The sequence below is a fragment of the Tympanuchus pallidicinctus genome, unplaced genomic scaffold (assembly GCF_026119805.1).
Source record: "Tympanuchus pallidicinctus isolate F22 unplaced genomic scaffold, pur_lepc_1.0 scaffold5, whole genome shotgun sequence".
Taxonomy (NCBI): domain Eukaryota; kingdom Metazoa; phylum Chordata; class Aves; order Galliformes; family Phasianidae; genus Tympanuchus; species Tympanuchus pallidicinctus.
Window position 1 is genome coordinate 4,721,330 of NW_026294769.1, and position 133,137 is coordinate 4,854,466.

Below are 133,137 nucleotides of genomic sequence, written 5' to 3' on the forward strand. Positions count from 1 at the left end.
ACATAACTGTTTACTAGGATGTCCATTTTGTAGAAAATAAAATGCAAAAGAAATATATTTAACTTAAAAATACTACAGGCTTGGTTATTAATTTTTTTTTAAAGCCACAGGATTCCTGGCTAATCAAAACCATGTTTTCTTTGGACTTACTTGTTAATGTGCTAGAGGATGGATTACAGTGGTGTTTTCAGACTCTGAAAAGACCTTCAAAACTCAGAGGTTTGTAAATAAATGTGGGCAGCGGGATAGGGCTCTTATTTCCCCACATGAAAGGAAAAGAAGCGCAGGAAGAGGCGTGACCTTTGTCACAATAACTCAGCACAGATTTATAGTCCTATCTCATGTGCTTCATGCAAATAAATAATAATGCACATGAATCAAAATACTCCGGCCCAAATTCTTTTCTGCTTGCTTTCATCAGACGCAGTGTGCTCAGCTGAAGTCTGAGTAATGCTGCATAACTGATGGCTATTCGTGTCCCGAAGCATCACGGCCTGGTAAGAAACACCACTCACAGCAGCTGGGAAGAAAGAGGTTCTGGCTAAATAAATGGGACCAGAACTAAAAGGCAGGCTCTAAAACTGGTTATTTCTAATGCATGTTTCAGATTTCCCATTCATTTGCTCTAAAGATGCACAGAAATATGCATGTGTTTAAGACAGCTGGCTCTTAGTGCCACTGAGCATTTCTGAGGCTGCATTTTTACAAAGTTTCTATGCTACTTGGAAAGTACTTACAAGAACAAAACAAAACTCGCTGTTTTCATTTGTGCCTTTTGTTTTATGGGATGATGCAAGAACTCTTGAAGGATATAGATGAAGGTGTCAGGAAGTGTTTTCCCAAGGAATTTCACTTCAACATTATTTTTGAGAATTATGAGAGCTGGAGATAATAGAAGCATGTACACAAAGGCCCAGCATAGGGCAAAGTAAACCAGAAATGCAGAAAACACATCAGGCTTGGTGCAAGGTTTCAAGGAAAAGAGAACAATTATAAGCTTTATGCTTTGGATTCATCATAGCTACAATAGCTAATAGTTGAGATTCACATAGATGTGACCAGACAACATTTGGCTTTTCACCTTGAAAGCCTGTTTATAGTCAGATTTAGAGCCAAATAAAGAGGCACTCTTTAAACTTGCTTCAAGTGCTTACTTCTCAGGCTTCCCACAGCTTATGAAGAATTGGGATTACACACTGCAGCTCATGGGTACCAAAGAAAAGAAGAACTACTGTAATTTTTCTTTTCTTTCAAACCTCATTTGTACAATGAAAATCAGACCCTTTTTATTACAGGTCAATCCCAGAAGATACCTCCATTCACATAATTCTGATAAGCAGGCCAGATTTAATCTCTTTGCATTCTTCCTCTGGCTAAGTTTTCTCAGTGAATGTAGGCACTAGCCATGCCTCTAGGTGGTGGGTGGGGACTGGGTATGGAAGAAGTGTTATCTTAGTCTCCTAATGACTTGAGATGCTCAACTTGATATGAGAATTTGGAAGATTCTGAAAATGGTGATGGTATTTAGTGGTCTATGTCACCTCAAAGTTGTTGCCATCTAAGCATCATGGCATGCATCAGCCAAACCTGGCTTCTAAAATATATATTATACGTATGTATATATATGTATGTATGTATATATATGTATATATATATATATATATTCACATAGCATTTGCAACAAAAGAGAAAACAAGCAAAACAGTCCCTTTCTACCAAAGCAATGATACAATCAGGTTACTAAGCAATTCTAAGACTATAAATCATATTTTGGTTTTCTCTAGCACTTTTTCATATATTAGTGGAAAGCTGGGGGTTGAACGTCCATAAAGATTTATTTACCTACCAAATATCACAGTCTTCCATAAACAATCTCCAGTGATCTTTTGCTGGTAAAAATGACACTAACAACAGCACAAATAAAAAAGAGATTGGATGAATGCAGTAATAACATTTAAAAAATTGTGATTGCACAAAAATATGTGCTTACACATATGGTCAGTGTTTAAGCCTAAAATAAGTTTAATATTCAGTATTTATAAGTGCATTTTGCTCTTCAAAGTGCTTTATAAATTTTAAAAGTCAGATCCTAAAAGAAGGCTTGGAAGTCCTTAATTTCCTACTATAAGTTATTCAAATCAGAAAGCATTTTTTTGTGAGCAGACTCTGCATTCTAAGAACTTGCTTGTGAGTGAAGAGGATGTGAAAATAAAAGCTAGCACTGGATTTCCAAAGTTCGACTCTCATGCCTGCTCAAGTTCAGGTCAAACTAATCTATCTTTTCCTTGCTTGGCCACTTTTTTCCAGTGGTAACAGTTCTTGCTGATACCCACAGCTCATATTGCTGCCCAATGTGCTAAGGATCACTCAAACATAGTTCAACATTACAATCTGCTCCAAATGAACGGATCTGCTGGGGATAGGCAAAGTGGCAAAGGATAAGCTAGTCCTCCCACTTCAACCTTGTCATTAAGGCCTTGTAATTTGTGCACATTTTAAAGAAACTCAGGAATAAACCGATTCAGCATTGAAGCATTTGCAATTGAGCCTGGAGGCAAGTTATGAACAACTGACTGGTGAGCTCTTATTCAAAAACATTTACACCCAGACCCTATTGTCCAGAAAAACATTTTTGAGACAGATTCAAAATACTTAGATCAGAAGTTGCAAGTTGGGTAGTAGCCACACCATTAATCTTCTTCACCCTTGGTGAAGCTGTGCTGGCTGTCTTGGATCACTTCCTTGTCTTGAATGTGCCTAAACACCTCTTCCAGGATGATCCACTCCCAGATCTTCCCAGGCACTGATGTGAGGCTCAATGACCTGTAGTTCCCTGGGTATTCTTTTCTCTCTTTCTGGAATATGAGGGTGATTTTCCCTTCTTCCAGTCACTGGGGACTTTGCATGACAGCTACAATTTTTTTTGACGAAGCCAACCTTTCTCTTGCAAAACAATAACTCCAACATACCAATTTGAAAGTCATGGAGCACATTGCCAACCTTGGCTCGGCTGTTCTACCACACCCACTGTTTAGTCCGGATTTATCGCCTTCTGACTTCCATCTGTTTGGGCCAATGAAACATGGACTGCATGGGTAACATTTTCCTAGCAACAGTACCATCAGAGCAGCTGTGAAACAGTGTGTCACCTCCATTGGTGCAGATTTCATGAATGCGGCATGCAGGCTTTTGTTCACTGCCTGCAAAAATGCACAGCTAATGGGGGTGGCTATGTTGAAAAACAGTGTTTTGTTGCTGAGAATTAGCTCTGTCAAATAGTGCTTTTGTGCTCTTTGTATCAGTTGTAGTTTCCATGGAAATAAATAGGAGACATTACTTTTGGAGCAACCCATACATAAGCTGTATATAAGAACACTTCTGTTCTAATTTTGTTGCTTCTTCCTTTTTTTTACTTTTGCTCTTGAAGTAACTTTTCCTTCCCACACATTCTCTGCCCATCATTCACCACCTACCTTCTTTTAATAATAATAATGGCATTTATGTCTAATTCTCTGAAATCATGTCTTCATTTATTTCTAATACAGAGCATAAAAATTTAAATTAAAGACAGAAAGTTATTTTTACTTATTTTATTAAAATAATGTAGATTTATTTCTGTTTTTGTTTCTCAATTCACATGTAACTACACGTTGTTAAAGCTTCTGGAACTGTTATGGCCCTTCTAAGGAATGCATTTGCTAAATAATTTTAAATCAAGCCATGCAGCAAACTGATATGAGGCAATCAAACACATCTTCCAAAGATATAAATAGGCAAAATTTCTTCCAGTGAAATTTCTTCCTACAGTTTCTTCCCTGTGCAACACGATCATCCCAGACTGATCCATTTCATGGAATCATAGAATCAAGGTTGAAAAAGACCACTACGAACAGTTAGTCCAACCACTAACCCATCCCCACTGGGCCCACTCTCCTATGTCCCTCAGTATCACATCTGTACATTTCTCAAACTCCTCCAGGGACCCTGACTCCACCATCACCCTGGACAGCCTGTTACAATGCCTCACTCCTCTTTCTGAGAAGAAGTTTTTCATAATATCCAACCTGAAGGCTGCCACCACAGCTTAAGTCCATTCCCTCTAGTTCTATTGCTGTTATCTGGGAAAAGGGGCTCACCCCCAACTAGCTACAGCCTTTCAGGCAATTGTAGAAAGCTGTAAAGTCTCCCCCAAGCTTCCTCTTTTCCAGACTAGGCAGTTTGTCCTTAGCTGTTTCTTAGGACGGTAAGACAGGCTAAAAGCTATGTTACTTTACAATTGGTCCAACACAAGCCATGTCTATGCCTAGGTAACTACAGCACTAATTTCTACATAATATCTTCTATGCTCCAGTGTTATCTGACATAGTGGTAACCCTCAAAACTCAGTGCAGACTATGAGATTTTGCCCCTGTATGTCTCCTGAAAGCTGGACCACCAGTCCCTGGGGAGAAGGGATGTAGATGGTAAGTGAAGCTCTGCAGGGCTTCACACTACGTGACTCAGAAACAACCCAAATACAGCAACCGTAAGTTAAACATTTTTCATTCTCCACCTCAGAGAACTGCCTTAGCTGTGCCTGACACCACACATTTTATATCAGCTTTACTGGAAGACAGTCCTGGAAGACAGATCTGTGCCTTCCTATCTGCCTGAGTCTGGAAGAAATTTTCAGCCCCTCTTCTTCCACTTTCAGTAATACTACCAAACATTTTCAAATCTGCAGATCCAGCAGATGAAAGTCACTTAAGGCATTGCTTTAGCTACTGATTTTTAGGTTTCTCTTTCCCACAGCTGATAGACTTCTCACATTCCTAACTGCACAAAAAAAAACTAGTATACTTATTAAGGAAGTGCAGGAATTGAGAAACAATACAAAGAATAAAGATCAACTGCTTTAAGAACAACTGATGAGATCATTCACTTATGAAACAGCAGGCTTGGCAGTAAGGATCAGGTGTCCCTGAACTACTCCTGAAGTGTAACCGTATCACGTAATTAATATCAGTCCTCTGAGAGGCTAACATTTCTCTTCAAGTCGCTCTTCCTTCTGCCACCACTGAGAATCCCTGCCGGCCTGAGGCACAGCAGAGCAGAACAACAGGGAGCACAGCGCTGTGCTGTACAGGCTGCATTGTCTGCAGGAGCACACTGCTGGCTGGTACTGGGAAAGGCTACAAAGAAACTGCTGGAGGGTCACATGGAAAGTAAAATAAAAATTAAAAATAAAAATGCCAGAGCTGTAGCAGTGGATATGCTAGCTATTATAATTTGGCTCGGGAAACAGAGAACTTTCTAGAGCCATTTCCAGCCTTTACAGGAGACGCTGCTCCCTGTTGCACAGCAGCAGGGCTGAACAGGCTAGTCGTGCCCGCCCACACTATTCATGGCAGTCTGGCCTGGTTTATCCTGAAGGGAGGGGCAAAAAGAAGCGTCTCAAACAGCCCTTCCAAAATAGAGAAAATGCCAACCAAAAACAGCAAAAGTAATTAAAACCTAAGGCCAGCCTAAAAACCACGTTGAAAGTCATACAGCTGCATCCTTCAAAGGCTTGCTTTCTTCTGGAGAGGGGTGGAGAAGAGAGCTTTGATTTAAACACCACCACCACCACCACAATGCATCATTTGATCTTTTGGTCCCTCCTGTTTTATTTTAATTAATGTTTCTAAGTACTGATTTAAAGTCAATCCAGCTTTATTAAAGGTTCATTGCAGGATTAAGAGAGATTTGAAACCGAGCCCAAAGCAGTCAGCAGAGGCAAGTTCAAAATGGCCAGTCAGCACATAAAAAGAGTATCATGCTGGTCGTTTTTGGAGCAATCAGCCAGTAAAATCAGGCAGCATTTCTAAACACCGCTGCTTTTTTCCTCAACAATTAAAATCTTCTAAACTCCTAGTTAACAGGCCCTTGTGCCACTTGTGAAACATTCCTTTTTGTCTTCTGAGAGACCTTTTATTCACTATCAGTGCTAAGCAGGATCTTATGCATACATCAAGTACACAATCACTTACCTGAGCTAAATGCAATGATATATTTGCAAACTAATACCACTTGTTTCCACACTTCTCTTGGTTTTGCAGGCTCAGAAACATTAAGATTTCCTAGTTGAAAGGTGTGTCTGAGCTCTAGCATTACATGGGCTGCTATTCCTCTCTACAAGTAGCATGCTCAGGATACAGAAAAATGAAAGGGATCTTTTTTAAGGCTCTGCTCAGAAGCAGTAGCATTTCTAGCTTATCCAGATAAATTCAATACAGCCAACAGCCCTTCTTGGTGGTATTAGAGCCATACTTGGGAATTTGTTAGAGTTTAATATGGATTAGGCACCAACAAACTAATTTCACACTGGATTAGAAGAACCAAAAATCTGAGATCCATTATGAAAATACCTTGTGCTTTGCTTGCTTATTTCCCACCTCATACAAGAGAGCACATCCCATATATCAAAAATGTCCCTTCCAGAGGGACTTGTCTCTGAGTCACACACACTAAATTCTTTAATCTACGTCTATATTACTATTCCTGGTCAGTGATTCCTGCTTCTGCAGGTTTTAGAGAAGACAAGAGAGAGGCACAGTGCAACTACAGTAAGGTATGATACCTTGGAAAGCACCATTTTGGAGCATGTACATAGAAAGGCAACAAAGCTGGTTAACGATCTGGAGCACACGTCTTATAACAAATGGCTGAAGGAGCTGAGATTGTTTAGTCTGGAGAAGAGAGGGCTCAGGGGAGACCTTATCACTCTCTACAATTCCCTGAAAGGAGGTTGTGGTGTGGGGTGGTTTGGTCCTATCAGAGATAGGATGAGAGGGAAAGGCCTTAAGTTGTGTTGGGGAAGGTTCAAGTTGGATATTAGGAAAAAGCTTATCAGAAAGAGGGTGAGGTATTGTCACAAGCTGCCCAGGGCAGTGGTGGAGTCACCATACCTGGTTAGGTTTGAGAAATTTGTAGATATGGTACTGAAGAACATGGGGTAGGGAGCATGGTGTTGATGGTTCAGTGCTTGGACTACATGGTCTTAGTGGCCTTTTTCAGTATTAATGATCAGATGATTCTCTCTTGCATAAGCCTTTCCACAGCTCCTGCAGTGGACTTTCCTGTGAAATATTTGGATCTGGTCATGAGAGAGCCAGGTCATCAGTAGGAAGAAGAAAATTTCAGAACCATATAGGCACTGATGCTGTGACACAGCAGGCCCAGGATCAAGCAGCATGGCTCCTCATTCCTCCGCTTCAATCAGCACAGCTAGTTCCTTCTTCTTCAAATGGAGAATAGCTAACAGCTGCAGACATTACCATAATTCCCTCTCCCCTGTGACTGTGCCTACACAGGGTACCAGGGGCTTCCATTGCCAAAGCCAAGCAGTACTTACAGAAAATGCATTTCAATTCTGAGTCCTGCAGGCATGCTCCTGTTACTTTTGTTCACTTAACAAGAAAATAGCGTCAGGCCCAGCTGATGTATGTCAGCACAGGAGCAATGAACCTAGGGAAACTTTGCCAATTTATCTCAGTGAGGATCTGGCCCGAGGGATTCATAATGGATGGAGATGTCGAGTCAAGGAGAGGTTGAAACATCTCAAAATGTCTGCTTTTAGCCCCCGCTTTCACAGTTTAGACAGCTTCTGCCAAATGGTATGGGCAGCTGGACATCTTTTTCAAATCCATATTGAATTCCCTAAAGCTGGACTGGAATTAATTCTGCCCACAGAAGAGATCAATATACTGTGCTGCTTCAGATTCAAGTTGTAAAGAACAAGGAGGATGCGGCTGTATTTTAAGAAAAATCAAATAACTGATTATAGAACTTCTAGACTGAAAAAGCGAAAAAATACACCTGTTTAAACATTGTATTACAGATTATTGTTGATGATGTAAGTAAATATTTCTAAGAATTTATAAAATGTTTGCTAATCTTTACTAACATGCCATAGTTTAGAACAAGCATCTCCACATGTTTTAAATTCCCCTCAATAGATTTCATCAGATTAAGGAACTTGGTCCCTTAACCATAGAGATAAAAGTTTCCATGTGGTCTCCTGAGACTATAAAACACATTCTGACTCATTTTATGGATAGATCGTACCCTGAAAATTCAAAGAACACAACAGCCCCAAAACAAGATTACAATAATCTCACTTTCTCTCTTTTGTTCCTTTTAAATCTTTAGCATGATATCTCTTTTCTTAAACAGAAAAATCTCAAGAAATAAATATGGAAAAGTACATTTTTAGTGAAAGAGGCTGAATTTCTCAATCTGATGTGACCACAGTGATATTTTCAGGAAGATAACAACTACCATTTTGAAACTATGTCAGTAAATAAACTGCAGATGTTTCCTGCTAAGAAGTAGTTCTCACTAAAAAAGTAAATTATTTTGTGTACTAATTTTATAGGGTACATATACCTTTAACAGGATCCTTATATGGGGTCCTAAGGTCCAAATATGTTTGTCTTACAGAACTTAGTACTGTACATACTGCAGTATTTGTCTGCTATGCAAGAGATTCTTAGGCCTGCCATTGTTGGTGTGTTTTTGAAAGGTAAAATGGTCTAATCATCAGGGAATGAGAAGCAGGGTTACCCGTTTGACAAAGCTTCAAGGACAACACACACGTTATGTTCCAAATTAAACTCTAAAAGAAACCCATAATCAAACTGAACATGAGAGGTGCCTAAGGACAGCAGAATGGAAAGCTGCATTGCAGAAACTGATTCTATCAGGAGAGAAAGGAATGGGAAATGAGTGAGTCCTCATGGGAAAAAGAAGGCAAATTGATGGTGGAAGGGAAAGGTAAGGAATCCAAGTACATTAGAATGTAAAGAAGGGTGGGTTTTCTATTTTTTTTTCTAATTAACTGTGCAAGTATAAACATCGGGTATCTTCTGTCACAAATTGACCAACCAGCTGTACCTCTGAAGTCTTTCTGCACAATTTAAAAAATTCTTATATGAGAAATTACACATCCCACTTACCAAAGTCAGAACAACTCATATATGTTAATTTATTTCCAAGCTTTGTTGCTAGAAAAGCCTTTTTTGACTGAGAATATATCAGATCTTATTTTGTCTTATTTATTTAATCTAGATGTGCAACTAACAACAGTCTAGACCATAGTCCTAATCTGTGCATAGTATTAATTCCACAGGATACAAACTCCAGTGATGTAATAACACTGAATCAATGGATTACATTGCTTAATTAATATAAACATGATATCAAAAGCTATCTTCCTCATTTTGAGGGACGGCATGGATCTAATAATATAAGAAGACTAAGACAGGAACTGCAAAGACAGGGAGGACAGGACAAGGAGTTCACAAGGAGCATGGCACAACAGAGAAGGAAGGACTACTGGAGGGGAAGGAAATATTCCAGATTGTCTCTTGACTGCTCTTGTTGACTGGATGCACACTGAGTGCAGTAGGCTGTTTGAGCACGTTACAGTTAAATTTCCTCCACAAGGAATCTAGCCTGTATGTAAAAAACAGATCTGCACTGCAAACAAATCATGGTAAGAGGAGATTCATGGGACAGTCACTTGATAAGTGCTTTCCTGATCCAAACTAAAACATCAGCATGAATGTACTCCTCATCTTCCTGAATGACATCAACATAGCAAACAGGGAGGGGCCAAAAGGGCTTGGGAGCTGGGAGAAATGAGGCAGAGCTGGGCATCATCAGAGCAGAGTCATCTACCAAGCTGGAATTGAGAAGTATAACTCAGTAGCTACAAATTGTGCAGCTCTCACCTTTCTGGTGACTGTTCAAAACAACAAAACATCCTGCTTCCCATCGTAAGTAGGGAAAGATCAGTGATGTAGGGGATCCCAACTTACCTGGTAAGGATGACTCCATATGAGAGAATTTTGTAAAAAAATAAATAAAAAATAAATAAAAGTGATCTAGAAAAGCACTGTTAGAGCAACTACATCCAAAAACTATTCTGTATGTCATTTGACAACATAAAAATCTCCTTGTAGGTATGCTGAGTGCCCTGTGAATATTAGAGTTCAGCAGGAGCGTGGCTAAACATGTTAAGCTTCCAAATCCAAGAGACTGTGTCTAACCAGAGAAAACAAAACCAAGAGTATAAAGAATTCACCTTCAAAAGGAAGATGTGGGGGTAGGGGTCAGGTGTCTTTGATGCTGGCCAGATGAGGCACAAGAACATGCAAAATCCTGCTTCCTTCAATGTCAGAAAAGTCAAACAGCTAGAGATCATCTTCCTGATCACATGTCCAAGACTTCCAGCCAGTAAACCTTCTGTAGAAATTTTCTTCTGTTATGAGACTGCTTCAGGCACCTTGTTGTACCTGGCCATCTATGCATCTGCTTTTTTTTTCCCCACCCTTCCTTTTGTTGGTGTTTTCTCTCTCTCCAACCCCACATTCATCACGCAAACAAACAGTAATGAGCCCTATCCTTTGGCCCACATAGAGCAAAGTCCTGAACAAACCTTCGGTATTGAGACCAGTGCCATGCCAGAAGGCAATGTAAGTATTTGCACTAATAGTGCAATTTGTGCTCACCCATTTTTGTGGACCCAAGCCTTGATGCTGATGGGGATGTAGAAGTTGTTGAGCAAACATGTGCACAGCCTTTCTCTACATCATCATTCCTACAGCCCACACTGCATGGTAGTAAGGAATCATGGCAGTTTCCTCAGGCCACCAGAGAAATGCCTCTGCATCCAATAGGGAGCTCCTGGAAAATTGTATCTACATTCAAAGCAGTCATTCACATTACCTGGATATGTATGTGTACACACACATATAACCTGAAGCATTCTGTGGTTTTAGTCCTCTACCTGTGGAACGTCAGCAACATATCTCAATCTCCCAAAGGCCGTGGGACAGTAAATTTGGTAATGTTTGTCAAGTACATAGAAATGTTATTATCAGCAGTGGAGCCCACACAGAAATAATTATTTACTCAGAACAAGCTTGGCTCTGAATGCACAGCAAACAAAGTGTATGGAACACTGAAGGCTAGTGATAAAGGTGGCAAAAAAGTGGTCATTTTCTCACAACCTTGTACACTGCACAGAAATCAGAGGGGGAAAACATTACATTGTTATTAACTGAAGATTACTTCATAATACATTGAATTTTTATTGAATAAAGATGTGATTACTGAATTTTCTAACTTCCTATCCAGTTTTATTTTACAAATACAGCTTTATATGCAATGCAAATAATTCTTAGAAAATATTATTTTGTGAATTTAAGGAATTACTAATGGAAGAGGATGGATTTCAGACTCACTCAGGTTGTCAATTACTTGTTCAAAACTCAAAGACAGCCTTCTTCAGGAGAGTCCTCCATGTGCCAGATAGTCATATCCTATTTTCATGCAATCATATATTTGCATAATTAAGACTGAATGCAACCAATCATTTGGCAATCTCAAGGATGATTCAAGAGCTTAATGAAGGTTAGAAACAGTGAGAAAATTTCAGTGTTTGAGGGAGAGTAAAAGGTAGGGAATATCTGGAATTATGGGTCTGCCACTCAAGATGCCTGTCACTAGTGCATCACAAGAGCCCAAGAAGAGCAGCATGGCAGATCAGCAGGACACTGCAGTACAAGCAAGGTTCATTTCTGTTCTGATGTGGAACTATTGTAGAATTTATGAAAAGGATTTGAGGAAGTTCTAGAAAGCATGTGGAGTAGAATAATTTCTATGAAGTTCCAAAGACCGAGTACAAAACACAGTAAGGAAAAAGTCATTTTTACTATTATTTTTTCCCAACCAGTTCATGTTTTAAGCATCATTTTTAGAGGCTGAATTCCACCTTTCTGAACAGCAGTTCTACAACATCCAAACCTGTACATTTGTGTGAACAATCATAATAGATAAAACTATAAAATATCATACTTTCTTCCTATGATGTAATTAGGCATCAGGCACAACAAACTTGTTGTAACCAAAATTTATTGTTTTCCAGCACAGCTGCACCAAGAAAAAAACATTCAGTTCTCATTTTATATAATCAGATAAAGTATGAACTCAAACTTTGTGTTTTGAACAGAAAGCACGAAACGTTAAACAGAATTTAACTAGTGAGCAGAACCTTACATTGCAACAAGTTTACCACTGTATGGTTCAGTGTCAAGCCTGGGGGAACATTTCAAAGACTTTTTCCTTGATCTCATTAGAAAGTTTTTGTTGTTGCTGTCTTTTTCTAGACAGAGATTAATTTTGGTAGAAGTCTCTAACGGAATCAAAGGAGGGGCCAATGTGGAACAAAACTGGGAGATTCCCACACTCGAGCTTTCATTGTTAGCAACTCAGAGGATACATCTAAAATAACAAACCACTGAAGATACCATAGGGGAAAAAAAAGCAACAAAATAAGCAGAATTAAATGATATTCACTCCAAAATTATAAAGAAACTGAAGCAAAAAGCAGAAAAATATGTTGTTTATAATCTCTTGTTTATTAGACCTTGCATTGAGGACTGACTGAAAGGCAGCAAACAGGATGTTAGATTTTTAAACAGGTTTCAGAAGGTCCATGTCTGTGTCAGGCAAGCTAATAGAAACTGTAATAAAGAACAGAATTAGTGGGTATGTGGATAAAGATATACTTGGGGAATAAGCAACAGGACTTCTTACATGGCCTGTCTAGCAAACGTGCACAAGTTCTGCATAGTCAGCAAGTATATCCAGCTGATATCAACTACCTGGCTTTCCAAAGGATTTTGTTGTTGTTTGGTTGATTTGTTTGTATATGGTGGTTTCTTTGTTGCCTTTGTTGTTAAGAAAGTCCTTGTATAGTACCTTTTCAAGAAACTAATTAGTCGTGACATTTCACGACAACTATTTGTTTAAAAGCCAGGAAAGAGAAAGTAGTGTGAAAATAGAGCAGATCAAGATCATTGAAATTTAGAAAAATCTGTACTGGGAGCATGTGCTAATCAATAAAGTAATGATCAATGGAAAGGGCATAAGCAGTGAATTGAGAGCTTCTGCTGACAGTATGAACTGATACTTAGTAGGAATCATAGAGAATGTAGTGAAAAGCTGTAGAGGTGCTTCGCAGATGGAATCATGAAAAAGCAGATGGAATTCTGTATAGATTTATGTAAAGCAATGCACAAGGGGAAGAAGTTAACTTTATATACAAAATGAGGAGCTCTGAGCTGACCAGTAGCACTCAGGAGAAAGACCACAGAAATGAAATATATGAAGTCATATCATCATTAGTAATGAAAATGAGGACAAAATAGAGAATATTGTTATGCCATAAGGAATTAGGGTTCCCTTACAAATTAAGATGTGTCATTCTGGATCCCCTTTTTAAAAAAGCCGTGAAAGAACTGAATAAATTCATGAAAGGGATAATTACAAGTGTGGACAAGGTTCAGTAGAGATAATGATCATGTGAAGTAGCACTCTTTCATCTGACTTAGGGGAGAAATCCTGGGAAATTAAGATAAAGGTCCGTAAAGCAACAGGCAAAATGGAGAAGGCACAGAGATCAACCATTGACTCCTTCTACTGTAAGAATAAATTGCCAATGTAAAGCTTTGCAGGAGCAGGCTTCAAAACAGGAGCTAGTACATTACATACGTGTTGTTCACTGGTGGAATTCATTACAAGAGAAATTTTACCTATATTGAAGAGAGCAGTAGTCAAGTTCATGCAAGAGAAATCCTTCAAGACTTACATTCTGTCCAGAAAACTCATCTAGTTTGCAACTTTTTCAAGATATTCAGGGAGTGAAGTTCACATCTCCCTATCTTTGTCAGCCAACTTGGAGCTTGATAATGCATAGGGGCTGTGTAAGAGGTATCTTCAGAGAGTGGCATCAGCCAAAACAGAGCCTTTGGCGTATAGCAAGAGAGTTGGGAGTTTCTGATATACACAACTCTAGGACCAAGGCAAAGACATTAAAAAAAAAACCAGATTTGTGATAAAGTTGAATAAATGAATGAGCTCTAGAGTTGTCTAGGAGATTAAGGGAAGATTGGACAAATCCCTGGAGAACTACTGCTACATGAATGTACTGTCCTTGTATTCTTGACAACAGACATCTTTTACTGGCCACAGAAAATTGAGCTATTGGCAACTTTGGTCTGACTTGCTACCAGTATTTTGTTTGATTTGACCTCTGTTTTTACAGCATCATGCAAACAGGCAGTCAAGGCTAAATGTTCATCCTCCTGTTCCTGGGGATTTGACTGCTTGGGCTCAAGTCCAGCTTAGAGAAAATACAGCTGCTGAATTTGAAAACTGTTGTGAAGAAAATTAGAAGAAGCCTCAGAAGGGGCAGCTCCTCCCTCACTTAGGAGCTGCTGTTATCTGTAACAGTTGCCCTTGACCTCTATCTGAGCTACGATGCAGCTGTGTTATAACCATGCCTCTGCCTGGCCAGGTGTGCCACTAATTGGGACCCCTGACCCACAGCCTGGCTGCCCAGAGCACCCAGAAATGGCCTTGCCATCACAGCCTCTCCAGGTCATCACCAGCCAACAGCTCCCTGGGGTTCTCAGCTATGGTTTTGTTCTATTCCTGTTGTTGGAGGGTGATGGGAATGCACCCAGCCAGGGAGGGCACAGCTGTTTCACCCTGTTGGGTATACACTATCCCAATCCTGCCAGCACCCCATGGTCCATATTGTCTCCTGACACAGGAAATCAATGCATAAGTTCAATCAGTATTTTCTACCAGTGTCCACCCTGGTTCTGAAGGACAAATCAATAAAACATGAGGAATCTCAACAGCCAGCATACCTGCAACAGTGTCTTCTATCTTCAGAAGAAAAAAATATCCTAGCACATTTTCATAATTCAGAAGAGCTTCACTTATACATAATGATTTACACTGAAAAGTGCTATTGATTGCATAATACATTTCTCTTTATCATTGATAGCTAAAACATATAAAGCGTTTCATCACAGGAAACTCCTGTCCAAAGTTAGTATACAGGAAAATTGGAAAAGAAGGCTAAATACTAATAAAAAGTTGTTCTCTTCTTCTCTGTGCTTTTAGCACAATGTTCCTCATTCCTGACTCTGGAAGAAATACTGTGAGAAATAACCCAAACCCAAAGCTCTAGTAGAATAATGAAAGTCTTCTAATACTGCCTTGCATAACAGCTTGTCTTAAAACCAGAATTTCCACAGAATAAGACAAAGCAAAAAGAAGAGCAGTAAGTTTTGTACAGGACACTAGTTCCATATTTACTCCTGATCACACCTTTCATCTACCTCTCTTTCCCCACACTCTGCTCATTGTCTGCTACCATACATAATGATTACGACTTTCGCAGAATGTAACGATATTTTTCATGCTCTACAGTAGCGGGCTCACTGATGTTCTTCTGAAGTAAATAAAGATTTTGCTGATGACCTGTTCGCTTCATCTAAAAAAGTTCATCTTTTCTGTCTTAGTGAAATATTTTGTCAATATTGAGTCAGTGAGTCTAGAGTTCAAGAAGATTTTTTTTCTGTACAATTTGAAGTACTAATTCTCTGAAGTCAAGTCTACACATTATAAAATTGGAAAGTTAAAAATAGAGTACGAACATTTTCTACTTCACTCAAATTTATTTTCTAGCAACAGAATAATTATTATGCACTATTAAAAAGAGAACTGGGAAAAAAAGCAAAAATCAGGATAGGCTGAGTTAACATTAGAATGAACTTTACCTGAGTTCTGTCAAAACTAGAATGAGATCTCACATAAAGCTTTCTGAATTAAGCATGTGTATCTAATTATGGTAAATTCCAAAAAAAAAAAAAAAAACCAAAAAAAAAAAAAAAAAAAAACCCAAAAAAAAAAAAAAAGAAAAACAAAGGTTTGATTCAGTAGACTTTACTCTCCTTCAAGAATTATAGCAGACCAAAATTGCCTGGGCTCAGGAAAACCTGATGATGATAACCCAGAGCACATATGCATCTTTCTTTCCAGATATATTTAGATGCTGGTTTATCTGCAGTACCAAATTCTGGGGAAGGTAGGACTTGTGTCTCATGGCACTGTGTGAAATTTGGCTCTTCCTGTCACCTTGCCTCTTGAGTTGAAATGGGAAGAATGGGCTCTACCTCTCATGAACATTACCTATTTAGCAACTGAGCTTACCTTGTCATCTACCAGTATAGATAAATTCAGATACCTGACTTCTCATCTGCAATGCCAAATGAGAAGTTTACGGCTTACAGTAGTCTCTCTCAGCTATACCATGTATCAACAAGACTGAAGATTTCTTTCTAAAGAAGCCCTGGAGCATCTTGGCTGATTTACATAGGGGCTGATTTCTTCACATCTAGCTGAAATACCATAATAATCAATGCGTTACAAGAGAAAAAATTATATTCTCCCAACTACCCAACTTCTAAAGGATTCCAGCAGTTTCTGAATTTAATTACCTACAAGTTTAGATATGCTGGAAGATTCCAGAGCTGTTTTTATGCATTTTCCCTTGAAAATCTCCAGACTTTCTCACAGTTCTTCATAAGTGAAGGCCTTGATTGTTTACATTGTACTGGAACACTGTGTTTATGTCCATACAATTTAATACTAAACACTAGAAAGTAACATCAATATTACTATTAAGAGAGGATGGATCCCCAACTTAATTCTGCCATATCACAGAAAAAAGTAATTCATCTTAAAATCCAGAAAAAAAATATTGCTATTTAAATCCGAACAAACTATTGCAATGTAAAAGCAATTGAGTACAAAACACACTGATGTATGCTTAGTAAGGCCAGCTTTTTCCACTGAGTATCCAGACAACTTATTGTGGTGCAAATATGATCAATGCTAGCCCCAAAGTCAAGGTCCCTTACTCAAGCTTGACCAAACACAGCTAAGAATGGTGAGCAAACTTGCACAAAGCTGTATCTGTTCATAAATTTTCCACTTGTTCAGTTGGGGAATGTTTGTGTGTACACAGGACCTTTGAATTTGAAATGAGAGTTCCCTACAACAAGGAGTTGATGGACAGGCTGTTTCCATTTTAGTTGCAAATGTTCTCAGCAGCTCCTGGCTTTTGAGCACTGTAGCCTGAAGTCAAATTAGCTGTTCAAAGGGAAAGTAGCTGCACATTCATGTTCAACTACAAAGGTCACATGCTTGGGATGAAGAGATCCAAGAAAAGAGCTGAACAGAGGTTAGTGGTTGGACACAGGATACTGAAAATATTCTCCTTTCAGCTTCATGTAGATCACTTGCTTGCTTTTGTGATTAAAAACTCTTCTTGCTGAAAAACTTAAAGATTCTAAAAAGTATAAAACAGAATTATTAAGAGTTCCTTCACTTGCTAATGGAACACTTTCCTCACTTTTTCTGGGTGTCTTTACAGAGAAGTAATGTTTTTTTCTTTTCATTTAAATGTTGACCAGAGGAAGATAGCAATTTAACAGACAGCCAACTGCAAGAAAATTTGAGAATGACTACATGATCCCTCCTCTATCCATCCTTCTGACCAGCTGTGATCCAAGCAGCATCAGTGATGATACATGATCACAATTTCATCTTACATTTTAGAAATCAAAACTCCAAGAAATTGCAAAGGCACTTTGAAAAGTCAAGTTCTCATCTAAGATACGTACTAATTTACCCTGACAGGTTAATAACTTGTCAGCAATCACTTTATTGCCCAGAAGATACTGAAAATGCTAGGAATAAACGTAAACATTCATGTAGTTTTAATACAGGGGGATTTAGAGGTGTTACCATTTGGTGATTTCTGTAGTGACATTTTCATTGTAATGGACAAATGGATGCCTTTCAGTATCACTTAACGGGTTGAAGTAAGTCTTAAATTAAGCAAGACCTTTAACTTTCAAGAATCACTGAAGCATGCAGACACACTTCCCAAAAGAAATCAAAATGCATTAAAGTATTTTGGGGCATTTTTATAAGGTATAAGATGTACCTACTACATAAGGAGAAGGAAACAAGCAGAAATTGAATAAGAAAGGATTGTTTTCTTCAAGAACAACACTAGAATTCTTTGTACTATCTTCATCCCAATGAAATCCGAGCACTCACTTAATTGCTGTATCTCTGAAGACATACATTTTCATCCCACGTCATGGTTTTGACTGGGATAGTGTTAATTTTCTTCACAGAGGCTTGTATGACATTGTGTTTGGGATTGTTGATGAAATTAGTGGCAGAGGCGATAGCACACTGATGTCTTAGTTGTTGAAGAGCAGTAGCTGCACAGAACCAAGACCTTTCCTGCTTCATATGCTGCCCTGCTTGTGAGGGGGCTAGGGGTCCACAAGGAGATAGATGGGGATAGAGCCAGGACAGCCAGCCCAAACTGCCAATGGTATAACCCGTGCCAAATGGTGTTCTACCAGCCATTGCCTTCTATGTGAGTCCTCAATTAGATCTTAAGATGATACGCTTAATTTTTGAACACATTTAAAATTCAGTCAATGCACTACGCAACCTCTCTTCATAGTACTGTACCAATGAAGGAAAAAATGTTGCAGCTTCTCCCCACACACCCTCATGATATAGGTTCCTTAGCTAGACTTATGTTACCTGGTGCCCTCTTAAAAGGAGCATTAAACAGGCCCCATCATGGTAAGAGATAGATGAGACAGGATGATAAAGTATCCTAGCTTGAAATATATCAGTTTTATGTGGAGAAGTGACTGAAGTGGAAGGGGACAAATAGCAAAGGAGCAAAAGCCATCTGTTCAAGTTAAGAACTGGGAAATAGGAGGGAAAATTAATATACGGATGGAAAAAATGTAAAGTCAAATGAAGAGGTTAACAAAGGGCTGAAAATATGGAACTTGGAAATAATTCCCTACTGGAGATAGCAATAACTGGGGAGGATTTTATTTTAACTCTAAGACACATAGTTATGTTCTCTTTTTCATGTTCAACCCAGCAATAAAAAGAACCACTATTTACATTGCACTCCTATGTAAACAGAGAAAACGAAGATGAAAATATGGGAACCAACAAGAATATGCTATAGATGGCATCTAAATTACCATGGCTAGATGGTTTGTTATTCACAGAAAAGCAAAAGGAGAATTGTTTCCTTTAAACAAAAGAATTTGGAACCCAGCATAATCCCAGTTTCAGAGTTATGAGATCTGATCCTAGTGTTATAATGCTAACAGCAATATTCTTTAGAAGTGTTCTACTCACTCATGCATTGCTAAAGAGGGGGTAAAAAAAAAAACTGGGCAGAATGCAGCCTGAAAATAAAAGCACAATGGGATTTTATTCTAAAAACCATATTCAAGGGAAGAGCAATGTAAGAAAATAATAAAGCATTGGTTGAAAGAGAGGTGAAACTCAGTAGTGGACATGTACTACAGGAGATCTCAGCTAAAGAAATGAGAATGCAATGACTGCAGAAGAAAAGAGGTGTTTGTACACACAGCACCAGAAGGTTTCCTTGTACGAAACAAAAGCCAGAGAGATAGGAAGGAACTCACAGGGAATAACTTGAGTAACAGCCAGAATGCAGTTTCAGAACTGTGCAAATATCAAGATAGGAGACAGAAGGTTGGGGAGAGCTCAAATGTAATGTTAAAGATCAATTCTCCAGACAAAAAAAAAAAAAAAAAAAAGAAGAGGAAAAAGGAAAAAGAGAAAAAGAGAAAGGAAGGGGTAAGTATTTTGAATGAGAATTTTATTCCCCAAAGGTATGCTTCCCACCTATAAAAATAAAACCCAGAGTCCTAACAGTGCCAGTATATACGACAAACAAACTGCAGACATTACCTGAAAGACAGTGAGTATAATATTATAGAGAAAATGCTAGCCAGTGGGGAAAAAAAAAAAAGTATTTAGAGGAAAAAAAGGGACAAAGTTATAATACACTTCTAGATGAAAACTTTTCCTTAATGTTTCAGTTCCCAGATGAAAATAGATGGCCAAAGTTAGAACAGTGGAGGAGAAAGAGACACTAGCAAATACCTTCTGTGAAAATGGCAGAAAGATTATTGAAGAATAAAGGAAAGTAAATGATTGCCAAATGCAGCAACTAATGCAATCAAGAGAATTATTTTTAAGAACATAAAGTCAGAAGGAAGCAGACTTCATAGGTATCAAAGTGTGCTGCAGTTTCATGGATTTCCTGGCTTCTTTTAAATCAATGGTTATTTTAAAGCTTTGCTGCCTAACAGTTCCTGTGCTGCAACCCTTCTGCATACTGAATTTGTCAGATACCAGAAAAAGAGATTAGTCTTAAAAATTATAACACCATCCCTCATAGGAATCTTCCTTTGTTTCCACGGTCATAAAAATGATGCCTTTTTGCAAGCTGAGAGAAGGACAATCCAGTAACTATAAAGTGTTCACCACCTGATCATAGTGGTTAGATGCTGCCCTCAGTAATAAACAAGGGACACAGAAACAGCCATTTCTACAAAATCAACCTATATGGTTTAACTTAAAACTAGACATGTCTCATTAATTTGTTAGAATTCTCTGAAAAGGTTTTTAAAATACAGTTGCACAGAAACACCATCCAGTGTTTGTGTGGGTGTGCTATGCTCAGTGTCTTTCTGATTCAGTGTCCTTGCTCAATATATAGCTTCTGCAAATTTTAAACATGGAAGAGTTAAAGGGGAAATACTAGAGATAAAAACAAAATTTGAAATGGAAGCAGAAGAACTCATTACAGAACTGCCATTTAGACTTCCTTTCAATGCTCAGCTTTCGGTCTTGATGGAAAAGCAGAGGATACACAAAACTCCTCCTCCTCAGACTCACTCATGTCTGAATCATGAAATATCTTCATGAAGAATATGAGGGCAATTTATACTGGTTATCAGTAACCATGGCTGATATCAGAATGAGACTATACAACTCTTTTTGAAGGCCAACACTGGGGTAAAGATTTTTGTCAACAAACTTAACAAGCAATATTAGACTGTTGTCTCAGTATGGCCAAGGTTTCATTCTTCTTGTAAATATATACACAAATTTTCTTTTCACAACTATATATAAATTAACTTGGAATTAAGAACCTAGGAGATAATTAAAACAAATTCTGAGACCACAAGGAAAAAAGATCATCTTGAAAATGGTTTTAAAATGGAGCATATTCTCCCCCCTGAAATTACTAGAGGTAGAGTTCGGGAGCATTTTAACCTAGCAGTACCCTTAGTTTTTAAAAGACATTCGGCATGTATGCTCATTTTTGAAATTTCATAGAGAGCTTGAGAAGTGTGAAGAAAAAGTCTATACAGTTTCTTCACTTCTGAAAGAATAACAGGCAGTTAAAAAAAATTACTTTGAAAAGCTAACTGTGAAGCTCAGATGGTATGTGGGCATGTTCAGAGGCTTAGCTGCTTACACAAATTTCCTCAGTGAAGAAATTAGATTGAGCCTCACCATAAGTTTTGTAGCATAATGCATTTTCCTGATTTGAAATGGTTGGCTCTGGCACCACTGGAATAGCTGTACTGCAGATACAAGCCATACCCCAGTAAAGGTTCAGGTCCGGGCATCTTTAGAGCAAAAAGATAAAAGGATGTGATTCGTCCTGAGAAAAGGGACTACAAGCTCTACTGTGAAAGAATGATCAATCTAAAAGGCTATAAGTGAGTTATAGAACCACTTGTTGCCAAGTTTAATTACAGGCAGAGAGAAGTGCATGTGATGGTAAAGAGGAGTTTAATTTTCTGCTGCTTTTCCCTTCATATAGGCGACTTCGGATGATACCAAAATATGATGATGTGGTGGCTTTCTATATCTGCTTTTTTTCCAGTAAGAAGTAACATAAAATTAGACAAAACAAGAAACAACGACAAAAAAAAAAAAAAGTGTGGAGATGGAGAAGCAGGGAAAACAAAGGGAGAGAAATCAAGATCTTCCACTGCGAACAAACAAACCAAAAATCCCTCTCAAATCTTCTGCAAGCACATATAAAATATAAGACATGAACACTCTGGAAGGTCCTTTCCAAGGAAGAGCATATGTTGCTGCCATTACCATCCAGTGAAAGGCTGTTATGACTCCTCCACACCACTGACCTCCTCCTACTCATTCTCAGCAAGATGAACCTCTGATGAAGCTGAAGTTTACCTGAAGAAGACTTGTGCTGAATTTTTACCTGACCCTGCTGTCCTAATAAGGGCTTTTCCAGAGCCCTGTAATATATGGGGAATTTTGTTGATGGCCGAAAGATTATAAACTGTCTTTCCTAAGTTTTATATTGTGATTTAAAAAATTATATTGTCAGTGACTCATCTCTCTCTGAGCATAATTTGATATTATACAGAAATGAAAAGAAACAGTGAGGGGACTATTATCTTCTTTAATAGCAATTGAGCATCCGCAGGAAAATACAGCCTACTATAGGAAAAGAAGGATCACAGGACTTTAATCTCTTTTTCATCTCTGTCTTCAAGTCATATGGCTTTATAAATTCTTACTGATCACTATCAACAGGTCTCTTTGATGTTTAAAGTCTCAGCTGGAGTCACGTTTGTAAGCCAACAACTCCTGCCAAAATATTTATGTCCTTTGACTCAAGGTTCAAAATAGGGCAACATCCTTTTTGCCTAATTGCTCAGAGCAAACACAGCATTTCTGTTACACCACTCCAGGTAACAGGAATGACACTCATTTTAAGGCATTATACCTCAAGTAACTTTTGTCACTGGCATCGAAGATCTATAAAGTTTCACTAAAGGAAAACAATGTGCTGAGTGCTTCTCTCACATTAACTCCATTTTGACTCTACTGAAATCACCTTCAGTGATCTGTGAATTCTCTGTGAAGAGAATCAAGTATAACAACTTCACAAGAATGGAAATCATGCACAATCTGTCTCTAATATAAGTAAACTGCCTATGAAAAATATTCTGTGGAACATGATGGGCATCAAGGCAACAGGGTTCATAGGACATATATTATAATGAATGTAATAAACCATGGCATCCATTTTCCAGAATTTTTTAAAACAATATGTACTTTCTCTGGCAGGATAGAAAATGGTGAATTTTGTTTTAAAGAGCTCTGTAGAGAGTATGAATTTTATGTGTATCACCACAGATTTTTTTTAGCAAGACTTCTAGATGTATGGTTCCAGTGCCCTTCTGCTTCATAGGTATTCTTGGCAAGATGCTTAAATCCCCTCAGGATGTCAGTTCTTTGGCTAGCTGATCCAGAGAGACAGTGTGAGACAGATCAGGAGGAGGAGTGGTTCCAGCACTTTTCACCAATCCTCATAGCTCATTCTATTTGGGTTGAAGTGCTGAAGCCAGCTGCTGCAGAAATGATGTCATTTGCCACATAGAAAGATACACCCCAAACCATTCCATAATCCATATCCCAGATATCCCCATTCTCAAAGCAGGAGTCAAACAGAGGATTACATTAAACACAAGTGGAGGTTTCAACCTCTTTGCAACTGAGCCTGACTACTGCTGCCTTCTCTTTCACATTTGCATCCTTCCATCTGTTCTTGCTTCACTTCCATCATCACACACAAATTATTACACTCCTATCTCAGTCATCCTCCATCCTTTCCCCCTCCCATTACAGCTGCTGTCACTGCTGTCTCACTTGCCATTGCCTTTCCCAGGCTGTCACATTCCTTTCTCCTCAACCAGCATCAGCCATCACAAGTCATTCCCCTCCCATGCTCTATTTTGCATCTGCCCACCAGCAGCTGTGGCAGAACTGCAAGCGCAACCACAAAATTCCCTAAACCTTCTGACTTTATTGCAAATCTGTCCTCTGAACAAATACAGCAAAAAAATGTGGCAGTCTATAAGATTTCTGTGACCTTACATTGCAACTTCATCTCTCATAAACTACGTATGTCCTTAGAAACTGTGGCGTAGATGAAAAATCTCTCATTTAAACTGATTTTTTCATATATATTTGAATTAATTATTCTTCCATGGGCAGCACAATGAATGAAATCTCTGTGCGTTCCCTCAGGCCCTGGACTTCTACAGAAAATTCTGGTGACTTTCTGGCTGTGCTATTTGAAGAACATGGGAAATAGCCAAGGGAACTTCCATGGAAATTGACAAATTTTCAATTTTGTATATCTGAGAGCAGTATGCTACACACAACAGAATGAGTGGAATACAGCTTCTTCAGCAAATACATACCTTCACATCTCCTCTACTTGCTATGGAATGACTTATTAATGGCAGCAAGAAAAAGCATATGCAGTTTAAGAACTATAAGAAAACATCATGACCTCTGAGGTGCCACAGCAGCTCAAAATACACTACAAAGACTTCCTCGCATTAAAACCATCCATTACTTTACAAGGGGTGTCCTTAGAAGTCTGCCTCAGTGGTTAAGGGATCACCCAGCCCAATAAGACAGCTTTTATTCACAAAGAAAACTAAGCAGACAACTACAGTGCTGTGGTTTACTTTAAAGCCTAATTAATTTTATGCTTTTTTTCCCCCACAGATGATCTGACAGATGTAAATTCCTCAATGCAAAGCATGGCAACCATGTTCATATCATTAGGTTTTCCCTGCACCTATGCTTGACCCAACTGAGACCATGTCTCTCTCTCTAAACTTAGAAACTTCTCTCTTAACATCTATATATTTTCAATGAGGTGAAACAATCCACAGAAAAAAAAGAAGTCATTTTTCAAGTCCTGCTTGTGCTTTACTTCTGTCACACTTATATTCTTGAGGTTTCAAATGAATGGCATGACAGCCTCACAAACCTGCTGTGAAGCCAATTCGAAGATTTGTTCATACACTAATTGTCAATGAGATACTGTAATGGAAGAGAATTTAATGAGGATGCACAAGTGCTAACTGAACTATATATCTTTGTGTCCTTTTCTAGTTGAGACCAATCGATTCAGTGAGAAAATATATACTTGAAAGTATAAAAAAATGCTTTTGTCATGCAAAAGATGCTACTTTATTTCATTATTCATATTTTTGATGCTACTTTATTTCAAATGAGCTCATTACTATTATGTGAGGGAAACGACCAGAGGATCCGGTGGAGTGATACTCTATGGAACAGGTTACAAAAATCCAGACATACAGCCCTATCTCTATGCACTGCTAATCTCACCAGCCTTTATTATCAGCAAACCCTATCTTTGGATAGGATCTGACAACAGTGTTGTGGACCTTCTCACTGATCTCCAGTGAGTTTGCTGGGATTTCCCACAATGAATCAGGAACTGAAAATACACATGATGTGCACAGATGGTTGTTTATATAGGTTATAATTGCTCTGACTGAGTCACCACACACTTGGGGATTTTTCCTGTTATTTTCCTACTCAAGCCTCTTTACTTGATACTAGGTGTCAAGGAGGAATGCAGTGCTTGTAAAAATAAAATAGCATAAGCATCTAGAGTGAAAGCATAAGTACAGGTCTATTCTCATAGAGCAGATTTGAATCAGGCCCACAGAAACTAGTTCTCCAATTTCAGCGCCTTCAAGTTTTGCTTTGATTTCAAGTGGGGAAGAGGCAATTCACATGTATGAAGGAATCTGATTATGCATGCCCTAAAAACAAATTTTTCTGGCTATTTACTTTTTACATGCAGTCTCACATGTTTATTTTTTTACCGGTGATGTTTTCATTTGCTGTTGCCTATTGTTTTTAAAAGAAAGCCTTCCTGTGCTTCTGCAGACTACTGCAAGTAAACAACTTTCCTTTCAGTTTTAAAATTACCTTCCAGACAAGGCACATTTGTCCTACTTAACAGCAAGTAAACTAGCAAGATATTAACCAGAAGATACATCTGTGTATGCAAGGTTGCTAATTTCCTTCTGGGTGACTGCTTTACTATTCTATAAGTGCAAGCCATGAGTTATTCCGGGGCAACCAATATGTCAAAATCTCCTAGACTGAAAGATTTTCCATGGAAATTGCAACTGGACACTGAAGCTTTACGTAGATACAGTCCCTTTCTCTGTACTGGTTTACAGCTACCTTTCACAAGAGCTCTGCCACAGCAGATTGAAGACCTGACATAAAACCTTTAAAAATACTGAAAATTTTTAAAAAAACTTGGCAGCTTGGAAATCTGGTCTATGTTCAGTGCCTGACTCATCATTTGGGCTCTCTTTTTTCCAAGTTTAATATTGCCTGTAAGATCTTACACATCTTGAAACCGCATAAATCCTGCCCCACTCACATATATGATCTTCAGAATAGTCAGAGCAAATCCTAGGATTTTTACCTCCATAGTTGTTTCTGAAAGATTCTTCTTCAGAGTGTTTGTTTTTGCCCCTTTTATATCTATCCCTCCTTTTTCCTGCTTGCATTATCCCTCAACTGAATGAGGAGCGGTTCTCCTTTTCCTGCCCACCTTCCAGTTCCAGTAAGTCCTGTATTCTCTCAGGTTTTACAGTTACACTAGTCTTTCATTACCACATATCTGTGGAAAATTCAGTTTAGCTGAATATGATGAGAAAAAAATGCTTGCTCTGTGCCTTCTTTTCTCCTTCCTGCCTGAGTGGAAGCGGAGAGACATCCCCGACCCACTCTTTGTGCTGGTAACAAATGCCGTCCCAGTTAGAAATTTTTCCATTTTGAAAACCTGCCCGCTCTGTTCAGTGAACAGGAAAAGAAGAGACATGAAGGCAGCACTTCACTTAGATGAGAGCCAGAGTGCTGAGACCTGCAGACAGCAGTTCTGTTGCTGGATGAGGAAAGTCTGAAGCCTATGAGCAAAGACAAAACAGGGAGGTAGCAAGCTGAAGGAGCAAAGCAGGCTGTTGTTCTCCAGAAGCAATTATCAGATTGACTTTGTGTAGCACATAGGGAGAACATAACATTGAAGACTGGTGTCACAGCTAATAGAGAGATCAGGCAGTGAGCTTGGATGAGAAGACAAGGTGCTTTCTGGCTAATTTCACAGGCTTGTGCTCAGTGGCTGTCAGCACAGATATACGCCAGAAGAGACAAAGTAGATATTAACCATGGAAACCTGGCTGACCAGTACTGCCGCCAAAATCAATGTGTTTTCCTGCTGACCTCTAAGATATTACTTCTGAAGTGTCTGTGCCCTCTTGTACCTGCCAGCTTGAGCAGCTGGTGAGCATTGGCAATGTATCAGGAACTAAAGCCTACTGTTTTCTCCTGGTCTGTGACCCACTCAGCACAAAAATCCAGCTGAAAATCTGTTCAGCTTTGTCACAATGTACCATATGATACCTTACCAATGTTCAACAACAGCTAGTCACCAGTATTTTATCAATAGCTTTAATTAAACCCAATAAACTTGCAGGTGAAGAGGGTTTGCAAGGAAGTAATACATTTGCTCTTCTTTATTTCATTTTAGCTATCTTTACAGTCATCAGCTTTTTTGTTTTCAAGTTCTCTCAATCCTGTCCTGAAGAGAAGCTACCTCAGTACAGGTTGCCGGACCCAGTATTGTGATGTCTGAAAGGCTGCTAAGAAAAGACACAAATGCATTCAAGCTCAGAATACTCCATTGAAAACTGGGCAGTTGCATCAGGAAAATGGTTTTAAATTGAAGGAGGGAAGATTTAGATTGTATGTCAGGGGGAAGTACTTTACTATGAGAGTGGCGAGTTGCTGGAAAAGGCTGCCCAGACAAGTTGTGGATGCTCCACCCCTAGAGGTGTTCAAAACCAGGTAGGATGGGGCCCTGGGCAGCCTGGTCTAATATTAGGTATGGAGGCTGGTGGCCCTGCATGTGGTAGGAGCTTGATGATCCTTGAGGTCCCTTCCAACCCAAGCCATTCTGTGATTCTATGAAACAAAGAGAAATTGAAGGACAGTCACTGTTTAAACAGTCTGTTGATGCTTCCATAAGAACCATCAACCTGCATGCAGTTAAACAGCAGAAAAGTAGAAAGCTCACATTCATGTTAGATCTTAGGCACAGTAATGGACTGCCTTCATTTCTACAATGACTCCAAGGAAGCCAAATCAGTGGCACCAGGAATAACACCCAGCCCAGTCAACTGACTGTTTGGATCATACCATGTAAGTAACTACAACAGAACAGAGCTCAACCAAGATGGCAACTAGCACAACTTGACTTGCATATATGGCCAAGCTGTTCCCTCCCATGTGCACAGCTGGATGGCCTCATCCATATTGCTTACCAACAAGTGCCCTCAGTATATGGTCCACCCTGATCTGTTTGTAGAAGCATGCTAGATGCCACAGGTCAATCAGGAACATGGTGACCATCACATGCTATCAAGGGCCAGTGCTGGAGCCTCAGCCATGTTTAGATGACTAGCATAGATGTGGCCTTGAATTCCTGCAACTGAAGAGCACCAGGAACTCAGCTGAACTATGACTCATGAGGGAGAAACCAAGAATCGGTAGAAATTGATTCTTCTCAATTTAAAAATTCAGGGGAGATGAGCCATGAAACACAGCACTGCTGTTTCCATTATTTGCTCTTGTGAAAGGGTTGCTGTCATTATCCAACCATAAATGCCAAGTACATCCAGCTGTTGGAGCGGACCGAGAGAAGGGTGTCCAAGTCTAGTGGTTATCCCTTGACTGCAGAGATTGGAAATAAAAATGACCAGAGTGTAGTTGTATTTAGAAGTAAGTTTTGCTGTTACTTTTACCCAATAGTGCCCTGCCAGGTATCAGAAAATGGCTGGGGTTTTTTGAAGCTTTTCGGCCTTTGGCAAATAAGACTCAGATTGCTGTAGTCTGGATCTAAACCCAAACATATCTTGAGCTCATAAATTTGCACCTATTGATTACACTGATTTCATGTTGAACAATCTTATTTATCATAAGTGAAGAGATTCAAAACAACATGCACTTGAGACACAATGTTTTTCCTTACTGCTTTGATTTAGCATCTCCAGGTTAGCCCTGGCAGGTGCTAATACGAGTTATGTGCATGGTCAACTCACTTAGTTGCCTTCATTTACGAGAAAAGATCATCCTTTCAGGTAATTACTTCTTTCTTACTGATTCTTCATTTGCTTTCTTGCATACTGATTCAGTGGATTTAAGTGAAACTATTCACCCACGTAACTTCCTGTTCCTTATTTCAACCCCAGATGAAGTAATGAATTTTTAGTAAACTCAGACCAATGTATTTTTGATACATTTATTAGAACCAACTGTTATTTTAATAATCTTACTCATTTACCTGTAATAGTTTGCTCTGGTTTTTTTTGCAACCTTGATCCACTAAGCATTGGAAAGAAAATTTTGTCTTTCACTACTGGCTCAACCTGATTTTCTGACAGTTCTCTATTTACCATAGGTCAGCTATTTTTGAAAACCTTGGGGAAGTAGAGTACAAGTTTCTGGTTTGTGTTTCAGTGTGTTTTTTATTTTTTTATTTTCAGTATTATGCTGGTGATCTGGAGGAAAATTACATGTTTCAGAAAAAAACTGCAGATGAGAAAGGTAATGGCTTTTGTATCAAGAAACTGCACTTTGGAAATATACATTCAGAATAAGTGACCTACAGGCTTCCTAATGTTGGAAGAATCATCCAGTTATGTATCTATACAGTAGACATTAACTAGGATTCAACAATTAAAACTGCTGTCTCACCCAGTTTTCCAGGGATTAAGCAAAACCTTCCTTGCCACATCAGCTTCCTATCAGGTGTGCTAGATCCCAAGGAAGGAACAGGAGTCTACCTGACTCTCACACAATGGAAGACTAAAAGATAGGATCAGTGGTAAAAAGAGGTGTGGAGAGTTGTAGCAAAGAGACTAAAAGCAGTGAACCTGCAAACCTCTGAAAAGATGCCCTAAGGGATAGGTGAGACAGAGTTGATGAAGCATGCAGGCAGGGAGTTGGCTGAGCAAAAATACCAGGACGCAGAACTGTGAGAGACTGAGAACAGAGCCAGGGGATAAGGAACAAGTGATGAGAAGCCAGACACAGAATAGAGAGATGGAGGGGAGTGAAAGGTGAGACTAACACTGTCAGAACAATGTCATAGAGCTCTTCCCAAATACAAGATGTTCAAGTGTGTGGGATCCTTACGTGTGAAGGAAGGAATTAAACATGGATATGGCTCTGTTTTGACTATCTTTTCTTGTGTTCATATGTACAATAACAGAATCAAAATTCAGTGTGACCTTATAGCCAAAAAAAGTCACAAGGTAAGGAAAAATACAACTCGGTGTCTGAGCAGGTAAGTTTTTAAAGGGAGAGCATGTAGAATTACACAACCTCAGAAAGAAAACAGCAGAATGCAGTGCAGCTCTAGAAGACAGGAAATAATTGGAGCAGACTGTTGTTACGGGCAAAGGGTGTCTTACACTTCAGTGACATCCTACTATGTCAGCAGCAGGCAGGGAGAAATCTTAATGCCCCTGAGCATTTTAATTCATTAAAAATTCCTGTTACATGAAAGGCTGCTTTTTCCATCAATCAAGAACCTGCAGAACAATGGTCAGAGCTTTGGCAAACGATACAAAGATGACTGATTCATGCAATTATCAAACTCTACATGCTGAACTAATTTGCGACAGAATAATGATAGGACAAAAATCCAGGCTCTCAAATGAAAACGCTTAGAGAGCCCATTAGTTACACAGAGAACTAAAGATGTGCATAGCTAGTGAACAAGCTCACATCCAAATAGAGAGCATAAGCTAAACAGTCACAGAAGTATTTCAGAAGGCAAAACAAGGAAAGCATGAAAATTTAAGGAAAAACAAAGGAAGGCATACAAACACAAAGCAGAATAAGTGAACAAGTCCCAAAGATCTGTGGCTATTGTGAAAAAAATATAATGAAATGCTCTTTTTGTGGGGTCACATGCAAAAATTCTGACAAGGCAACTCATTATGCAAAGGACTGCTGAGAAAAAAAAAAAGCCCCCATACTGAGGAAGTAAGCAGTGACTCAGATTTTGCATCTATGTGACATCAGTGCAATGCAGAACAGCAAAAAACAAATGGTCTGCAAGGTTCAGACTAGCACCAGATGCGTAAGAAATGGAATGCAAATGAACAGTGGACATCAATGTGTGTGAGAGGCCTCAAAGACCTCTTCAGAAGTGTACACAAATATTAAGGAAAACAGCAGAGCCATATTTTAAATTTTCTAATTATATAAACACGGCACAACAAGGACAAGTAAATCAAGACTATCAGGGCTATTAAGCAAAAATTAGGTAGAGTAAAAGTTCAGGTAGTACAGCCATTACAGAAGAACATTTAGCAAAAAGAAGAAAGCACTTTAAACATGAATTACAGATAATTCTGATAAGATACACATAAATATGAACCATATCCTGTGCGGCTTGTGCACTATTGTATCCATGCAAAAACAACTGCACATTACAGGCAAGCCAGTAAGATGCTCAAAGATAAAAATTGATCAGTATCCCACTCTTAAAGCAATACAATATTGGTAATATTTTGGCTGCCCAGGGCAATGGGCACAGCACCAGTACTGACAAAGCTCAACGAGCATTTGGACAATGCTCTCAGACATGGGGTTTGAATTCTGCTGATCCTATGTGGAACTGGAAATTGGACTTGATGATTCTTGTGGGTCCCTTACAACCTCAGTTTGTAAGCCTTTGATTCTATGCTTTTTGCCATTCTTTTCTATGTGGTCATCAGATGTGATTACATACTAACACTTTGGACAGTACGGTGGAAGGACACAAAAAAGGTAGTTGCTAGGAAATGCCAGCATACTCTTCTAGAAGCAGTACTGCTTTGGGGGATGCTCTAGCAAGCTCACCAGCAGCATTGCTGGTGGGGACATGGCTACTCTCACCTCTCCTTCAGAAAGAGCCCAGAAATGAATCTGAAATGAAATATAATGAAATTTAAAATAACAACAATTCCCCTGCAACAAAAATAGGTAACTGTGATTGACTACTGGCAGGGAAGCTGTACAGCTGTTTCGATCTTCACTAAAGAGCAGGTCTTCTCAGATATTAGGGAGATCAGTTACTCTACCCCATAAATCCTGTGTCTTAGTGTGGTGGGTGGCTATCATAGCCTAAGGTCTTTGCCACCTCACCATTCCCTGGCCTGCCCAGGCCTCCATGCAAGCCCCAGTCCATCAGCCCCTGCACCAGTGAGGATTCAGTGGGCTGGGCTCCATCTCCCCACAGCCCTGCCCTGCCTAGACATGGCTTCTGCCCATCTGAGCCCACTCAGGTGCTCACAGCCCAGCCTGGCCTTGGCCCATCCCTAGCCCCACTGAGGCACCTGGTATGCAGGGCTGAGGCTGCCCCAGTGCCCTGCTCCTGGTGAGGCACTGGGATGGGCCCCGCGTGCTTGCACTGCCTGTTCCACCAGAGAGACCCTGGCACCTTTGGTAATGCACTGTTCAAGTAAAAGATAATAAGTTACATTTCCTGCATTCAAGTACCTACAGAGGCCTTGCAAACTAGCAGATTTATAAACAGAGTGAGGACATAGGCTTGAGCCCTGGCACACAATAGCTCAACTGTTAAGCTGCCAAGGCGCCTTCGTGACAGCACGCAGTCTCCCTGACAATGTCCAGCAACAGTTTTGGAAACAGCACAAGCCAGAGAATTGATGCTCCCCATCAACAGCCCAGGCAACACCACTTCTGAGGAATGGGAAGAGCAGAAAGACAGTTCAGCCATATTAAATTATATTAGCAAGGTCTATTTTATATAACACTACAAATGTAGTCAGATGAGAGATAAGTGGAAAATACCTCTCAGTGCTACTCACCTGGAAAAGCTTCAAACTGTACAATCAAGGAGAATTTAAACATACATCAGTAAAAGATAGTGAGTCTGCAGTGTATTTCATTGGATGTATGGTGCACAGGGCAGGTATGCCCTTACAGAGTTAGGCAGAGGAACTTCACACTATGGGATTGTATGGGAACTGCTGAGTCACGGCCTGAACCTCTGATTGACCATCTGAGGCAAGCAATGAGTCAGCCATAGGAGCACAGGTGAAGGTAATTCTCCTGTGCTACCGGAAGGGGTGAAGCCTGGCTCCACCTCTCCTAGATCCCATTTAAGAGCTGACTGGCACTGAGGAAGGATCTCTTCCTGGAGATCATTCCTTGTGGAGAATATTGTGAGCTTACAACATTGGTAAGCATTTTCCATTTATTATCTTACTGTTGTAATAATCTTACTTAGCCTAACTTTCCTGTATATTTCTTAATTATAACATCTGTATGTTCACTGATTATACAGGGACAAACAGCAGTTAAGTCAGAGCATGAGATTTTCAGCTGGCTGAAAGGTTGTGTACATCTTCTGTAGGAAGCTAATGTAAGATTTGGGCATAGCCCAAGATTTCCTGTTCTTGGTGAGAGAAAGAAAAAATGAATGAAAAAAGAGAAAGGAAGAAACACTCACTACAAACTCTGTTGTTACAGCACGCTAAAATGCTAAAAGTTAAATGAATTGACCTAGCAGTCCTCTCAGACAAGACAGAAAGAGATTCTAACAGCATAGACATCTCCATACTATCACATTAGCTAGTAAGCACTTGCTTACACATTTTTCAAAACAGAAACAACAAAATCAAACTTTTCTAATTCCAGTCAAGTACTCAAGTCAGATTGTTAAAAATGGTTACGTGCTACCAAAAGAAAGGTGAAAAAATGAAATGTCACATAATGACAGAATGCTTGAGGCTGTAAGGTACTTCTGCAGGCCATCTGGTCCAGCCCTCTGCTTAAACAGGGCCACTTAGAGCCGGTTGCTCAGGGTGACATCCAAACGTCTTTTGAAGCTCTCCAAGGATGGAGACCCAGAGGGCCACCTGCTCCAGTGCTCCATCACCCTCACAGTAAATCAGCATTCACTTATTTCAGATGAAAAAGTCATACGGAACATTCTTCAATTCCATTAGATAGACATTGGGGAAAAGAAAAAACCACCTGCTTTGTTGAGGGGAAAAGAAAAAACCCATAATAATGTGGTTGAGGAAAGGGGCTTATATGCTATATCTGATCAAGCATCTTTTTTTTTTTTTTTCTTCACTGCCTACTACAACAAATGTATCATAACTGATCTGTAAGAAATGCTGGAGGCAAGCTGTGGAGTTCACTGGGAGTTCATGCCATCATCATTTTTAAGACTGATTATGAAAGAAATTTTCCACCAAGCAAGAAAAGATTGTGTAAACTAGGAAAAGTGGCCTAGTTAAAGATAACTTAAACCTGAAGTCAGACTTAGGTGAGGAAAGAGACCACATTTACTACACATTCTCTGAGAATAAATCTGATGATAAGTGAAGCTAGGCCACAATGACAGGAAAAACTGGATTTGTATTTACATGTTCTCCTGTAAAAGGTAACCTAGTAGTAAATTCCTATTTTTAGTGACAAATAGGAATGCAGTACTACTGGGCTGAATAGTAGGAAAGGACAATATTGGGAGTTAAGGAGTTCTTTTTTTTAAGATTCACTTGCATTCAGAGCATCTCCAATAAGAAGGAAAATCTCCAGAGGTTATGATCAAGGGATCCTGATCTATGAACTAATTAAAATAGGACACGATTGCCCCACAACAGAGCATTTTTGAGATCCTAGCTAACTTTTCAGAAAATACAAATCCACACTTGTAGTCTTTGCTAAAATGAGATGTCATTTAATCTTGTCTGCTAACGAGGTATTTTTCATAATAGGCTCACAAACACCAGATGTTCTTTCTCTCGGGAAGTAACTCTGCTTGGAGTTGTGTATAGACATACTCCTGAAATACTTCCCACTACAGATATCTTTTAAGGATGTATGAAGTAGGACTACACACTTACCATATAGTTGGCAATGACTAATTTCTGCAGCATTCATGCCATATATTAGATCAGTAGAGTAAAACTGGTAAGCAGTTTTCCTGTTTTTTTTTTTAAAAAAAAAGCCCTTTAGTAAAAGGAAACTCATAGGTGTTTCATATTTAAAAAAAAAAAAAAGCCAAAAGTTGGATTGCAAAGAGTCCTAATACATTAGGCACCTTTCAGAGAATCCACCAGTGCAATATAAATAGAGCACAAGCCAAAAGCAAGAGATGTCATAATAGATTCAATGTATCCCAGTACAAGATGAAGTGCAAAGCAGTAACCAAGCATCAAAAGAAACATTTGAACTTTTTCCAGCATCTTGCTAAATAAGCAAAAGAATTTGTTCATAGACACAGAGGACGTTATTCCCAAAACAGAGTAATAAACTAGTTAAGTTAGTACTGATTTGTCTGAAACCATTTTTCAGGGGATGTACCTCGGAGTTCAGCATGTACACACATTATGTTAATCATGTTTCATTACCTCCCATGAATGTGACAGAATGGAAGCTACTTTATGAACCTTCTACAACTATTCTGTCTGATGTATGTTTACAAGTTAGTGCTTAGGAATTTAAAGACACTTACAGAAAGTACTTGTCAGTTATAACGTAAGGAGCAGAATAAAGCGTGGATACTGCTTTGTCTCAGCTGCTGTTTTACATCAATTGCATGTGAACTGCAAGGAATGGAAGCAGGCCTGAGAAAGGAGCTAGGAAAGTGCTTTTAACATGGACAAGCTATATAGGAAAGAGCAAAATAAGTCATCATGGAATAATAAAATGGCCTGGGTTGAAAAGGACCACAGTGATCATCCAGTTTCAACCCTTTGCTATGTGCAGGATCGCCAAACACCAGACCAGGCTGCCAGAGCCACATCCAGCCTGACCTTGAATGCCTCCAGGGATGGGGCATCCACAGCCAAGTGAAGATAAGAAAGAAGCATGCAGGAGAGCCTGTGGCCCTCGAGCACTCCCGGAGCTGAAGGAGACTGAGGATTGTGACTCTTGTCTCACATTCTCCATTATAGATCCACTAAGATAACCCGTTAGAAGAGACCCTCTTCCTTTTGCAACAGAGGCTATAACAGAATGGCACCCTATTACTGGTACCATCATGTGTTACGGTAGCCCAAGTGGCAGAAGGTGGCACCTCCTAGGGGCTCCATTCCCAGTACTGAATGACATAACAGTGAACGTGGAAAGATTTAGTGGAATCTGGGAGATAAAATTTGATACTCTGCCTTTCAGCACACAGCTAATACTATTCAGCTAATAGTGGGTTCTACTGCGAGAGTGACCTGCCTTTTCAGCCTAACTGGCAGTAAAACCCAGAGAATTAAGATGTTTCTGATGACCAAGAGAGAAAAACTAGCTGATGGCTCACAGAGTTGGAAGAGCTAACACTGTGTACTCTGTTGAGTTGCATGGCCTTAAACAAGAATGAACTTTCAATTCATTGGGAAGAAATGAATTTAAAACAATTCTAATAGAAGAAACTGGTACATGTTAGTCCAGTACTTCCTGAAATCTTTTCAGAGTATTCCAAGCAGTGAGACAAAGCTAAAATAAAGTAAAAGGTGCAGTCAGAAGATTTCTGTGGGTAAACCTAGATCTCGGTTCAAGTTTTAAAGTGGAAATAACTCATGGAGATACTGAGTATTTAGACTGGTGTAAGGAGAAAACAGTCTTCACTGGAGACAAATAGGAACGAAAATGTTTACAGCCACAGCATTTTTCTTTTCATTGCTGCAAGATGGCTTAATATTTGTTCAAACAGCAGGGAAAAGACAATTCCATAGCTTTAGAGAAGAACAAGTGAGCAAATTCAAATAATACCATAGCAACAACTGTATGATCACCTCAGTGAAAGAAAATTAGATCCCTCTGGATCATGTGTGTAGGCACTGAAGGAACTGATATCGAAATGCTGGAACTTTATAAAATGTTTTTAATGTATTTCATTCACTTTTTACTATTAATATTATGTAATTAGAGATGGGATAAATGGATTTTCCTGCTCTTCTGCAGTGTGCTTTCCTTTCATGCCACCCTTCACGGTCCCTGACGCTGACTGACTTTGGTGCTGAAGTGTGGTTAGTTACAGCCTGCTGCAATTCTAACTGTGCAACAACCTCATGTAATTTTGTAGTGAAAATCAACATTAGATGTGATGGGAAATAAAATAAACTAAAAAAAAGCAATCAGTCAAGATCATTATTTTCAGAAAATAAATAAATAAGAAACAATATACCCAGAGGTTTAGATCAGCTCATGTCTGCTGGAGAGGAGATGAGCAGCATCATAAACCCAGTGTTCCAGGCATGCTGGAGTGTTCAGGGAAGAGCGAATGGCAGATAGTCACATATAAATAGGAAGAGAGGCTATTCAATTTCTGTGTCTTTTACAGAATTCACTTGCATACTTCAAGGATCACAACGTCTTTTATTTTTACCTGTAAGAGCAACGATGAGAGGAGGAATTCCACTCTTTTTCAGTACAAGAAAAAAAGATGGAGATCTAACCAGAAAAGCCAGTTGTAGCCAACCTGCCACCTCAGATCAGCTGATTGTGGAGATATTCTCATGATCAATTGCATGCCTCACATACTGAAGCTAACAAAACACAAGATCAATTGCTAAACAAAACAAAACTTGAGATAAACTAGAAGCTGCATTTAACCATCTTTTTCCAATCCCCAACATTCAGATGTCTGTTTTCACCAAAGATGAGGAAAGCTACTTCAATTCTCTGCTGAAATCCGGACTGATGTTTTCTTCTCTGCTAAGTGGCATAATGTGAGACTATAGTGGTCTTCAACTTGTGTTTCTTGTCTAAAAAGAAAAGTAAAAACTAATTCCACACAACAGCATATTTTAGAAATGTACTTATTTTGTGTGCACACCATAGCCAACAGATTTTCTGACTTGACAGAACTCTGTTTATCACCATAAAGAATAATAAACCTCTGTGGTACAAATTTGGACCTCATGTTTACAGTGACACAAGAATTTTAAAATCTTTGATGTCAAAACCAATGTATTTCATCAAAATTAGTAAAACACACCATTCCATCTCTCCAAAAGGTTAAAAAAAAATATCTTTCTCATCCAGAGAATTCAAATAATTGCAGTGGGAGGTGAGCGTTCTCGTATCAAACAACATTGTTTTTACTTCCTATCATAACTGCAGTGGTTTAAATTACTCTTCATAGCAGTCTTAAAATTAATGTAGTTTGAATAAGAGTGTCTGCATACAGTGCATAGATGATGTTGTATCCAGAGAAATATTCTTTCACCAATAAATATTTTAACTTACAAGCAAGTCAAGAATTAAAATCCTAAGTCTTTTCATAGAAGACCCAACACATATTCATGGATAATGAAAGCTTAATTTGCTACAGAGCTGCCCTCTCTTCTTTCGGCTTCCTGAGATACTGCAGCAAATCCTTACATTTTTCTGATTTCCATCTCCTATGCACGGAGGTGGATGGAAAGTGGAAGACAAAGTTAGAAGAATATGGATCATCACTCTTAAACAAGCAGTTGCCCTTTTGTGTTTTGATCACAACCCCCAAAGCATCCAATGCAAACTCTGTTCTTATCAGAGCATTTTATCAGTAGGCTGAAGAATTTGTTTCAACTGATCTCATCCTGTAGCAAATAAACGTGACTTAGATAGTGGGCAAAATATTTTCTACTTGGATGAATTCTTCCATCTTTTCAGACTTCTGTCTGAGTTGGAAACAAAGGCAGTGAACAAATCTAAAATATTAATAACTCAAATATGTGTTTTTTAAGGGAGATGAACAAATGCAAGTTATAATGTTTTGGAATACAAAGGTATATAAAAGACAGAATTACGTGTTTTTCTTTTCCCAGAAGTAACTATTATTTAGCACAAAGACAGGAAAAAGCAAAAGCCAGTTCTTACAGGCTCACATTGGTACACCCAAAAAGATATTGGGGGTAAGAATAAACCAATGGCAATAACATAAGTTCTTATTTACTCTTTAAAATCAGAAGACTGTTGACATAGAGAAAAAATAAAATAAAATAAAATAAAAAAATTAAAGCTCAACTAACAGATCACAGAGCAATTTGACAGTCTCTTTGCATGTCTGAAGACTAAAAAAATGTATTTCTTTTTTTTTTTTAGACACTGTTCTACTGGAGAGAAAATGAATAGCAGTCAATTACATTTAAGGTCATTGTAAAACAAAATTTGCATACTAGAACAACACAAAAATAATAATCCAACTGATTGACAAAATCTTACTATTAAAGTGAATAACTTGGAAAGTGAAAAAACCATCTGAGAACCAATAATTTGCATTTCATGTTGAATTAAGAATATTATTGCTTTTGCCTTTATTTCCATAAATCTACTGAAATACCTTGAATAACTCAGTAGGATGTTCTGTCACTTCTCATTTTGGTGTTTGATGTCCCTTGAAAATGTTTGTGCTGTTTTCTTTTGCTCCCCCCTCCATAAACACAAGTACCAAAACAAGTGCTTATGGACTATCAGGAATGACTACTCAGATCCTTGGTGTGCCACCAAGACTTTCCAATAGCAGGAGCTTGACAGCAAGCACTTTCTTTGAAATGTTTTGATGGAAGGGCAGAGAGTCTGCTGCTGCCCTGCGTGTCCCTGTGGAGGTTGCTGAGGGCTCCTCACAGGTAACAGGAACACCTGCCAGAAGTTCTGGTGGGATTCCTGCTGAAATGACAGAAACAAGGAGCCACTGACCCATACACACTTGGAACAACTGTGCTTTGGTCATCACTAATATAGAAATGAAGGAGACAGAGCGCACATTTAATTTAAGCAAAATTTGGCAGAGAACAATATGGTTTTCATGCTGAAGCATTGTACGTAGCAACAAGTAAAGTTTTGTGGCTCAGGCTAAGATCAGATCAGCCCCTTGAATGTATTGAAAAGCTTTTGAAGTGTCGACCCAGAGACAGTTCTCACAGTGCTTGGGTAATGAAACTATGAAACTAAGGCCTACTTTGAATTCACCAGCAAATACCTCACCAGAGAAAGTCTAGAAAATGCAATTGCAGAGAACAGCACCGAAAAACATAAAGACAACTAAACTTGTCCTGTTTGTTAATATGCTGTAGGAAACAACAGCAAAAACAAAGCCATAAGAACTGGTGAAGAAAAGGAATAATAATCTGGATACTTCAAGTGTTTGTTTTCTTTGTCCAGAGCAATAGTGTAACCCTTTTTTGGGCTGAGAAGGCATTTTAATTTTCTTAGCATTGTTCTCCTATCAGAGAGCGAACATATTGATGAGAACATTTAAAACACAGACTATTCCTAATGCTCTAATGTCCAATTAGAGCTAAAACATTAGCTAATTTCAAAGAAAGAGTCTACAGCAGATGCCAGTGCTTTGGAAATTGCATCATGTTAGAATGCTTAACTGTTAGCAGAGAACGACACTCTTGTGTATTGTATTTGGCTTTAATCTGTTCTGAGAAATGCATTTACTTCATTTAAAAAGATTCCACTGTTTGTAGACACAGCTAATACAAACGAGTTTCCTTTTCACAAGATTATTTAATGCAGAACACTGTATCAATTATACCTTCCTACAGCAACTACTTAAAGTATCTATGTACATATGTATATGTACATCTGCACAGATCTTATTTTTACACCAAATGCATGTGTTTGCATGCATTACATATCTGTGGACTGGGAAGGCAGGTAGTTCTCACTTTCTGATTTCTCAGTGTGCAGTAAATACTAAAAGAAAAGAAAACAAACCAAAAAAAAGAGACAAGCAGAACTGATGGTAACCTGAAACATCATCCCAGCATTGGATTTTGTCCTGACAAATGTCTAGTCAACTCAAACCAGATTACAATCTTCTGACTATTTCAGTCTGTATCTGTCTGATGGTTTGATAGCAAAACACTTAGAAAATTCCACCTGCCCTGCTCGAATCTCCCCAGAGCCTTGAGAATGAATAGGACTTTCCCTGGAACTGCATCTTCTCTGAGATGGTACCCACTGCAGCACAGCGGCTCAGCAGCTGCTCCAGTTCGATCCTGGCAGCAGAGAGAAGGAGAAAGAAGTAAAGTGTTTGGGAACAAGTAACAAGAGCAGGAACTGAGAGGCAACACCAGCTCAGATTCTGGAGGTGTGGGGCACTGTGAGAAGAAAACAACGTGGAGTTGTGGAGCTGAGAGATAAAATTAAAGTTCTACCCCAGCCCTGAATATTTTGTGTGATTCTGAATATACCACTGATCCATTTTTTTCCCACCACAGACGATCAGTGCACAAGGAGATACCTTTAAATATCAGTTCCTAAATTGATTTGGTTCCCTCCTCCCGGGCTGTAATCTGCAGAGGTGCTGACTGAGGTCCACAAAACTGTGCTCTGAGCAGAGCAGCTGCCCTCATGAGAGTAACTGTTCAAAGAGGCCACAGGCATCCAAGGTTGCACAATTACAAATGAAGAGCACAATCCTTATGGCCTACAGGCTTACAGGAATTTAGGTGACTAACATACAGAACACTGATTTTGCTGGGAACTGAGAGTCTGAATATCCTTACTTTGTGGTTTTCCTTTTTCTGAAAAATCAAAAGCTTCATTTCCATCTGGAAAATAACAACTTCTCATAAATTCATTAGGTTGTCATGAGCAACTGAAAGAACCAGAGAATAGTTCCAAATGATCAATTCCTTTACCACAGGCAGTCCATCAGTGGGGAATAGCACCAGATTTGGGGATAACACTGTACAGTGGGGCCAAAATTAAAACTGCTCCTTCAGGGCACAGAACCACCCTACGCTCTGACTGAGGAATACACCTGAAGAGAAAGGGCTGGACTAAGATTCATTTTACAGACCAAGTTAATACATGCAACCTAAAGTCTGGATTTTCCTAATTACTTGCCACACTTACTTTACTCAGGACTGTTCTTTAGGACTCCCTTTTATCTTCATCCATTTTTTCTACAAATCTTGCTACCATATAATTTGCACGCAGGTCTCAGAAAATGTCAAGCAACAATCAGAAAGGAGAGAGGAAGATTTTGATCACATAGAATTTTCTGAATTGACTGCAGAATCATTTGAACATACAGTATAGGCTGCCACTCTGAAAGTCCTTAGCTTTATCTTGCTGTTGGAATGTGTTGTTTTGCTACTTCACAGCATGGGGGAATCTTTTTAGAAATACAGAAGCTATTTTTCTTTGAGAAATGTATGCTATGATCATGTTATCATTTTACTCATTTCTATAACAATTTTCTATTTCATATCCTTTGCAATCCGAAGTGATGGGATATGCTGGAAGAAAACATTCCTTCTTAACTTGTCAGCTTTGTTATAGTACTTCAGGAAAGAAAAAAAGAGGGGAACATTGTTCTGACTTGGCACTTTTGCAAATCTCTCTGCTATGTGTATTTATTAAAAAAAAAAAATCACCTAAGGCTTTATCCTGCACCAACAAATTCATAGGAAACTTTCCCTTTGACTTCATCAGATAGCAAAATAGGCCACAGAAGAAAGGAAATGTGAAGATCTAGTTATGTATGTAATTACCACTTTATCAGTTAGGACTGTAATCCTGGAGATGGGAAGAGGAAAAGCATAAGTTCCTGGATATCCATAAACAGTTGGTAGCCGTGGGCTACAGAAATTAGACAGGCAGCTCTTACTTCCATCTTAGTACCTTTGCTCAGAAACCAAACCATCATCATGAGCCATCTTTGTCCCTCATCAGTTTTGGTCTCTGAGCCTTAGGAGCCAATTGTTTGGTTACAAACACCAGTTTGGAGAAGCAGACTTGCAGGCAAGCAGCCACTAAACAAATGACCAACCAGGCACTGATTAGCAAGAGATTTTTGTTAGCTGTGTTTGGGTTTTGCTTTTCTTCCATTGTATATAATAAAGATCTAATTCCGTCACTGCAGTCAGAAGGATGAAATAAATCTAATCTCAGAAGTACTATAGCAAAAAACTCTTAAGATTTTCTCAACCCTTTTCTGAAAAAAGTGCCATTCAATCTATCAAAGTATTATTATCTCCACGTAAGGTAAAAGCCCTTCGATTTTTTCTCTTGGTAGGAAAAATATACTGGATCTTCATTTATCAGAAAATTAACAAGCAGCACGTGAGTCAAAGAAGGAAGCTACTAGCTGAGGCCATACAATGATTACAGGGGGCTTTACTGAATAAGACATCAGCCTTTGAGTGATAGTGTGAGATAACTGGAGATTCTGAACCTGATTTTACCACATAATATCTTTACACTTCACTACAGCTATTTCTAATTTAGATCTGAATGGACTCATACTCCTTAACTTTTCTGTTATCCTAAGATATCTGCTTCTAGCAACATATTTATCATCATTATAATGGAAGTATCCATATTCCTGCTTCTTAGGAAGGCCAAGATATTCCTATTCCTGGATGTCTATTCTCAGTTATCTAAATACTCCTCTGATATATATTAATCGTTCGGGAAAAAGGAGTCAGAGATACCTGATTAATCCACTCAAAGCTGTCATAGCAGATAGATACCTCATAATATGGCAGACCTTTTTCATATGACATTAAACAAATTTGTTTAAGAGAATGTGATCTTATACAGAAATTCTTCCATATTCCCAAACAGCGTATGTATAAAAAATGGTAGCTTCAGATCCATTCCTTTTTTTCATGTTTATTATTGTAATGAAGTTGGTACATGTTTCCACGTGCTTGCCAAGCAGGGAGGTTAGTGTGCGTTATTAGAAGGTTTCACTTAATTGATTTTCTGATACATAGCTAATTTCTCTTCAGGCTCAGAGTAGCACAGCAGCGTTGCACTTACACAGAAAATATACAGGCATTTAAAGGAGCAGCAAAGAGTGTACTGGTGAAATTCAGCTTTCGGTTGATATAAATGGAAAGTAAGTAAATTGATTTCTGTTAATGTATTCTAGAATTGCCCATGTACATTTGTGAGCCACATTTGGGCCAAGGACAGTAAGGACTGCAGTCATAAAATGTTTAACAGTGAAGTAGCATATAAATTCAGAGGATTAGGGGCAGGAAACAAGCAGGCCACAGCAATACTGGTCTGGGTAACTTACCTAACAAAAACAAAAACAAAAAAAAAACAAAAAAAAAAAAAACCAAACTCAACTACAGCTAGCCCACAGTTGAGTTACAGACAGCTTGTTCCCAGCTTGTTGAGTGTTAGTGTATTTAACTGTTGTACAGAAAGTTGTGACTAAAGCACCAGTATATTCTAAATTATATAACTTTGCAAAAGGCATTGCTTAAGCAATCACCTACTGCTGTTAACATCTTCTCAAGCTAATTCCAAATACTCCCTTACTAAAGCTCCACTCCTAGAAGGTAGCTTAGCACTTTCCCATGGTGTCATTTACAAGACAGCATGAAAACAACAGCCTCCAGGTGCCATGAGTTTCAAGCTGTTCCTCATGAGATAAGTACCATCAAGCCTTCTTAATTTAGTTTCAGCGATCCCATATTTAACAATGTTGTTAAGTATGCTGAAAGAAAATCTAAAATGGTTTTCTCACTTTGCATGTTAAGTGTTGCTATAAAGCTTGCAGGGTAATTATTTTTTAAATTTTCTTGAAAGTATGTCCTTTCTTCAGTCTCTTTTCTTGAATGCTGGTGTTTCCTAGTATGTGTTGTGACCTCAACTGGGAGTAGAGAAGTGCCTTTTAACTTTGAAAGCCACGCACCACATTTTTAAATCTTCTGTGACTAAGATATCTTGAAAACACCTTGAGATTTTGAAAGGGTAATGGAGAGTAACTGTAGAGAGAAAAGATAATTCTGTGCTTGGAAAACACTTTTGAATGTCATTGTATAGAAATGGATTCTCTTTTTAATATGAAATAGCACCTTCTGAACTTATTTTGAGCTCTCAAGATCATGCCCTGCACTGGTTTCTTATTGGCCTACAACAATGCAAACAACGGTGAGCTGTGCAGAATTGCCATAAGCAATGCCAAGAAGACCCTAGTACTAAAATCCAATTTAATGCCTAGTCATTCCTGTTGAGACTGAAAATGGATATCAGAGAACCCAGGACACTATGTGAAACCACCTGTCTTTGGGTCAATAACAGTGAAACCTTCTGAGAGCATGGAGGGGAAGATGAGATGGAAGCTGTGGGTGACCCCAGCACTGGCCTTGCCCTTGCCATGGTAAGACCAGGCTGGTGACAAAAATAGGTCCATCAACAGTCCAGAGATGATTTATTGAGGGCATGGGGGTGAGTCTATCTGGACAGACATCCCTGGGAAATCCAAACAACTAAAGGACAGCAGAAAATGGCCATCTGTAACATATCTTGAGGAGGGGTTTTGGCTTGGCTGGAATGTAGTCCTGGGTCATGGGTGGTATTGGGAGAGAGACTGGGAGGACTGAATGGGGGAAATGAGGAGTAAAAGTGTCCCAAGAGCCCATACAGCAGCAAAAAGAATGAACGTCTTCGATATGCCATCTATTTGGGACTGTGGTTTTATGACTGCTTTAGTGTTTCCCAAGGTAAACCTAGACTTCAGTCCCCCATTCCAGGTCCAAATATATATATATATTTACAATATATATACAATATATATATATTTATATACAAAGCCTAAGACCTAAAACATACCTCCCATAGGTATATGAGATGTGCTTTGATCTATGGATGGACCAAAGAAGAACAGACCCAGATTTAGTCCTTAAATTAAAAATACATCTCAAGTACACCTTGTAAAAACACAACCATCTGTGATGGTGACATCTTCTTCATCTTAAACTTGGCATGATGAACGAGAATGTCTTGATCACAAAAAGTTTGCTTCTAATAGGAAACTTTCCTGTGGATCATGTCTCATAGGGCCACGAAATTGGTGAATGCCACTAAAATCCTTCTTCAGAAGATTGTCAGTTAGAGCCTCCTGATTCTTTCTTTCAACGCTGTGCCTAGTTGAAACATCATTTCCAAAAGTGCACCAATTAGGAGGTTTGGTAAAGTTTCCAAGTCACATTTCTGTGGGATGAGGAGGCCCAGCATAATGACTATTGGACAGACAACACATCAATTGAGCTATGAAAGCTGCTTCCTCTCCTGCTTTTCTCTGACTGTTATTCATTATAGAAAATACCAGTAACTGCTGTGCTTTCAAAACTTGCCACTCTATGGTCCCAAAGACTAAATTCGCCTTTCTGCTTTCACACAGGTTAGGAAACCTCCTGGTATCACTGTTCTTAGATGCTTAGGCACAGATGAGAGATGTTCCCAGCCCCTGTGTCCTGAGGTGGCAGTGCCCTGGTCCCTCATATGCAAAGCACAGAGAAGCTACAGCTCTAATTAATCCAAAACCACCCTGTGTCACCAGCAGAATTCTGCAAATTGATTTCTTTTTGGTACAAAATTCCACAGACCAATTCCCCTGAGTCTGCTGCTGTGTCCACTAATAGTATGTGCATTTCTGTGTGTGACCTAAGGAAGGGGAAAAGGCCTGGTTATTTATTATTACTGTTACTATTATTATTATTAGTATTAAGTTTTTTCTCAGGGGGAACTATTGATGTCCTTAACTTTATTCTGCCTCTCTAAATAAATATGACAAAAAGCTTTGGAGAGTCAAGCTGTGTTGATTCATCTGCAACACTGTGGTTTCCCAGAAAAGAAGCGGCAGGAGGATTGTACACCCTGAGCTTCCCCAGCCTAGTACTGTATACACAACTACCTCAGCAATTCAAACAAACGCTGTGGTTGAGAGTGGTAAAGTCTCCATCTAACACACTACCAGTTATTCTACCCTTCTTCTGCTAAGCAGAAGAGAACAAACTAGAGAGCAGAGACTAACATATTACAGCTAAATTCAGAAGCTAGAAGTAAAATCCAGCATCCTTCCCAAATGGAAATTGAGACAGTCGATTTGATTAACATTCCTTATTTGGAATCCTTGAAGTGAATATCTCGATTCATGCTTCAGAGCTAAACCTTTCAACAAGAATATTCAAGTTTAGGAAATGGTTTGAGGCAGGAGCAAGCAAGGCAGAAACTAAGCCTAGGAGAACAGCTCCATCCCCACAGCACTCTGGCATGTTGTCACCTGAGGATTAAAGAGCAGTATGCTGGCTTTATGAACTGGAAAGAGAAGCTAGCAACTTTCATGGAAGGTTTTAGCCTTAAAATAGGGTTGCTTTAAATGAGCAGTATCCTGCAGAGCAGAGAGCTTATACACTCATTTCTAATCCTAAGAATTCTCTGCTGCTGCCTGTCACTGGGAGATCTGTATGAACATGATCACTGAAGGCTGCAATTTAAAACTCAGAACAATGCATTCATAAATCTGATGACTAAAACAATGAGCGCAAACCATACTTGAGAGCAGCAGCAAATGCTGGAAAGCTGCTGTGGCTACAAAAATGTTGTCTCGTGCCTGATGCGGATTGCTTTTCCATGAGTCACCTGACCTCGGAGTGAGTCTGGGTTTTTGGTTACACTGTCAGAGTTTATTGTTTCTCGGTTTCACAGTGCAGGACTGCCATTCCAGAAAATGACTGTTCTCTGATGGGAGCATCCCCTGGGGGTGGCCACTGCCTCATAATGATTGCTGTGATAAAATTGCAGCTTACTCAGTAAGTAAACAGGCAGGACACTTATGTGGTGACCATACCTCATGTTGAGCACGTCTGCATCAGAACAGTTAGGTCCACATGACTGAATCTTTGTAAGATGGCTAACATCGGAAGAGAAGTTATACCAACGGTGGAGGCCAAATTTATTCAGAGACATGGAAAGATCACCCTTGTTACAAGCTAGTGAAAAACATCCTGTTAGAATATCACTTTCAGTGCTAAGTGTAATTCCAGACTTACCCAAATGCTGTGTCCTCAGACCTCAGATTTCAGACTGTAGAACATGGTTTGATTTCTGAAGCCAGGTTTGGGATTTTAACCTATCTTGATGTTCCAGTTTTACCTCTAATTTTGTCCACTTTCTCCACCAAGAATATCTTTCCTGTAATGTAGAAAGCGAAACTTTCTTTGAAAAAAAAGAAGTGTTATTTCAGTAGCTCCTAGCTGCTGGAATTTCAAGGCTGCATTTTACACTGCATTTCTATTTCCATACGTACCTAAGCTGCTCTTCTGCTCCTATTTTTAAAATTAAAAAACAGAAGCTATTTCTTACTTAAAAAGAAATCTACTGGAGGTGAAACGAGGGCTGGGGGAAGGGACTGGATCCAGAAATCAACCTTTTTATTAAGTGCTTTTTCACTTTGCTTTTCCTTTCAGGGCAGGGACACACTGAACCAAACCCTTAATCTGAGTAATTGGTATGTTAATTTATACCACCTCTGGCTTTGATCTTTCAGTCCTACCACAGTGCAAATTTTTGCCTCGTATTTAAAATTTGGAAAATCCCCTGGTTATAACATCTGTTCTTTCTCACTTCCCATTCTGCTAGAACAACTTTTTCTCTGAAATAGTTGTCTTTTTTTGTGGTTCCTTTGAGAAGTGTAGTCCAGCATTTCCTATTGAATCAGTTTGCTGTGTATTGAGACAACTAAAGACCACTCACTCGAGATTTTTCTTCTTACTATATTGCAGCAAGTCACAATGTAGATCTTAGTAAGTTCAAAAAATTCAAGTGTGCATTCAATAAAAGCATGTGTGCATGACTTTTAAGTACCTGCTGAAGTCTCATTAAGCTTGTGCCTGAAGTAAAATCCACCTAAGTATTTTGCTGAACAGAGTCCCTCTGGGTTTGTTCCAACGCACATTGAAGGCAGCCAAAAATTCCCTTGAATTCAGTGAGCTCTTGGACGATTCCTGTGAGGTTTTGGGTATGTGAAGTTCAGTGTTTCTCCTGCCAAATTTCAGTTCTTGCTCTGACATGTGTTCTTTAATTCTTTACACTGTCTCCTCCCTGTAGAGGAATATAAAACTTTTAAGTCATCCCTAAAAGGCCAGAAGAGTTTTTCACCACTGTATTCAACACACTCTTGTCAAACTGAAGTATTTCAAAACCATTTATTTCCTCCTATGAGAAACATCAAAGCAAATAGTTTGAGGTCTAATATCTGGCTGTAAGGATTATATGTATGTCATTGCATCTTTATCTTTTGGGGGGTCATGTTTCTGTTTTTATACAACTATTCAAAACACTCATTACAAATCCCACACATACATGTGGAAACACAACTGCAAATGCTCACTATTGTATTTATAAACTAAATCTAGAAGCTTAAATAGCTAACAAAACAATTTTTCTTTTTCGGAATTAGAACCTTCTGAAGCATGGGTAGAGTAGTAAATTTTACATTGAAAAAAATTTCAATTCAGAGTAAAACCAAGCTTCTAAATGTTCAATTTTTCACAAAAGAAAGTTTTCTGTCATGCATCTTCTAGAACATTTTAGATTACGTAGCCTTTTACTCTATAAATACAAAGCCACATGGCACTTTCACCTCAGCTTGCCTATTTAGCTTAGAAACACTACTAAATTCCTCCTCAAATAATCTTGCAGTAAAATAAATGATATTTCCAGAACTTAGTATACAATGTGACAAGCTTAGCTAAATTCTGCAGAATAAGGCTCTGGTTTCTGGGTATTGTGTTAATTTAGTGGCAGCTTCATTACATTCAGAAATTGAGAGTCAAATCTTCAGAAGGTTTAAGACTGGCAAAACTCTGAAGTCTAACGAGCTATAGTGGTTCAATGCAGCTGGAGATGTATTCAGCTGAATAAAAACTGGATAATAGGAACTGAAGAAGTAGCCTCTGTTCTATTAAGATGAATTATTCAGTTCACTTTGTGCAGACCCTGAATTTTCAAAAAGCTTCTTTATTTATCTCCTGTCCTCTCACTGAAGCACTTACAAGGATGGGTGAGATTTGTACGGTGGACCTGGGGAGCCAGCACCCAAGAAGATGTCAGAGGAAGTCTGAGCTTGTCCAGTATTTGGAGTCATATTACATACCTTTTAGATTGATCAGGACAAGATTTAAGCATAGTTTAAATTCATCACTTAGAGACTTCACAGTTACCAGGCCATCAGAGTACACAGGGAATGTCATGTCTTTCACATCCAAGTGCAGATGTACTAAAGGGTCTGATGGATCTCTGATGGATCTGGTATGGAGCTTGGCATACAAATACCACCTACCCTGAAATAGCTTGGCTCTCCACTGCACCCTGTTCTTACCCTACCAAGTGAGAGACTCAAATATTTCTTATTGGTTATTTGTACAAAAAGACGCCTTCTTGTCTTTACAAGTGCAGATGTGAGGGACTGTTTATTTCAAGTCTCCACTGAGCTATGAAATATTTTCCACACCTGAAATATTACATAAAGCCAGAGGAGAGGAGAGGAGAGGAGAGGAGAGGAGAGGAGAGGAGAGGAGAGGAGAGGAGAGGAGAGGAGAGGAGAGGAGAGGAGAGGAGAGGAGAGGAGAGGAGAGGAGAGGAGAGGAGAAACAAGAATTAAAAAAGAAAGGTTATGTTTATACAGTGAGCCATGAGCATGTGAAAGATGAGGGGAATGAACTTTACGGAAGATTTAAAAGTCCCTATTTCTGTGCTTGGATGATCACTGTACTGGCCTTTCACCACGACAATTACCCACATTATGCTTGTCTTGTGAAGAGAGAAACAAAAATCATTGCTAACCATCTTCAAAAACGTTTTCTTCCTCCATCTTCTCTGCCTGCCATTGTTCATGACAATGTCTCTTTCTCAATCAAAAAGAAAATGGTCATTTGAAAAATCCTCTGTTGATACTACTTTGGACTTATCCTCTCCCCCACTGAAGTCAGTAGTGATGTAATTAATTTCTACTGTATGATGCATAAACTGATCCGTGTTTTGCAAGGATCTGATTCTGTGTTTTTGATAGAGATTCATCAGAGTAATACGCTGCAGGGGAAAGTGAAGAGAAGTTAGACTTGCAGTATGTCAGCAGTGTTCACTAGCAGAGGACCATAAAAATATCACAGGGGGAGAAGTGCCAATAATTTCTGAATCTAAAAGGGGAAAACAAAATGAACAGGAGAAAGCTGAGAAAGCCTCCACATTTTGTGATTCCCTGATTTCTTGAGTTTAGCTGGTTCTTCTAAATCTTCCCACTGCTGTTTCCCTGGTGCTTCTTTGTCAGCCAAGCCTCCCTCCTTCTCTCTCCCTCCCCCCCCCCCAAAAAAAAAACAACAAACAAACCTAATTAAACCAATAGGTAGTAATTTATACCACTGTAATTCGTATGATCCCTCTTTATCATTCCAGGATAATCCCAAATATTTTCTGCCTTTGTGGAGCATTAGCTTACGTTGTACAGATATCTACATAAGGGCAGCTTATCAAAACACCCAGTTGGAAGAGCATTGTACTTGCAGGTGCAATAAATCCCCGTATTTTCAGATAACAGAGAGAGCACTATTATAAATACATGAAAGCATAAGCTTTTAAGCTTTGCCTCTCACCAGCATTATTTCTTTCCCTGTTTAATCAGCAGAGCATTTCTAATGGTTATGCCAGAGCAACTTTGTCACATTTTTCTTCCTCAGATGACACTACTTGGCCTGACTGTGACTCTTGGATGCAAACCAAGATTCTTAAAGAGAGGGAAGGTGGGGTAGAGTGGGCTGTGTGGGTAAGGAGCATGTGCCTGATTGCAGAACAGCAGTTAATAATGAACAGTGCAGATATCTTGTCTGGGACAAAGCTATGTTGTTTTTATTTTGGCTTTCCAAAGCCAAATTGGATTAGTCTGTCACTCTGTAATAGACACTGCTTCTTTACCTGTTACATTTCTGCTCGTGCACTTGAAGACTGAACTGAGTGCAAGTGCTACAGATTAACATGAAACTTTATTTTAGATTGACAGCATTTTTAAAACTTATATGTCATTTTTCCCTTCCATAAGAGGAGGCCATTCATTTAACACCATCTACAGAAGTATTCAGACTTGAAAAAAAACAAAACATGAAAAATAAAAGCAATCTGAAAATAAAATGTTAAGAAACTGAGAAATGTTGCATAATATGAAATTAATACAAAATAAAAGTGTGTTTTCTTCCATCCTTTCTACTCCCTATTTCCCCTCCCCCCAAGCCTTCAGCATCTCTTGGGAACTGTTCTGAACTTCCGCTTAGGCAGCTGCTTTAATTCTAAGTAAATCACAGAATCACAAAATGGCTTGGGTTGTAGGGGATCTTAAAAATCACCTAGGTCCAACCCCCTGCCATGGATAGGGTTGCCACCTACTAAATCAGGTACTAGGTCAGGTTGCCAGGGTAGTAAATTTTTTTAAAAAGTATTTTGTCTTTCTCACAAGGTGTGGGAAAATATGTCATTAAATATATCCTTGAACAGAGTTGTGATACCTGTCATTGTCTGATTATCAGCTACTGCAGGAGTGGTTTCTCTTATCATATGGCACCACTGGGTTCCAGTTGCCACAAACATTACAGAATGACAGGGCCCATTGTAGCAGTTGTATGTAATGGGAGTATATATACTGCTATTTATCTGCCACTGTGAGATCAACTAATCAAATATAGTAATTTTCATTCCATGGGTGAAGCTGACAAGGTGCATATTAAATAGTTCCATTTAATGATTCAAAATGGTATCATTTCTGTGAAACAAAAGATGATGAGTATTATGGACTGTTGAAACAGCTATGCCAAGTACTTCACATATAGGAAAAATTTAGAATATTTCCATAAAAGCAAAGTATGAGAACTGAAAAAATTGTAATTTTTCAAATGGAAAAATAAATTGAAGCCATACTGCCGTTTCCACTGTCTAAGATCTTTATTAACTGAATCTAAGAAGAGAAAATGAGCTTTCTTGTTTTATTACTGTGTTTGGGTTTTAGTACAAAGGCTCAAGGAACTCCTTAGTTATTCAGTAACTTCTGCTGGCTGGTCCAATTGCACACTCCTTAAGAAATTAATGTTTCTTATTTAAAAAAGATAAAGCTGTTCAAGAAAGATTAGGGGCTTTGAGGGAGTATTATAAATAGTGACAGGCAGACACTAAAATACCTGCCTGTACCTGCATCGTGATAAAACAGCGGAGAAATTCTACACACGAGCAGGGCAAGATGCCCTCTTGATTCAGATACCAGGTACTTTGGGCACCACTCATGCACAAACTGTCCACATTTTGTGGAAGGTCTCAGCAAAATTCTCAGTTCCAGTTTTAACAACAGAAAAAAAGCTCAAGCATCTTGTCTAGATGCAGTTGCTCCAGATGAACAAATCTTTTATTTTCTTTCTTCCTCCACGTTAATAGTATTAATGATTATTTGAACAGGATAATTACTCTGGCTAAAATCAAGGCAAGTCGTACACACAGTCTGGTCTTTCAGTTCATTGAGCTTTAGATTAACTTGGCCAAACTAAAACTGGAGGGGTGTAGGGAGATAGAAACAGTGGTGATTTCCAGGACTATAGAAATAAAGCCCAGCGGTTTTGCAAATAGTTTGTGCTGAGTTTTAGGCCAGGAGCCAAGAAAAAGTAAGGAAGGAGATGAGCACATAGAGTTTCCAACTTTAACGGCTTTGAAAGTATCCTTCGAATTGTCAGTTCCTGAGTTTCAAATGGATCTAATTACTCTTGCGCACATGGCTGAGTCACTTCTAAGCAATTTCTGGTGTTGTGTGGAAATACACACGGACTCAAGAAAGTCTGATTGAGCTTCAAGTCCCTAACCTCAACATTCCCTCCGTGTGCCAAAAATAAAAGTGTTAGAAAATAATTCCCTCTTACGAGGGAAAAAGAAGCTTAACATTTTGTGGCTTCTCCTACATCTACCTCAGCTATAAATTAACCCAGTACTAGCATAGTTATGCACATGCCAACACAAAGGAAAAAGCACAGAATAGCAATGATTGCTCAGCAGTCAGCATGTACATGGGGCAGGGATTTTCCAGGTCATTTTTATCCAGTTGATCACTACAATTTGCTGGTCCAATTCTGCCACATCAGCAGATGTGCTTCTTAAAAGAAAGCCTCGTCCAGTTTTGCACAGGCAGCGCTCTGCGAGTTTGCAGGGTTACTAGCACTTTTCATCAGAAATCCATTGTGAATTGCACTTTTAACTAAAGCCCACAAAGATTAGAAAATTCTCACCACTGCTGGATGTCTACATATCCCCAAGACCATTTATAACAGCTGATCACGTTGCCCAGTAGAAACAGCAATGTATTACCTGCCGATTGCAGGCTGAGACATGAACTGAAGCACTGCAGATATATATCCAAGACTGACCAAAACATAGGCTATTGCTTCTCATTAATAGTTTGATTGATGCATACAGGAAAAAGTAAACAGCTTTGCTTATTGATAGTCTGAAAGACAAAAGAATGGCTAAATCAAATCATGCAAGGGGGAGGGAGATAAACATTTTATTCTGAGCACTCAAACAACACTTCAAAAAATGTTTGAAAAGGGAATACTCCCAGAGTAACAGTGTGCTGCTATTGAAATACAGCACCAAGGGATTTATTTGAGACTGAACCGTACCTTCTACTTGCTGCTGAAGGCAATCTAGAGTGAGTTATTACTCCATGAAAGCAGGCAGTTTAACTCTTACTCACCTGAAAGAAGGGAGTTTTCACTGGAGCAATTTGAAGTCATCATGGAACCATGGAACACTTGGAAGCCTTTAACAAAGCTTCCCTCTCCTTCAGGGACCTACACCTATATCCACGTAACTCCTGGCCAATATTTCTTCTCAGATCTGTAGTCTCCCTGCAGCAGTTCCATGGACTCCTCAGGCGAGAGGCAGCCCTGAAGCCCACCACAGGTAGCCCTGACAAGGCCAAGGCAAATGGCTGCCCTCGCCCACACAGCCAGCCCAGGCCTGGCAGAGAACATGGCAGCCGGAAGTTGGTTGTAAAGTGATCTCTGTGTGTGAATAAGGGCCATTGCTCTTTCACGCCTTTGTTTACTACAAGATGCTTCTAAGGAGAAGGCTGAATGCGGTGCCTGTCCAGAAGTACAGGAATTCTCCGGAAAGCCTCTGGGATGTGTCACATATTCCTCTTCAGTGTATACTTGGCCACTACAGGAAAATATTACTTCAATGCCTAAAGCATAGCTCAGGGAAGAGAAGAAGGTAAAATATCCAGGTGGGAGACATGGAGTGAAAGGGAAAACAATAGCAGACTGCAACTTTCTCCGTGCTTTCAGATGCAGGCAAAAATCCTGTTCTTTCTGCATAGCCTTTCTGGCCTGCAACACGGGCTGCCTTGTCCAGACACTCAGATGGGACCTCATCTCCATACCCACACAAAACAGTGCTCCAAAAGTCACCATCCTGGCCTTACATACTGACTGCAATCTTCTGACAGTCCCCTTTTCACTGTGACTGAAGCTTCTGTCCCTTCCTCACACTCTTATTGGAAATATAATTATTACGTTACAGGACAGTAGCTATGGTCTTGTTCTTCACTGACTCCACAGTTCATTTTATTTTACTTTTTACATACTACTGGGGTAAGACTTTTCTAGTCTTACCCCAGTCACAAAATGCCATTGAGTACACCAAAATATATGTTCACATATTTGTAATCCAAATTTTCTTGGATTAAGTCTCAGAAACATAAGTATTACAGGAAAAAAAAAAAAATCTATCAATATCTTTCAAATATGGATCCTTTCTCTAAAAGTGACTGCAATGGGGGGGCATAACATTCTGCTAGACCTGGATGTCAGAGAATCACAGAATCACAAAACCATAGGCATTGGAACGAACCTCAAGAGTCCAACCTTCAATAATCTTCCAGTCATCATAAATGTTGCTTTTAGAGAAAAGCAGTATTTGTCCTCATTTACATTTCTTGTACTCTGCCTTTTCCTCTGCAATACTGTATGTGATCTCATTTGTAAAATTCAGCTCTCCTTGTAGGGTCTTCCCCTATGAAGACAGGCTGAGGGAGCTGGGCTTGTTCAGCCTGGAGAAAAGAAGGCTGCAGGGTGACATAATTGCAGTCTTTCAGTATCTAAAGGGAGCCTATAAACAGGAGAGGAGTCAACTCTTTGAAAGGGTTGATAACTGCAGGACAAGGGGAAATGGTTTTAAGTTGATGGAGGGAAGATTTAGGTTGGATGTCAGGGGGAAGTTCTTTACTATGAGAGTGGTGAGATGCTGGAACAGGCTGCCCAGACAAGTTGTGGATGTCCCATCCCTGGAGGTGTACAAGGTCAGATTGGATGGGGGCCCTAGGCAACCTGTTCTAGTATAAAACGGGGAGGGGCAACCCCTCTGTGGCAGGGGGGTTGGAGATTCATGATCTTTGAGGTCCTTCCCAACCCGGGCCATTCTGTGATTTTATGATTCTGTGATATGGCTACATGGGCAATGGTAGTGTAGTGAAAACAGAACTTCTTCAAATCTCACCCCAAAATGATCCAACATGTGTGTGACACTGCTAAGCTAGAACATCAAAACTTGGAGTAAAGCAAAATTGCAGTGTATTATATTTAAGAGCAGCTTGATGCACTAGCTTAAATTTAACACCTATTAAAAAGTACACAGCTCTCCTCCTTGATACCATTATATTATTTCTCCATTCCTTCTTAAAGTGCATATATGGAAATTTGCCTTACATTGTCCCTGTTGTCTCACATAAGCATTGTGACACATTCATAAAAACTGACTACCTAAAGTCTTCGATAAATATTTCAAATCTAACACTTTAGAAGTTATATTACCTTCTTAATAGTATTTATAAATACTAATACTAAATACATAAATATTAGTATTCACACACTGCTTCTTCTCAAATCCAAATCTGTCTTTTATTAGTTTACCACTAAGGATGATAGCTTAATTGTCTCACACCCAATCATGCAATGCTACCTGTTATAGTGTGATATTCTTTTGCTAATATGCTTTTATTTTTTAAGATCTATATGAAGTAATTGTAAATAAAAGGAGTTTCATTCAGTTTGGTGGAGACTTGTTGATTATGGCAGCTGATGAATTAGCCACTCATATTCCAGATTTTCTCTGCTTTTTATGCTGAGGTGTGTGGTAAGGCTAAACTAGACTGACCATTTAGGTTATCTTCAAAAATTAAACAATAAATATTTGCTTTCATGAATGTCTTTGAAAAATTGCCAATTACAAAAACTTTTATTTTAAATAAAATGTTGGAAAAGATTCCCAAGTAGTGTCAGAACCTATTCTACTGAGAAAGGTTATTCAATGTTTAATAGAACTGAAATTTTCCTTTACAGTATTGTCATTATCAGCTACTGTTGTTTGTTTCCTTTTATTTAAGAATAAACAAACTGGAGTGCAGCTGACAATGTTCAGATTATTGGACAGAGCACCAAAATTTAAACCAACAATTCATTTAGCACACAGACATGATATCTCTTGAAATCTCCATAAGGTCTTTTAGCTTACAGTGAACCATTTCAGAACCTAGGCTGCAGCAGATTAAAAGGTTTGTTCTTTGAGGCATGCACCAATTTTTAGCAATATAATTATTTTTTTTCAACTTTTCCTTTTCAACAAGTCATTTCGTATTCTATTGGAAAATATATAAAGTTCTACATACTCAGTCCAGAATTCTGACAGCAATGCCAGAACTCCACCGAAAAAAAAAAAAAAAAAAAAAAAAAAAAGAAATTAAAAAAAAAGACAAAAAATGTTAATAATGGAACATCAGTATGGTCTGCCACTACATACACTATTCTCATTAACACAAAATAAAACAAAACCTGATAGAAAGCCAACAAAACAGGGGTAGGGAAAAAGGAGTGCTAAAAATAACAGCCACTGGAGCGGACAGACCACAAGCCCAGCAGCTGGCTTCCTGCCACACAGGGTATCACCAGTAGCCTAGTTTCTCAGGGGAGTTGTGTAGGCTGTGATTAAAACACCAACCAGGTTGAAGTTTTCAAGTACTAATGTCTAAGTTATGAAGACTTTCTCTAGTTTGTAGTTAGTATAACTTAGCCTGGCAGCTATGAGCTCTGCCATGCCTGTCACATTCCCAAACTGAAAAAACCATCCAGGGAGAGAATTCTGTGCTACGCTGTGTTTCTGAACTGGCTGGAGCTGAGTGGAGAAAAAAAATAGTTTAATTCTATTCTCTTCCCCATCCTAATGTGAACAGCTCTACTCTGCCTTTGTAAGCCCAGTATGATATGTTTACTTTTCACATGAGACAGAATGTTGAATTTTCCCAAGTGTTAATTTAACATTACTGGCTGGTGGAACTGCCAATGATGTTTAGCTAGTCATTCATTTTGCTGTGACCTGATGATATCCCAAACAACGGTCTGGTAGGACTGTGAGATCCTGTGAGAAGATCTCACCTTATCCTCACCATAAATATCATGTAAAGCCTTTGATTTATTTTTTTTTTCTTAGTAAATAGAACAAAGTTGTAACTCATTCAGCACCTGACTGACTGAGCAATCTCAAAATCATCTTGATCAAGCCAAGCCTATGATGTGTTTAAGTCATCAAGAAGCTCAGACAGCTTCCAGGTGCAACAAGAAATACTCAGAGATGCAAGACTCACAATGTGGAGGAAAGAGCAGCTGAAGATGGAGGGAATGCATTTAGATAGCTGTGAGAGGAAGTGCTGGAATATATTATATATCTATATATATATAATATATATTATATTTATATTTTTAAAAATATTTTAAAAATTTTACTACCAACACAAGTAAGTATGCTAAAAGTGGAACAAGTATGCCAGCATCAAGAAGTTGAGGGAGACTGGGTAACCTTATAGTGACTAGTTAAGATATAATGATGCTGTCTCTGGAAACAAAAAAACTGCGTTACAAGCCATATGTCCCAGTTCCTATGCCCATATTTCAAAATATCCCCTACCTTCCCTCTGCTCAATAACAACAAAAATCCGAGGTACTTCTTGACACACTCTCAGCTTCTAAAGAATGACTGAAGGCTTGATTCCTCTACTTCTTAAGCTCAGTTCAATGCACTTGAAAGAAGAGGAATTCAATGTGTTCCAGAGAAAGCAATTTCTATGTGAGACAGAGAACTGATACATCTTCCAATTAAGAAAGGCATGTCCAACTCCCGGCTCTCAGTCTGCATGGGCCCAACACAGCTGGAACAGCCTGGCTGCTGCCTCTGCTCCCCACCAAGCATCCTAACTCAGACCTGGGAGCACACCCACCACTCAGCAACAGCCAAACATCAGTGTGCTATTAATGCTATTTGAGTTGCAACTAGGGCACAGGTAAGATGCAGTGCAGTGCCAGCTCAAGTTATAGCAAATAATTGTGTACATTTTGATTCATTGGCTACACACAGTCCTGTGAACAGTGAAAAGTACACAGCTGTGCTTTCAGTTTTGGTAAAGGAATTTGAGAACTGGTTACAACATTGCAAAAAAAGTGATCGTATTTTTTGTATATTTGAAACTCCACTTTCAGTTGACATAAATACATTATGTGGGAATTATTGAAGGGAGTGCATAGAGTTGCAGTCAAAAAGTTACCATTTCTCTTTGCTTTTATAAGTCTCTCTTATTGATGAAAAACATTCCTCGCTTCGCAACCAGATCTTACTCGTGCCATCACTTTTTGGCAGTATGCACATTTGTGAACAAATGTCAAGGATAAAGCACAGTAAGAGAAAAATTTCATCAAAAATCTCCAATGAACACCTTGAGACCTCACTAAGAACTGGAGGCACTGACATCAAACCAGATAATGATGCAAAAACAAGGTCCCATATCCCACTAGTTCTGTATTTTTGTTGCTCTCTTTTTTGTTTTAGTAAAGAATATTAAAGATTAAAATGAATTTTCTTACTTATATAAATGAACTATATTTTATATTTTATGAGGGCTTCTCCAAAAGTAATGCCTCCTATTTTATGGTGTTGGCCCATGATATCAGCAGTAGATGTTGGTGGTATGGCAGTAGGGGCTGAATATTCCTGCCAGTATTCCCTTACATTTTCTGCTGTGCAACAGTTGGCAGCAGAGGAGCAGTTTGACAAAATGGTGTCTGACGTGGAAGTGCAGATGAAGCAGAGGTGTGGAACTGAATTCCTTCGTGTGGAAAAAATGGCACCCATTAACATTCATGGACACTTGAATGTTTATGGAGACCAAGCCATGGATGTGAGCATGGCGAGGGGTTGATGGTGTGTTTCAGCAGAGAAGTGTGTGTCAGCTACAGAGAAGGCAAGTCACCTTTGCTATTGCAGATTTTTATGAGTGCAAAATGATTTCTCTTGTTCATCACTGCCAAAAAAAATCATAGTTAATGGAAGTGACTATGTTGAAGAATACTGTTTTGTAGCTCAGAATTTGCTCTATCAAATACTGTGATTATGTTCTTTGTATCAATTGTAGTTTCCATGGAAATAAATGGAAGGCATTACTTTTGGAGTGACCTTTGTGTATGAGGTTCAAGATAATTCCTGTTCACTCAACACAGCACAGGACAGGTAAAAGGTTGGACACCCATGAATCAGAAGCTGGAACAAAGGGAGAACAAACAGGGAAGCCAATAACCTCAGATACATACAGTTGTCTAGTCTAATACCTAGAAGTCCTGTCACATACAGCATCAATGTATCCTGCAATGTTTTATTTTAAACTTGCTTCAGACAGGTGCCTATCCCATATAGACACACTAGTACATGTTACAGAAACCAGCTTCAGGGAAGTGCTAAGTGTGGTTCTGAGGTGGCTATATCATTAAGAGTATTTTAACATAATTTTAGTTGCTTTTCCATCTCAAAATTCCATTATTAAAACATCATGTTTTATTAATGTATAATCATGTATATTTCATATACAGTAATAAAAATAAGTAAAAGTTAAGTTGCTCCTCTTAACAGTGGTTGCTGTGAAAATGGGAGTGAAGCCAATGGCATTGACCTTCTTATTGTTGAAGGGATAGAAACAAATTCTTGATGATCTCCAAGGAAAAACAAGGGAGCCTTTGCAAACATCTCTCTGTGGGGGCTTTAAACAATAGAAAAGGTTTTTTCCCAGGGTTGAGTTTCTCTATTCCTTTGGCATGCTTTCATGAAAGGGCTGAGTCTTTGAGGTTATCTGTAATGTGCTTACACTGAAACCATTAACATACCTGTTGGCTCAGTACTCTTTACATACTTTTTCTGTTATTAAAGAGTGATTATAGCTGAGAAAAGGAGGATCTTGGAGATGAGCTGAGATGGAGAAAAACAGGGCTCTGGCCCCTTTACATGCCATTTCAGAAAAGGAACATGCTTCATGTTTCTATGATCCCCATCCTACATTCTTAATTCATGAGCACTTTGAGCAGAGGTGGTATCCTTGTGTATCTAAGTGCAGCAACACTGTGGAGTAATGGTCTAAGCAAGAATGCTTCTGCACTACCAGTTGCATGCTTTTAAATATTTGGTAAGACTATGAATAAAAGAATTAAAAATATTGTATGGCAACTTATAAGTTTTTGAGAAGATCAAACACTAAAATGCATCAGTTTTTGGTAGCACTGCCTCTCAGCTTCCCGATGACGTGTGCCTACTTCTATGCATCTATGTTAGTGATTTCCAGTCACATGAAATGACATTCCCTTGCACTACTGACAGTATGAGGAAGAAACTTCCTTCAACAAGCAAGCTCTGAGACCTGCAGCATGTATGTAAAGAGTATTCTGTCAACAGCTGCAAAAAACTGCTTGGTTTGGATACAGCTCTGGAGTACAGGGGTATTTTTAACTCAAAGAATTAAAGTAAGACTACTTTTAAGGCTTTCTCACCAGGTCTAAGCATGCCAACTGAAGACATTTTAAGAGAAAACAAAGCACTGTCAAATAGATTGTCATCTGTTTTAATAAGAGATTAAGTGCTACTTCGAAAATTTTATTGAAAGTGAATGGGTGTGGTATCAGATAAGGCTTGTTATTGTCAGTAGGCATGTTTGTAGCCATCCCAGTAAACAATTTACATACCTGTTCTCCACTGGCAAGCACTTCCAGCCTGAAGGCAGAGCATCAGCTTAGTCCCACCAGCACCACGTTGGTTCTGTACTGCGTCACCACGAAGTATGCAGGATCTCTGCATGCCTCCTCTTCATCCTGGACCTCTCATGAAGTTCACAGAGGAGTCCTGGGCAGAAGTTTTCCCTCTCCAAGACACATCTATGCTGGGGAACAATGGCAGAAGGCTCTTACAGGTTTGCTAGAAAGCCGCAGACTTGATCTCATGAGAATGCTGTAGGTCATGACAGCTGTATAAGCAAAAAGTTTGGTGAACTACCATGAAGGTGCTAATCTGCCTAACTTGTGCAGTTCTTCACCTCTTTTGTCTGAGCACTCTGCCTTCCTTTTAAGCCAGAGTACTGATCTTTGTGCAAAAGAATCCAATTTATTTTGATATGTTATGCAGGAAATGAACTCCTTTACATTAAGGATACAAAAACTCGATGGTGATGCCTGATTCATGCAAGTATTTGGCCTGATATGAAACCAGGAGGACTGCTGTAAGCTTTCCATGGGTGGACCGAGGCACATTACTATCCCCAGCAAGAAATAAGACCCCCAGGTTTATGAACAAAATAAAGGATGGAAATTGTGAAAGTGTGTAAAGAGAATTATCCTCACTGTGTGGAGGAAGAATATGTGAAATAATGTATGTAATTTTAAAGTAATATTTGCCTGCTTTACTAAATACAAGACCATGTATCCCTTTGAAATCTGTACAAGCTGTGTTTCTGTTTTCCATTGGCCACTTCTCTCAGAACCTGTGCTCAGTCCAAGAGCTTGCTGGTAGACAGAAAATGCTGCTTATGTTACTTCGTTTACCTCTACTTTGCTATAAATAGGAAAGTGAGCAGCCCCAGATGTAATGATTCTGCTCTGGATGTAAGGATTTTCTTTGCCAAATTCCTAAGGTGAAAGCGGAGATTTAATCAGTCTTTACGCTTTTATATTTTTTAAATTATTTAACTTTTATTACTGTTGCACCATTTATACAATTACATATAATTTCAATGCATCCATTGTACATTTTGTTTTTTTCATTTGTTTTCCAATGAGTGTGTGTTGGTGTCTGTGACACAGAATGGAAGAGAAACTGGAACTGCAATGAACGCAGACTTTTCATTTCCACTGACCAATAAACAGAACTACAGGTGCACCCAACCACGGACATGCATTAACTCGTCATGAGAAATCTAGGAAGGCTAAGTAGGATGAGAATGCTTTTTACTCCCAAAAAATATTTGGAGAGGAAGAATTGGAGGATTGGCATTGAGAAATATGTGGACAGCTAAGTGGGTTTTGTCTGAAAGTTGGCATTCATCCACTGCATAAAAAAAATATCAAAATAAGAAAGGCTGTAAATAAAAAAACCACAGAAAATACTGCTTTCATAAAGATCTGATTGCCTTGGCACAAACCCAGTGGGCAGAATCAAACGCATCACTCCCAAACCCCATTACAGAACAAAAAGAAGATTTTGATACATTGGTGGAGTGCACTTACAGCAGTTCAGATACAAAAGATGTGCTGTACTTTCAGACATCCATCTATTTTTTTATTTTATTTTTTTAATCCAGGACTTGTGTCAAGTTGGCAGAAAGTATATTAGATATTTCCCCACAAAAATACTATTTGGATTCTCCCCCCTCCCTCCCTCCCAACTTGATGGGACATCCTTTTCATTTTTTTCCTTTTTTTCCTTCTCTTTCTGGGCAATACTTTTTGTTATTTCAGATCTGAAACGAGTTAGTATAGCTGAAAAAATAAAAAAAAGACACAGGTTGTTTTAAGTGGTTGTTTCAACAGGCTGTCCAATTTAATCTTGCACTGCTATGGTTTGATCCGAATTAGTCGCTGGGGCTTCAGAAGGTTTCGCTTCCTCTGGTGGGGCTGATGGGTCCGAGGCCTTGGCAGTGGAACTAGGTGCTGCTGTGGCTGCTACGGTCTCCTTGGAAGAAGGTGCAGCCTCGCTGCTGCTAGGTTTTGAGTCTGAAGCTGGGGCCACTTCGCTTTTAGTTTCTTGGGCTGCAGGCGTTGCGGGAGCCTCAGTCTTTTTGGCTTCCCCTTCCTCTTTGCTCTTGTCATCTGCTTTGCTGGGAGCTGTGGCTTCTGAAGGCTGGGAAGCTTTTGCATCGCTGCTAGGCTCAGAAGTTTTGGGTGCTTCACTACTGGCAGCAGGAGCAGAGGCTGCAGCTGGCTCCTCTTGCTTGGGTGCCTGTTCGTTGTTCTTCTGTGGCTCTACTTTTGCATCGACAACAGCCTCTGACTTCTCTGGTTCTGCTTTCTGGGTTTCTTCTTGGGTCACTGTTTTCTCTTTCTCCCCTTCTTTTTCTTCTGTCTTATTGGCAGCAACCTGAGCATCTTTCTCAACCTTCTCCTCTTTGTTGTTCTCCTTCACTTCTGTGGTCTCTGTGGTTTGCTGGGCATCCTCAGCCTCCTTTGGAGTCTCCTCTTCCTCAGCTGCTGCTCCTTCAGCCTTCTTGTCTTTATCTTTAGCTTTTTCATCATTGACACTGTACCCCTTCTTCTTCTTGCTCAGTTTGCCTCCCATGTTGGAGCTCTGTAACAGAAAAAAGAAAGAGGTGGTTACTCAAAGTGTTTATCACCAAGGGAACCAAAAGCAGATCAACTGACTTACAGGAAAAACAATTCAGTCTCCTGAAACAGGGACTACAACCACTGGATTGGCTGCTAGCAGCCAAGCACACCCAGCGTGATGACCACCACTGCCACCAGGCTGCCACCCCGCTCAGCCCCACAGCACTGCAGCCCCAGGACTACTGCCACATCCCTTATGGACAGTCCTGCTCCAAGACCATCAAGAAAAGGGCATCACACACACCGAGGACCTCAGCCGCATCACGCCTCATGGTCACGCACAGTGGAATTGATACAGATCAGAAATGCTGAGCACAAACTACAGCAAGATATCTGCCCCTCAGCAAGGCAGCTGAAGTAATACAAGTGCTTCTGAATGATGCGTACCGCATGATATCACACAATAAAAGGTAGAGAGGAAAAAGAGAGGCGCATGCTTTCACCCATGTTTTCATGCATCAGAAGTGATCAGGTGCACAGTTCAGCTGCTTAGTAGAGCTGATATGGTTACTTTTGTTGAGCACATGTAACTATATTGGTATTTATACACCCTATGTGTGGGAGTCTTCACTAAGAATATTTAAAATCTTCCACAGTTCCTGGAAGCAAATTGAATCTATCAAAGCAGGAAATGCATTCAGATACATTGCTTCCCTTATGGACTTGAAAATCCCTAGGATTGCCTGAAAAATAGTGTTTATATACTAAAACAAAGGTGTTCATCCTCAGCAAAAGGTTAACAAAATCATAATTTCCTTGCTTTATGCTATTTGAAAACAATTGAAAAGGAATTTTTTTCATAATAGTGCTAAACAAATATTCTAAACAAAGCTTCTCCAAGTGGAGATGAATCATTCTCAATTTCTGTTTTTAAAAAGTAGACAGTCTTGTAGGCCTTATTTTTTCTCATACTTTCCAAAATTGTGAATACAGACAAGAGCTCATAATATGCTATACAGTAAATTATTATAAATATCAATGAGAACCAGCTGCTTCTCAATAGTCTTCCAGCAGGGACCTTTCTCCAGAAGAAGAATTTGCCAGTATTGTTTAAGGGTTAGCACACAGCCCTGTAAACTGGTAATCTAATATTGCTAAAACACTACTTTATTGTCTGAGGTTTTATGGGTAATGCCACTAAAAGGATTAACTTCCACAGAGCTGCAGTTGAGCTATCTAATCTCTACCTTCAAGGCAGAGATACCAGGTCTTTAGCTATTTAGGGGAAGAATATGGATGTTAGTTGTTTTCTACTTGATACTCCAAAAATACTATTCCAGCTTACTGTTTATGTACAGTTAAAGCCAAAATATTTGAAAGGACTTTTTTCAAGGCAGCAGGATCAGAAATTTATACTGAATTCATGTGTGTATCTGAATTTGCAATCTCTAACTAAGCCTGTATTTGTTTCCCAGCGAAGCCTAATATTACTTGCTACATTTATATTTTTCCAGATTTTGCTATTCTGTGTACAGGAACTCTCAAAGATTTATTTTTTCCTGGAAAAAAAAAAAAAAAAAAAAAGGAAAAAAAAGCTTCCAACTGCAGATAAAGGTAGCTAGAGAATGCATATGCCAAAGGACATTTAATAAGCAGAGAAGCATTCATATGAGAAAAGTGCTCCCACCCTATGATCAGAAACATGCACTGTCTTTGCTCGGAGGTAAGATGTGAAATTGCTGAGTCTCAATTTGCATCACAGCCAGCTGGCTAGAGAGAGTGGAGAAGATGGAGACTATCATTATGCTCTATTAGTAAATATTTACAGTTACAAATGGACTGCCATAACAGAACATAATGGACTTCATAGAAGAACAGATTCAGTTCTTGTGACACCAAATCCTGAATCTCCTCCCTATTTAAAAGCCTTCGTCACAACTATACCGGGCCAACATGCAAACACAGTGGCATAAAGAAGCTCTACATCATGTTCTCCAGTCAGAGTCCCACTGTCACAGGCAGATGCTGCTCTGGTCCCTGTCCCACTTTATCCCAGCCTGAAGGATAGCTCTGCATTGTCCAGAGCAGCCTCTTGGAGCATCAGGTAGAAAGCAGACCTTAGAAAGCTGTACCTGGAAGACACCTAGCACATAGACCAAGGCACAGCAGGGATAATACTGCCTGATGCCATATGAAGGCTGGATGCCAACATCCCTCTTGAAAACATTCACAAGGAATTATTGTCCTGTTTTAAGTGTACAACACTGGTTTTAGTCTCTTCATCCAAGTCGTTCAAGTCGCTTTGCTGCCAATCAGGTCACTGTTGTCTAAGCAGTGGTGGGTTTATGAAAACAGGCATTCAAAGTAAAACAAGCAGAGAGAAAGAGAAAAGGAGGAAGGGAGAAAGAAAACTGCCACAGTTACATTTATTCAAATAAAACTCCTTGAGAAAATATCTCAGTGAAATGTCTCACAAGTGAAATGGCAAACTGCATTAAATCACTAAGGCCTCTATGCATACGGTGTTATGTCTACTCTTCATTACTACCTATACACTAATACTTGCAAGAGTGATGACTTCTTTGCTTCCCCTGCTAAAGAGATAAAATCTATCAAAAAGGACAATGACAATAGTTAAATAAATGTGAATGACAGGCCTTGAAGAAAATTTGTCTACAACTACTTACTTTTATAAGCTATAGCCAAGTATGCCTTCGGTTACTTGCACTACCACTGTCCCGCAGTGGTTCTTAGCTCCAGAAGCTACCAGCTAAGCACTTTACAATAAGTATATTCAAAAGGAGGGATCTCAAAAATGCTGGTGCCGAGCACCATTCCTGCAAAACAGAACAGGCTTTGGCAGCTGTGTCTCTTCACTGTTTGACGGAAAAATGTCTAGAGACAATCTAGAAGCTTTGATATAAGAAGCAGCAATATATCAGCTTTGTTCAGGAATCTGTGATGAACCAGTTGGCAATCAGTGTTTCTGAAAATCGAAGTTAAATACTACTCCAAAGTCATAAAAGACTTCATCTACTTGTCAGTGTGCTTAGTACGCTTTATCTGCAGTGTTCTTAAAAAGGAAGAAACAGACCCAGTGAGCACTACAGAGGATGTCTAAAGAGGAACAAGATTTCTCAAGTTCCTAACAGCTGCTGGTCATTTTACTTATCCTGAAGTTTCCATTCTCCTCTAGAAAGCAAGAAGAGAATGGAGAGTTGGCACAGGTATCTCTCTCATTGTAGAGAAGAAAATAATCTGGCAGTGTTTGCATTACAAAATACCATATCTACAGCTCACCTAGAGCATGTTAAGTACTCTGAAAATGGAATGTTGATGATAATCAGGATTTCCTGGAATAAAAAAGTAAAAAAAAAAACTTAATGTCCATAAGACCATTATATAGCAGTAAGAAGAATTCACAGAATACCGTTTGAAGATTGAGATAATAGGAGAGCAGTCGGTCCCTGGAACAGAGGAAGCATGTACTTGCAGTTTGGGTAAGAAAATACTATTTCCAAGTTCTGCATTTCAACTGTTCTTCTGTAATGATCAAGTTCCTATAATTATCCCTTTTCCTCTCTCTCTTCTGTCAGTAATGGTTTGTCTGGACAATTAGCTTTCTTAAGTGCCTATAACTTTCTACAAATTTCATTTAGCAAACACTTTCACGTCCTATGAAAGGGTCTGGCTCTCAGAAGAATGGACAAGCGAGGAATTCCTGTTATCCCCACACTCAGTACAGAAAACAGTGCATCACAAAAGGATGAAAATTACAGATGAACACCTTTAAATTACCATCATTTGATTGCCAAAGCTAAATTCCTAAAGCTTCTCTTAATCTTCATGTGGAGCGTGAGGAGCTTAGTCCACGTCCAAAAACACAGAGTTGAGGAAGGAAATAGGTACCTTCTGAAATCCTGCTGCCCAAAAGGCAATGCAGGTCCTTGTGATGGGTTGGTCCAAAATAGCCCTGGAGCAAGCCAATTCCCAGAGATGAGTTATCTCACATCACCTGCATACAGGAGCAGTAAAATGCGCATTCCTCCCACAGCAGGTTAACAACACTGCAAATCAAGGAAATGCAGATCCCAGAAGCTGCCTCAGCCCCAGTTTCTCAAAATAATAAAAATAATAAAAAAAACTTGAAGAAAGCTTTGCATCTCTACACTTCATTGAATTATCTTTACATCTCTGTTTTGAAAAATGAGTGGAAATGTTTCATACAAGCATGTACATAGGAACTTAGGGGAAAAAAAAGGGATTTCCAAACATAATTTTCAGAAGATTTTCTGAAGCTTTTGAAAGAAAAAGAAGAACTTACTAGTTCTTAAGATATGAAGTAGAATTTCATGCTTCCCCTTACACGTACACAAATGCTCCTATCTCACCAACCCCAACAGTCCACCAAGTTAATTTTAGAAGATGTCTATAGCAACCTCTATAGAATTTGGTAATAGCTCTGACTTTTAGCCACAAAGACCTGCTTCTCAGTTGGCTCTCAGTTATCCTCACATATCTTTCTTTTCCTCTGCTATTACATGGAATTAACAGAGCAGAAATGATAGGTCTCAGTCAGGTTCAAGCTTCATCACACTTCAGTAGCAGTGACTTTTTCCTCTCCTCTCCTCTCCTCTCCTCTCCTCTCCTCTCCTCTCCTCTCCTCTCCTCTCCTCTCCTCTCCTCTCCTCTCCTCTCCTCTCCTCTCCTCTCCTCTCCTCTCCTCTTCTCTCATGTTCTAGAAAAGGGATAGGAACAATCTCTCATGGTCAGGCAGGTTGTGGTGCCAGTGCAAAGGAGGCAGTGGGAAGCAGGACCCTGACCATCTCTCACGTGTCTCAGAGGTTATATAGCTGGCAACTCCAGGGCCTGGGCAGCTGATGCAATGCCTCACCTACAGCTTTGTGATGGCAGCTGCATGTATCTGAACATAACAAGATGTTGGTTCATTAGATGCACACAATAAAACATGTCCTGTGGTCTTTGCATGTCCTGTCATTGTTTCAAGCTGAACCCTTAAAACTTAACAATTGAGTGTGTTTATTGTGTTTATTGTTGGCCAATGCTAGTTTTATTATTGTCCAATTATCTTTGGACAATAAAAAGAAAAGCTAGTAGAAGACCTCTAAGAAGTAGTACTGCCAGTCTAAGGGTTTAATTTGATTAATTTTTTTTTTCTTTATTTAAAGAGGAACTTTTATTTTTCAGCTTATTTTAAAAGTCCTGAGGACACATACCATGCAAAAATGGGAATGACACTGTACTTTTTTCATGTAAGCCATTTGTCATTAACACATGTAAATGATGACAATTTATAATAGATTGCCATTATGAGGGTTATAATAATTTAAACACACTGCAGGCAGACATGAAATTGTGTCTGGTTATGTAACAATTCATACATGAGTAACTGGTCCATTTGAGAAGTATAATGAGTTATCATAAAAGTTAATGAACACATGATAATTATTTTGAAAGGAAATTAAAAATTCATACCTGAGAATGACTAAGATCCAAGTGAAATACTCACTTAAACTCTGAGATATGTATTAATTCATTGGTAAGGAACCTATCAGCAGGTTCATCAGAGGCAAATTCTTTGCTGAAATAATCGACTCATATTAGCATCAACCTGAAACCACAAGTACCTCACATGCATAATTCATCTTTGTGAGTTAGCTAGGCAAAATTCCTAAGTACAAATAAAAGATGTCCATTATTTGATCAAGAAGCAGTGAAGATTTTATGGGTTGCTTTGATAGCAGCTATCAAAATCTTCAGACATTGTCCTCCTCTCTTGGAGGACTGTTCAGCTGAGACCAGAAGCACAGAGCCACGGAAGGTCCACCACTGAATCTGCCTGATCAGACACCAGCACTACTTTAGTTTTAGGAGCTTCTGCAGAAATACACACATCAAGGAGCTGTATTAAGTAATCTTTATGCATGTTATCCTCTACTAAAGACACTCTTGTGCAGTGTTGAACTGTGCACTGTATGAGGACATGCTGCAGAGCTGTTCTGTAGGAGCAGCTTCCTGAATGCAGCAAGTACACTTCATTTCTTTAGGCTGTTACACCCTTAGCTTCTTTGGGTGTAAAGCCATCTAAAACACATGAGCAGAACTTGGACCAGTGTGCTGTGCCTTCTCTGTTCCACAAGCAGCATGGAAATGATGCTCTGCTGTGTGCAAATTCCTACCCACCCCAGGCGAGGCTGTGCTTTGCAGGCAGAGATCATATTTTCTATCAAACCAGCTAACATAGATAGAAATAGCATTACACCAATTCACCTTAGGCCACTGTCCCTACCTGATCAATTTTAGAGTTAGCATTATTTGATGCTTGTCTATTGCAGATTTCAAATCAGAACCACAGTGGTTTTCCACATCTCTTTTTTTCAGTGAGCCAACACAACACTTCCTTGCCCAGTAGCATAGGTAGAATTTCCAGTGTCTCTGGTTTAATCTCTGGCAGCTCTTCTAAGGCTGTTTTGCACCATTTGTACAAAAATAGAAGTTATATTTAAAACTGACCAGCACAGAGGAAGTGTAAAGTAAAGGGTGATGTATGTGTTTCACAGCCTTGCATTCAGTTTGTTCAATATTCTGACTGCTGAAATTAAAAATGCTTCCATGCATTTTAATTTCTCTCTTCTCCCCCATTCAGCATACCAGCCTTCATACAGGCTGGAGTCCTACCTCATCTTCAAGGCATTTCTCTTCTATTCAGATTATCTGCATATACTCTTTCTGTCAAGCAATAAAAACAGCATATGGACACGTACATGCAGATACAAATATGCAGCCAAAAGTCAGCCTGCCCCAGATCGAGATCCTAATCACAATATTGTTAGGCACATGGTTGGAAAGAGGAACTCTGTGGTAAACACCTGTTTTGCAGAGACTGGGATTAATTTTACAAAAAAACCTTCTGTAGAAGTAGTTTGCGGTCTTCAAAACTAACCTGACAGAATAAGCCAAACCGTAAGTCTGTGCTGCCTTATAATTCATTCTGAGTTGTAACATCACCTTGGTTTCTTTGTGTGTGACTCCCCAGAAGCATTAAAAAACAAAACGTTTTACATTAGCCAAAGCTTTCTAATCTGCATCCTAGAATTAAGTTCCTAAATAGGAAATTATGCAAATTTCAAAGGTGCTCATTACCTACATCTTTCTAACTGTTCAGTTCCCAAGGGTACTCATGGCAGAGAGGCAAGATTCCTTACATATCATTCCAATTATGGTGAGCCACTTTTTGTCTCCTTCAGATACTTTAGACATCACCACCATACCTAACTACAAAAACATACAAGGTGACAAAATCCTAGGTAACAAAACAATTTTCTTCTAATTTACATTTTACTCAGATTTTGTCCCTCCAACTCTGTCTCTGTCACCAATCTTCAATCACAAATATATTGCTAAGGCTTGCAGACCCTTGAGCAATTTTGAGAGCTTCTGGAAGAGCTATTCCAAACTTGCAACAGTCAGATGCTAGTAAGCAATGAAAATATCCTTCTCCTCTGCTCTGCAATCTTGATGAAGAATAGAAGTGCAAATACATCCATCCTGGAAGGACTGTACGGTGGGAAAATGAGTTTTTTCAAGTATAACATCTATTATCTATATTTCTCTAGCTTTATCCTCAAAAAGGAACATGCAGTCTTTTACTAAACTTAATGTACTGGAGACATTTATGAGGCTCTACATTTACATTATATCTTTTTAATATTTCCTACTTTTAAAACCTTTTTTACTTTAATGCCCATTTAACTGGTCAAACTAGTTTCAGTCAAACTTGAGACAGTCCTTAGAATATAAGTTGCAGTATACTTAGAAGAAACAGATACATTAATTTTCAAATCTCAGAAGTGCCATTTTTACTTTGAAAATAGATTCTCCAATGTGATTGCCAAATTGTTTGGAATTTATCTTTCCCATCTGTAAGCTGGTCACTGAAAACAGCACTGGGTATGTGCCCCAATTGTAAGAAAACATCCTACCGCTGGAATTGAAATTCTTAGCAGATATAGCAAACCAAGGATGGGTCACAACCAACCTCAGGCCATATATTTTCCTTTTTATGTTTGCGTAATAGCCTTATTACAGGCAGTGAGTGAAACCACATTTATAATCATGAACAAAATCTTATTGTTTCTGAGGCAGCAGCGTGCCCCAGCAGCCCCAAAGGCCAACCATACCTGGGGTGCACCAGGCCCAGCACTGCCAGCAGGGCGGGGGCAGCGGCTGTCCCCTCTGCAGTGTGCTGTGCAGCCTCACCTCCAGCAATGCGTGTGGGTTGGGTGCACAGTGTAGGAAGGACATCAAGCCATAGAGAGTGTCCAAAGGAGGGCTGTGAGGATGGAGGAGTTCAGGGAGAGTTTGGACAGCTCTCTCACATACAGGGTTTGGATTTTGGGTGGTGCTGTGTGGAGCCAGTATTGCAACTCCATGATCCTTGTGGGTCCACTTCAACTCAGGATATTCTATGATTCTGTGATTCTATGAGTTCCAGGTTTGTTTACCTTTCAAAACCCAAGCTGCCATTCCTGTCTGCAGCACATGACCCCCTCATCACACCACAGAGCAGAGAGAAAAGCAGGGAGCCCAGTTCAGCCACTGCCCAATCAGTGGAGTGCTCTGCTGCAATGTCTCGGTGCTCATGAGGGCACTTCAAGCCCCTCCTTCCAAAACACACAGTGTAGACTTTACTCAGCAAAACAGCAGATTAGGAATTTAAATGAAGCATTTATTGCTGACTCCTTTATTCCATTATTTAAGTATTCAAGTATTGTAATGTCTAGAACCTAGGTAACGCATTCCTTATCCTCTTTTATAAATATCAGCTTGATAGTAAGCTGCACCACTAGCTTTTCTCCATTTTCTTACAAAAGAAACAATTGCAGATCCACCCGGTACTTCAGCACATACCACAGCTTTAGGTTCAGACACTGGAAGAAGTTGCTTAATTTAAAAAAAATCACCCACGGTTCTTTTCTCCCAAATGTGAGTTACAGAACACACAGATGCCTCAGGTGGTGGCAATGTGCTACCTTTGGCCTTGAACACCACAGTGGCATTCCTCAGAAATAAAGGTTTATGGATGAATTGAGGAATTAAGCCCATTTCATCCTCCAGTTATTTTACAACTGCTAATGAGAGTTAAATTAGTCAACGAAACATTGTTCTGAATGTACCTGCAAGTTTCACATTGCACTAGAAAGCTGAGGGTGCTTGTGGCAGGGGAACAGAGCTACATAGCAGACCTCTCTGGTAGAAACTAACCATCTGGAGGTGGTCAGCACAACACCTGCTTTCACCCTCAGCAGCTCTTAGAGGGGATTTTACACTGACTTCCTGAAGTCAGCATTAGAGCGCCTAAAGAGCTGCTGCATGTCTCCCTGCAGTAACAATTTTTGCCTTTTCATCCTGTGTACGAAATTTCATTTTAAGTGAAAATTTCTGTACTGAAGTCAATGTACACAAGTCCAGTCATGTTTCACAAAATGTTAAAACTACCTGTAATTAAACTCTGCAAGACTTTGGGCTGAATTACAAGAAAAGCCTCCCCCTTACGAGCACAGTAACAATGTCAGCACCGTATCAGCTCTCGGCTTCTCACAGCTCTGTCGTAATAATGAAGATGTGCTCTAAAGAAGTGGCAGAAATGCAAGCTAGCATGCTTAGCATTCTGGAAAACCTTTTGCATTCATATACGTGGATTTGTGCCATACACTCTTTTGTGCCATCTACATTTTGTATATTTTGTGCCATTTACATTTTGTACCGTTTGTCACTTCGGTCATGTGCATTTCCTGGTTCTCACGCTTGTACAATACACACATATATATTTTCAACAGCATACACATAACACAAAAGAAAATCTTAGGTTCCAAACTTTCTTTATTTAGATTATATTTAGAATGCATGTTCATGGTGGATTTTAACTCTTTTTATCTTTTTTTTTTTTTCTCTTTGTTTTTTCTTTTTTAATCAAAGCATTGCATTCAAACTACCTCACTTACTGGTTTTACTCCAGTCACTGAGGGAAGATTATCAAAATAATATGGAATGTGCATACAACAATCACTGGCAAGCAAAGAGTATCAAGCATCTGATTTATGTTTTTTTTTCTTGCAAATGTCTCTCTCCATCATTTTCACCACTACTAATTTACATTCCTGTAATGGCTGTTCAAAATAACAGGATGCCTTAAGCAATCTTTTTATTAAGACTAGCAATGCTCTCCAAACCTTCAGAAATTAGAGTTGCATTTCTTGAACCAGATGAAGAACCATAGGTATCAACATATCAGCAAACTGTCCTGTGGAGCCTATTACACTCCTGTGATACCATGTTTTGCTATAAGTTCTATGTGTTTAGAGAGTGCCATAGATGACTCTGAGAAAAGAGGCAGAGTTTGCTTTTAACTTTCAGTGGCACAAGCTGACACAAGGCATTGCAGAATCAAAACATTGTCTATTAGGGAGCTTTGTCTTGTGTCTCAACATGACAACGGTTTGCTTTGAGAAATCCACTTTGAAAACATAAAGTGTTTCTTAGAATCCCATCATAAGAGCTAAGCCAGGATAGAAGCTGTACCATGTCACGTGCTAGGCTGTTAGACACGTCAGCTTGGATTTGAGACTCCAGATGCAGGTTGATTGACTGGGTTTCTTTCTGACCTTTTCAGTGACTTACCTTTTTTCTTTTTTTTTGGCTTGGTTTTGGTTCAGTTTATACAGGGATGGCAGATCAGCCCTCTGAGAGGGAGAATGCACAAGATTGAAGGCTAGCAAGTTTCTTCAGGAAAAATTTAAAGTTAGTAGCTAGTTCAGTCCCTGAATTGCTAAGGAATTTATGTTCAAACCAAGCAAGACAGGAACACAATTTAATAATTACTCAGCTAGAATCTTCCCAAGCTAGGGCTATAGAAAATAAAAAGGAGAAGAAAACACAATGCAGAAAGAATCAAAGGAAAAACAGAAATCATGAAAAGTGATCAGGTGTATATATCCTCTAAATAAAACAGCTCATTTTTATTTTGCATTTAAATACCAGTAGGAAATCTGACCATCTTAGAGATTGATATCAGATTTAAACTTCCAAAATGAAAGCAAAACAAAAATAGCTTTGTAGGGATAATTGTGGAGTTGGATGTAGTTCCTTTTTCTCTGTGTCATCTGAGCACTGACTTGCATTTTGTGACTACAGATGTAATTGATAAATTAATGTGGCCGCATTTCTATTTTTGAAGTTCAAATTGCTTTAGATTATATTACTCCTGAAGTGGTCTAGCTCTCCATCAATGTTGTATATATGTGCCAATTTACAGCTTTGGTCCACTCAGACCATGTAACAGAAAATAGCTTACCTTTGGAGGCTCACATGCTGTACAGAAAATTGTGGAGAGTTCTGAGAGTCATTCCTTCACTTCGAGGAGCTTTCTGTTCATGGCTATTTGAAAGTTATCTATTCTAACCAAAGAAGGCAATTAAACAGGACTGGTGCTCTTCTGTTTTCTCATGCCCACTGATCCTTTGAACTCGGAAGTATAAAATATAACTAAGCTATTTCATGATTAAAATGAGAAAAGTCTTTCAATTCAATGGAGATGTGAAAAGCATGAAAGACTGGGTTTCATTTTTTCAAGACAGAGCTGTAAGTACCATTTGAACTTCCATTAGCACTTTCATTGCTGAAACATTTCATTAGTAGCCCATGATTTAAATGAGGACCAGGTCACATTTCACTGCCCCCCATACTAGCACATGCATGAAAATCACCTGTGCCCCAGAATTTCCAGGTTTTACATGGTATGAGAGGATATCAAGACATTTTAATGTCATGAGTAGCACACAGTTGCCAAGACTCCCAAAAATAACTGGCTTTTCTAAAGTTTTTTCTTGTCAGTTCTCCTGGCTGGCAATGTAGCAGTAGTCAGAGTGAGCAGCCCATTAATTTGGTTTTTTATTTCTCCTACTGGAAGCTTATATGGTGGTACAGAGTCCCTGTGTTCCCCTATGAAATCTCATTGAGGAATTGGAACCCAGTGATTCCCTTTGCCCTGCTACCTCAGCTCTGGCTAACAGGGTTTTTGAAATTCACTTGCTAAGGGCAGGATGGCAAAAAAGAGCTGTGCTTCATGAAGTTAAAGATGTTGACTGTTACAACCCAGGGTGCATGCAACGCTGCAGAAACTACGCATAGTTTGCACACTGCAGTTTTCTGGGCAACCCCCTCACCTGCACAAAGCGAGTAATAAATTCACCCATCCCAGGCCAGGAGGATGATTCAAGTGTATAAAAGTCTCGTATCCAAACTTAGAAATATTAATTTCACAGGTCTGTACTACTTTAGAAAATGCTAAGTGAGGTAATATCATGAAACACGTATCAAGAAACATGACTGGTTTAACAGTACTTCTAAACCAAAATCTTCACTTAAGTCTCTTAGGTGTCACAACCTTTGACTATAGTATTTCTTCTATTTCTGAATCATGAGTAACTGGTAAACTATACCACAATACAGTTTCTTCTGTTGTTTATTCTTGAACAGAATTTCTTTTTTTTTTTTTTTCATAAAGGGCCAATTTCATTCCCCACTTTCAGTTCAGCAATTCTTCATTACCACAGGACAAGGCTTCAATTTCATTACTCATTGACTTCAGTAAAGGAAAGATAAAAAATTATTTCTTTTCAAAGTCTGGACTAATATCCCCTCAAATTTCTATGTAAATATATGAGGGTAAAAATAAGGATCCTTTTATTCTGGTTGCTAGTGAGTGCCAGTATCTCCCGTGTCACATAGTCTTCTTGAAAAAAACTGTCATGAGACACTTGATTCAAATATAGAAATCAAATAATGACAGAATTATTCTCTTTATTTATAACAACTTAGAGAAATCAGGCAAAACTACCAGCACACCATTACATTTTGTCATAGCCTGCCATTCACACTTATTTTGTGAGACCCATCTCAGCTCTGCCTTTTTCTTCAAGTCTAAAGAAACCAGCCTCACCTTCCAGTCATCCCTAAAATCACACCATGTTCCTGTGGGACAGAACTCATATTTTAAGATGAAATGTGCCATCCTTGAACAGTGAGACAAAATCCCTTGGAGCAAGCTCCTGGCAGCTGTCAAAGTACAAAGCTCCACGTGGTAAAAATGGCAGATTAGCTCTTACCTTCCAAAACCTAAATGTAGACAAGTATCACTGAAATAAAACTGTAATGTAGTATAAAATCATGACAATATCTCCCTCTCTCTGTTTTCTGGGGTTCATAGCAACCTGGAAATGGAGGAGGCATAAGCTCGGAACATACTTTCATCTCTTCCAGCTGCTGGAAATCCAGCTCATCTGAATCTAACTTCCCCTTTTGGAATATTGGTAACATCACTAATATGACTTTTCTTCCTCAAGAAAGTTCTGGCTGCTCCCAGCAGGTGCTGTAAAGAGTTAAAGAGAATTTTCCGTGTTTTAAAACATAAACTCTTTTCATACGACTTCTTCACCCCAAATCTTTTCATTAGAGAATGCTGTTCTACCTACTGGCATTGTACTAAATTACTGTATCTGAAACATATTAGAATACTGTAATGAACAAGTCACTCATCCAGATTTTACGATTCTACAGTATGGAGATGTAAAGCATCTCTGAACATTTTCAGGTATAACTGAAAGCACCTCCTGGAATCAAGCTCCTTTGCAATTATGCCTCCAGTCTGAGAACATCTGTACATGGACATTTTGATTTATGGTTCCAAATGCACACATTTCAGTCAGTTTTGGCTTACATGATGAGAAGGATTTCTTGCTCAAGCTAAGAAAGCTTAGGTGTATCCAGCTGGATAAAGATGAAGCTTCTGCTTGGCAGCCATCTTAGAACTTTATTAAAGACGGATGTAAAAAAAATAAAGTAATTTTGCTTAAAGAGAACATTTTGAATGCCTGAAAAACTACAGTAAATCCCTTTGAACCTGCTTGTACTAAGTTTTCAGGCACTGGGCTGAGATATCATAGCTTGTGCAGCATTTATGCTATGTTTATTAATTGAATGCATGTCTTTATTAAAAGGACCTTCCTTTTTTGGAACAATCACTCAAATATTAACAGATGTAAGAGGAAGCTCTAAGCTGGTTCACTAACTTTCCAAGACCTTTTTAAAGACCATGAAAGTTTGAAAATTCTGAGTTATATTTGTTACACACTGCAGAAGCTGCATTTCCTATCTATAGATCTGTGTTTAGCAACTACATCATTACAATGGAAAGTTGTGAAACTTAAAAATATTATCCTTTAAGCTGCGATTAAATATCAAACAGACTTTGCAACACAGTGCTGCTGTAGGTGGTGCTCAATAGGGCAGGAAACAGAAGGCACTTCTGCAGGATTTGGGAATTTGAAGGATGACAAATTTGTATAAATTGGGTTCAAGACCTGTAAGTATCTCCTCAAGCCAGCCTGTATTCAGGAGCTTCAGAAGCCTTGTTAGATTAGACCAAGAGCATAGATTTGGCCAAGTAAATAAATAATACCAGTGGGAATTAAGAATGCTCATGGAATTCTCAGTTCTTAGCATCTGCACCAAGGAGCAAGTGACTACAAAGGACTATTGTGGGTCCTTTGATTGAGAGGTCTTATTTTATTAACTGTTTTCATTACCACTTCTGTCAGATGCCAGTTAGTTAGAAAAAAACCATCAGATTTGCAAAAAATCCTGGAGGTTGGTGGCTGAGCAAGAAGTGAGGTCAAAGAAATTAAATCATATGAGCTCATTACCACACGATGCTCAGTTTCAAGTGAACTCATTTTCTATGAATACTCATTTTCGTAACTTGTCAACTCACAATTTAATCATAACCTCAAAGTGCTTGGATTTATTTAAAGCACCAGTGCTAGAATTTATTACAAAAATAATCTACCCTTTCATTTTTGAATTCTCATTTTAGTGAGAAAAGCCCTGAAAGAGTCCTAAAATGATGTACAAGTTTTTGTCTCCTGGCTTCTTAAGACATCACTGGCTTTAGATGATTAAGGGTAGAAGCATAGAATGTTTGCAAGGAGCAAAAACTATCTGAAACATTCATTAAGAACTGAATGCCAATTTATTCTATGCATTGTCATGATATTCAGAATGAGTGTTCTTTATATGTTTAAATGTTTCTCATTAGCATGCTTTATTTTGACAAGTTAACCTTGAGCACTCAGGAGTTAAGAAACTGCCATTAGTTACTAACCTGATGAAGTGTTGCCATACAGAGAACAGAAGAGTTGTGGATGGGAGAAAAAAGAATTGGATCTCTTGTAATCAGTATATTAGCAGTGGGAACTGGGACTCGGAATTGGTATTAGTAAAGAAGAGAGCTGCTCCCAACATTTCAACCTTTTTTCCATAGCAAATGCATGGAGAATCCAAAATTTTCTTTAAAAAAAAAAAAAAAATTAAAACAAAAGGCCAAGAGTAATTTTGTTTAAATAAGAAGGATCTTTGAAAAATCTTTAGGGATTTTTTTTTAATGTTGAGAAGGTTACCCACAAGCTTGCCACAGTACATCACTGCAAGATGATCTGTGCTATTAGCTCTTCATCTACTGAGCTTCTGGAGTGTTTTCCCATAAATTCTTTTGCTTATTTGCAATCAGCTGATATTTTGGGTGCTCTGAGTGATTTTCCAGCTGGAGCACTATAGCAATCATTTGATTTTATTTATGTTATTTATAGCATCGAGCAAATCCACAAATGAAAACCTCAGAATTTGAAACTGCCTGCCCGTTAGACCATTTTTACTGTTTCCCCTGGATATTTGTTTCAATCTTGTTTCTATTTTTAGTCATTAGCAAACAACTATTTGCTATCACGCTTGATTAGAAAAAGAGTAGTGCTAAAATGTGTTCAGAATAACTTGGTGATATTATCTGTTGCACCAAGTAATACAGATATAACTGTTTTGGTTTTTTTTAAACTTTGTTTAATTGCAGTATTACTAAAGAGACAGGAGTTTCCTCTATTTAAATACCAAATTTTATTTTCATGTGTGATGTTTTCAAAATTCAGCTAATATTTTTCCTTGTGATTTTTCCTTTAAAGATAATTATAAAAAGCAGTTCTAAGCCAGAACTCAGTCTTTACAAAATTCCACCAGCATTAAGCATAATTTTGCAGTTTCACTCAAAGAACTACAAGTCACATTTACAAATGCTCAGCAAAAGTTAATCTTCAGCATCTGCCTCTATTTCTATCTATTGAAATGAATACTAGGTACTAGATTTTGTACTTAGAAGAGTGAAGTTTTGCTAGGACTTTCAACCACGTCTCCAGCATTTGCCAATACAATTCCCTTCCAATAAAACAAGATAAATAGAGAGTTTGCTAGCATTACAAATGAGGTTAGCAGTTGGATCAAAGAATGCTGAAGCAGGGTTTGTTGAACCTCCTATTTAACATTTTTTTCTTCAAAAGTCATGTGTTTCATATGCAGTCCAACTGTATGACATCTACAGTTACTCCATTATGATCCTCACTTACCAGAAATACACTCGTTTCACCAAGCAGCAGATAGAATACATCAGCATCAGTGGTAGGTGTGGACGCATCTCAACGTCTAATGGCCAGGGGAAAGAAGTTATAAATGACCACCTGCCCATACAGACTGAGAGCAATTAACTCTGCTTAGCTGAGCATCACCATCCTCAGATTGCTTTAACAACCTTTAAATATTGTTTAGAAGGTTACTGAAAGCATATTCTTCATATTCATGAGGCACAACAGTGCTGTGCCTCCCTAAATCTCTGAGGTTTACAGCCTCCCTGTAACGAGCATCTCAGCACGATGCTATGGAGCAGAATGAACCATTGGGCTCACAAATATTCAGTGTGTGATTAAGCACATGGAAAAAAAGCTTTACTACTCAGCCACAAAGCATGCAACAATTATTTAGATATTTGATTACAGCAGGATAAAATTACAACTTGACTTTCAATCAGCGCTTTGTAAATCAACCTCAGACTAATGCCTAAGAAAATATCAAGCCCTGTCTTTCTTCATATGCTGTTATCAAGCAGTTGACAGTTCTGATAATAAATAGGCAGGACAAGGGAGCAAGAGGAGAGTGACTTTGGGCACATAAACTTTCTTGTGCTAAGGAGACAGTTGTTAGACCAGGAATCAAAGGCTGGAGTCTGTTAAGAGGTAATGAGATCTCAGAAAAGGCTGTTCTGCCTATTTCTTATTTACTACTGGAAAGGCATACGCACACAAATGCACACATATGCACACACAGACACACATATGAAAGAGAAAATGTTATTCTGCTTACTTTACACTACCTGACATTCCCATTCAGGTATCTGTGCCCATTCTCAATGGATGGTTATCCGCAGACAGTGGGAATGCATTGCAGAGCTGTTATTTTCCATCCTTCCTGGTAAGATCAGCAACCTTAGAGCTCTGAAATGTTCCACACTCCATTGCTGATCTTGAAAATTATTGTAAAGGTTCCTACAACCCTTACTTTTGCACGATATTGCTGAGAGATGTCTGTGGTATTAGGAGGATCCACTTTCTGATCAGAAACTAGAATAAATTGGTACAGTATATTTCTGGGGATTTTAAATCCTACCCCCTCTGCAAACTCTTCATCCCTGCAAACTTTACAGTTTAAACACTACTTTACATGCAAGGTAAATATGTACTCTTGAGAAGCTACAGGATTTTGCATCTCAGCTGTAAATAGTTATTCTGTATCACTGGGTCAAGATGTATATCTAACCTAGGAATGTGAATAATTTCTATTTCCACTGACATTTGGTAAAAAGGGGGCATAAAAATGTTTGCTTGTTTGTTTTCATTCTAGGCTACTTTTTTTTTTTTTCCTGCAGATAAGGAGGAGGTCCACTTTTACACTTTGATGGAGGGGAAGTGAGGACAGAAAACTTAATCAAATATATATGAAATCTGTCCTTCTCTTTGTTCAAAACAAGTAAGAATATGCGGTCACGAGACCAGACTTGATCTCATTTTTCATGGGGCCCTTGTAGGCAACAAGTCCTCCCCACCCACTGATGTAAGCCAGGTAACATCCCATGATGCTGGGTGTTGTGCACAGATATGAGATGTTCTCCTGGGCCTGATAAGAAGTGTGCAGCATCAGCAAAACACTGTGACCAAGCCACAAAGCAGCACACAAACAATGTAAGTGATCCCCCTCTCAGGCCAGTGCTGGCTTGCTCAAAGGCGCCCAGAAACACTGCAATCAGGCACAGTCTGAATGAGTGAGATGAGGCCTACACAAAGCTTCAGATTAAATTTAAGAAGAAAGCGTACAAAAAAAAGGTAATATGCTAAACTTATCCTTCGTAAATAGCCATTCAGAGTCATTGGGTCAAGATGTATAGCTGACCTAAAAGTCTGAACAACCTACATTGGCATAAAATTGTTAAAAAGCTCTAAAAATTCATTCCTTGAGTTTCATCTGGAGCAATTAGAAAATATGAATATTAGTTACTCAGCAAAAGAAAATGTGGTTTGGTTTATGTTTGTTGGTTTTTTTGTTTTGTTTTGTTATGTTTTGTTGTTTTTTGTTTTTTGTTTTTGCTTTAACAGATATCTGAAATTAGAGTGATGATCTACGCCTCTGTAATTACTTTTGTAACTGTTTATATTGCTGGAACTGCATAAACTGCATTTATATGCTGGAACTGATTTCTGGGCATGTTTCCTGTGAGATCTGATACTGGACAAACAAGTATAATAAAGCACGCAGTCTTCTGTTCTTCACTGTCACATTTTGCTGTGTGTGCCATTTTGGCTCATACATTACCTTTTATGTATGAGCTGTACTTTCAGTGCCCCTTCATTTTTATGAAACACAGCTGTCAAGGACTCCAGTAACAAAGAAATTCCAAAATACTCCCAGGCTTAGGCATTTTCCTGTCTACTACACTGCTTGCAACATTAGAGTGGTATTGTATGAAACAAGGCTGCCTTAAGAGTATAGCTGCCACCATCCACTGACACAGAGTGTTTTAAAACAAGGAAGTAGTAAGAGCCAGAGTTGGAGCAACGCAAGCCCAGTCCAGCTGGATAACATACAAACATCTTACAACTCAGCCTCATTAAAAGAGTTCAGGGAAAGGGCATTGCTGAAAATGAAGAACAAATGTCTTGATTTACAGATCTATGTAGCATTTGCTGCAGTATGTTAAACAGTACCAGAAGTCATTTTTAATCCAGTCTTTTTCATGGAGAAGCTCATAATGATACCCCATCTGTGCTGCTAAGGAGAGACCCAGAAGGAACACACACAGCATCAATCATTTGTACTACCTTCTACTGAAAGCTCATATCAGTAAAAGGTGGTGGCAGCGGTACATGCCTGTACAAAAGGCGTCTCTGGTTACTTAAGTGAAGACTCTCTTCATCTTTCCTTTCTGATTGCTGAATATGTACAGCCAGGCAGTAGGCAGCCCAGGAGATGCACTAAACAGGGTTTCAAGTCCCTGCCTTGTCCAGCTCAGGGGAAAGAATACAAGAACTCTATCTGAATGAACACTTTGAACTTTGGATCTCCAGCAGGCTAATGCATCCCTCAGCAAGCATGAACAACACGTGCAAGGCAGCTTTCTCTCTTCCCACAGCCATGGGGTCCCCTGGACAACACGTGGATCCAGATGGAAAACTCTGTAGAAACAGATATTTTTCCACAGAGAGACAGTGCAATTAAACTTAATTTGAAGCAGAACAGCCATCTCTGCTCAGTACTCTGAGGGGAGGAAGAGTAGGAAGAAATCTGCAAAACTGTACAGCAATTTCATAGCTCTCAGGAGAGACACCTCCAGTCTTGCAAGTATGAAAACCAATGGCACCAGTCCAAATATCTTATTCTACCTACTTGTTGCCAACTTGTTATCCAGTCTCTGGCAGAGCACCTGAGATCTCATAAGCACATTTTTTCTCTTCCTCTCCCAAGGCTTTGAAGATATTAATCTCATTTTTACCTCCATAACAATTTCTCCTAGTTTGGGCACCATATTAGTTAACTTTCTGCAGCTAAGCAGACAATCAGAATAAGACTCACAGGATTATAAGGATCATGTATCCATGGTGATTTTTAAAAAGAAGTCTTATTCGCAGTAGAATAGATAGAAGCAAGAAACAGAATCGGACTTCATGGTTGATTTATTTTAATTCATCTCCTATGAACTAGGATGTTACTTGCTTGACTTCCTGCCAAAAATGGTAAGCCTGGATCAAATCCTTGAAATTCGAAGTCAGCTATATTCTACTCTCACAGAATAGAATAATAAAAACAAATTTTGCCAATCCTCCATCCAGAAAAGGACAGGAATTTTGAAGCATATGTCAGGATGTCATGAAGAAAGGAGAACTAAACAGTTACAATTTTCATTTGTATCTGTATTAAGTGTACATTATCTTTAAGTATTTGTATACACACATATATACATACTTAGGTGTACATATATGTACAGAGGTTCTGCTGAGTGTGAACATCCCTTGTCACATAGCACCTTCTTGGACCAACTACTTAATGCCCTCTCTTTCTTGCAGCTAAGTGCTATGTTTTCTGAACATAGCAACACAAGAGTTTCATTGTTTCTGTTCGTTTTACTAAGTGATTTAATCAAGCTTTTTATAACTGCTTTCCATCACCGTATCACCTGAGATCTATGTTAAACAAAGCACTCATGCTCACATTGTCTATGGGATTCTGCAACTAAGCTGCCCCAACACTGGTGTGTCCTGAGCAGTGAAGCTGTTTGTGATGCTACAGAGGCTGCACCATGTTCCATTTCATTTCCTTTGTTTTCTACATCAGTATTTTACTCTAGTGTCCTTTCTTGGTCAAGAAGGAGGAAAACCTAAGAAAACGCCATGCACAGAGTTATGACAACAAAGTAGAATTTGATAGAATGTTTTTGAGTATATTGAGACCTGTTTGCTTTGATACTGAGATGCCATGGTTAGAGCCTTGAAAAAGCTAAGACCAGAAAGGAAATTACATTAAGTCTTCTGAGAAAAGGACTCTGACAAATGGCAAGTCAGAGGTGAAAGGTTTGCATTCCTTCTGCAGTGTCGAATAGCTCTGTTCCCATAGCTACTGTATGTTGAGACACATGATGTAGCTGCAGCAACAGAGCCAACGTTCGTGTTCACTGCAAAATTCCTAAGTTATTACTTACTCCTTCTGTTACCTCCTTCCAAACTTCTAAAAGAGGGAAAAAATCAGGCTGGGTTATTTTTTGAATGAAATAAAACTATGCTAAAAGTATTAAAATGAACAGATCAACAAAACAGATGACTGGAGCTGGAGCTTGCTCCCTTGGCATAGGCATATTGCACCATCCCATGTCCTCCTTGTCCACACTGAGTGGGAGCCATTACTGTTTTGCTAAAAAACAAACTTGCACTGCTTGATGGGTGATGTTTGGCAGACTGCAGCTCCTCCAGGTCACGCTGGATTCAAGCGCAGTGCCCGATGATGTGTAAGCTGATTCTCCCATCTGTTATACACGCCTGTTTCTTACCCCCCACCTCCCTTCATGTCTACCTCACTGCTACTTTGAAGTAATGCCTCTACTCAGAAAATCTGCAAATTTTCATGGCAATTGTTTGCCTCTGCTTAGCAGTGTGCTAGTTCCCTGTATAATTAAAAGGGAAGGGATTGCATCAAGCACAGAAAGCACTGTCTAGATCACAGAGCATTTTAATCTTCAGCATGTTGTTTGCCATGTTATTGCCAAATGGATAATGTTTGGCAACCCAAGGGCATATTTTGTTACATGTATATGCTGCTAAACACAAAAGAGTTTAAAGTTTAACCCACTAGAATGATTTCTGTTTTAATGCCCCAATTCATGTCTCACCAAAAAACAAAAGCAGTCTCACTGAGGGATTTATGCTGGCCCTTAGGAGCAACAGTCAGCAAAAGCCTTGGTTTCCTGAGGGCCCAGCACAGAACTTTGCACTGCTGTTGCAGAATCCAAACATGGAGATACCAACAGAAGCCAGCACTCTGAGCTCTACTTTCTTTCTTTTTTTTTTTTTCTCAATGTCCTGCTTAAAATTGCTCATTCTCAAAGCTACCTGGATTACTCAAATGGTCAGTCTCCACTTGAACAATAAAAGGATTAAGCAACACTTAGGCCCTGATACAGTGTAAATTAATCTGGAACCACTGATTAGAAAACCAGTAGAGTGTTTCTCTATGTTAAAAAGCCAACCCTAGAATATTCTCAATTTAAAAAAAAAAAACAACCCTAGTGCTCAGAAATATTCTCATAGGAGTCCAGAAGGCAGCTGAATCTCATCGTAAATATTTGAAGTTTTAATAACAAGATGTTTATGCAAGCTCATAAATCCGTGTGTGGCATAACTACCCAACATTTATACTGACATTGCTAATTTTGGCTTGTGTGGACAGAAGGAAGGCTCAAGTAAATACTGCAGAGGATTGTTTTTCCAGACCCTGTCTTCCTCTGTCTGTTCAAAATTTCTAGGGCTAGCAGAGATGTTCAGTCAATAGTGGTATTTTTTTTCTTACTGTTCAGGAAAGGCACTGCACAGGTAGCATGTATGCAGAGGTACTCCTGCAGCAAGTGTCATTAGTCAACAGTTTTCTATTAAGAACAAGTGGAAAAAAACCACAAGCACAGTCCGGGTTTCAACTTTTTTTTTTATTATTATTTTTTCAGAAGAGAATGTAACCACTCCGATAATGAAAAATGATTGTTTTAGAGAGCAGTTTGTTTCTTTCCCATCCCCTGAAACTGAAACATGTCTTTCCTGCTCCCCAGGACATAGCTTTTGCAAGAGGAAAGTTTCACAACATGGCACCAGGCACAGCATGTGCACATAACAGCCAGGGAGAGTAGAAATGGTGCAGGAAATGAAACTACTGTAATTTCACAAGTTTTCACATACGTAGCTGAATACAGACACGAGCTAGCTGAAAAGTGGAAGCAAAGTAGAGTTGATGTGGTTCATGAAATGCAGGGAGAGTGAGAAAAGCTCAGGTTGATCTTTCATTTGTACTAAAATAACTAAGGCAAATTTGAAAATCACCTACTTTTCAACTGAAAAAAAATCAGCCTCAGCTCTGGGCAATCTAACAAAATAACACTCCCATAAATCATCATTCACCTTGGTGTTGCATTGCCTCTGAAGTACTTCTGCAGACAATATTTAAACATCTGAGGTGATCTATCAGGTTGCACTGCCAGAGTCCTTCATATCCATATGAAGATTGATGAAGTATTGGCTGCCCTGGGAGATGGTGGAGTCACTGTCCCTGGAGAAGTTCAAGGAAAAGCTGGCTGTGGCACTGAGGGACATGGTTTAAAGGGCATGGTGGTGGTGGGTTGATGGCTGAACTTGAAATCAGAGGTATTCCCCAACCTTAATTATGCTGTGATTCTGTCATCTACACATTTCTGCAGGTTTTGAATGATTGAAGAGCAAAACAGCAGACAGGTTGCTCTCTACAAGCTTTGCAGACAAAAGCATGCACTGCTGTAATTTCAAACAGAACCAGAAAACACTTCATAAAGGCTGCCCAGAAATGTTTGTCATAGCCCTACCAGTAACAGTTCTGAGACCAGAAGTAAAAAGAGTACAACATCATCAAAACTGTACCATTAAACATGTGAGATTCCACCTGCATACCAGGACCACGTTAAACAAGTTTGGTACAAGCCTAAGCAAGGAAAAATGCAAATTCATAGGGAATGTTTCCAGCACCAAGCACAAATGGGTTCTCACATAGATTTTTGCATTAACTCTGGTAGGAATGAATGAACTGGGAGAGCAGGAGTGGCTTTTCTTCAAGCTGTGCCTATGCAGTGAGACTGGCCACAAAGCATTACAAGAAACTGCCCCTCTACCTCATCCGCATTGAGTCTCCCCTACTGAACTGAAAAACACTTTGAAATGACTAGTCCCCATATGGCAGAAAACAAACCGTGGCTCCAGAGAAACACAGGCTTCCTCCTTTCATGCTGGCCATTGCAGCCAGATAAACACACAGACTCCAAAGTAGCCCAACTATTTCAGTTGTATTGAGGAATTCTGTGAAAATGAGGTACAAAGCTGGAAAATGATTTGATGTGGGATTGCCCCAGGCATGTTAAGAGAAAGGAGTGTCTTTATTATTTCTTCCTGAAAGAGATGGAAATCAGCTTGGTGAATCGGATTCCAGTGCCAGAAAGGCAGGCTGAAGGCTAACAATGGGGAATAGATCATAAGAAATGCGAATCTTCAAAACTCAGCATTTCCAGTTTTGTGAAATACAAACTATATTTTAAAAGAGATATCCTCTAAATTCAAGGAACTTAAAACAAACAGTCACTACTGTATGAGCACCATTCTTGTGCATAATAAAAATACCATACCCAAGATTACATTCCCTCCATTCTTCATTAAACCTCCTTAAATTTTATACTGTGATCCCTGCCACAACTTGACAAAGGTCCTCTCCCACCCACCCGAGTGTTGTCTTCTGCTGCATTCAGCATAAGCAATTCTTCCTCCCAGTGACGCTACAGATGTTCATTTCAATAACATCAACTTAGCACAGCAATCTTAGAGAGAGCCTGCAATGCCTTCAGACAGAGCCAATCTAATGACTTCCATCCTGCATTTATTATGAGTTACATCAACTTGCTTTAGCCTGCCAAAGCTAGGAGAAAGAGAGTGTTTTACTTCCAGTGGCGTCAGTGCCACAGCATTATGGAAGGAACATTTCCAGAGCTTTTCAAGCAAGCCACTGTCATCTTCTGATGTCAAAAATCATGGAATTTCACAAAATCATAGAATGGCCTGGGTTGAAAAGGACCACAATGATCATCTATTTTCAACCTCCTGCTATGTGCAGGGTCACCAACCACCAGACCAGGCTGCCCAAAGCCACATCCAGCCTGGCCTTGAATGCCTCCAGAGATGGGGCATCCACAGCCTCCTTGGGCAACCTGTTCCAGTGTGTCACCACCCTCTGAGTGAAAAACTTCTTCCTAAATGATAGGTGATAGCAAAGATTCAGGTATAAAGAGCAGGTGATCTGCACCCATGCATTAAATTAGCACTCAGCAAGAGAATAGTCTGGTATTTTAGTAAGGAACCTGAAAACAAAAGGTGCAGCATGGAAGATGATGCTGGCAATATTTATCCCAGTAGGTGCTCAGTTGTTTAGAAAAAAATTGCAATTTTAAGTAATTCAGCTTTTCTATATGTTCAATAAAGAAAAATAAAGTAACAAATTACAACAGAGATGTGGACAATATTTAATATTACTTTGGAGGAATACCACTGTGATTAAAAAAAAACGTGATTTAGGTCTGTTTTTTTAATTCTTACGTTTGTGTGCATTGATGGAATAGAATAAAAGGTCCTTAAAAAGTCAAATGGATCCAACTTGAAGCTGTTTACAGCAAGAGGTCTAAAGTAACTGAGGAATACCATTATTACTCAGCAGTGACAGGTGAAGTGATTAGGAATGGGATGGAAAATAGGAGTTCCCGATATAGATGAGGTCATTCATTTCTAAAGATGTCTTCTGAGAAGATGCCAATACGATAATTAAAAATGTCCATTTAGGAGCAAAAAAATATCCTAAAGAAATGACACTGGGAGAAGATAACCACAGATTTGCACATAGCTGGAGGTGACACTTTCAATGGTTTTATCTGTATTTGGAAGCTAAAAGCCTAGAAGTGTCACACAGCAAAGCAGGATCGAGTAAATTCTGCAAGCCTGTGAAATTTCAGTTGCAGATGTGCCTTCCATTTTACATAACTAGATTATTTACTTCTTCCAAAGTATGAAGTGTAGAGGAAATTTCTAAGAATTTAAATGCAGGAATTTGCCAGTTAAAACGTTAATGTTAAATGATGCCTCCACCAAATGAGGTAGTCTAGAGAACTGAGATTTCTGCTTTGAGGTGTCCACTTGCAGGGACCTAACAGTCTGGTTGGGGATGGGGGTGAACTGCCTCAAAGAATTTCTTAACCCATCAAAGAATTTCATCTAAATGCAACTGAAGAAGTGGCTAAAGGTTAACGAACTAAAGGAGCTGCACGCTCAAGGATGTTTCGGCACTCAGTGTATGCCTACTGGGTTCCATTCATTCCTGCAACCCTCAATGGAAAAACTGATGTAATAAAATTTAGACTATGTAAGCAACAATTTAAAATAAACCCAAAGCAAGGAAAGACCAGTATATTTGGAGATACTACAAGCGCATAAAAGTACTGCAGCCAGCTGGCAGACTGTGGGGCAGATAGTGTGCCAGAACAAACTATCCTCTGCCCTGGCAGAAAGCTTTGGCATGTTTTGCTACGTCTGTTGGAGCTATATTTCCATGAGGACTGGCAGCACCGGCAGGGTCTCACCTGAGCTGTGCTCATCCAAGTGAGAACTCAGGAAGAAGGAGGGACAGAAAAGAGAAGCTAAGGGTGATAGGAAGCATGTGCTGAGGCAGGGAGAGGGACTACTTGAAGCATGAGGTAGCTCAAGTAGAGCTGAGATAGAAAAGAGCTGCAAGAAAACATGAAGACAAGGATTCAGGGGAAGACTGAGGAAACTACCCAAGGGAGGTGCCTGATAGCAGAGATGTCTGTGCCAATAATTAACTAGAGAGAGCTCTGTATGTCTTAGTTGGAGCCCATTATTGCGATAAGGGGTAGGACAGTCAGTGCCAAACTACAAGGACAACGTCCTCCAAGCAGGAACACAAAAGTGTAGTGCCAGACAGGGAGATATCAGCCTGGAGAGGACTGAAAGGATGTGCTGGGCTGAGAGCCCTTGGCTGGAAATGATCTCTGCTATTCAATTTTAGTTTGGGGTTTAGGGAGTAAGGGAATGGGAGGAGAAAGATAAAAGGAGATTGTTTAGGGCAGCACAGCATTCCTGAATTCATACAGCAAGATTTCAATCCTTGTTTCAGTCTCCGTAATGAAGTAGATTAAGTGTCTGCACTGCACGCTGCCTCCCAAGGGGCTAACAAAAGCTGGATCAGGATTCAAGGGGGCTCAGGGGCAGCTAGATTGGGTCCAACACTGAACTTTGTTCAGCAGTTAAGGAGTTCTCCAGTTTAAAAAACAACCAAACAACTAAACAACAACGACTGCACACAAAAATGTACAGCATTCTCTCTACTAAATCTACTTCATCAGTGTTTTTCCTCTCTCATTACTTGAGCATTCAGTAATCAGAGCTAACAAATAATTGCCCATTATGTCAGTTCAGCCCCGAAGCAGCTGCCCAAGAGGAGCAGAGGTGAAACAGTCCCCAGCGCTACAAAAACTAATACATACTGAAAGAGAGGAATGATTGAATACAGGAACAGGGTTCATCTGCTTTTCCATTCACTCCTGGACTTAACTCTATTACAGTTACTTTAAAGATGGAGATCTCAGTCACTGTTGCAGCAGTGAAGTCATTCCAGAATGTTTTACTGTGCCTTTCTTTTTCCCACTCTTAATGGGAAAGCCTATCAAACACACACACATGCATGCACACACATCAAAAAAAGCCTAAATTTTAAGAAAACATGTCAATTATTTTATGTTCTCAAGGTTTTGGCAACAGGCAGATTTGGCAAGCAGCATCATGGCCCGGCAGCAGCTTTTAAGTTTATGGACATGAAGGCCAGTGACACAAGGCACATACACTCTGCATCACAGCTGCATGCTACTGAATTTCCACAGTGGGTCAGTGACTCAATTATATAAACAGTGAGAGTAAGAGATCAAATCATCCCCAACACAGGGGATCTATTAATAAAAGGAAGTCAAGCTGGGTAATAAAAATCAAGAATAGGCTAAAGATGAGCTAAGAATATTCCCTGGCTAAAAGGCAAATCTGAGTTTGAAGTTACTGGCTCCAGTAAATGTGGCTTCAATATCTAAAGCTTTTCGAAATATCATGCACTGCTTTACTGCACACATGATATATTTTAATTGTTGTTATACTAGAAGGGATTGCAATACCTTACACAGTCTGTTTCTAACTTACACTTCTCATTTTACTTTGCTTCAAAGAAATCCTCAGATTGGTTTTAATCTCTATGGCATCTGAGCTATGATAACCATGCCCAAGAATGGTCAACTAATTATCCTCAGTGGGTAATTACAAACACTGAGGAGTGTGGCTTTCTCCATCACCAGAATAAGTCAAGGTTTTTAAATTAGGGTTTTGACGTAGTTTGCTAAGCTATTCAGTGAGAAAGGTAGCACCAAATGCTTAATTTTCATAAAATGTACAGAACTAAGCAAAATCTTCTTTTACATGTGTTAGAGCATGCTAACTCTTTATTATAAGGTATAGGACCTTCATTCACAATGAGTTAGGCTTCAAAATGCCATATAGCCCAGGTTGTTGAATGTTGTTGAATGCAGATAGTTATGAGCCACAATAAATCACAATTCCCTATTCAGACTCACATCACGCTGAAGAGATAAGCAGCAAGAGGGGAGGAGTTAGAGCTCCCTCTGTAAGAATAGGCTGAATATCACAATTGGCTGGTTTGTAAGAATTTATTGCTTGGCCTAGGCAATTTCTTTCATTGGTCAGAATTTCATTTGTTTTCCAAGAGATGAAATTTCACTTGCCAATATCTAACTATCTCAAAACATAATAATATGATATAGTTTTCCTGGAAGCGTGGTCAAGGAATTTCAGATTGCCATCAAATCTTATCAGAGTGAGCCTTTAATATTACCTACAAGACACCGTCTGAAGTCTTGAAGAGTTCCACAGTTTTTGAAGCAACAGCTGGTTGAAAAACAAAACATATGCTGATCTTTGCTTAATTGTTGATCTGCATGTTGTCCCTCTTTTGGCTACTTCATGCAAGAAACTGAACTATCTGCCTGGAAATATAAATGGTCTAGACAGTAAGAACGTGGCCTAATTTTTAGTTTTCTTTTAAAATAGCATGAGGAAATTATTTCTGAAGCAGCACGAGTTCCACGTACAGTTAAAATGGAAACTAAAAACACTGTTCAAAGACAGAAAGGAAACAGTCTTAAAATACTTAATGAATTTTCCATGCATTCCTCCATCTGATGAGTTGCATTAATTTCACTGAACAAGGTGCATTCTCACCTCCTCAGTCTGTACATATTTTAGACATGAAGAAATTAAACCCAAGTAGAAGTGAGAAAGTGTAAGCCCCTGAAAGCAGGTTTTTAAAGAATCTTCTCAATCTGCTTGTAGCAGTGCTAGGTTTGAAGAAGACCTCAATCAGTACAAAGACACTAATGACTGATTTAACTTTCTTATTCATATTCATGTTTGTTGAGTTGGTGGATTGTTGTTTTTTTTTCATTTTATCGAGAAATAGGAGAAATATTTGTACAAAATTTGTTCTTGTGGTCTAGGACAATGCATCCAAGCCAGTTGTTGAGGCCAGCAATACTCATGAAACAGTGCTTTAGTACTAGATTGTGAAAATTGCAGAGCAACTCAGATGAGCTCAGAATTTCAAGGGCTGCTCTTTACATCCCTCTAATTGGGTGGACACATCAGTCCTTGTTAGAGCACCTCAGTGATCCATTTGTTGTTTAGTGAGGCATGTCCTGGAAGAGTCCAGTGGCATGCTTTCAAGGGTCACAGAGAAGACACTTCCATTGAAATTAAAAATTTAGTTGTCTTTAGCAGCTTTTTAATAAACATGATTTCCATCTGACCCACATTAGAAGCTTGCTTTGTTGAGATTTAGAAAGAAATGTTTGTCCTTGCAAAAGAGCACAGGTGACTGTTAGCATTCAGATCGGATTACTGTAGTGATTAGATATCATTAGCATCTGAGTTTCAGCTCAAAGTGAATATAGTTTCTTCCTCATCTCAAGAAGTTCTCAAAGTGACACCTTTCTTCTTCTCAGAGGCAGCAACCTTCGTAGACACTAGAGTCCTCTGAGCCCCTTTAATGTAGGGGTTTTCAATCATTAAGCGAGAAGCTGGGGTGCTCCTACACCTCACTGGGTTTAGCTCTCTCACCAAGGGGCTCGTGGCACTGCCATGGATCTCAAAGCTTTGCAAGCCCCCAGCTTTGCCCCAGAATGCTGCTTACAAACAAGTGCTTCTGTCCTCCTGTCAACCTGTTCTCCTGATGGCCTTTGCCATTCGTACCAAGGATGATACACTGAGTCTTGTACTTGACATCTAAGTTACATCATATTTTTTACAAACTTAACTTCCTTGGTTGAATGCGAGTCTGCTTTACGGATGTAAAACTAGCAGAAAATGGGGGTTAGTGCCCTGCTCCCTGTAACAGAGGAAATACTGTTTTGCTATAAATGGAGTTGATATGCCTGTTGGTGTTGGGGAGTTGACACCAGGCCTGTTCACATTTGCATGATACCTTCAGTCCCTATAATGTTAGTTATTTGTAGAAGCATGCAAAAGTAAGGTAGGGGGATGTCCGTGGTTGCTGCCATCTCTAGTGCTTCTGTGTTGCAATTGTTATCTATTCAACTATATACAGCCAAAGTTAAGAGGAACTGTTAGATTTTACAAGCATTTCTGAAGAGTCATATGCACAAAACATAAGCTTTGTAATGAAACTTACATATTTAATACTGTTTTCTAAAATGTTATCTTAATTAAATTTAATTCAATTTAAAAGAATGGAACAAGGATACTTGATACTGCAGGCAATGCAACATTGAATTTAGTACTAAGATAGCTAGTTGCAAGGCAGAATTATGAAGCACAAAGCAGGCTATTGCATCAGTGCCCACATTAGAGGAAGTAACCGGGTAAAATACATGTGAAATTCTTCAAGGGGCTACTAAACATTCTCAGAAGGATAAAATTAGCTCGCACGGAGCTTCCACATGAATACAGCTGTGGTTCCACCAGGAGCTCTGGCACTTGTAAAACTACTAAACATACTATATGCATATCCCCACTTTTATGGCTGCTGCATAAGCCAGCAGAAATGTGTTGGTCCAGAGCTACAGATCTGATGGATTAGGACAGGTCCAACAGCTCTCCGTTTCAGGACAAAACTGGGCAAGAAATGCACTTGCAGTTAGTTTCTCAAAAATCCCATCAATAATACTGTCTTACTATATTGACTCAGAACATGGTGGAAAACAATTCTTGGGGAATTTTAGCAAGTAGGAATTACCTGACAGATTACTGTATAAAAAGTTAATATAGTAGCTAGGCTTTCCTCGTAAAACACAGCTTTACACAAGAGCAGTGCACTTCCCTCACTGCCCTGACAAACAGTCTTGTGTTTGGCCAACAGAGCTGACTCGCCTCCGTCCAGCAAGTGCTACAGCTCTCCTGCAGCCAAATGGCTGACACAGCAGACATCACTCCAAAAATCTGCACAGACTGAAGCTCAGTTTTATGGCCATCATCGAAGTGAGCTAAGCGAGAAAACTACACACGTTCATAAATTATGCTGAGCAAGCTATCTGCAGGATACAACATTTCATAAACAGTGCTAAGTTCCCATTTACAATGTCAAAGATTTCCTGCCCCAGCACCAGTGCAGCAATTTGCTATGTGCAGCACAGTTCGACTGCCGCCTTGCTGCTCTAATTCTATCGAGAAGTGTAATCTGTAGTCTCAATGACCTGGTTTGTAGCGGGCATCAGAAACTACAGATGAAACAGAAAATAACCCTTTATCTTGTGAAGCAAGCTATAAATGGCTCCTTTGAAGGGAATATAAATATGTATAAAGTATTAATTTTTTAGTCCCCTTGATTAAAACTGGTGGAAATTCCCCCAACTCCCCCTAGTCAGCGTTAAATGAGCATTAAGAAAGACTTGAAAGTATGAACCCAAGTTGTCAGCCTGATGTGATGGTTTTATCATTACAACCTACTCACTACTTTTAATACATGAATCAAAAGACAACATTAAAGAAAGAATTTAGTGAGCCTCCCGTAGCTTTCCTGCACTGCCAGGATCGCAATATTCCTTCAGAGGTTTGGCTCCTGCCCAAGACCAGAAGTGTCAGATGTTCTCAGGCATTTTTCTTCCCACTGCTACCACACTGCTCACACCTGAGTTTTACACATTAGTTTCAACTGAAATGTAAACAAAAGAATTGCCATATAAACCATAAGGGTTAGTGCTTGCTTTGCCTGAATCAAAATAACTTTAAATAAATAAATAAAGCTTAAGGCTTGAGTTGGTCCTACTTTATGCAAAACATAAACTGACGTGTAAGATGTAGATGGTCACTGCAGACCAGAGTTAACCAGAGTTAACTCACTCCTGAACTGCGCTGTCAGCTTGGACATATAGTGATCGTTGGGCAGATTGAGACCTCTGGCAATGCAGAAATCCACTCATTAGAATTTAAACCAAAAAGGCATTTGACTGGAAAATTTCACAATTGCTTTAATTTGCAGAAGTTTATGCAATTTTTTTAAGATACAACCAAGCCAAATCAAACAGCTTGCTGTTTCCAGCAGGACGGGCCGGCTGCCCACTCCCTTCCCTTGCAGCTGGCCTGGCTCTTAGCTGAGCCCTGGTTGAGGTGATCCCACTCAAACAGCTGGAAGCTCCTTGAGCCCAGCCAGAAACAGCAAACAGCAAGTGAAGGAGCATGCAGCACGACACCCAAAGGAGCCGCTGGAAGCATCCAACAGCAGAGATGGAATTAGATCTCGTTTGAGTAAAAAATCTCGCAGCTTGAAACATAAATTTCAAATTTCCACCCTAAGAATTTTGTCCTGGTATAAAGTAGTGGGACCAGCTCCTTGGTTAAGATGAGTGCCCGGCACTCAATTGGCACTTGGGGACTTGAACATCTTTCTGAAATTCCTACAAATCAAACACTGCAAAATAACAGAAGGGCTGCAAGTTTAATTTATGAATTCAAACAAAGACAGTGGTTTAGCACAGCTACATAATAAAAAGCACTCCCCCAGAAGATCAGCATTTGAGGTATTTTTTTATGAGCTTTTGCAGTTGGACAGGCAAAAAATAGCCACGGGTGTAAGCCCTCTGCTTATAGAGAACTACTTCATCTATAAGAGTGGATATTTCAGCTCTTTATCTGGTTCAGGCTGAACCTCAGCATTCAACACCTCAGACCACAGATATTTTTCTGCCAATCAGTAGTTTATAGAGCATGTAGCAGTCAGTTTCATCAGCAGAGGCTCAGACTGACCCAACCAAGACTGGACAACAGTCTGCTGAGTATGCTACTCACTGGCTGCATGAAGACAAATCTAAACAACTGGCTGGAATCAGTAACAAAAATTTGAACCTTGGCTGTCTACATAGGTTGCATATATGTTAAATGATTAACTAGCCCAAAGTGGGTAAGTCTGACCTTTATATCAGCTAGGTATATATGATTATTCCTACAGAAGCTGAGGTGTAAGAATTCAAACATTTTCCAGCAGAAAACATTTCACAGGAAGTTTCCCAGCCAGTTCCATTATCCTGTTCAAATCTGAGATTTTTTAATTAAAATCTCTTAAAAAAAAAAAAAAAAAAAAAAAAAAAAAAAGCAATATATGCCTTTCTTTAATTCACATTCATTTGTCCACAGGCTTTCAATGCTACTGCAAACTTTAGGTCATAAACTTCAAACCTCTATGAACTGAGGGTAGTTACATTACAGTAGAAAATTCTACTGTAGTAGATAGCAGTCTCAAAAGAAAACTCCAGGCCTGGAATACAAACGTGAGTGTTGATTTTAAAGTTCATGTTTATTTTCACTGACCTCTCTCTTAAGTAGAAGAGGCTTTTGTAGAAGTGCACTAATTAAGCCAGCCATATCTGGTTTATACACGTCAGATATTTCTCTATTAACAAACCCGTCCAGCTCTGGAGTTTAAACGCTGGCATACACATAACACTTGAAGATAAAAAAACTATTTGCTAGAGCATATCCCCTAAAGTAGGTTCCAATACGATCATTTTTAGTGCTTCATCTTGCTTACCAACTGCTTGTACTGAAGAGCAGTCATACACACACCAGAGTCATCTGAACTACCGCAAACTCCAATGCAGGATGCTGCCTCCAACCCACCTTGAGCAGCAGAATCCCATGACCATCCTAGCCCACTGTTCTCATCCAGCAGCTTCTGCACAGAGCTCTGCTGCAGAGAAGCAAGAGAGTGCCTCCCACTACACATCAGAATGTGCTCCTGTACCTATCCTGTAACAAACCCTGACATAGCAGGATGGCCTGGTACATCTAGTCCACTCTCCCTTTCCTCATACTGCCTTTACTAGGCTGGTTTCTCACGTAGAGAAAAAAAATTGTCTGCTCAGCCCTTTGTGCCAATTTATATGAGCTTATTAATATTAGTGAGACCTAGTGCCAGGGATTTTGTCTCTGACTAAAAGAATCTTAACCTAAGGCATTTTTGTTTGGTTTTGTTTTTTTTTTTTTTCCTTTTCTGAGCTATCTACCCAACATGAAAATTGTACTTCTGCAGATTAAAAAGATAATTTTCTTCCTCTTCAGGCAGTACGAAACTTGCCTTCAACATCAATACTATTCTTAAAGAAACTCAGGAAGAAAGGCAAACAGATGACAAAATGCTTTGATTTAATGTTTTGGTAAATGCTTGTGTATTATGATTGCAAACATGAGCATCTCACGAAAGCATCATACCCAACCAGTGCTAGCCACTCAAACCATCCCAATTAACCTGCAATTCCAGCAGCTCACAGCTCCAATTTTATTAGCAGAACTCAATCACAATCAAAGGATGGGCTCCATAACCAAGAAGGAAAGAACAAGAAGTGGAATCAAGTCCACAGCTCCAGCTCTGCTCCCAGACTTGCCTCTCTCCATGAGACATTCATCTCGGAGATGCCAGCACACTGTTGTGCGTGGCTCGAAATCCATACCGAGCTGAGCAATCTAGCAATTAGCAGCCGAACAAAGGTGAGCATTTCCTCATCTCTAGTAACACCAAGATATGGGCAACAAGCCAAGAGTCTGATTCACCAAGCAGAAGCATACACACAACTCCTGCAATCGCTTCTGAAGAGCACACCACTATTTTCAGTAAGCGCATAGGGAAACTAAACAAATCTCAGGTTGCCCTCAGGTACAAAAGGCAGACTCATTTCAAACTCAGTCCCAACTAGCTGCAGAATGGGCAGCCCCTGTATCGATCCAGGAACTTCAACTGCAGCTGCCCACCTGCACACAAAACAGAATGCAGAGGTGTTTGTTCAGCTAAATGTTACGTCTATTCAAAACCATTTATGAATACACATCAAGGATTTCTTTAGAAATGAGCCTAATTTATATCAGGCTTAACCTTCAATGCTATTGTTATTATGCCTTTAAGTTTGAGCAGCCATGTGGTGAAAGTGTGTGTATAACCTCTGTTATGCAGCTAGATCCTCCACTCATCTGTGGAACAACCCCACAAACCTTTCTGCAGCCTATAGATTAAGTAACAAAGGAGTTAGTATGACTAGTGTCATACCAGTCAGCACTGCAGTCATTCTCAGCTGCAGTTACAACACTTCATTCTGGGCTTACACAGCAGAAGTATCAAGTGTACCCACATGACTACATATCATTGTCTTGAAATAAAATTTAGGAACTAAAAAGCTTTGGCAATTTCTGTAAGCTTTACTTCCATTCTTTTACATCAGCCCCAGTCTGAAGGGTGGCCCCAAATGTAAGCACATTTCAGGCATTCTGTCAGAAATACTAAACAGAGATCTGTCTAACACCCTGTGATGTCCAAAATCAATAAATTAGATGTCTTTGTATCTGCTTTAGAAAAGCTTTATTTGTGCATTTCATATTAGCAGTTTATCTTTTTATCTCTACGATTCTATGATTTTAAGAGAGCTCAGACCCACTGCTAATAAACTGGTACTTTCTTTCAATGGAACTTGTTTCCCTGCACTCCAGCACAAGCTCACTCCCAAGGTCCCTGGTGTGCCTCATCCCACAAACTATGGGGCTGGCAGGGACGTCAAAAGCAGTGTGAACGATCCTCCTTCTTCCCCCAAGGCACAGTGACTTACACTGAAGTGGTGTCTGGCTGGTGATACTCACCTGGTCTTAAAATAATTATCCTCTTCTTTACACTGCTCAAAACCAACTTGTTCATTTTCCCTTCCACAGATTCCATTGATCATTCGCATTGTTTATGCAGGCACCCATTTGAATGGTGTCTCTCTTTTATGTTGCCTATGACCCATGCACATAATATCCAAATGTCCAATGTGTAGTACATGAAAAGAAATTCTTAACTGTCCATTTCAGGATAGTGACAAATCAATTTATTCTTACTTCGGTAGCAAACATTTAGCACAACATGAAGTATTCCTGCCCATCATTGGTCAACAAAATCTTCTTCATTGTTATTCTGACCATGTGGCTACCTGTCTTTGTCAGAAATGTTTCCACCGAAAATTATCTTTTACAGTGATTTATAAATTTCACATTATTCTTATAATTTTAATCTATGTTACTGACCATCTTCCATCTGTTACAGAGCAAAGGACAAATATTTTCCACACACAGCCTGAAGTCATGTTTATCTGCTTGAACATTAGTAGTCCCATTTCTAACGTACAGCACAATCACCTCCCAGTCCTCTGTGGTAGAATAGAGAGATTCCTTCTTGTCTTCATGACAGATTTGAAGGTGACTGGAAGTTTCAAGGCTTTCTGTTAAGGTAAACTTATTCCTCCATGTTAATTAAGATGAGCTCCCTCTATTTTCATTTCAGATGAAGGGCGACAGGGAGGTATTCCCAGCTGTGGAAACAGTCTCTTAGGAACTGTGGGCAGATTTAACCATGAACAGCTAAATGTTCAGAGAGACGCAAAGTTATATTTAACTGTCTCCCTAGCTAATTAGATTGAGGAAGCAGAATCGTATCACTAGATTAATTAAGATGAGATAGGGCATTTGTAATAATTAAGTTAGGTATTTGGTCTCCTTTCCAGTGTAGGGAGGCAATGATCATTGTAAGTGCAGCAGCTGATGGCTGGTACTTTGGTGCCCCAAAGCCACCAACCACAGAAAACTTCAATGGACAGTCTCATTTCATGTGTTTGCTTTATGAAGGCAACGCAGTTGGCCAAAGGTCTTTCTTCCCTGGGAGAATCCCTAAGACTACTCTCAGGAGAGGTTTCTGGACAAGCAGGGTGAGACAGGCAACAGGTGCTGCAGTTTAGGAGCAGAACCACCATAATGCCATGAGGAGCCTAATGTGGGACTGCAGCCAGGCCCTAGAGGCATTGGAAAGGCACATTAGGACCAGGAAGCCCTGCAGAAATTTGCTGTGACTCAAAAAAACCAAAAACCAACAACCAAATCAACCCAAAAAACGGTGTACTTGAAATTAAAGCAATACTTTAGAAAAAAGGTATATTTGCCATCATTAATTCATTTGGCCTGAATGTGGTACTCATCTTGATGGCATTCATAATGAATTTGCATGGCAATTGTGCTGTTGTCTCTATAATTTATAAATGTGACACATTATCTAGGCACAACAAAAATTTCCAGCAATAAGAAGTGGATCCAAAGAAAGGTATCTCTATGGGAGAAACTCAGGCCAGCTACTGGCCTTTGTGCAGTATGTTGCCTAGCAAAGCCACAACTTGACAGATGAGCTATGTCTATTATAAAAGCAAATATTTCCCCTGAATATGTGTTTTGGAAGATTTTGCAACTCACTGATGTAGTTTAATCGTGATCTTGCAGCGATTTTTTTGTCCTATGGGAATCAAACAAGTCTAGTTTCTCTGGAAAACAAGACTGGCAAGGCAAGCTAACAGATTTTTTTTAATTTAGTCTTGAGCCCATTTTGCTTAAAAATGAAGTATCAAGTAAAAAGGAACAAAAAATCTAATTCCCTTCCAGTCAGCAGAAGAAACCACATGAATATGTTTTTCAAGTGATAAAAAGTTAAAAGGATTGAATGCTTTGGATTGGAAGAGCACCAAGATGTCTATATTCCATAAAATTTGCATAAAATGCTGTTTAAGATCAAGTTCTCATGTTGATATGATCTCATTCTAGTGGAAATCTAGATTTAGAAGCCATGTCCATGCAAAAAGTTGGGGGTCTGGTAACATTATGAGTTTCAGAGTTTAAAATTAAAGTTTGGCAATAAGTCATTCTGTTCACATATTCCTGTCTATAACAGGGAATGAGATTACACTTAATCTTATGTCATAGATCTTACTGCATTCTGTATACATGCTAATGAATGTTTCATGTTAGTGTGTGATTAACAAGATGTTCTGTGAAACACTTTGTGTTAGTTCACAGCTGAAAATACAGACTTCTAGAGAAGACAGTCAAAGGAAACACCAAAATAAACAGTGTGATGATTAACTGAAATTAAAAAAAAATGTTACCTGCCCCAAGAATACAAGGAAGAACAAAGTTTGCTAAAAAATAAATATATGAATGAGATGTACTAGCTTGAAGACACTTGATTATTTTTTTTTACCGCAACACATTTAGAAAGATGTGGTATGTACAGAGGTACATAAGGGATAATGCAGTGTTTCTATAAGGAAATATATGGAGTGGTTTCTTTAACCAGAAGCAAGTGTGCAAAAGGGCTTCATATTTGAAGTAGAAAGGAAATAAAGGCTACTGAGATAAATATTTCTGTTCTCAGACTGTAAATTTGCTGCCATTGTTTCAAAGCAAACTCCTGTATACACTTTTTTCTTAACTACAAATCAGATAGTACAGGACTGGTGATATGTTTCATTCCTTCCTCTTCCTCTCTTAGCTCTGCACTTCAAATTGTGAGGGGCTCACATAGTCAATGGCTGTGAGAGGGCACAGGCAGACAGTTCATCTCCCTCAACACCACCCTCTATGTACCAACTCCATAGCAGAATGGAGGTGGCAAGAATATAATGTCACAATGTTTAGCCTGTTTTGAACAAGGAGGATCCATTATATTTGTCATTTGTTGACTTGATACGTTTGCTTTCCTTCATAACGCCTTGGTAACAGCATTGTTTCAAGAGATGTTTACAAGAACAAATACCTGTAGGTGATTTGCAATGTAGTTTGAACCCTTAGTAACAGGAGCTACCTCAGAACTGAAGACACTGTCAAGACATTATGTCTTTGTGGGTTGCCAATACACTGCACTGTTTGGCCAGGAATGAGAGATCTTGAGGAGTGCCACAATTTTGTTGCTGTTGCTGTCAGTAGTTTATTCATGAATCCACACTTAGCTGCCTCGTCCAGAGAAAAGGATGAGAGTTGAACTTCCAGCAACTTATTAATTATTCTTGTGCTTACTGAAAAAATACTATTATGTTCATTTTCTTGAGCATTGTTGTAGATTTTAATACTGCCACACCAGAAGAGTATCTGCAGGTGAGCTATTGTATTTAAATGCATTATCATTTACAAAGGCAATGTCATCAGTTCAAGGCAGCTGGAGGTAAAACTTGGGCCACTATGCAGAAAGCTGAATGCTCTTCTAAATATCACTTAGGGAGGTGGGCAAAGAGGATAACACTAAAATGATTATTTTAGCAATTATAATACTGATCGAATATCAAGTGGCTTTGAAAGGGTACATCTGCACTGTAGAATGGTTTTCCTCAAGAAGAATATCCCTGAGGGCAGAAAAGAGAAAGGTCCATTACAGGAACAGAAAACAAGTAAGGCTTTCTTACCAAAATCTGCATCCATGAATGGCATCAGATTCAACAGAAAACACTGTCTGCCAAGGAAACTCCTTCACATGCTCCTTGACCTCTTATGTCCTACAGACACCAGGATACTCTTGACTACAAATGTTGAAGTTATGCAGAGTACATACCAGCTGCATCAGATGAGGGAAAAGTCACCACATTTGCTTCTGCCCACTAATTTGTGCACATAGTAGAGGCTCACAGATTATCCCAAGCATTCAGATACACTGTGGAGGCCACACTGACTATATGTGCTCCTAGTGAAAGCTCCAAGTGAAACAAAGCTATGAACCTCACTGTGTTCTACTCCCACTCAAAGGAATGGAAGAAGCTGGGAAGTCTGGCCAGATTTTCATTTTTAGTCTTTAGGAACCTGTTGCCTCCCTGCCCTCATAGGGCTCTTAGATCTGGAAAGGAAAGCAAAAGTCAGCGAGCAGCTCACTTGCACACCCCACAGTGAGACCAGCTTCTCCCAGTGGGCCACACACTCAGTGGTGCACAGCATGCACACCAGGCTGAATGGTGCTGCTGGAAAACCAGCTCCACTCTCTTGGCCTATCTGCTGGAGAAACGTTGTTTAGAGCAGCTAGCACATCTTCCCTACTTCTCTTTGCTGTGAAAGCAAGATACACAGAAAAGCTGCTTTCACCATCCCAGAGCTCACTGAATTTGTTTCCTCCCACCAGCTCAGTGCAACCAGTATCAGCAGTCAGTCATGCACTTACCAGTGCTGGCTGAAATACAAGCAACAGGAAACTGCATACTGCTGGGGAATGCCACCATCACCTGAGCACCACGTCTAGCAGTGACAGGTTTCATCCTCCCCATTTGCAGACTCCTAGTTTTGTACCACCTTCAGAATGTTTTTTCACTGGTTTTGGTTTTCTCTCAGGATGACATGCTCAACTGATTTGAGTAATTGTGATTACAGAAAGCTGATGTAGCATTTCTCAGACTCCAGCCTATCTTGGATAAACAGCTGTACCAAAGTGTTTGTCATGACTTTACTCTCCCGCATGTTCTTTTGCAACTGTGGGTTTTCTTCAGTTTCCACATGATGATTTACTCTTGTTTTGTGTGTGCTTCTCTAAGGTAGTGAGATAGTGAGACACGTATCATTTCTATTATTGTTGATGCTTTCTTTGTTTTGTCTAACACAGCTTCATTTCTTCTCCACAGTTCGGCAACCATCTTAAATGTCTGGCAGATGCATTTGTACAGCATTCTGCTGTGTGACCATCAGCTTTATCCTAAAACAGTTAATAAAGGCAAGCTGTAATTTTGAGTGTAAGCAGCCAATCTCATAAGGAAAACAGTAAGAGCAGAAAATAATCCGACAAAATGGGCCTTAGCCTTTGCATCCCATTGAGCATTTAAGGACTGTTGAAACAGAAGATGGCCAGCAGCTCTCTGATTTTACTACTTAAACAGGAGCAGCTTCCATTGTCATAAAAAGTCACGGGGGCAGACACTTCTGCCATTAAAAGTAATCCTATGGGAAGCTTTGCCACTGCAGACATTTGGTTTTTGCCTAGAGTAGAAAGTTACACTTCAATGTTGTGTTCATAACCTCTTGATGGCATTGTGTAGGTACCACAACCAGCACCATGACCTCATGAGCAAGTCTCCATCAGCATACCTCTGCAAGCAGCAAAAGGTAGCAGGTTAAGGCCCAGTCTTATTGCGCATTCAGCAAGTCATTCATCAGAGCAAAGCTCTACCACCAGCCCAACAATTTACATTAAGTCCCAAATGGATGCTGCTCTGAAGAGCAGTTAGGGAATTGCTCATAAAATTGTATCTTCTGAAAATACTTTCAAATTCCTGCAGGGTAAAAAATAAAATAAAATAAAGTAAATCCCTGTGGCGCTATTACCAGGCTAAACCATAAACCATGCAACACGTGACCCCAAAGCATGTGTCTTTCCCAGCACTACCGCATTGAGCTTGGCAGCCAACACCCTGCAGAGCCGGGTCAGCGATGCAAGCTGCTTCAGTTCTGCTCTGCAGAACACAACGCCAGACACATCAAAAGAGATCTGACTCCAATTTATATCCTAAGACAGAAGGGTTTTATTAATAAAACTGTTTCCTCAGACTTAAATTCCTTTAACTGTACTTAAGAGGGAGTTACTACACATCTTGCCCCCAGGCGAAACATGACCATTCCACACATGTTAAAAATCAGTATCTCTTTACGTTTATTGGTGTGTTGAAAAAAAAGTCAAAGGATTTCTTTTTCAGACTGTGGCAAGTTGGGAATCTTTTATGTCTGAGGAACCATCTCTATCAACTGGTTTCTATTTTGAACTTATGAATTTTCATATCGCATAGCCAACGGTTACATTTTTATAATAACCACATCTCTCCATCTTGAAGTAAGAGGCTTAGCTGGCATCGCACTTTAAGGACAGCTGTGGGATACGAGATGCTGCAGAGAAGACTTTGAAGCTCTCTCCATTCTGCACGAGGTGTTTCTCCCCCTCCTTCCCCTTGCACTTCTGTTAATCTTGAAAGCATTTCCTACTAATGCATGAAACCTCTATAATGCTGCATATGGTTTCTATTTTCAAGTCTCTAATGATTTCAGGAATTTCTTTGATTTCTCTAGTTGTTACCTCATTCCTGCCATTCCTGATTGACACAGAAGAGACACCCCCCAGCCCCTCCTAAGCTTTATTTCTTTACTTATGAAGCTGTCTTGATGGATGTAGAAGTTCAAAACGGCTTTTGTAGGAAGGAAGGTGGGGCCTCAAACATGGCTCAATAGATCTGTGTTCCATTTGAATAGAATCCATCTTTCTTACTTGGAGAACTGAGGTGTTAACCGTCAAATCTGCAGTGTGCCTAAGGACGCTACACTCACACCTACAGACCTATGTCAGCACCGAGGGTGTCATACAAATCTGTATGCACAAATAGAGCATTCCCGGAAAGAAATACTTCACAATTCTTGCTTTCATCAAGTTTCCAAATCATTAGCAGCCAAATGGTGGCCAGACCCCAGCAAATGCAGCCACACAGAGTTCTCCTGTGATGCCATGGCAATGCCTTGTTCTGCCCTGCAGCTCCTGCGCTGTGCCAGCTCCGTGTGCCCTGTCCACGTGCAGATGCCAGCACAAGGCAAGGATTGAGCCTCGTTCAGCCTCAAGCTGCCCTTCTGTGGTTCGTGGTTCACTGCATTGGGCAAAGCTCTCGCTGGAACACAGCACACATACAAAAGGGTTCGCTCGGAAAATTCAATTTATTGCAGAGACTTCATGTTGAAGGATCAAAACAGACAAATGCTTAAGGACAGTTCTGGTGGCAGCTTTGAAATTATGGAGAGATTCTGTAATCTCACAGAGGGATGTACTCCAAAGGTATGTCTGCTCAGAGACAAACCTATCTCCTCCTACCACGTTCCTATAGCAGCGGCTATTGCACTTCAATTGGAAAGAAGGATGGAAAGAGAAGAGGGGAAAAAAAGCCAACAACAAATCATTGCTTCATGTACCAACAGCACCAGTAGATGAACCAGTTCTAATGCTGATTCCATTTAACTGGATGTGATACTTTCAGAGATTCCTATCAGCAGAAGAAAGGGCTGTGTGATTGCTTCTTGGCAGCGGCATGTAACAAATCCCCCAAATTACACAATCGGCTGTCTCATACATGGGGCACACAGGAACAGGCAGAGCCACCATGAATTTCCCATTTCTTTAGGTTCATTCCATCCAGAAAATATCAGTGCTCAGCATCAGTGAAACCCAAACAGCCCCGCTAAAGAAAATGTTCACGGCATGCAGTCCCACCGGCACAGAGATGACAAAGCAATGCTGCTCACTCGCGTGGCACTCCCTGAGACAATGAGCAGGAACAACAGTGCAGAGCCCTTTGGTCGTCCCCCCCCCCCCTTTTCCTCTCCCGCCCACCCCAGTAAACGCTCGGGGCAGTTCCCTGATGCCTGACACCCCTGGACACAAAGGGGCTGCATGGGCAGCATCTCCTGGGGACTGCTGCACAGCAGCAGTAGTTGCCGCATTGCTCCCACATGGCATTCCTAACCCCAAACCCATGTCTGGACCTTGGGTGGCACCCAGAAGGCAGAGAGGTGGCACTGGGGTGGGTGAAGGCTTCAGGAGTGATCTCAGCTGGGAATACAGAGAAATCGTAACCTGAGGCCTTGGGGTGGGTGCTTTCCAGCTAATCACAGAACCATGGAGGTTGGAAGGGACCTCCAGCGATCATAGAATCCAACAGCCTTCCAAAGCAGGTTCCCTAGGGCAGATAACCCAGATGGCCACCTGGAAGGCTAAGGGCTGGGCTGGGAGCCAGAAACTCATTGCTCTGCATTTCAGGCATTAGTAGAACCTGACTAGTGTTCATAGGGGAAGCAGTCAAATCCGTGGCACCCTCATGAGGAGCCCACTTGCACCATTCTTTTGTCATCTCAGCGCTTGATGAGAACATCACTTCTCTCATCGGAAACAGACGAGACATTCGCTGACAAAATCACCCCGTTACAGCAGGCTGCAGAATGCCCACCACACACAGAAACACGCGACCAAATTTGGGGCAGGGGCACCCAATGGGGCGGAGGAAGGATGAGCAGCAGCGCCGATAGCGAGACGCAACCATTCGAACAAAAGAGATTCCAAGATGTCGCACTGAGAAAATCCTCCTGCGGAGAGCTCCCCCCCCTCTGCCCCCCACCAACCCCCCTTTCCCGGCAGCGGGGGATGCTCGGGGGCTGCGGGCACACGGGTAGCTCCCCCTGGCGCGGCCGCATCGCTACCAGGGGCGGAACCGCAGCGCGGAAAACACCGCCGAAAGGACGACGGCGCTCCCTTGGTTCAGAAAGGGGGACCTTCCCCATTTTCCGTCGGTGCCGAAGGGTTATTTTGCGGGTCGATGGAGGAGAGAAGGGGCCTTTGGAAATAGCGGGCAGTGCCGCGCGAGATGCGTACCGCGGATAGGGAGCGGGCTGGGGGACGCGGGGGAGCTCCGCCATCTCTCCACAGCCCATTGCGGGGCCGGAGCGCTGCGAGGAGCCGGGGGGTCCCTCGAGGTCCGTCGAGGAGGGGCGGGGGGTGATGGGGGGCGGCTTTGTTCCATCCCGGGCCCGATCCCCGACGGGGCGGGCCCCGCGCCCCCGCCCCGCGCATGCGCCGGGCAGAGACAAAGGAGCGGGCGCTGGCGGCCCCCCCCGCAGCGCGGCAGTGGGTCGGGGCAGGGGGATGTGGCGTGAGTCCGGCGGCGGGGCGAGGACACGCGTATTCGTGGGGAGAGACGGAGGAGAGAAGGCAGAGGGGTGCTGGGGGTGTGCGGCTTCCTGGGAGAGGTGGGGAGGAAAAGTGGGGGAAGAGGGATGAAAAACGGTGAAGAGGAATATCCCGGGAGAAGAAGGCGCTCGATGAATATTCATGGTACGCCAGGATGGGAGCTGGGCGCTGGGGCAGCACAGCCTCCCGTACCCCGATACACCCACCCACCCACTACCGCGTCCCGCGCCCGGTGCAGGGAGGTCCTGCCTGGCAGGGAATCATCGCGCTGCCGTCCCCCACAAGGAACGCCCCCGCCCCGAGCCCAGTTCCCACCGTTAGCCTGAGACTGCGGGTCTCCGCTCATTGTTAAGAAATTGGGTGCAAAACCCTCTCGTTCCCACCACACCCATCGCTTCCTGCCCCCCGCCCCCCACCCCGAGAAAAAGCCATCGGGCATTTAAAACCCCACGGCGTCGCCCTCGGTCCGCTTTGTGCCTCGAAACCGCTCCCGGGCGCCGTCCATCTCTCGAGGAACCGCTCTCCCCACTCTCCTCGCATTCCCGCACCGGGCAGGAGATATAAAGCACGGCGGGCTCGAAGCCTCCCGCTTCGCTGCCCATCGCCAAACGCGGGTCGCGCCGCTCCTTACCCCGCGTGCTGCCGCTGCCGCTCTCTGTGCCTGTGCCGCGCTGCCGCCCGCCCCGCGCAGCCCGGAGCCGCTGTGCGCTGCGGCTGCCGCTCGCTCGCCGGGCGCGGAGTGCCTCGCGCTGCTGCTGGAGCACTGCCGCCGCTACCGCGGCTGCTGCCTCTGCATTTCTCGCTCTCGCTCTCTCTCTCCCCCCTCCCTCTCTCTCCTCCCTCCCCCCTTCCCTGTGACAGTCTGTGGGCAGTTCAAAAGCCACACGCACTTATTTATTTATTTCCCGGCCCGGCGGGCGGGGTAGGGGAGAGAGGGGTGCGCTGCGCGGCGCTTGCGCGTAGGGGGCGCACGGGGCCGGGATGCGAAGCAGCGGGGGGGGCCGCACGAGCATCTTGCAGCCGTATATATCCCACCTCCCCCCGAAAATAAAGCGATATCGGGGAGGACGGTGCCGTCGAGGAAGGGCAGGGAGCGGCTCCTGAGAGGCGCGGCTGTGAGGAGCTCTCCGCTGCCCCTCCACTGCCGCCCTCCCTCCACCGACGGAGTTGGAAGCCGCGGCTGGTGGAGGGGCTGCACGCGGATCCCCCCACGAGAGAGCCCGTACAAGAGGTACTCTGCCGCAGAACAAAAGGCAGGACAAGTAGGAAGCGATCCGGCTATCGGGGCACGGAGCTCTCCGGGGCTCGAGGTCCGCTGCCCCCATTCCCCCCAGTCCCCCACCCTCCCCAGACCCACCGGCGCCGCACCGCCGCCCCCCTCCCCGCCACCCCGGCCCCCGCCCGCATGGCGATGCGCGGAGCTGGGGCGCCCCCTGCTCGGCGTCGGGGCGGCACCGCCTGCGTTGCGCTGCGCTGCGCTGCGCTGCGGTTCGGCACGCCCTTTTTATCCCTTTTTCTTTCTTCTTTTTTTTTTTTTTTTTTAATTTTTTTTCTTTTTTTTTTTTCTTTTTGCATCCCCGCTCCGCAGTGTGCCACACCTGCCCGAGCTCCGCCGAGTGACGTTAGGTAATCGAGGAAAGAAGAAACGGCAGACACACACACGTACACACGCATACACACGCACAAAAAAGGCAGCAATGCCCCTAGGCGTGCCGGATCCAGCGGGCGGGGCCGCTCCATCGCCCTACTGCCGCGGGAGCGGCGTGGAACGATGCGGCAGATGGGGAGAAGCGGGCGGTGCTGCGGTGCCTGCAGGGCCGTGAGCTCGGAGTGTGGGTGCTTCTCTGGGGACAGCGATCTCTGAATGCACGCAGCCCAAATGCGGAACGCATCCAATGCTCCCTTTGCCGCTTTGCTGCATGAACACACCCTACAGATGTGATCGACTTCATAGAATTGGAGGATCATTTGAGTTGGAAAGGATCCCTAAAGGTCATCTAGTACGATCCCCCTGCGATGAACAGGGACATCCACAACTCTATCAGGTTGCTCCGAGCCCCGTCCAGCCTGACCTGGAATTTAGACAAATTCGGGTCCCCAAATCACAGAATAATAGAATCACAGAATCACCAACGTTGGAAAAGACCTGCGAGATCATCCAGTCTAACCGTCCACCTACTGCCAGTGTTTTCCCACTAAACCGCGGGGATTTAAATCTGCCTTTGGACATTCTTTTGTCCTAATCAGGGAGGTGTGGGGTATGCACAACTTCTCCTCCTGTGTGCAAGGAATGAAGGAGGAGGTCGCTATCAGGAAGGAAGGAAAAGCACGGAACATCTGACAAAGGGTGGGGAGCTCTGGCCGCTTAGCTCTATCCCGGTCCTCCCTGCAGCACAGCTGTTTGTCCTGAACCCATGCTGCCGCTATGGCAATCCCCTGCTTCCACCATCACTCAGCCTAGTCACCTCTCGTCACCTCTCTCTCCCTGCAGCCCTTCAGCCCCCTCTGACTACCAGGCGGCACTGACTGTCACGTTTCCATCTTTGCCACGGGGGAACAAACCCATCCCCGAGCAACCCCTCGCTCTTCCATCCGGACGCAGCTGGTTCTGACCGATGGCTCCTCGCAGTGCGTTAGGTGTGACGCGGGGCGGCCGCCCCTTACCCCTCATCCCACAGCAGGAACCCAGATGCGCACAGCTCGCCCCCAGCACCCACTGCTCCCCGGGCGCTGAGAGCCTCAGCAGGGAGCACCTGCTCCTGGAAAGCAGCGCATCTCCGTTGTGCTCTAGGAAGAAAGAGCGACGACCCAAAACAAAACCCACGTTAAAAACCCCACCGGCGTCGCTCTTTCACGACCAGCCTGGAGTGTAAGCGCTCCCTCCTCACACTGCCGTCACAACGAGAGCAAACCCGGAGCCCCCGCCGCTCCCCGGAGCCGCCCGCCCGGCCCGGCCCCGCCCGCTGCTGCGCTTCGCACGGGCACCGCGGGAGGGAGCGCTGCGCTCAGTTTACGCGCAATCCAACTTCCCCGTGTCGAGCGCAGAGAGAGGCGCTCCGTTCCCGCAGCCAGGTGGGACGTGCAGGCCCTGGAGCCTTCCTTATCCCTATGTTCCTGGCTCTGACTTAGCTCGTAATGTGAAGCACATGTGCTTCCCAGGAGGTCCTGCTCCAGCCATCGATTTAAGAGGCTTCCCTGCTTCTTAGAAGTCCGTGTGCAAGTTTTCCCAAAGATGGGTATAGATGCTGTTCCGACAGTTACATTTATTTGTGGTTATCTGGGCTATTTTTGTCTCCTACCCCAATTACCCTCAAGCCTCGGAGCTGCTTATGTACAAAAGAAGTGAATGTGCATCCCCTGTGACTTACATGTTCCAGACCCTTCCATGACCATCTGCAAGTCAGATCTTGGAGTCTCTTCTTCACTTTCACATGCACGTTTCACTGCAGCAACAGCTGAATCAGGGCTTCTCTGTTTGGCTTGTATGGTCAAAAAATGTCTTTCATGTAACAGCTATAGTGAGTGTATCGGCATCACAACAGTGACCAGAATTGGCTTCTTGTGCAGTATTTCTTCTATTCTCACTCAGAATGTCAGTAATCAAATCAGATCACACTGTCTGGATGCACCAATGTGACAGCTACAATGCACTGTTGGGTATTCATGAAGTAGAAGAAGTGAGGTGCACAGGAAAGGATGCCAAATACATTGAGCAAAGAAAAGCTCTGCTTCAGTACTCAGTGTCTGATCATTGCACTGAGGGTGACTAATGTATGTTAGTGTCTGAATATGCCATTTGAAATGCAAGCTGGAATCCTGCCTTGGGAAAGAGGCACTGGCTGCAAGCATAGGGTCACTGCCCTGGAGACACATCACTCACACTTTCCCTGCTCAACTTCCCTGCACCTCCCCAGTCCTTCCCAGAGCTCAGGACTCATGGCCCGGTCCATCAGTCCCTGCCCCAGCAATGTCATAGCTTTCTCTGACTCCATCTTCTGCTGCTTCACACTGGACCTCCTGAACAGAGCCTTCACCTCTCCTCACCCTTAAGTTTGGGTCTCTCTCCCTTCTGGCATCCAATCTGTTACAGCTGCTTCCTGGCAGCCCTGCTATGGTCACAGAAAAGACCTTACAGCCATACATTAGAGCAGCGTTGGTCCTGTTCAGCCACATTTCTTAGTCCCTGGATTCCTTTCACTTTTTGGTGCTAGGCTTAAAGCTGTCCACTTATACATAACTGCTTATCCTTAGCAGAAGCTGCAGATTCCTTGTGAGAGTCAAACTCCATGACTGCATCTGAGGCAGTTAAAGCTGTTAGTATTTATAAACATTTGGACAGAAGTGGCTCTCCCAGAAAATAAGAGCCAGATAGAACTCATACCTCAAAACCATTACTCCTAAGTGAACCACTGGACATGTCAATAGCATGAGCTGTTGAGCTCACAACACTCGTCTGCTTTCAATCTACAGTCAGTGATGGAGATTTCTCTGAAATGGAAATGTTAGCAGCACAAAGGACCTGGTGCTTCAGACCACGTGATGTAGGTATGCTATGTGGCTGCACCTCCATGACCCATCTTTTCATACCAGAACTGGGCATGTTCTCAAGGCACGCACCACAGATTTAGCCACAGGCTTCTCTGTGTCAGGGCAAGACATGCTGTCTGCTTCCTGAACGCTTCTTTGAAATGCTACACTACTTTGATATTTTTATTTTTGCATTTTTACATGCCAAACTGAGTTATCAGTGTCAGAGAGTTGGAGCTTTAAATAAGCCTTGTAATGTGCACTACCAGCTGTTTGTGGCTGAACGACAGAGGGTCTGCAGCCAAGCTATACCTTTTGCCTTTATTGGATGGGTTTTGTGGGTACTGCAAATAAAAGTGCATATGGGGACAAATCACAGAATTACAGAATTGCAGAGGTTGAAAGAGACCTCAAGAAATCCCTGAAACATGGCCAGATCAAGGCCGTTACAGTGCATAAATCAAATACTAACACACATAGAATGAGTCAAACTTTACTGAAAAACTTCAGAAAGAAAAAGATAAAGGCCAGTGAGATCAGTGGTGATCCAGAAGCTGATAACATGTTGCGCTCCAGCACAGAAGTTTCAGACACCTCTTGCCTTATTGCCTTCAGGTCACTGACTGGTGTAACTGGATGACTTCATGCAGTGGAGGCAGGCACTGCTTTACTTACCCAGTAGCTCATATTTGTTCAGAGATAGCTGACAGCCTCAGGGACAGGCACAGGCTGCTACTGTCACCTGAACACTAATCTGTCCTTCAGAGAGTATCGGTTAATTGCAGTAACAACTGATATCTAATCACAAAAAAAGCCCCTTCCAGTTTCAGTTTAGTGAGTTTAAAAATTTGAGAAATAATTTTCCAGTGAGAAAAGCAGAACATAATCTTCTTTACGTCAAAATCACTGAAATGAAAATCCCACTGCCAGTAGAGCTGACACACAGCTCACAGGACAAGACACCTATTTGTCTGGGAAGTTATAACATTGTGTAAGGAGTAGTTCCCAAGTCATAGAAGCATAGAATCATTAGGGTTGGAAAAGGCCACTAAGAACATCTAGTCCAACTGTCAACCCATCCCCATCCCCACTAACGCATGTTCCTCAGTGCCACATCTACATGTTTCATGAGCACTTCCAGGGATGACAACTATACCACCTTCCTGGGCAGCCCAGGGCTTCATCGCTCTTTCTGAGAAAAAACATTTCCTAATATCTGGCCTGAACCTCCCCGGGTGCAACTTGAGGCCATTCCATCTCATCATATTGGTAGTTACCAGGGAGAAGAAGCCAACCTCAACTACCTCCCTTCAGGTGATTGTAGAGAGCAATAACGTCCCCCTGAGCCTCTTCTTCTCCAGACTAAACAATCCCAGTTCTCTCAGCTTCTCCCCATTAGACTTGTGCTAGACACCCTTCACCAGCTTCCTTTCCCTTTTCTGGGCTTTCTCCAGGGCCTCTGGAACATCCCAGTTCCTAAAACAGTCAAAGTCTCTTGCCCCTTACAGAAGAGCTGTGACCAGCAGCCTTTGGTGCAGCTGGGACATCACAAATGTGATCCCCTTCTGTGAAGAGGCATATGGGCTTACTGCTGGTCAACAGAGGTCCTGGTACAGGATAACTGCTATTTTGTACAGACCAAATCTGTTTAATTCAGCACTCTGGAAAACAAGGCTAATGCCACAGCTGGTGGTAAGTCAGGCTTTAGTAAGTACATCCTGAATTCCATGAGCTCCATAAGCCTGAAGCTGAGATACTTATATGCAAAGACCACAAGAGCAATTACTGAACAGCTTTTGTTCCAAATAATGGTAGCCACCACAGTAGCAGAAGGGCTTTCAAACAGCCATTGTTCTGTGAAGTGACAATGGCATAGTAAAAAAAAGTGGACAGCAAATGTAGAGTTTTGGAGATGCTTCAGATCTTCTTTGTGCTCTCCCTGCTCATCCTCTCCTTCCCTTTCATACCATCCCTTCAGCTTGTTAACTAGACAGGCTGCAGTTCTCAGAAGAGCTATGGTAGAAGTTTGTACTTACTTTCACCAATGAGAAGGGATTGTGCAGGAAACTGCAGAAATACATGATGTAGGTCATAATCAAAACAAAAAATTGCCACAACCTCCTTGCTTTTGGGTCTTTCACATGTTTTCCATCTATGTGTTCTGTCTTGCTGCAGTGTTAGCTTAGAAGGGCAGAAACGTTTAAAGCTCATGAACACCTCTGCACTGTAGGTCTTAGCCAAGTCAAATAGGTTGGTAGGACCAAGGTGCTGGCTAGACTCCTGCTGCAGTGTAAGGATCACAAAAATTGTAAGGATGAACCAGATCCAGATAGTGAGAGTAAAAGAGCTGAGCATACAAGGAGTATAGATTTTCTGAGTGCTGTTGCCCCCATTTTATGAGCATGATATGCAGGCTCTTGTTCATGGCTGGTGAAAATGCAAAACTAATGGTAGTAACTCTTGAAAAACCGGGTTTTCTATAGAAAAATACCTTTTCTATGGCATAGTTTTGAAAACCTTTACCAAAGTTACCAGCTACAGCACAGACCCTTTTTAAAGGGGAACTAACCCACAGTTAGCAATTTATTTCATAGCCATACAGTAATTTATTCATGGGAGCCACCAAATAGCCCAACTGGATAAAGAAATGGAAAGCCTGAAGAACAGTTGTTTTCTGCTCCTGTTCCTGTAACCATCCACATTCTTAAAGCTGCTTTCAACAGAAACTGTTGAAGTACTTTTATCTGATACAACTCATACTTGATGCTAATGAGCTACATGAAAGGTGCTCAATATTTACTTCTTTCAGCCTTCTTGTACCAGAAAAAGTCAGAAGTAGATTTACCTCTGCTAATCAGTAAATAACAGGAATATTGAGTCCACCAGAGGTTAGTTTTGCTGAGAACAATCTTGTGAAGTATATACCACAATTCCCTATTTTAAGAAAGAGGCTGAGCCAGAACACTTTTACTGTGAGCCAGAATATATTGGAGTTGATATAAATGTGAGCAGTTTGAGGTTGTTTTCCATACAATTGCTTAATTATCAGTTTACATGCAAACTTTGTTTCTTTCTCCTTTCAAAATGCAGTCTCTGAGTACAAAATTTTCTTTTTTCTCCAACTCCAAAAAATATCTGCTTTGTGACAACAGGTGAAAATAGTCCATGAACTGAAATGAATTTATTAGCTGAATGTTTTTCTTGACAGTCTGAGTTGTATATCCTTAGCTGATGGACAGCACATATGCAAAATGAACTCCTTGAAATGCAAGTTTTCAGCTTGGACAACCTCATACCATACTACAAATACCATTGTGAGGAAACTTTGGGAGGTCAGTAGTCCAATTTTCTGTTTAAAATACTCAATCATTAACACTAAATTAATCCCACTATGGCTTCGTATAGTTGAGTCTTGAAAACCTCTGAGGTTGGAAAATCTACAGCTTCTGTCATACCTCCCTGCAGTGCTGCACTACCATCTTAGTGAAAATGTTTTCCTAATGTCCAACGTGAACCTTCCAAGCCACAGCTTACATTTGTTACTCCTGTCTGGTACTGTGAAGAGAAGTCTGGCCCTGTCATCTTTGTAACTCTCATCTGTACAGTCATAGGCTGCTGTTCAATTTCCACTCAGCCTCTTCTTTTCCATACTAAATAAACTGTGCTGCCTTAGCTTCTCCTTAAAGCTTGTATGCTCATTGTCCCCAGCCATCTAAACAGCTTTCCATAGGACTTTGTCCAAATTTTTAATATCCTTTTCAAAAGGTCAGCGGGGAATTCCCATAAATGAGCACAGAAATCTACTTTTGCCCTACGGTAAGCCATAAGTTTATTTATTCAGGGTGGGAGCACATTGTTGGCACATGTTCTACTTGACATCCACTGTAGCACCTGGGTCTTTTCCAGTGGAGCTGCTGCTCTGACACTTTGCAGCCAGTTCTGATGCTTGTGGTTGTTTCTGCCCCAGCTGCATTTCTTCCCCCTGAGTCCCATGGGTTTTCTGTTGTTCCAGTCCCTAAGTTTCACAGGTCACTGCAAGCTGAAGTTCTGCTGTTTGTCCCATCAGTTCCTATCCCTACTTTAGCATCATCTGTAAGATGATGTGTTTAGGGTGCATACTGCCGCACCATCAGGACTGCAAATGAATCATTGGACTATGCAGGTGCTACTATTACAAAATGTTGATCCCTGAGGGACTCCACCCCTACCAGTCAGACCTCAAGATATCAGTTTATACCTCTGGAGCCCCAATTTTTGCCCTGCACAACTGTCTGTTTCTCAAGCTCAAATTTAGCTCCTGAGTGAGCTTTGGGATATGATAGTGTACAGGAACTGCTGAACCACAGCCTGAACCTCTGATTGATCACCTGAGGTGAGCAATGGGTCAGCCACCGTAGCACAGGTGAAGGCAATCCACCTGTGCTGCCAAAAGGTGTGGAGCCTGGCTGCACCTCTCCTAGACCCATTTAAGAGCTAACTACCAGGGGGAAAGGATCTCTTCTGGAGATCCCTCCTCTGGAGATTTGCAGTGAGCTCAGGATGCAGGTAAGCTTTCTATCTGTTCTCTTTTTGTTTTTATAATCTGTTCTGTTAAACTCTCTTGTTTATTTCATAATTATAACATCTTTATATTCATTGGCTAATACAGATAGGAAATGCTGTTAAATGCTTTATTAAAATCCATGCATTTTATACCTGCCATCTTCCCATTGCCTGCACAAAACCATTTTTCCAGAGAAGGTAACCCACTTCACCAAGGACAGCTTGCTCTTTAGATGTTTATGCTGAGCAGTTTTCATTACCTGCTTGTCCTTCAGGAGTTTGCAGATAACCAGAGAACATTCCTCACAGCAACCTCTCCTGTCATCATTTTCATAGGTAGAGGCAAGCCAATCACATCAGCTCTGTCAACACACTTCTCTTCCCGTGGATTGACTACTTCCAGCTTTCCTAGGTAGAACCAAAACTGTTTCTACTTCACTTCCATCTTGATTTCAGCAAGTCCATGCTGAGTTCTGGGATCTGAATTTGTCTGTGAAGGTTGGAGGAAAAAAAGACTTAAGTATTTTAGCCAATTCCATGGTTTTTACTACATCATGTTATCTTTCATCTGTTGACTACCTCTTCCCAAACTTCCTTTTCCAGCAAATGTACCTGTAAAACTTCATTACTTTCTGTGTGCCTAGGCAGTGGGAGCTTCAGCCCCATCTTATCTTTTGACCATCCTGATTTCATCTTTACTGCATTTGTCCTTATGCTGAGCAATATTGTTTTACTGTTCTTTCATTGGCTCTTTTTGTTTCCCTTCTTGTATGCTTTTTTTTTTTTTTTCCTTTTTTTTTAAGTGTGTTTTAGTCCATTGACAAGCTCCTGGCTTAGTCAAGCAGACTTCCTGCCAAAATTCCCAGTCTTCCTGCACAATGGTATGGTTTGCTCCTGAGCCCTCAGAAAGTTTTTCTGTAAAAAAAATTAGCCTGCTTTCCTGGGCACTCTTCCCCTTCATGGCTTCTTCCCAGGGCTCTCCGCCTAACAATTTCCTAAAATTCTGTTCTCCTGAAATCCAGAGTGCTAAAGCCTGCTGCTTTTCTTCCCAAGCATCCTTCAGATCCAGAGATCATTCATCCTGTAGTTACTGTAACCCAAGCTGCCAACTGTGACTACACTTTCCGTTAGCACTTTCCACTGTGAGCAATTGAGCATTATCTATGGGCAACCCTAACATTTCTATGTTAGGAAATTATCACAATCACTCCCAAGGACTTCCCTTGATTTCTTGCAAAATGTTATGTTGTCAGTGTCTAGAGGGTTGAAACCACATGAAGGCATTAGTCTAAAAACAGAAGACCTTTACTTCTTTCTAGAAGGCCTCATCCACTGTGTCTTCCTGGTTAGTCATTTTTACGACTCTCCTCACTGTACCTCTGCTCTCTGCTTTTGACCCAGATATGTGCTCAGTGAGAACATCATCCAGATTTATACTGGAAAACTGGGCAGATTCTTCAGGAGCGCTCCTCCTCTTCTCTGCTTGTCCTTAACTAAACAGCTTTTATACAGGAACTCATATTATATGAGAATCAAAGACCCTCACTCAATGTGTCCAGTCTTTATGTCTGTTTATAGCTTGCTTACATTTCACTTTCACATGCTAATGTGGAATTTGCTGTGTTAAATGTTTCTTATTTTATGTGGGGAAAAAAAAAAAAGTCTAGGATTTCTCCTCCTTACTCTTCTGTGAAAAGGAGTAGATGAAGTTTGAAAGGATGGAACATAGGTGTTTTATGTGGCATGGCCCAAGCAGAGAGCGGTGAGGTGCTGGAACAGGCTGCCCAGAGAGACTGTGGATGCCCCATCCCTAGAGGTGTTCAAGTCCAGGTTGGGGCCCTTGGGCAACCTGATCTGGAAGTCGGTGGCCCTGTCTGTGGCAGGGAGGTGGGAACTTGATGATCCTTGTGGCTATGCCACAGAGAACACTTATGTTCTACCCTTTCAAACTTCATCTACTTCTCTTTACAGAAAGGTAAACCCAAGCCATTCTATGATTCTATGAAAGCACAGATCAGGATGTGAAATGAACCATCAGACAAGTCCCAACACACAAGTTCAGTTTTCTGCTTACACAGCCATCTGCAATCATGGAAAATACAGGAGTGGTGTAGAACAGCAATGACTTTGCCTGTACTGTGATACTACATCTATAATGAACACAGGACTGTTCAGGTTGAGGAACAGCAGAAAACGAAATTGCTCTGAACTTCCAAGTAACAAGCACTTCAAAACTTCAAATAAAAATGTAAATATTTTTCATTTCCTATTGTATTTCATTTTATATGTGTAATATCTATCTATATCTATGGCAAAACAGTTCACAGTGAACTTACATAGAGCTTCAACCAAGCTAAATGAATTTGAAGTGCTAATAAACAAAATGAATTAGTTCTCCATAACCCAGCACGTTGCTATGCACTCAATAAGGGCAAAACATCCTTTGGAAGGACTCACTATCCCCCTTCATGTGAGCAGTTTAGTAGTTTTGGGTTGTAGAGCTGAGTGGGAATCCAGATACCCTTGGGCTGCTTTCAGGTTAGCACACATGTGGATTTTGTTATGTTTCAAAAGCAGCTAGTTTGAAGTATGTTTCAGCTACAAGCATGGAAAATTATATTTTATTTTATGTAATAAACTTCAAGTCAGACTACATGTGGCTTCTGGATCTCTCTTGAATTTGCGATGACACAATCTTGAACACTATCCAGTTTCTTCAACACCACAAAAAAAGAACACAGCATCCTTGTAGAAAATGTACAAATATTTGTGTGAAAAAGCACATTTTCCCTGGGCAGGCAAGTATCATTAATGTCAATGAAAAATACATTTTAGATGACTTGAAACTATTGTCTCAATCTTTGGGTGAATGGCAGATATAGAGAACGCATGTTTTCTTAGGCTTGCCATTGAATAGCATGCTCAGAAATCATACAGGCACAATAAAAACAGTTTTCTGGACTGTAAAGGACAGGATAACATTGTGTCACTGTGGATGCTCTACATGCATAAAGGTTTGCATGGAAAATGCAGCATTTCCAATATTTAAATTCTTTCCTCCACCACACCCATAGCTCTGAACCTATTGGGCAGCTTCATCCAGCAGCGACAGCAATCTTATATGAAATATGTGCATGGGTGCATTAAGGAAATGATCTATTTTCTATAAGAATTCAGTTTTTGTATCACTCTAGGAAAAAGTTGCAGCGTGATCTTGAGCATCAGGGATGTCAGATGATGCTTACGTGATCATTATGAATGCTTTAGTTGTATGAAAAAACTTTGGGCACTGTCCACATCTTTAGGTAGAGTAAGGAACCACAACTCAAAAAGCTATGAAGGGCATATTGAGAATGTCTTTCTTGTGGCATGTGTACATATTAAGAAAAATTTCACATAAAAGAGGCCAGATGAACTGCACAGATGTTGGATGGTGTGATTTTACTACACACATGTTTTGCAGTTGCTGTGTTGCACATGCAGCATAACGTGTGGTAGACACTGAACATCAGCTACAGGTATCAGAAAAACAAGCTTCCACTCGTTATGGAAACACCGATTACTCACAGAGCCCCTCGTTTCAAAATGTACAAGTATTTTTGAATAATCAGTTCTTGTCAAGGAGTAAAATTTAATCAAAAATCAGTGAACACCTTGAGACTACGCTAAAAATTGCAACTGTCATCAAACCAGGGGGGTGTGTTAATTGCACAAAAGCAAGGTCAAATATCCCACTAGTTTTATATTTCTTTATTTTTTTTTTAATGTTTTAAGAAAAATGTTTAAAATTAAAAATGTTTAGTTACTTTTTTATCAGCAATATTGTATTCTGATGGCTGCTCCAAAAGTAATGCCTCCTGTTTTATAGTCTTGACCCATAACATCGGATGTGGATGTTGGTGGTATGGCAGTAGAGGTTGAACCTTCCCAACAATATTCCATTTCATTTTGATGCCATGTGACAGATAGCAGCAGAGGGGCAGCCTGAAAGAAAGGTACCTGATGTGGAAGTGCGTATGGAGCAAGGGTGTGTCATTGAATTCCTTCATGCAGAAAAAAATTGCATCTATTGACATTCACTGATTCTTTCTTAATTGTTATTGAGATCAAACAGTGAATGTAAGCACACTGTGGCAATGGGAAGTGTGTTTCTGCAGTGGTGACTGTAGGTCAGATTGTTACAAGTGCAGCATGCGGACAACTTTTCATCATTGGCAGAAGTTCATAGTGAATGGCGACTATGTTGAAAAATAGCATTGTGTAGCTGACAATTTGCTCTAACAAACTGCATTATTCATAGAAAACACATGGAATCATAGAATGGTCTGGGTTGAAAAGGACTACAGTGATCATCTGGTTTCAACCCCCTGCTATGCACGGGGTTGCCAACCACCAGACCAGGCTGCCCAGAGCCACATCCAGCCTGGCCTTGAATGCCTCCAGAGATGGAGCATCCACAGCCTCCTTGGGCAACCTGTTCCAGCATGGCTTTTTGTATCTGTTCCTTTTTTTTCCTGGAAATAAACAGGAGACATTACTTTTTGGAGATGCAGCCCGAGACAATTTCTGCTCAATAAATGCAAGCCAGGCAAGTCAAAAGGTTGGACATTCATGCCCTATGCATTCAAAGGAGGGCAATGTAATTCTGAGTCCTGAATGGTGAGTGGTTTTGTTACAGTCTTGGCTTTCTTATGCATGTGAATGCTCTCCTGTAGTGGCTTAAGCAAAATAATTAGGCATGTATTTAGTTCTCTTTAGTTAAACATAGCTTTCAGGTTACTTCCTGGTGTTTAAGCAGAGCAGCGCTGTCTGCTGTACTTGCATCCCACTCCAATGGAAACTGGTGAGCCGCACAGATGATCTAATCTTGGTGACAAGTGCACTGGAGAGAGTAGATCAGTGCAGCTCAGTGGAGCAGGCATTGCTAGAAGTGGCAATACCAGAAGGCCACAAGTTCCTGCTCATTAATCAACTATCAGGGTTATTTTTTACTGGAAAAGGAATGAGTCAATTTCAGCTATTTGCAATCTGAGTGAACTTGTGAATAAAGTAGCACGTTTATCCTTAAGTCCCACACAAATATCAACTACAGATTCCAAATTTCCTCTTTGCAATCTGATTCTCTATATATTTATGTATCTATAATGTTTCCTATTCTAATCTTAGGCAAGTTGCGCCAAAACCATCTATCAAATAATTCAATCATCCTAGGTTGCCCACCAGGGTGACAGTGAACCTATGCTTCTAGTGCAGGACATGACAACTAATTCTACTTCCCAGTTTGGGGATAACTACAGATGATGCAAAGATGAACACACTCTCTCTGCCCTGGGCTCCTGGCATGCCCAGTCTCACTCTACCTTATTTTGCAGTGAGACTCCTGGAAAATCATCGTCCTGCCCACCCAATTTTCCATACACAGGAAGTAAATAGCAGTTCCTATCTTGTATTTCTTGGCCAAATGAAGGCTGTGGAGTATAGTTTGTAGGATCCAGGTTGTTGGCCACTGAACATTTGCTGCATTTCTTCCCAGAAATGTATTATTCCAGAGATCCTCCACTGATACTATATATACTACTATAGCTGGTATAACTGAAGGAGATAACTCTAGAAGCAGGGCAGCTTTTTGCAGAGGAGAGAGAGAATTGAAGACTTCTTATTTCATCTGTCAAAATCACTGCTTATTAGATAAATTATAAGTTACTTACCTTGTTAGCTCAATTAAAATAACAGCTTATTAGTTGATTAATGAATCAAAATTTGGCTGTTGTTGCAGGAAAGGAGCCATTCTCTTGCAATAAAACATTTAATTTTTCCTAAAACAGTTGCTAGTACTTATATGCAAATGCACTGCACATTACGGGAACATGCTGTTAATAATTAGGCCATCAACATCTTTATAATGTCATCTTATCTCACAGTCACAATAAGATCTGAATAGGACCACAGTTGTACACTCACTAATAGAACAGCAGCCAATTTGGGAAGTGTAAAACATCCAAGATTCCTCAATTGAGTTTAAATAATTGGAACATAATGTGTTATTTTTGTTGACGTTAGTTGTGTTTCCGATGAACAAATAGGCTGGAAGGATACTAACAGGAAATACTATTCACAAGATAAGCAGCTGTTAGACCCCAGAGCTTTAAGAGTTCAGAGGGCCAAAAAACTTCTTTCTCTGTCTCATTTAATGAATAGTCAGCATTCCTCACCAGCCAAAGGAAATGCTTTGGAGGCAGTTTTTACAGATGCAATCAAATCTTCTGTTTGTGTGAAAGAGGACAGAGTTTGCCATTTGTTTGTGAAGTAACAGTTTCAAAGGTTATGCTTTCACCACAAAAATCTGGAAACATTGTTCCAAAATGCTTGAGAACCAGCCTATTTTGTAACTTATTGTTTAATTTCTGGAAGGAGACCTAGTCCAGAACATGCTGTTGTTTTCACACTGGAAACAAAGATTAATGCGCATTTCTTGGAGAGTCTTTGTGTTGGGCTCATATTCATCTACAAAGTAACTAGCAGACATCTGCTTCAAACTTTTGGTTTTCTGTTTGTGTTCCACAGATCCAATGGCTTTTCTATCGAACTCACAAGGGAAACACTGACAAAAATACGTTGGTACAGACCATGTGATTGATTAGTAATAACATAAAACAGGTATGTCTCCATCAAGTTTCACATGACTGTGCAGTGTGATATATCTTCAGCTAACATAGAAGGCATAACCTCATTTACTGCCGCTGTGCTTATTTTCAACAGTTGAAGTCACAGATCTGGTGAGTCGCTGGCAATTCTGGGAAACATTTGTGATCTTTGGAAATATAGTGTTGGATTCTTGTATGTAATCCATGTTCAATGACAGTCCTTCACAGTAAGCAGGTACTAAATAGAACTGTAGATATTATGAGTTCATTGGAAATCACGAAAATAAAAATGAAAATTGAACAAGTTAATGCAGGTTCTGTATAATCTATTTGTAGAAAGGCAGTGAAACTTTAGATCCCTGAATTCCTTCCAGTGGAAACAAACAAGCTCAAAGGAACTTGGCATTCATGAAATCTTAATCCAAAAGGGCCAGAGAAGTAGCAAGCTATGCTCCTCACAGGGAAGCTCACGTAATTTCTTAAAGTCCTTTACAAGCTCGAAGACAGAAAACATGATGGATATTCAGTCAAACTGGACTCAAATTACCTTGAACATATAAGAAGCCAAATTACAGTATTTCCTTCTAAACATTGGTAGTCTAACAGTGAAATCTGACTTGTTATCTGTATTTTCCCTTTCCAGTCCTAGATGGAAGAAATCTTTACACAAGAAATGTGTTTTTATGTGTCTCTATCATTAGAAAAATGTAACTTTGCATATGGAATTCTCATCAAGCATAGAGTGGATTTATTTTCTCAAGAAAATATAATGGCCTTAACTGCAGTAATATATATACATATTATGCTATTCATTTTCAGAGAGATGAAGTATAATAGGAAAAAACCTACTTGACACAGAGTGTGACTAAAGTGCAGCAAAAATTTTTTGCACAAATTCTACCTTTGATAAACTGAGAATATCTTCAAGCATTATTACAGAATGATCTGGGTTGAAGAGGACCACAATGATCATCTAGTTTCAGCTCCCCCACTACACACAGGGTCACCAACCACCAGACCAGGCTTCTCAGAGCCACATCCAGCCTGGCCTTGAATGCCTCCAGGGGTGGGGCATCCACAACCTCCTTGGGCAACCTGTTCCAATGTATCACCACACTCTGTGTGAAGAACTTCCTCCTAATATGTAACCTAAACCTCTCCTGTCTCAGTTTAAAACCATTCCCCCTTGTCCTATCACTATCCACCCTTGTAAACAGCTGTTCCCCCTTCTGGTACTGAAAGGCCACATTGAGGTTTCCCTGGAGCCTTCTCTGCCCTGTACAATCAGTGAATATACAGATGTTATAATTAAGAAATATACAGGAAAGTTAGGCTAAACAGGTTATCACACCAAAGAAGAATGGATGGAACCCTTGTCCTGGGCTTGCTGAAAAGACTGCAAGAGAACTGATCTGCAAAAAAGATCCTTCCCTACTGGTAGTCAGCTCTTAAATGGGTCTAGGAGAGGTGCAGCCAGGCTCCAGCCCTTCTGGCAGCACAGGTGAATTGCTTTCACTTGTGCTCCCATGGCTGACTCAGTGCTCACTTCAGGTGAACAATCAGAAGTTCGGGCTGTGATTCAGCAGTTCCTGTGCACTTCTCCAAGCTAAACAATCCCAGTTCCCTCAACTTTTCCTCACAGGAGAGGTGCTCCAGCCCTCTGATCATCTTGGTGGCCCTCTTCTGGACCCGCTACAAGAGCTCTGTGTCCTTTCTGTACTGGGGGCCCCAGGCCTGGACACAGTACTCCAGATGGGGCCTCACAAGAGCCAAATAGAGGTGGACAATCACCTCCCTCTCCCTGCTGGCCACCTCTTTTCTAATGCAGTCCAGAACACAGTTGGCCTTCCAGGCTGCAAATGCACAGCTTGTGTTCAGCTTCTCGTCTACCAGGACCATCAAGTCCTTCTCCACAGGGCTGCTCTCAAGGAGATCTTCCCCCAGTATGTATGAATACCTGGAATTGCCCTGATCCAAGTGCAGCACCCTGCACTTGGCCTTATTGAACCTCATTAGGTTTCCATGGGCCCACTTCTCCAGCTGGTTTAGGTCCAACTGGATGGTTTCTCTTCCTTCCAATGTATTGACCACACCACCCAGCTTAGCATCATCTGCAAACATGCTGAGGGTGCACTCGATGCCGTTGTCTGTTACTGATGAAGATGTTGAAGAGCACTGCTCCCAGGACCGACCCCAAGGGACACCGCTTGTAACTGGCCTCTACCCTGACATAGAGCCATTGATCACAACCCTTTGGCTGCCTCCAGCCAGCCAGTTCCTAATCCAGCGAACAGCCCATCCTTCAAATCCATGCCTCTCCAATTTAGAGAGAAGGATATGGTGATTATGGAACAGTGAAGCAGAGAACAGCACAGCCATTACATGCACTGAGCAGGACTGCTTTTACACTCAATATTCTTCTGGGCCATATCACTTCCAAGCTGATAGGCAATTGAATATTCAAATGCTTTGGACCAATGTAGATCCAGTAGCTCTGAATATTTCCTCTGACTTCTTTGTCATTAAAGCATCCTCAGAAGGTGCAGGTGTAACTGAAATTGGAAATTATTAAAAACATTATGAAAAGGAAATAAATGATTTTTCAGCAACATCTTTCTCTCAAACTTCCAAATGATGCTGTTGTCTAGCACATCGCTTTTCCAGCAATTCCTGAAGTGCACAGAAATAGAATCAAATTTTGAAAATGTATGTATGTTGATTCATGTCCTCACACTTGAAAATATGTTTTCTCTGGAAACAGTTTAGTCATTTTCTTTTCCTCTTCTTCTGTTTTTTATTAAAAGCTCTTTTTAAAATGGAAATAGATGATTTAAATTTGGTTGAGCTTAAAAGAAGAATTTTGTTGCAAAAGAGGGCATTCTCAATTTTCTTATGTTTATGTGCATATGAATTTAATTAATGTGCATTTGTATAGTAAAACTCATATAAAATTTCGCTAATTAAAAGTCATTGCAATGTCTCGGAAATGTATTTAAATGTTTAGTCTAGAGGAAACTATAATTTCCCCTGGCTTACGTGGTAAATTAACCCCTATATTTTTTCATGGAGGAGTCCTCCAGACAAGTGCTACACTAGAGAGTACCCCCACTGAGTATGGGCAGAAATTACTTCTTTTTTCACCCTTTTTTCCCAATGTGGGCATTTGTGCTGTTTTTCTCAGTTTTCTCTGAGACACTATTTTGGTAGACTGAAGCCCTCATCTCACCACTGTAAAAAAGCAACTCTGGGATTAACTGACTGCTAGCACATGTTCCATTTTTACAACAGCCTCACTGGATTAAACCAGTAGGCCCCTGTGTTGTTTTTTAGAACATTTTCATTTTTGTCTATACATAGGAAGTGCTAAGAACTTTTCTTTGCATTAGCTGATAGGGGAAACTTTCCAAAGAGTCCTTTGGAAATGCTAAGACTCCCATTTAGTTCGGTAGGAGAATCCACCCTGAACTGTCTCTGAGATCCAAGGAGAAAACTGACTGCATCATACTTAGCTGAGATATTGTCTCGGGCTTCTGCCAGTAAGACTTCACAAAATGCTCAACTTCATCTTTTTATGCTGTTCTTTCAAATTCATACAGACAGACGCCAAGGAGCTTTTTTAAGCAACACTGAGTCCAAACCCTACTGACACAGAAGGGGAAGATGGTTGTAGTTATCAGAGATAATTTACATATCAGCAGGTATTTGCTGCTGGGCAGCGATAAAGTGGCCACCTAAGAAACAGGCAGCAGTGGTTCTATGAAGTTACATCACAGCTTCCTTTGTTGTTCCGATACCTATTCAGTTATGTTCATGTTATCTTCTTTCCTCACAAAGCAAATCCAGAATACTTGTGAAGAAGAATGCCTCAGCCTACTCTGAAACCCTTGGAGAAAAGTTGGCTTTTCCATTCTACTACTTATTTCTTACTGGAAATACATCTGATAGTATTAGGGTAAATTTTCACTTCTGTACAGCACCAGGTATGACACCATCTCACAGACTGCACTGAGCTAACCTATAGCACAGGGCACCCTCCGCCCTCCTTTCTCAGCAGACCTTGACACATACTGGCTTAGCTAGGTGATAACATTTGTTCCAATTTGTAAATCATGTGAACTTTCCACATGAACTTTATTTAATTGGCATTCTCAAAAAGTTTAATTTTCCCCTCCCCCTTAGTAACTGGTTACAAGACGTAGTCTGGTGTTCTCATGTTTGCAGCTACTTTTCTACGAGGCTTTGAAAACTTCTTCCTGTGTCACCTACAGAAATATATGGTCTTCATTCATCTGAAATCAGACCAGGAAAGCAATTGAAGCTGTGAGTCTTTTTGTGATGCAGTTAGAATTATGTAGTTAGAAATCCAGCTGCTCCCCTGCTTTCTTCTCCCTTTTCCCTTTGCTCATAATTCACATTCCTTTTGGCTTTTATTTTCCACACTTGACCTCAGCCCATAAGTGAACATGTTGGAAGTCTGAGTAAAATCTGTTGAGCTGTTTTTAAATTATGCAAGTGTGAAAAAACACAGCCATATGCTTTGACCAAAAGTGTCATGCTCAAATATAAATAAACAGAGGGAAAATACAGAGCCTTGTTTTCTTTTCTGTAGAGGTCACTTAAGAGAGTTTCTCAATTCTTTTCATTTTAGTGCAATAGTTTTGCAGAACAATGGGAAATGATGGTAACATGGCGATGTATAACATGGTGACACACCAGACCAGCATCATAACCCCTACCTTTCCCCAGTTTCTCAGCAGCGCTCTGACATTTTGCTTATAAGCGCATTCTGGACCACACACAAAGGGCATCATTCAATCTGCCGTCTGTGCTGACAGCAGCAGAATTTCAGTTTCCTCTCTGCTTGATGAAAGTTTACCATTGTGTTAAAAAGGGAAATCTGAAGTGACTCACTGTTTTCTGTTCCAAACAAATTTTGTTCATCTAAACAAAGTGTCTAAAGGGAAGACTGGGCAAGGACGCTACCTGGCAAGAACTCTCTCTCAGGGCTTATCCAGAGCTATGGCCTCAGAGACTAAAGAAAAGTGAAAGTCATAGCCATCTTCAAAAGAAGGCTGGAAGGTCAAGCTGAAGAGATGCAGGCTGGCTGGTCCCATTTTGGTAGTCACTTGGATTTGCCAAAGGTAAATTATACCTGACCCAGCTGATTGCTTCCTGTGATCAGGATCTCAGTTTCTGGATGAAGGAAGAGCACTGCATGTTGATTACTTTGTCTTCAGCAAGGCTTTCAACACAGTTGTACACAATATTATTGTATCCAAGTTAGGAAGTTAAGGCTTGAATGGATATACAACCAGATGGGTTAAAAAATCTTTCACCAGGTTCAAAGGGTAAGAACTGAAACAGCTTGTACTTTACCTATAATCCAGTAACTGTCCTTTTAAATGTCTTTATCAGTAACCTGGTTGCATTCTCACCAAGTTTTCAAATGACAACAAATTGCAAGAAAATTGCTGACCACACATGAGCAGAGCTGATGTTCAAAGGCTTATAGGGCTGGAGAAGTGGGCCAGCACAAACCTCTAGAAATTCAAATAGGACCGATATCAAGTGCTGCTGGGGCAGAAAGAAGCAGTGTGAGGGCACAGGCTGGGAGCAGAGCTGCTGGCCAACACCTAGGGCCCGCATAAGTTCCAAGCGCTCGCCTCTTGAGAGGAGGCTGAGGGATGATGACCAAGTCATGATCATCCTGGAGAGGAGGTGGCTTCAGAGGAACCTAGAAGCAGCCCATACCCGCAGGGTGGTCATTTACCATCAAATGTGGGAGGACAAGACACAATGGGATACACTGAAACAAGAGAGGTCCAAATTGGAAAAGGAGGAAAAAACAGGAAGGAAGAAAAGGGAGAAAATTAGAAAGGAAAAACACCAACTTGAACTCAACTTGGCCACTAAGGTAAAAAAGAACAGAAAACTTCTTGCAAATACACTAACAGTAAGAGGAGGACTAAGGAGAAACTCCATTCTTTACTGGATGCCACAGAGAAATGTGATCACTGAGGATAAGAAAAAGGCAGAGGTTCTGTCTTTAAAAGTTAGACCAGTCATCCTCTGAGTGCTCTACTCTCAGACCTGAAAGTCTCAGATATGGAGCAGAATACATCACCTGTGATTCAAGTGGAAACAGAGACCTATCTCTCCACCTGGACAGTCAGCAGTCCATGGAGCCAGATGAGATCCACCCAAGGATGCTGGGGGAGCAGGTGGAGGTGATAGCCAATTTACTTTCCACCATCTATGAATGTTCCTGGTCAATCGGAGAGGCCCAAGAGAACTGGAGGTTTGTCAGTGTGACTCCCATCTACAAGAAGGGTCAAAAAGAAGATCTGGGGAACTACAGACCTGTCAGCCTGATCTCTGTGCCAGGTAAGGTTATGAAACAGATCATCTTGAGGGAAATCACACAGCATGTGCAGGAGAGCTAGGGTATTAAGCCTAGACAGCACGGGCTCATGAAAGTCAGGCTCTGCTTGGCCAACTCAATGTCTTTCCATAATTGAATGACCAATCTGGTAGATGAGGAAAAGGCTGTTCAAATGGTCTACCTAGACTTCAGCTAAGCCTTTGACACTGTCACCCATAGTATTCTACTGGAGAAGCTGGCACCCTAAAACTTGGCAGCTTGTTACATTCAAGTATAAACACAGTTTGTCTTCCAAAGTCTTCTTCTTTTAGGTATACATGAATTTCGGGTGCAAATCGTGGAGCCTGAGGGTACTAGTACTGCAGTCAATGTGGTGTTAGGAAGCAGAGGGAAAATCTTGACAGTATCCTGACTGCAGAGTAGTATGTTCTCACACTACTGTTCACCTTTCACTCTGGTGCCCTTTACAGCCCTGCATGCAGTATTTGGAATGTTTTTCTATCTCATGTATCAAAAGCATTAAGGGGAATGATTTCACAATCAACTCTGTTCTGTTAATTCCATACTCGTAAGAGTAGGATCCAGCTACTCTGAATGTGGGGAAAGAATGGTTGCATTTGTTTCACAAAGTGGAAGCTAAGCCAAAACTGCTATTGTTTGGAGTCTCTTACCACCAAGATCAGAAGGCAACAGGCTGACATGGCCCAAAGCAGATTTGATCACGTTTAGTGACACAAGTCTCCTATTTTTAATAGAGTAAGCAGTAACTTAATCAGTCTAAGAAATAATTCAGGACTTCTAGTATATAAAATATTAAGTATAATAGAACATGGGTCTATTATACAGTTATTCTTACTTGAACACAAGGAATTTTAATATGTGAGCAAATCATCATTTTCCAGGCTCGCTCAGAAGCTCAGTGAAGTAATTGGCCTTTCCTGTTCACTGCTAGCACTGAGTCAGACTTAATGTTCAGGAGTGGAAATAAGATTGGTAGATCTGAATCACATTTCAGTTATGACAATAGATCAACTTGTATTAGGAAACAGTGGTTATGGTTATAAAGAAGATTAGTTCCCAGGAAGAAGAAGTGGAATGGATAATGAAAGTCTGTAATAATGATAGGTCACGAGGGAGCAAAAGGAAACCAAAATTGCTGGACAAGTGAGTGAATATCACATTAGAACAAGTCAGGCAGTATATATCACACAATAATGTGGACAAATGACTGAAAACAGCAATAGAAATGGAAAAACTATGATCTCAAGATAGAAGGACAAGATCTTTTTCAATAACTTGAGTACACAGCTGGAGACTAAGGATTTAGATAGTTACAAGGAAAAGCAAGCCCTTAAGTGCTAAGGAACAATGTAGGATAAATAGTTTCTTCTTTAAAATGTTGTCCATAAAAAAAGTTTATTTGAGTAAAATGAAAGGTATTCTTGCAAGTGGAAGTAACAAAACGTGATCTGACACACTTACCACAAAGCCATTTACAACAAGTCTTACTACTCATACGATCTAAAAGCCAATTGAATCACAGTGGTGATATATGACAAATTTTTAGGTGCTGTTAGTTTAATCTATATTTCTTACCCCGAGAACATGAAAATGCAATTAAAAACATGATAAAATCTCTGCAGCTGGGGTAAGGAATTTTTTTGTCATAGTTCGTCTTTTAGAGTCATCCCATACTTAAACAGATCATATTTTTATGACAAAGGCAAGAAAAATTGAAAGAACAAATTATCTTAAAAAAGAAAAAATATGATTGATTTTAAACTTAGCTGTGCCAGAAGTGTTATTCTCTTAGATTAACTTGGACCTTGGAGTACATGTCTTCCTCTTATCAATAGAGTCACAGTGTATTAGCAGCGAAAACTTAGTACTGAGATATTACAGCTGAGAGGACGAAAATCTAATGAGTAAGATTATACTA

At 40.5% G+C, this 133,137-nt stretch overlaps 1 protein-coding gene and 2 long non-coding RNA genes across 3 annotated transcripts; 2 read left to right on the forward strand and 1 right to left on the reverse strand.

Moving 5' to 3' along the window:
* The first annotated feature begins 32,906 nt into the window (after positions 1 to 32,906).
* LOC128091326 (uncharacterized) lies at positions 32,907 to 36,867 on the forward strand. Its single transcript, XR_008211352.1, has 3 exons — positions 32,907 to 32,965; positions 34,512 to 34,545; positions 34,834 to 36,867. It is a non-coding gene; the product is annotated as an uncharacterized LOC128091326 (long non-coding RNA).
* A 25,715-nt stretch (positions 36,868 to 62,582) lies between these two features.
* BASP1 (brain abundant membrane attached signal protein 1) lies at positions 62,583 to 109,859 on the reverse strand. Its single transcript, XM_052703823.1, has 2 exons — positions 109,735 to 109,859; positions 62,583 to 64,200 (listed from the first exon to the last, which is right to left on the reverse strand). The coding sequence occupies exon 2, from the start codon at positions 64,189 to 64,191 to the stop codon at positions 63,457 to 63,459; it is 735 nt and encodes a 244-aa protein (XP_052559783.1). The 5' UTR covers positions 64,192 to 64,200; positions 109,735 to 109,859; the 3' UTR covers positions 62,583 to 63,456.
* A 160-nt stretch (positions 109,860 to 110,019) lies between these two features.
* Positions 110,020 to 120,434, forward strand: LOC128090979 (uncharacterized). Its single transcript, XR_008211178.1, has 2 exons — positions 110,020 to 110,413; positions 110,692 to 120,434. It is a non-coding gene; the product is annotated as an uncharacterized LOC128090979 (long non-coding RNA).
* Positions 120,435 to 133,137: the final 12,703 nt, after the last annotated feature.

Excerpts from the sequence above, each read along its gene's own strand:
- BASP1 (XM_052703823.1), bottom strand. The coding sequence starts at position 64,191 with ATGGGAGGCAAACTGAGCAAGAAGAAGAAGGGGTACAGTGTCAATGAT.